The 125,127-nt window shown below is 42.9% G+C and overlaps 6 protein-coding genes across 8 annotated transcripts; 5 read left to right on the forward strand and 1 right to left on the reverse strand.

The window, feature by feature from the left end:
• Nucleotides 1-1,984: 1,984 nt before the first annotated feature.
• Nucleotides 1,985-5,687, forward strand: LOC139660278 (epithelial membrane protein 3-like). Its single transcript, XM_071538372.1, has 5 exons — nucleotides 1,985-2,140; nucleotides 3,282-3,369; nucleotides 3,485-3,587; nucleotides 4,413-4,553; nucleotides 4,954-5,687. The coding sequence occupies exons 2-5, from the start codon at nucleotides 3,292-3,294 to the stop codon at nucleotides 5,127-5,129; spliced, it is 498 nt and encodes a 165-aa protein (XP_071394473.1). The 5' UTR covers nucleotides 1,985-2,140; nucleotides 3,282-3,291; the 3' UTR covers nucleotides 5,130-5,687.
• A 437-nt stretch (nucleotides 5,688-6,124) lies between these two features.
• Nucleotides 6,125-14,742, forward strand: zmynd12 (zinc finger, MYND-type containing 12). The gene is made up of 8 exons (XM_071538363.1): nucleotides 6,125-6,264; nucleotides 8,073-8,214; nucleotides 9,186-9,357; nucleotides 9,469-9,638; nucleotides 10,011-10,133; nucleotides 10,262-10,355; nucleotides 12,125-12,270; nucleotides 14,614-14,742. Exons 1-8 carry the CDS (start codon nucleotides 6,125-6,127, stop codon nucleotides 14,740-14,742), a joined length of 1,116 nt encoding a protein of 371 aa, XP_071394464.1.
• Nucleotides 14,743-19,518: 4,776 nt separating this feature from the next.
• Nucleotides 19,519-33,670, reverse strand: rimkla (ribosomal modification protein rimK-like family member A). The gene is made up of 5 exons (XM_071538379.1): nucleotides 33,508-33,670; nucleotides 24,981-25,211; nucleotides 23,038-23,124; nucleotides 21,214-21,417; nucleotides 19,519-20,057 (listed from the first exon to the last, which is right to left on the reverse strand). The coding sequence occupies exons 1-5, from the start codon at nucleotides 33,668-33,670 to the stop codon at nucleotides 19,519-19,521; spliced, it is 1,224 nt and encodes a 407-aa protein (XP_071394480.1).
• A 14,317-nt stretch (nucleotides 33,671-47,987) lies between these two features.
• Nucleotides 47,988-84,757, forward strand: LOC139660283 (forkhead box protein J3-like). The gene is made up of 11 exons (XM_071538378.1): nucleotides 47,988-48,347; nucleotides 64,796-64,870; nucleotides 67,613-67,696; nucleotides 71,813-71,914; nucleotides 73,984-74,133; nucleotides 78,034-78,244; nucleotides 80,058-80,330; nucleotides 81,228-81,329; nucleotides 82,819-83,091; nucleotides 83,577-83,678; nucleotides 84,636-84,757. Exons 1-11 carry the CDS (start codon nucleotides 47,988-47,990, stop codon nucleotides 84,755-84,757), a joined length of 1,854 nt encoding a protein of 617 aa, XP_071394479.1.
• A 3,682-nt stretch (nucleotides 84,758-88,439) lies between these two features.
• On the forward strand, nucleotides 88,440-100,602 carry pdpn (podoplanin). The gene is made up of 4 exons (XM_071538373.1): nucleotides 88,440-88,827; nucleotides 96,366-96,791; nucleotides 97,330-97,438; nucleotides 98,842-100,602. Exons 1-4 carry the CDS (start codon nucleotides 88,764-88,766, stop codon nucleotides 98,846-98,848), a joined length of 606 nt encoding a protein of 201 aa, XP_071394474.1. The 5' UTR covers nucleotides 88,440-88,763; the 3' UTR covers nucleotides 98,849-100,602.
• Nucleotides 100,603-107,359: 6,757 nt separating this feature from the next.
• On the forward strand, nucleotides 107,360-116,533 carry prdm2a (PR domain containing 2, with ZNF domain a). Of its 3 annotated transcripts, XM_071538376.1 has the most exons (5): nucleotides 107,363-107,444; nucleotides 108,882-108,941; nucleotides 109,319-109,646; nucleotides 109,989-113,703; nucleotides 114,163-116,533. In XM_071538376.1, the coding sequence occupies exons 3-5, from the start codon at nucleotides 109,378-109,380 to the stop codon at nucleotides 114,175-114,177; spliced, it is 3,999 nt and encodes a 1,332-aa protein (XP_071394477.1). In that variant the 5' UTR covers nucleotides 107,363-107,444; nucleotides 108,882-108,941; nucleotides 109,319-109,377; the 3' UTR covers nucleotides 114,178-116,533. The 3 variants fall into 3 exon arrangements, with proteins under 3 accessions (XP_071394476.1, XP_071394477.1, XP_071394475.1); XM_071538374.1 differs by having other exon boundaries at nucleotides 109,319-113,703; XM_071538375.1 differs by lacking the exon at nucleotides 108,882-108,941 and having other exon boundaries at nucleotides 107,360-107,444; nucleotides 109,319-113,703.
• The last annotated feature ends 8,594 nt before the right edge of the window (nucleotides 116,534-125,127 follow it).

Here is a 125,127-nt window from a genome sequence, read left to right on the forward strand (position 1 = left end):
TTCACAAACTACCTTCTAAGCTTCAAGATTAGAACAGCTACCTTGGCTTACATAGGCAGCGGCACACTAGATAGCCTCAGGTGAGTTACATTACATCACCTGAGGCTATGCAAAGCTTCAAGCCGATTAGCTATGTTTGATCTGCTGCTATGTTATCATGAGACATTTAGCATAACCAAGAAGGACAACGTCTCTAGCAAGCATGCATCATCTTGTCCAATATTAGGGAGCACTGATATTAATATTCAAGTATATTTTAGTTAATTGCATTGTGGACAGTACCGTTAGTTTGCTTGCCAACAATTGACGAGATTCAGCTTGTAGGGAGTTAAAATTCCTAATTTTCTGCTAACTCCTCTTCCCAAAATGTCTGACGAGGAGGAGCAAGTGAGGTTTTTTTTCTAGCACAACATTCCTTTTTGCCACGCTAGCTCACTAGTCAGAAAAATGTGGCTAAATTATCCATAAATTGGCTTACCGTCTACTGTTAATCAGCTAGCAAATAACCAAGACGGACAGCTACAACTAACCGCTAGCTGGTTAGCAAAGTTAGCCCCAAAGTTAGTTTACTGGACGTTCAGCTAACGCTAGCTCGCTAACGTTAGCTAGCTTTCACCAGCGGCCACTTGACAGCAACTGGTGCACGGAGCTAGCAAGGAACTTTGAACGCCGTTGTATTCCTTGTGGCTGAGGCTAAAATTACTTCTTTGCAGTAATGAAATTGAGCATAATGCAAGTTTTACCCACCTTCCAAAAGCTAGTAGAGACACTAGGGCCAGGTGCAGAGGACAGGCGTGGCGGCGTGAATTGGCTTCTGCAGGCACCTAGGCAACGGACCGTACCATTCAGGTGATGAAGGGGATAACGGGAAAATCTATCTACGGGAAGGGAGGGAAAGTAACTAACAACTGCTGCTAGTTTCGTCAGTTACAGAGAAAATACTTATTAATTGTTTGTTTCGTTATTTGCTTGTTTCTTCAAATGACAAAGTCTAAAATATGTCACGAATAATTAACTTCATGGACTTTACCAAAACAGCCGTCGTTGAAGAGATAACTCTGCCATCCAGACGATAAAGTTTATGGAAGTAAAACATAAACACTAAAGTTTATGGAAGTAAAACATAAACACAACAACTTTCTTCTTCGGCAGCCAGCCAGCAAGTAATTAAAATCAATAAATGAGCATCGTTTTATATATGCAATCCCTTTCATGTTTATTCAATGTACTCAGTCTATTACATTCCTTATGTCGAAGTCCAGCTTTTGTCACTGAGCTATGAAAATAACCACCAGGGGGCGTCAAGGTGACATTTAGCTTTCCCTGTGATGGCCCTGGGAGGGGAAATCTTGACATCATAATTTTAGAATTTGAGTGGAATTTAGTTATGATTTTAGCATTGAAAACACAATTAAAAGTTTTATATGTTTACTATCTGTAATGCAGGCCTAGACCCTTAATAAAGCCCTACTTGAAGGATGGGCATCCTTTTTTCTCACCACTTTGCTTTCAGATATTAAAATAAAAAACTGCTGTTTTGTAACTTATTTTTCTTTAATTTGTTGTTTTGCTGGTAAGATGTAACCTTGCTAATTAACTCAGATATCTCTGCATCATGTGTCCTGCTCAGATGCTCTCTGTGTGACCAAGAATTGCTCTGAATACTCATTATCTTCAGCAGCAGAGTGTAAGCAGTGTTACAGCTGTGTGTGTTTATTTTTTTATTTTTCATATCGACCCTGTCTAGAATCACAACACGACTGTATGGGGAACGGCAGTGTGTTCATTATAGGCACCGAGTAGCACTCCAGATGGACTGTTTACAGAAAAGGTCTTTTCATGTGGTTTCATGTGGTTCCACTGGCCATGGGTGGGTCTCACTTGAGTCCTGTTTGGATGGTGATTTTGCACTGAGGGAGCATGAGGCAGAGCAAAAGGCAGCTCTGTTCTGCTAAAAGGAAATGGGCGTTTAGAGTTTCTTTTTGGGAACTCTGCATTCCTCCCCCTGGAAACTTTGGATGGAGCGACTGAAAAAATAAAGGGGGTGTGGCAAGAGTAGAAATGAGAGGACCACCAAGATACTGCAGAGTAGTGAGGCTGCTGGTGACCGTCTGATTCAGAGGAACGAGAAATACCCGAGGTGAGTGGAGATTTACTTTACCTAAAGAATTTATTTGAATATTATGTCAGTCTTGTTGAGTCCACTCTTTCCGGTGAGGGTTAATAATTTCAAAACAGAAATGCCATTGTAGTGACTCTGTTGCATCACACCTCATAACCATGCAAGCTTTAAAAATGATTGGCACCAAAATAGTGCCATCAAAAGATACATGTTTTTACTACCACACCTTTTTTTTTAAGATATCCTACTTTCAAAAACCTCAAAACAGAAAATGTCTAAGTGTGGATGCCATGTATATGTTGCTATTGAATTCTCAACGTCAACATTGTTATTTCCCAACCATTCATTTTGTTTTTAAGCCCATTTCACTGAATTATTACCTTTCATTCACTTTTCAGTGTGATGGCTGTAATCTAGTGTAATGACATAATTTGACAATCATCATGACTCCACCACCCACCCAGTTGGACCTCTCCTATAGATAAACATCTCTATAGACAATTTCATCCTGTCTGTTTTTTTGTTTTTTCTCTCTATTTCATTTCTGTCCCGATTCATGTCTCCTGTTGTGAACTGAAATGACTGTTTCTTCTGCTGCAAACAGCCTCTTCTGTGTTTGCTTGCTGCCACTGTGTACAATTTCAAACAACTTTGTAAAATCACATTTCTTTTCTCCAGACTCAAATTTCCTCCAAGTTTACAAGGGCAGCAGCTTTAATGAAAACCAAATGTATGTTGAGTCACAAACTGTTTACTCTGCGCAGTGGAAAAAAACTGCCATTCACAAGTTTAGAGAGGTTAATTGGGTAAATATTTTGACACCATTTTGATTTCAACGGCCTCGCCCACTTGTTCCACTACAGGTTCGCTGTACTATGGCAGCACACAGGCCAGTCAAAGAGCAGGTTTAGAAAGAACTCATTGCACTCATTGAAGTGTGGTCTTACGTAACACAGAGGACACTTTGTTCAGCTATTCAGATTTTCCATTTTATGTTTTTAAGGCAAAACAGGAAGCTTTCCTAACACAGAATTTCAGTGTGGCACCAACAAAAAGTGCTAAATTATGATGATCACCTTCTTGGATCATTTCCATGCTTATGCTGGACACATTTTACTCAGGAAGCCTACATTTTAACTATGTGTTTCTTTTTTGGCAGGGAGTTGAAAATGGCATACTTGCTTATGTTTGTGACCCTATTGCATCTCATCACACTGGCTATGCTGTTTATTGCAACCATGGAGAAGGTAGTCATTATATTTAGGATACTGACACATATTTTCATTCACTTTTAACATATTATTCCTTAAATACAACACATCCATCTGTGTCTTTTATGTTGTTTCTGATCTCTCTTTAAAGTCCTGGTGGGTGTGGGATGGGATGGAGAACTCAGACCTGTGGTACAACTGCAGGTTCGACAACTCCACAGGAACTTGGTTGTGTGCGTCCTCCAAAGAGACTGGTAAGCAACGATTTTGGACATCTCATACTCACTTTAAAGGGGGTTTACATGAGCAACTCTCTCCCAACCTGAGAACTAAGGGAATGATTTCTGGAATTGGGAAAGAGTTCCTTATGCCCACAAATATTGATTAGCCTGTTCTTGACAATAGGAATAACCACCAGTGATGGATAGAGTACTATAATTTCCTACTCAAGCATAAGTACTGTTACTTTGCTGATATTTAACTTAAGTACAAGTAAACATGTTGGTGTAAAAATCAACTCAGGTGAGAGTTAAAAAGTAGCTAATTTCAAATGTACTCTACAAGTTGACTAAAAGTAGACTAAAAGTTACTGAGTTACTTTTTAGAAATGAGAACATTGTTAGATGATCTTTACCATGCAGTTATAAAAGAACAAGAGGACAGACTTCAAACTCGATTCTTTTAATTAGAAAATTTGGAAATTACAAAATAAAGTGCACAAACAAAGTAAAGCCAGATCACTCTTCTCTTCTTTGCTGGCTCCACAATTTGTCAATTTACGATGGTCCAGTTTCTGTTGCTGATGGAGAATCTACAAAATTTGTACCCTGTAATGGATGTGATTTAAAATGTAGCTAAGAACAATACTTCAGTGAAAATATACTTAAGTAAAAGTAAAATTACTGACTTTAAAAAATGCTCAAAAAAGGACAAGTACACAAAAAAGCTACTCAATTACAGTGAGTAAATGCACTTAGTTACTTCCACCCTTGCAAATAACATACATCAACTCTTAAACTGAGGTCTCTTGCTCAGGCTGGGAATATCTGTGATCGGTTATGCCCTTGTTCCCTTCTCAGAGTGGCTTCAGGCGGTCCAGGTCCTGATGGTCCTGTCAGTGGTCTTCTCCTCTGTCTCCTTCCTGGTCTTCCTGGGTCAGCTGTTCACCATGTCTAAGGGCGGACTCTTCTACTTCACTGGGCTGTGCCAAGTCTTTGCAGGTAACAACATCACTAAAAGGTCACACCTACTCTTTCCAAGTGAAAACGATAGTACATGACCTAAGTCCATGGTGGACAAAGAAGATAATTTTACAGACTGAACCCTCTACATTTTAGATGATTGAATGATGAACTTATTTTTTTCAAAATGGATATATAAACCATCTTGAAACTGAACATTTCATACATGCATGCCGTTTCTGCTATCATTCTGTATGCCATTTATGAAAGGTATAATATGAGCTTTATTCAGACAATGGTTATAAACATTTGCATCTGTTAAATGTAACCCGCTCCCTGTTGTGGTGAATTACACTTCACTGCAGTTTCCAAATTGTTGAATATTATCCTGAAACAAACATCACAGTCTAAACTTTATTGTGATTTTTTTTTTTTTTAGGTCTAACAGCGTTGGCTGCAGCTCTCATCTACACATTACACCACAAGGAGATCCTTCAGGACTCCAGAGAGCTGAGTTCAGGACACTTTGGCTACTGCTTCATCCTGGCCTGGGTGTGCGTCCCTCTGCTGCTGTGTAGCGGCGTCATGTACATCCACCTGCGCAAGAAAGAGTGACTGGAAGAAGGAAGACGACTGCAGCAGTATTGAACAAACTAGCCTACAACTATGGCTGATGTCTTTTTCATAGGACTGGTTGTTTACTAATATTGGTGCCATAGTAGGAGCCACATCTGAGCTGACACGTGCCTGTGATTATTGTTCAGCCTTGACCGATGTGATTCTGTTTATGCATTGTAAATATATAGGAAAAATACCAGCAAATAATAGGCTATCCCATTTAGCAGCCTTGGAACATAAAATCCAATATTTGCTCATCCTATTTTTGATATTACGTATTTGCTGTCCAATGTTGTCCAGTGTTGACCAAAGCAGCCAAATGCCAAAGAAGTGTTATGTATTTTTTTTCTCGTGTTGTTTAATGTGGCACTTGAGTTGCTTTGAATTATCTCTAGAGCAAACTGGAAATATATTTTTATACCTAAAGCTCATGTGTAGTATCTATTTAGTATAGTTGTGCCTGATTTTCTTAATAAACATCACACAAAGAACCAGAATTTTTGAAATGTCCTTGATTTTAAGCGTCTGGTGAGGACACCCTAAATCTTTTTATTTTGGTCTCCTATATTTATCTGCTTTTCATAGTAATGAGAGTAAATTGCACATAGGCTACCAAATTAATTTTGATAAATTCCCCAGTGTTTACAAAAATGAATGACCTGGTAGAATTAAGCTGTTTCCCATCAGACTCAGACTAGTATTCCATAAAAAAAAAGGAAGCATATGTATGTATCCTTAAGTATCCACACAATATATAATTGTAATTATGTGTATATTTATGTGGTATATTATTTAAAACATAGCCTCTGCCACCAGAGAGGAAGACTAAACACAAAGTTCAAAGGTCGTCACCATAGCGACCACCAAACTTAGAGGAAACAAAAGGAGTTTCTCAAGAACAATCAGCTCATTTTGTTGTAAAGTAAAAAAAAAAATAAAAAAAAGAAAAAACGTCGTGTCTTCATTCGTCTCAGACTGAACAGCTTGAGATAATGGCCAGTAAACCTCAAGTTTCGGGGGTGACTGCCAAAATAATTCCTCTTGCAATACCCAAAGGTGCGAAAAAGTTGTGTGAACTTTGTCAAAAACCAGCGCACCTGCAATGCAGCAAGTGTCGGGTCACTTTCTACTGGTGAGTTGGAGTTGGCTGTTTATTGTTTATGACTGTTTATGCCTGATTGGCTTTTCACTTATCTAACCATAACCTCCCAATGAGTTAAGGTAATATTCGTGGGTTTATTTTGTGTGAATTATGGCAAACGTCTTCCTCCCAACGGACCGGAGTAACCGTTAGTTTGAACGCTAGGTGGCAGTGCTCGCAATATTTTACAGCAAAATCACAGAAGACGTTGGCATGTGAAAATGTCATCATGAGAGAGGAACAGCTGGAAATGAAGTTACCACAAAAGGATATTTTCGTACATGTGACTGTCCGGGAATTATAATATGAGTTGGTCAACAGTAACGTTTTTATGCAAGCTAGCATAATCATATCAAAGCCTGCCCTGCAAAGATTAACATCACTAGTAAACTTTAATACAGAGCATAAGATGGTACTTGGTAAAATTCCTTATTCGCACAATGTAGAGAAGCGGAGAAGAGGAGCATTGTGTTGCATTTGGTGACAGCCTTTCCCGTCAGGATTTAAAGGGATGAGCCACTAAAGCCAGTCTCTTTAAGAAAGCTTAGAGCCACTTCTATCCCCAGCTCTCCACCCCTTGTGCTTGTTTCTCCCTGAGCCTTTAAAATGCATTTCATGTGACGCACATTTCTTCAATCAGATGGACATTGCACATATCCCTCAAGTATACTGCAAAACAGGGTAAAAGAAGGGGGGAGAAAACATCTGGTAGCAGCTGTCTGGTTTGATTAGTAGACTTGTCGGTGAGCCAAGAGACTATCAGCTAACTACCATGCTAAGCTGTAACCAAAGAGAGACAGAGGAAATGCCTAAGTTGAGCTAGCTTTGGTTCTCAGCCAGGGCAACGTAATTTACTTATGTCTTTGTAATGGGTTAGTCAGGCCCATAATAAACAGCAGTATAGCTACCACATTGTTGGGCTATCATGGGGTGAAATGGTTTATAGCAGACCTAATGAGCCATAACATATTATGAGGCTGTAGACTGGCAAGTATCCAGGCTAATGTTCATGGTCAGTGTTTGCTATTAGGCGGACTCTGAGTCAGATTTCTGCAAGGCAAGTGCAGTGTGAACCAGAGTGCAGTGGCCGAGCTGTTGATATGTGTGTGTGCGTGTGCGTGTGCGTGTGTGTGTGTGTGTGTGTGTAGGCAATGCAGGCACACACCCACATGCTCTGTCAGTGCTACTGCTGATGTGAAGTGGCCAGTGTCTCTGTCTTCAGCCCAGCGAGAAAAAAAAAACAAAAAAAAAATGGAATGAACACACATACTCAGCAGAAAAAGAAAAAAAAGAAAAAAAAACACACCAGGCAACTCAAGACAATTTCCACAGCACTGAGCAGCAGAGATGCAGAGACAGAACCAGATGAGCAAAATTACAGGCCTGTTATGTAATGGCATACAATTTAGCATGCCCTCTGTGCACTCTGAGATACTTCTTAATGGAATAGAAGTTCTGCTATAGAAATGTTAGCAAAATTCAGACCAGCTGATATAGCCGTAATAGCATTTCACAGTTTTATTGATGGTACACATGATCCCATCTGATCTCAAGTCGGCCTCATCCAAACATGTAAAAATATTGACCAAGGCTAGGCTGCGGCTCGCAAACCAAAACTGGGCACTCCGTCCCAGCTGAATGATTTAATATATGAAAGCAATTTTCACACAAAGCCTTGAGGACACTGTGGATCCAAGGTGGGAAGGAGGAGGAGAGAGGGAATAGAGGGAGGGAGCGAATCAGTTTGGGAATCTAAACATGGCCGAAAGTGCATGCCTGTTTTTTTTTCTATTCCTCAGTGACACGGAGCACCAGCAGGCTGACTGGGTGGGGATCCATGAGAGGATCTGTCAGCTGCTTGTTCCCATTCGCAGCCCGGCATCATTTCACCCGCTGCAGGCTGATCGCGAGATCCACCACTCCCAAAAACAGCTCCAACAGGTGAAGATGTACAGTATGTGGAGCCCTGAAGCCATGTTTGGTTTTGTGTGCCAAGGAACATACCATGTAGCCAATGGTTTGAGTTTGATTCAAGTTCACAACCCACTGTGTTCCCACGGTCTTGACAAACCTGGAAGAGACATGGCCTTTGAAAATTGTGTTATTGGAAATTATACATACAAAAGGTTTAAGAAATTTGTTTGAATTTATTTTTAACTGGTCCAGTGTTTAAGTCAAGTGTTGCTGCTTAACCCAAATAAACCAAATACATTTCCTAGTCCTTTCGCTTTATTAGTTTAGTGATGTTGTAAAAAATGTTCAGAATAATTGGAAGTAGAAGGACTAATGATTTTGTTGCTGAGGAGGAAGAGATGGAGAAGATTTCATTCCAGCACACTACACTTTCACACCCATTGACTCTTCCTCACCTTTTCCATGAATGAGATCTGTTTAAATTTTTTGTGAATTAGTTTGTGATTTCTGTTTTTTGGGAAGGTCACTCGCACACATAAATGTAACAAGAAACATGCACAGAAACATTTATTTGGTAGCAAACAACAAGAAAGGTCAGTTTATTCCACCAAACAAAAAGGGGTGAAAGAGCCATTTACAGCAGAATGTTACCATGTTTACCTTTTAAATGGAGTCTTTACAGATCACTGCCCTTTTTACCAGTACTGAAATTACAATTGTTTTGTAGCAGTGGAGGGATGGGATGGAGAATTTTGATTCTTGGTCTGGTCAAACACCATTTCCAGAGCCAGTTCCAGCTCCAAAGTGGTTAATGTTTGGATATTAATACAATGATATACAGCTTCATTTCTGATATTAGCCCTGTGTGTAGTCAATAGGAGTGGGTGTATTTTTTTGTTTTGTTTGTTTAATCTTCCTAGCAGGAGAGGCCATTTCTGCTGACTTGATGTAGGGTACAGATCACCTGAAGTGTGTCTTGGTTGTGGTTCCCTGTCCAGGAGCAGCTGGTTGAGATCTCCAGGACGGTGGCACAGAGTAAGCTGGCTGAGGGAAAGCACCAGGAGGCGCTTCCTGCTGCCCAGTTCTCCCTGCGCTGTGCCATGGACGTCTACGGCTCCAGTGCTGTCCAGCTGGTCCCTGCCTACCTGCTGCTGGCCGAGGCCAATGTGGGTGAGGAACAAGTACAAACAGTCTCTCTTCTCAAATTGATCCCTTTCCCCCCGCTATATAGCATGTTTAATGCGCGGGTACGTGTGTGTGTTTTTGTACCCGTGTTTCTAGGTCTGGGTAGTCTAGCCCAGGCGGGGGAGTGCTTGTCCCACGCAGAGTGGGCGGTGTTGAAGAGCCCAGACTGTGGCCAGGCAGTCCGCCAGCAGCTGCACAGGAACCTGGGTCGCCTCTACACCACGACTGGCAACCTGGAGGCAGCCCTGCTCAACTTCGCTAATGATGTCTGTGTCATTATTAGCAGTGTCTAGATTCATCACAAAATGGCTTTATTATGAAAACCTCATTCACAACTTTATCAGCACTGTTTATGCTGGGTCAGGAGCAAAAGGGATGCCATGACACTTTTTCTGCCATGGAGTTTGCTCACCAACAGTAAATGGAGCATTCTCACTGATTATGAATATTTGTAATGATGTATATTATATTGTGTGTATTCCCTTATCTCTCACAATGTACATTACATATTGATTGTCTATTCATTTTGCTGTATTTATGTTATGTGCACCAACTCAACAAGGCAAATTCCCAGCATATGGAAATGTACCTGGTGTTTAAAAGCTGATTCTAATGGCAATCTCCACTCTTGCTTTCAGGTCTACTATGCCAGTGAGGAGTATGGTCTGGATAGCACAGTCACCTGTGGTGGCTACTTTCTCATGGCCAATGTGTTTGTCAAACAGGGGAAGATGCTCATTGCTCATTCCTTGTACTCTGAGGTAAAAAAAAATAAATAAAAAAAATCAAAACAAAACAAAATACAGCTATTATATTACTGTTACTGTGTGCAAATCTCCAATACTAGTTTGTATTACATCATTCATCTTTATTGCTCTTCACATTGTAGGTGGCACATACTTGGCACTCCTATCTGACCAAACTCTTCGAGATCCAGACCCAAAATGTCCAAAATTCCACCGTGTCATTGGAGTCCTCTTTTGGTGCGTCTGCTCACATCAAATATGTTGAATATGAATGTGTGTGTTTTGAATTAGACTGAATATTAGATTTTAACATTAGAATGTTGGTAATTCTTGTAAAGGTACTGGTATTATAAACAAAGTGGCTAGCGTAAGACAGGAAATACAGAGAACCTGTAAGACATCACTAAGAAAGTCAACATAATAATGCAAAATACTTAGGAGAAATTAGCCACACTCATGTAAAAACTTTTAAAACACCTTTTGTATCAGTAGATTGTAACTTTTCCTGCTTAAAAAATACATACATACACAGTCAAGTGAAAACAAGTGACAAAAACTAAAGTTACTGTCCAAAATGAGTGTATGGAGTGAGAAAAGGGGATAGGTCATCTGTCTCCCGGTCAATTTATGAGTTGGTAGCGTTGTTGTAGTGGCTGATTTGTTTCTAAGTGCAAGTAATTTGGTGATATATAGTTTGTGGCAGGCAGACTGTGCTCAAACAACTGGAGAAGAGAGCTACCTTAAATGAGCATAGGATCCATGGAAGATAAGGCGCCACACTCTCTCCATTAAAAAGTCATCTTTATTATTAAAATTGTGACATTTCATTTGTTAGGACCTTCATCAGACATGATACACAGCAAATGACTGACATATATACAGTATATACACAACCAATACAATACAGCAGAAGGCCTAGACACAAGGTAGGATAGGGGCGTGGCAAGGGAGCGGGCTGAGATGTAACTGGCCATGGTGATGCTAGTGAGGTCGGTGGGTAGGGAAAGTTATGTAAGGTCAGGGAACAAAAACACAAAAGATGTATCAAGATGTACCACTGAAACACAAAAGACACATCAAGATGTACTGCACAAAGGATTTATCTTTTGTGTTTTTGTTCCTTGACCTTGTATAACTTCCTATCATAGTCACCGATCTCACTAGTGTCACCTTGGCCAGTTACATGTCGCTCTGCTCCCCTTGCCACGCCTTGTGTCTAGGCCCTCTGCTGTATTGTATCATTGTGTGTATATATGTCTGAGAGTGTGGCGCCTCATCTTCCATGGGTGAAATATAGTTAATAAGGAACTAATGTCTCAACACATGGTTAATTACATCTTAGTTATTACATACTTAAGTAGAAAGGAACCATGCTGTTAATGTTTGTCAATATAGCCAATTTTACCACTATTGCCACACCTTTACTGTACCATTCAACTACTGACGCTCTGTGCAGCATCAGATGATGACATCACCACTCCATCATTTCTCCAGCCGCTAAACAGCATAGGGTTCCATTAGTGTATCACTGAAAATAAGGTCAGCAGCACTATATTTAGCCGTGCTAGCTTGCCGTGCAATCCGAAAGCTAAACCCCAGATTTACACCAGCACGCTTGGGGCTGACTAAAGACCACTACTGACACATCTCTGGCTGTGCTGCATCCGCAACACTACCTTCTCTCGCGGCTGCTGCCCTAGATATGATGCTAAGCCTGTTAGCTGCAATGCAATTTCCCAGGCTTTCTGGCCGGCTACCAACTCTGCTGTTGTTGGATAGTGAGTTAGCTTACACCTGGATCCTGATGGGATGTCCCTTTGCCCTGTGTTTACTGTTTCTATGTGTGGGGGGTACAGACGAAATTGTATTTTGACATCTCCAAACCTCACGCATCCAATCTCAGTAGTTTGTGTGTGTGCAGGTGTACATGCACATGTATTTATGTACACAGTATATGCTGAGGTACATAAGGCCTCTTTGTGTATATCCACTGGACTTTCTCTCAGATGAGGCCCAGCGAGCTGAGGTGGATCAAATGCTGAGAACCATGCTGGAGGTTGGGGAGAATGACTCCAGTCAAGACACAGCTCAGACTGCCCTAGTGACCCACTGCCTGGCCATGCTCTGCTTCCTGGGAGGAGACCCCCAAAAGGTGAGTCACCTGGCAGGGCTACAGCTTCAGTTTGACACCGTGACACATTTCCACATTTCCCCCATGTGCGCTTTCCTTGAAGTGCTGTCTCCAGACAGGATTAGCTCTAATTGGTAAAGCCTTAAAGATGAGGTGGGACTTAGTGGGAGTTGATGTGATTGCCCTGACACTCTGACTCGATCCACATCTTGGTTGCCAACCTCTCTGTGATGAGGATACTACTCACTGGAGGCAATTTGTGTGTATGTGTAAACTACACTTCAGCAATCAGGTCTGGGATCAATGAGTACATCTAGGACACTCATACTAACTGAGAAAATGAGGCAGCAATGATGAATGTGAGTGGATCTGCAGGTGACAGGTGATTGCCACAGATTTAAAACCTTGTCGGGGTCTTTAACTTTAGTAGGTCAGGGGGACAATAGGAACAGGATAAGATCTAATGGTTAAGGCTTTTAAGGTGACTAGAATAAAACTCTATAGTAACTGGTAAACACTACACACATAAATAGGCACAACACCAGACTGTTGCACAAATGCAAATATCAATTTATGGGGTTGAGTGTTTTACAATCAAGTTTCCATCTCATAATTTGTATACAACACCAGAGGGAGTGTTAAGTTACGACTAGTTCCCTGTTAACATGTGAGTTTTTAACAAGATTTATGTGGACTTGGCTGACTGCAGAGCTGCAGAGCTGTGTCTAAAGACATCATCACCATGGCCCTTGAATGTCTTCGCAGTGTCTTACTGTTTCAGTTGAAGCACAGGGACGATTGGGCTGCATTTTTGACCTGCCTGTCGGCCTTATAACCACGGCGGCCATTTTTAATATATGTCGCACTTATGGTGAGAAACTCTACCTGGAAGATTGGTATATATATAAAACTAGCGTTACTTCAACACATAAGTGAGGGCTTCAGATAGACCTAGCAGTTATCAAATTAGCTAGCAATCTTGGGAACAACTACAACAACAATGGCTTGAATTGAGCAGGGAAGCTATCTTACTGGCTAGTTACTAGCTAGCTACATAGGCTAGCCAGTAGCTAGCTATATTGTGGGCCAAATATATTATCTTAAAATGTGAACCTAGCACTGCAAGATCCATTTGTTTCTAATGTGGTTTTTAGGGGGAAATGATAAATGGTAGTTCTCGACGTTTGTACAATGTGCATCTTGGTACACAACAATAGGACATAGCTTGGGCTGTGCTTGCTCATACAGAGAGTTTCTCACCTTGAGTGTGTTGATGTGGGAATAAGGTCCATGGCTCACAATGAGGATGATGTTCAGGCTAGCTTTCCCACGGTGGCCATCCAAACCAATTCCATTGAATGTCTTCAGTGTGTTTAGAGGGTAGAGTCAGCTGTATGGAGCCGGATGGGATTCAGTGCCTTGCTCAAGGACACTTGAGCAGGGTGGATGCTTGCTAACATGGGTGCTTGAACCAGGGTATTCTAGTTGAAGGATGGACTCCTTACTCACTGTGCCTGCCACGTGTCAACTGTTTATAGTTCTGTCCTACTGTCTCCTGTTCCTTAGATGTACTGAGAAAGAAAGAAAAAAACAAGGCGTGGAATTATAATAACAGTTTTTCCTCTTTTTATGTAGCATTGCATGAGGGTAGTTTTGGTTTTGGTTGGACTTCTGTCCTTGTTCTGGTTCCAAGTTCTGGCACTAGTGTGAGTTGCAGTGCAAGAACTGTTCTTTGGATAGTATATCATGCATAGTAAACATCCCAATTCTAAACATTTGGATGCATTGTGCTTTAGACGGAAATCTCCTAAATTCTTTCACTTTTGTGATTGGAGGTGTTGTGGTGGCAGACCACTGCTGCATAAATCACTAAATGGAGAAGAAACAGGCAGGAATTGGCTTCTATTTTTCCTTTGCCAATGGCTAGGTGTAGCAGCCTTGTATTTACCACATGGAGTGCTGTGGGTAAATGTAACACTAAACGGATTCATTCAAGCCCACACTTAATAGAGTATATCATGCATATAATGCATATTGCCTACAAAATCCTAGAATAGTGTTTAACACTGTTAGAAAGAGCAAGTATTCCATGGATGAATGCCTCTAGAAACCTTATGCTTGGTGTCAAGCACGCATGGTTTGTCAACAGTATCAAACAATGCTTTCTCTCATTCATAAACTGTAAAGGACAGGACAACAGTCAAGCAGATCAAGTGGTCAGGAGGGAAAGTAGGATAAGCTAAGCCGACCGGGATGCAGTCCAATTCACAGTGATATTATATAAGTCAGCTTTACTCTCCCCGGAGAGTCTAACAGCTGCAGCCGGTGTGTTTGTTTCCGTTTGTGTTTGTGTTTGTGTGCCAGGCGCTGGAATTTGGCAGCAGGGCCCTGCAGGCCAGCCAGCTGATACCAAACCATGACCTGACAGAGCCCATCCAGGGCCTGCTGCAGCTGGTGCAGACAGGCCAACATCCTGGTACTGATGCAAGCTGACTCGCTGCCTCACCCGCCCTGCCCATCGCTTCGCCCCGAGCCCCGTCTCATCCACCAGCTACTCAGTCGCTGCCCCCATGCCACCTAGTCCTCAGCCCCACACTGATTCCCCAAGGTAAATATGGGGCATAGTTGAATTGACAAATAAAATGATGATGAGTGGAGAGCTTATGATGTTTTTTTATATTTTGTCCTAATGATGTGAATGGATTTAGGAAGTGAGGATATTGATTTTATACCATGTTTTAACCATGGCTCTTGTGTCCGGGACAAATGTTTTATGTTTGTTTTGTCTTTTAAGAATCAAAACCTAATTCAGAGGCAAATACTATCATGAAATTTGTACACAATTCTCTTTAACAAATACAGATACAGACATTGTAATGCTTCATAAATGCAGTGAAAGAAGAGACAAAGTCACTCTTCACTGGTTTTGAATAATGACTCATTTTTATTTTAATCTAAAAAAGAGGGGTATATATTTACATCATTTCGGACATTTGTGAATTACAAATGATTTTGGGATCCATTTTTTTAACACTGTCAAAATGATTCACAGAGTAATGATGAGGGCATTTGCTGAAACAAGTTCTTCACACAATGTTGTTGCCTGACTCGTACCTGTGTAGCAATCCAGAGCCTCTTATCATTTCAGATACTTCATCAATTCATCATATGCAGATAGAATTAAAGATGACATTTTTTCTGCTGTGATGAATAAGAGCAAAGTGAACTTGTCTATATTCTAACCAACAGAGAGCTGCATCAATTCATTGAAGCATAAACATTGCATTTTCATCCTTCAAATCAAGGTATACTGTAAACCTTAAAGCAAACCTCAGGTTCATTTCAGAACACATCGACGGATGAAAGGAACCCAGTGATTGCTGTGAAATCCTACATATTATATACAATTCTGAAACATGTTTTTTATTCTTTATATCAAAACAAAGAATCAATGTTAAAATCATCTCACTACTAGTATTATTAGTATTGAATTATACAACAAAATGCTTGTTTTTTGGCATTCAGATTCATTTTCTAGGTGTTGAGAGGCAGCAAAACATGGAAACACTTGGATTTCCTCATATTCCCTTTTAAATATTTGAGCCAAATATACATTAGCAGCAATTCAGAAATAAATAGTAACCATGTGCTGTGTTGTTGTACACAATGACCAGTCCGGAGGTTCCCAGACCTTTGCTCCAGGCCGGCCAGGCACAGCACAGGCCGACATTATACATCATCCAACGAGGACCATTTCAAGACTTACAGATGTTTTTTTCTTCCTTTGCTGTGTCACTAATAGGCGGTATCCCTGTTTCTATCGATAGCTTCCATGCCTTGTCACCCTTTTGTCATGACCACCCATCTGTAAAGGCCGGGCGGACAAAACCAGTGCTGAACTGGGACCTTGTCGGCTCAACTATGATCCTCATCTTTTCAAATCAGTGCTCCCAAAGGAAACCAGACGATGAAAAGGCATTGTGAAAGTCATTAGGGCACAGTTGTACTGAACCTTAATTAGCAAATCAACCTGGCTAGATGTGCTTTGTCTGCTTATGGATATTGTAGATAAACTATTTAAACAGTGGGAGATGTAAGAGAGAAATGGTTATCATTTCACTCTCTCCTATGGCTGGCTTTTCAAGGTCTAGAGAGGATATGTGATCTTTGATTTACATTTATGTACAAAACAATGAATGTGGAATGACGTGACAAGACTTGGGAATGACATGACAAGACTTGGGAATGACATGACAAGACTTGGAAAAAAAGGGACAAAAACAAATGGAGATGGGTCTCTTAATATTGGGGTTTGACTCTTTGATAATCAGCCCCTCAGCCCTAGCATGTCAAGTCAGAAATTGGGGGGGATTTCACAGTTTGTTTGTCAGAGATATTTTCGTTATATATATTGGACAACATCACAGTACTGTAAATGGTGTTAATCTCTCAGTCAGAGCCACTGCGATTACTTGACAGCAGACTTTTCAGAAAAAAAGTCTGCTTTCCTGTTGTCTGGCGTGTTTAGATTTGGCACCCTCGAGATTACTGCCCTCAAGCAGGCCCATGTTAGATTCCAGACGGTTAGTAAAATCGCCCCACAAAAAAGGAAAAAAAAATCAAGCTTCACAGCGGTCTCACTTTATTGAGACGAGATTAGTGCACACAAACCACTTTTTTCCTTTAAAAAATACCATAAATTAGGAGGAAAACAAGGAACAATATAAAACAAGCAAGGAAAAAAAGTGCATGTTAACCTTCATGGTATACACCGCATCTTTTTATAGTTTACAACCTTTTTTTCATTGTTGTTTGTGTGTCTGATATGTCATGCCTTTGGGGGTGGGGGGTGAGATCCAGGCTGCTTCCCTGAGTTGTGTTCAAGTCGACTCTTCAACAAAGATTTTATCGTCGACAGAATGGGTTACAAGCCTAAAAACACGGACGTCATCTATGCTAAGTGGCACAACTTAGGGTTTACGTTTGTGCTTTTGATCAGAGCTGTAAATGATTTTTGGTGAATGGCAGTTACCCCAGAGTTTGCACCTATATGTTGATAGGTATTTCAGAAGGCGTGCAGGAGGTGAATTAAGAGAAACCAAAAGCTCAAGAAAATAAGCTCTTGGCTACAGAAATCCCTGGAAGTTTTTTTTCCTATTAAGGAAAGAAAAAGTAACATTCTATTCAAACAGACTGCAAAAATATATTCTTTTCCATTTTTTTTATTTTGTACATCATGCCAACAGTTTGTGGGTTACTTCATTTTCGGTGAAAAAAGAAACAACAAAAAAAGAATAGTAAAATTGCCATCTGCAAATAGTATGACTGAGAAATCACATCTAACCAAATCCAGAAGCGTTAGCACCAAATTTCAGTTGAAACCTTTTTATTTTCAACATTGCAGTTCTGTACAAACCAATTTGTACACAGTAGCTTATCAAAATGTTAACGTTGGCAGTTATTTCAGCCCTTCCAGTTTCATCAGCTGGAAACTAGTAAGCGTTAAAGCTAGCCCACTACTTTAATATTTACAAAAAAAAAATAAAAAAAAAAAATACACAACTATCTAGCTCCTACTGTAGATATAAAGGGAGGGAAAGCCTGGTATATCAGGGGCCATTTTAAAACCACAAGGATCCTGGCTGATATGTATGTTTGAATGTCTACTTCATCCTATGGCAGTGAGAAGTCATCTGTTTTGAGGTATATTATGCTTGCAGGTGTAGACGCAGCTTTCACACTCTATCTCACGTTTCCCCAAGATGCCGTCTGAGCGAAAAAAAATGCATCTGTTCGTCATAAAGTGCTATATATTAAATGAATTTTTAAAAAAGCAGCAGACCAACTGAGCTGCTGTTGAAGTGCTGTTCTTATAAAAAAAACAAGCCGGTGAAGCTAACCAAAGCTATATAAAAACATGAAATTAAAAATCAAGCAGTGGTGCTCAATTCATTTTTTTATCTCCCAGGGTGTGACATTTCTAGAAGCTCAGAATCTATGCTTTGAGAGAAAATCCACCATAAAACAGAACTGCTATTTGTTATTCCAATTCTATTGGACAATTTAGTCTAGTTTAGTCTAGCAACTCTCTAGCCAGTGATGTAATCCAGCAACACTGTTTTGGAGCTGCTCCATTGACAATGAACAGGACAATCCTGTTCAGGCAGATTTTCTGCTGCTCTGGGTATATTATCTGGGTTGAAAATATTGGTATTTAGGAACTCAAATACTCTAATTCACTGTTAACGAAGCAGCTCCAGAAAGGCTCTCTTAATGATATCACCCATTAGAAACTATGGGAGAGAGCTGTTCATGTTAAACTGTCCAAGGAATAAAATATGTCGTGCATACATTCTGTTTTAGGCTGGATTAACAACATATCACGTGTGTGTACGTTAAACCATCGTTAGGGGACGTTCTATAGTGAGGAGTAAATTACACTCCAATTTCAATTCATGAATTATGAATAACAGTGAATTTGACATCGTATTCTTCCATATTGTGTCTAGAATTACCACAGGATGGCCCCCATCCTGTACTATATCCTTGAAAGGAGGACTACTTTGCTACATTGGAACTGACAGTACACTGTTCCTAGCTCTGGGTATGTATCACTCTCCCATGGAGCTAACCACTTGAAAAAACACTTCACTTAGCCTCCAATCCACCAAACCTGGCTACAGTCTCAGTAGGAAACCCTTTTTAACAACAACATACATTCTCCTTCATTCAACATTATAGTATATTGAGCATAAAACCTGGCTGGTGTATGCTTTTATGGGAGTCCCACACCCACCCCAAAAAAAACCTTGTTCAACTCACCCTCACTGTTTTGCAAAAACGAAAACTAGGATCGGCCGATTTGGCAAGTAGCTCGTGTTCTATATCCCACTCTCGCCACCACGCTGCAGTGTAAGCTAAGGTTGGATGGTGGGGTTGGTTTGCATTTTAGGAGTAGAGGTGGAAACAGAGGAGAGTCAGGGGAGCAGCCTCAGATCTTTGTATTTATGGAGGGAGTTAGTATGAGAAGGCTCACGTGTCTGTACGTCAGTTCTCTGTGGTTGTGATACTGTTGTGTGTGTGTGTCTTCTGTTTGTTCAGCTCTTGTTTTGCATTTAACATCCTGCCTTTTTTGTGTGTTTTTGGGTTGATGAGTGTTTGTGAAAGGAATGTCTGTTGCCATGCGTACAGGTGCGTGTATGTGTGCGTGTGTGTGTGTGTTTTGATATGCATCTATAGTGTTTGTGTGTGCATGAAGCTGCTTCCAGCTCACTCAGTCAATAACTTGATCTCGTTGGCGAGGAGGGTGTTGAAGTTGTAGGCGGGGTCGGGGAGGTCGGGGAGGCCCGGGAGCCCGGAGAGATCGGGCAAGGCGGGGGCCGAGGCCTGGCGGGGGGAGGACTGCGACGGCTCGGCCAGCTCCGGGTCGCTCTCGCTGGAGGTGGAGCCCACGCTCATGTTGCAGACGGCCTCCGGCAGCGAGCCGCCGCCGGTGGGCACGGGGCACACCTCGGGCTCGCTGCTGGTCTCGCTGGTGCTGGACACGACGGACAGAAGGGACATCTTGCGGGTGAGGCGGCTGGGCAGTAGCGACAGGGCGTAGTCGGCCACGATGCCCGCCACGTCCATCCCGCAGGCCTGGTCGAAGGCGATGAAGCCCACGTTGGCGTTGGCCTCGCATACCACAAACGAGCCGTCGTTGAGCTGCAGCAGGTCAATGCCGCACACATCCATGCCAAGGATGTTGGAGACCTCTGTGGCCAGCTGCTTGCCCTGCTCGCTCAGTGGGCACATCATACCTACACCACCTAGCAAACCAAGGGGACAGGAAGAGACATCAGGCCAGTTAATACTCACCGCAATCTGCGGTTCATTCGATGTCCACATTATCTGAGGTTACAGAATATAATAAAGAGTTAATTTTCGTCCAGACCCAACAATATTTAAATTTGTTAGGAACCACAAGCAATTGTATAGTATAAAAGTAATTATAAATGTCCATGACTCAAGGGAATGATGCTATTTTCAGCAATATTTCATGTCACAGAATCAACAACAATCAACAACCATCACCTTGTCAGATCCACGTAGAAACAGTGCAAGTGTCAACAACATGTGACATCTGTTACATAAATGCAGAGTAAGCTGATGACTGATGTCCCAAATACGCCACAGCGCATTATAGCCTGGACTAGGCCACAACTGCACACACCCTGACAAAGTTAAATCGGTTTGTCATCAGCTGGAATGCTGTGTCATGTAATGTCTCTGAGTAAATTCAGGACAAACCCGTTTTTTTTGGGTTTTTTTGCAACGCTGTCTAGGTATTTTTTGGCATTGTTTCCAAATACTGTTTCATGGCAAACAAGTAGTGACACGTGATAAGTGATTGATGAGCCAAAAAACTGGACACTTAAGCAGTAACTGATCAAAATGCAACATTGACTTTCCTAATGATCTTTTCATTACGTACACCATTTATTTTAGATCTACAAAATTGTGAAGGAAGTGTGATGGTTTTGTCCCTGATCACTGCCTCACCTCCAAATCCTAACTGCTTTTATTCACCAATAACAACGGGGGCACAAGCAATTTGATCAGATGATTGGTAATAAAATATTACAAGACAGTTACACAACACAAGACAACGCAATGCAGGGCAAAATGCAATGCAACCTTTCATATGGTGCAAACAAGACATATTGTTTAACAGCAGACTAAAGATAAACACACTACAAGTACACATTCAAAGCCAAAGAACTGTTCCTATGTACAGTAGCAGAGCTTGCATAGTTGGTAATAGCAGTGAGGGAGGAAGGGAGTGTTCAGTAGTGCAGTAGTCCAGTTTATCAATCATAACTAGGCTGAAAAGAATAGGACCAACTTGAGAATGTCGTGAGTGAAGAATCAATTCACCGAGGCAGCCTAGTGCGCGGCTTCTTCGACTCGCTGGCGTCTACCTACCCAGGGAGCAGTTGCTCTGCATGCGTCCATCGGTGGAGCAGCGTAGCATGGAGCCGATGACGCGGCCGCCCACCAGGACCACCCGCACGTCGCGGCCGTGCGACTCCTTGACGTACTCCTGGAACAGGTAGGGGGCGTCATGGCGGATCAGGTGGCACAGGTCTGACAGGTGGTGCTTGTCCCTGGCCAGGAACACAGCTTTACCTGGAATAGAGGGAGGGAGAGCGTGAGAATTATTTGTTCAGGCTATTGAGTCATGATCATAAAGTTTCCTGAATTGACATGAGATAAAAAAGACAACATTTTGCACTTCACATCTGCCAGCCCATTGACAATCAGTTATAATACCTTTATATCCTATAATTGTAGACCATCGTCTTAAACGTTTTACAGATGCCATATAAAAACAAGCCCCACGCTGGGTCTGACATTTGCGTAACCTTAACTGAGGTTAGATAACTTCTTCATAGTTTAGCTGACACCTAGCTGCTTCTGCTGACCAAGTCTCTCTCCAAGACAACCACCTTAATTCACATCAGTTCCCGTCCCTCACGTAATGGCTGGGACACTTCTCTGGGGCGGCTCAGAATTGCCTCTCACAGAGGCTAGAAGATGCCTGTTTTAATTAGCACTGTTTGGCTCTGTCTGCTGGTTGTCGCGCCCTCTGACCCTTGTTCCAGCACGAAGGAAAACATGTGAGCGCTGTGTGTGTGTGTGTGTGTGTGTGTGTGTGTGTGTGTGTGTGTGTGTGTGTGCGTGCGTGCACGTCTTTGTGTACACGAGTGAATGACTGTCCAAACAATGAGATGACAAGGCTATCCCAATTGGTCACATCATGAAGATGTGAAGATGGACAGTGGCAGGCATGACGCGACACCTCACGACTCAAAAACAAGACAAGCAACAAGTCATGTTCCTGCGGCTCATTGAGTTGAGCGTGGCACTAATACTGTCAGGGTTGGGGGTTTGGGGGTTTGGTCCCACTGGGGCCACCCATGCTAAAAATGTATGCTCTGATGGTACTAATGCTGTTAAGAATTAAAAAATGGCCCGAGACAGCTGTCCACTGAAGTAGGGGATCCCAAAGAGCCTCACCTGCCAACAACTAGCCATGAAAATAACATGAAAATTAAATTCAAGATCTAGTGTAGACCTAGTAAGACCACTGACTCTGAAGAGACCTTTATATTTGTTCAACAGAATGAAGACTAGCTGGACTTCAGCCAGTGTCAATGGTCAGCCACAGAGGAGACGAAAACAACCCCTGATGCTGATCTCCATAAAAAGGGGTCAAGTTATGTTTGACCAACGGCTGCTTTCCTTAACAATGCCTTGTGATGGTGGGCTGGGCTAACCAAAGTCCTTTGTAATTCCTTTACACAATGGCAGAGCCAGTCAAGTGTCGATAACTGTGAATAGGAAAGGGCTAATGGGTCAGCAGACCCCAGTCCATCTCAAGGAAACATGACATTAATGGCAAGGCTCAAACTTCCCAGGCAAACCCCCGTGCGGATTCAGGCAAAATGAGAAAACTAGGTCAATTAGTAAACTGGGAACCACTATGATTAACCTAGCAGCCATAACTCAAGGAAAAGACTACACAGCAATTAGGATTATTACCATGCTGATGCTCTGTGTTTGCTTGTTGCAACACCGCAGTCCTAATCATTTAACACTCCGTCGATGAATTTCTTATAAAGGTGGACTGGGCTGTCATTAGGGACGTGCAGTGTGCAGATCGGTAGTGGAGCATTGAGATATTTCTTTTAGGTGTGGTGTAGCGAACAGAGTGGCTGAATCAAGGAGATAGATTCACCGTCTTACCTCTGTGACCACGTGCATTCTTCACCACCACCGGGTAGCCCAGCGGCTCCGCCTCATCAATCATCTTACGGAAGTTGTCATGCCCTCCTGGGAAAATACCCGCGCACACAAACACACAAACAGGCACGCACACACAGACAACAACACGCACAAACACACACCCACGCAGAGGTGTAAGATATGCTGAAAATCGTCCTAATTTTATTACCACGGTTCACACATTGCAGATGACTGAGCAGGGTGGGGGGTGGCTGGTGGCCGGTGGGGGAGGGGGAGTGTTTCTATGGAAACGGTAGTAACTCAAAACAGCAAGGCTGTGGGAGTGATATCCTGTGCTTATACTTATTTTCCTGCTTGATTCATGTGTTTGGAAGGGAGCAGTCAATGACGGACACATTCATTTGAACCGGATGACCATAAATGGCATCAATTCATAACAGCAGATTATAACACAAGATCTGCTTTCTGTTTTGGCCTGAGAGAAGTGAGCAAACATATTGAAAAATGGAGGGGTGGGGTTAACAACTTGCTCCCCCTGTCTCTCTGTTTCTGTCTGTGCCTCTCTCTCTCTCTCTTTGTGTGCCTGTCTGGTCTTATCTGGCGTTCAGTCAGGAGACTAGATGTGAGCCGCCCTATCACATGGCTTTTCCCAAAAGCACACATCCACACCGATCCACATGTGCTTTCGGTGCGAGAGGGAAAGGGGAGAGAGAGCGTATACTACATGTTAGACTGCGCCCAACCACGTCACGAGCTGCCGAGGGAGAGAGGGAGGCAAGGGCATCTTTTATTCTCAAAATCATGAGGGGGCGAGGGGGAGAGGGAGGGGGAGGGGCCTGTTACATAAGCGCTCCAGCCGCTCTGCATGCACCGCCTGGCCTACTGTGCAGAGACGAACGGAATTTAGGGCAAATCCCCCCCTCCTCTCTCTCTTTCTCTCTGTCTGTATCCTTCTCTTTCTGCTCTCACAAACACCACGGCGCTGGATTTTTGGAAAACAAAAAATATGTGGTGTTGATTGTCTGCTGTTGTTGGTGAATTTTTGGTGAAAAAAAAAAACAATGTGTGGTTTGGGTTTGAAGGCTCACACATCCTGTCTTTATCAACTGTAGGCTGAAACCAGCGGTTTTAGAGAATATGTTGTACAAATGATACGGATCGGTGTTCTGGCGGACATCTGCGAGGCTTCGAATGGGGATGAAATGGAATTTGCCCTCTCTGTGTTTTGAGTAACTGCAGTGGATAAGTGATTATCTGACTGCTGGCTTATTAATCTGTGTTACAGAGCCACATGTGGGCTAGCTGCTGTGATGTAACTGATGTGAGTAACATGTCAAAATTAAAATAAATAAATAAATACAACATCTGTGACACAGCACTGGTGATGTGTATGTCAAGATTGAGACAATAACTTGTTCGTAGATGGTGCACCAATACACAGTGCACAAAAACAAACATTTATATTCCGTTACATTATTATTTAAACATACTTATTTATATAGGGCATATACATATATATATATATATATATATATATATATATTGTTTAAAATAATGTTTTATCCCACAATCTACAGAATGAAGTAGTTAGGCTCTTGTCAAGAGTTGTTGTTAACTTTAATTGTGACAGCTTATGACTGCTCAGCTTTCACTTTCATTTTGTAAAATGACACATCGATTTAAAACAGCAACTATGACAAATTTCAAGTGGGTTAAAACATTCATCGTGTCTCACGGCTCACCATTTTAAGTAAGCATTAAGCATGATGGAAACAATCCACCAGGTTATTGATATTAGAATGATTTTCAACTTTGAGGCTGAGAGGGTCTGTGGGACTGCTGATAAAACTGATTATAACTGTAATATAAAAGTGGCTCCTGACCAGCACTATTTCATGTACCTCTGTCTGGGAAAAAAAGGTAAAAGTGATGTATTGATTTACCGTAGGAGAAGGTGTCGGGGAGAGGCACCCCGTGGCCGGCCAGCTCCTGAAAGGTCCAGAACTTGTTGACGCAGTTGAGGATGGCCTGGGGCCGGTTGATCAGCCGACAGCCCATCTTCTCCAGGTGGCGTAGCACGGTGATGTCACTGTCCGACTGCACCCAGGGTGTGGGCACCCGCACCACCGCCACCTGCGGGTAAGATGTCACCACTTCCTGCTCTACCCGCAGACCTGAGGGGTGGGAGTAAGGGGGATGGATGGATGGGTGGATGATTGGAGAACCAAAGGAGAGAAGAGAACAGATTATCATTAGATTAAAATCCTTTAATTGTTGGTGTTAGGCCTGTATTTCTATAAATTATGCAGAATTAGCCTATGTTTGGACCCCCAAAAGCAAGAGTTCACCAGAGCACTCAATCCTATTCTGAGCCATTAGACAGATGACTTACTCATCCAATCTGTTTCTGGCACTCATAGGAGCCTAGCCATCAGCCAAATGCTGGCTTGCTTTCCCTATTAGCAACTAGCAATTGTTTCCAGGTCCTAAAAAAAAGTGCCTGGTGAATTTTGGAATCTATCAAGTGCTGTAGCTGGTGGAAAAGTTTGCTGCTTGTGGATACAGTGTTTGTGTACACTGCTGCAGTCACCAAGCAGCTCTTGACTGGGAGTTGGCCGTGTTACCATGCCAGGCAGAGGCCTGGCTCCAGCCAGCGCCGAGCCTAGGCAGCACTGGTGGTGTAAAGCCCTGAATTTGGAACCAGCCCTGCCTGCTGCTATGCTCATTTACACGCTGCCCGTATCCATATACTCCCCTGTGGCGCCGCCAGCTCCTCTGGTCGCTGCGCCAACACTGGCTGCCTCTGACTGAGAAAGAGATATCCCCGCTAATGTACTTACAGCACACCAAACAGTACTTTGTCTAAATGTAGGGCAGTGGAGTAGGGAGATGTCTGACACCCCAGGGAGCATGACTTGGTTTTAATCAAACATGGGCACACAACAGGGAGAAAAGTGTCACTAATAACTGACCATATATGTTACAAAAGTTTAGTTTAGTTTAAGTCTACTCCAGCCTACTTTGTGTTATCTCCAGTTCAGTCCACAATTCCTTACATTGAGTGCCCATTCTTTTGGTCATAAATTTTGATCTTGTTACATTTTTGTTGTGGAAAATCATGTTAGTCTAGCGATTGTTGGCTAAAATTAATGGTGTCTTCCATGCCTCAGCCTCTCACCCTTTCAACATTTATTGTGCAAATGTGGGCTAACTAAATACAATAGGCTATCTGAATAGGTCATTGATCACCCATTTTAATTAAGGGGACACCAAGGCTCCAAGCACAGCATGTCAGCCAAATAATGGCAAACAGGAGAGACTTGGAAAAGAGAATCATGTAGCATGCGATGAAGGAATGAGGTAGGCATGACACAGTAGAAAGTAACTTTTTGTTCTAAAGGCCACAGGGTCTGTTAAATCCCAAAAGTGATTAGCTACTTTCATCCTCTTTTACCAGCTAACTAGATTTGCACAATAGAATAAGACTTCCCAACGATGGCTATTTATATGCCAAAAGCAGCTGGTAGAGATGGCGAGATTACCAGCCACAGATTTGCCAGAATGTGGCTGCTGGCTGGTGTTAATTTCTCACACTGGATGAGAATAGGAAACAGAGACAGAGAGACGATTAGAGGGAGAAATGGACAGTGAGATTTCTGAGCAGGAGCTGCGGCCCAACAGCTCATCAGGAGAGACAGATTGGGTGATGATGGAACCTAAGGAGAAAAGAAGGGAGGGGGGGTGCGTAACAGGGAAGGAGGGGAGGAGACACGGTTGTCACTGACACAGCACTTCACTTCTACTGTGACCTGATTTTCAGCCATCTTATGATCTCCCCGGCTCACAAAAGCGACAGTGCCAATGGCGGAGATCAGCAGAGGTCACGGGAAGCTCGATGTTTGGTGCATACGTAATAAGAAGAGATAGATGGGCAAGCAGCTGCCGATGTGCAGGCCGACGCAGACTATGACTGCGGGTGGACACAGCTTGCTTTTAGGCTCGGCTGTTGCGCATACATGTAGAAGCGGGGAAGACGGACGGGCAGAAGACAGGAAAGGTCAGGGATGTCTTGTAGCCTTAGTGCAGGGGAAGTGAAGCAGGGGAGGGGGAGCATGAAAACAGGAGGGTGTGTGAAGGCATGAAGAGACGGCCCTGCCTGCCACCCTCCCTTTTCCTTCTCTCAATCTCAGTATAGAATCAGGAGGATTCACTGTCTGTCTCCACAGCCCCATTCAACACTTACACACACTGCTCTGATTGTGCGGCCATTGAGTGCACTGTGAGTGGTGTTACAGTGGGAAGTGTCGGGGGATGTGGTCTCATGGTTTTTGACAGACATTATTCACTGTTCACAGTGCTTGTCTCCGTCTCCAAGGGAACCAAACAGAGACCAATGAAGCAGCCGGATGAATTAGTCCCATTCATTTGTGCAGGTGTTCGTTTGCACTCTACTGTCCGTCATGTGACCGTTTCAATCTGCGGCGAACAAAGGCAACATAGGCATTCGTGTGGCAATGTCTAGATTCAGTGTATGTGTAGACCTGTTTATGGTTACTCCTAGTGGAGTTTTTTCTTATTTCTACACCAAAGGCCTTACGTTGTCATGGCTCAATGGACTGGGTGTGTGCCTGTGTGTGTGTGTGTGTGTGTGTTATTTTCATTCTGCCTGACAGAGCTAACAAGCTCCATAACTGCTGAGTAGAGGGGACTCCTGTTCCTCTTCAGCATTCTGCGCATACCGCCGCAACGTCACAAAGCGGGCGATGCCGACACATGCTGTGCCAACGCTCGGTTGGCGGGTCATGCCAGCCCTGGATGCAATCTCAGCTTTGGTCTTGGCTAGCCTGGCAGAGCAGCAGGTTACCCCCTGTTTCCTCTGGGCTGGGTTGGGCTAACAATGTCATCAATGGTCCCTTTGCATGTCTGTCATCAGTGACACGCATGGGACAAAAACACATACTGTAGGCCTACTGTCAGGCCAGGAAACAGACTGTTGTTCACTGGGTGCAGCGGCTGATACACAAAAATGACCCGCCATTTTTACTATTTTACCTGCCAACTAGATTTTTAGAACAGAATATCACATCAAATGCCAGGTACTTCCCTTAGGTAAAGAATACAGATTTAACAGCTACAACCAATATCTACCAACATTTGGCTGTTGGCTGGTGTTCATTTCCCACCCTGCCTGCTTTCCGTCTTGGCATTTACACACACTGGCTCAGACAGATGAAACATACCGCGACAAAATTAGTATAGATTTCCATTACCAAAGAGATATGAACACTGTTCGCCACACACATAAAACTGCCATTGAGGAATCCTCAGACAAATAGGACACACTCATACCACAATAACTGGGATTTTGAATGTAATCTGATAGGGTTTTATCTGATTGATGTAGGCCGACTGTTGATCTTGATTTGACTTCGGTAGTAACTCAAAATGCCATCACTTCACTGTGGGAACATGGTAATTTTGAATTCAGTCTAGATTTTACATAGTAATAAATGGTATACTATAGTATGTTAATAATAACATACTAGATAAATAATTTGTTTCACTTATTTGTTTAAATGAGTATTAAGACTTTTGAGTTATGCAGGTTTATGCTTGGGAGTGGAATAACTAGTTGGGCAGAGTGATTCTATACTCTCTCTCCTGCCAAGCCACCCAGTGCTTATTTTTATAGTTATAATATAGTACAAACCAAACATTCACCAGCTACTTCACTGGAGATCTCCAAATGATGATAGGCAAACTAACAAACGTTTGACTGGTGGCTGGTGTCCACTTTCTACCCTGATAAAGTGTCGCATAGAAATGGATTTGTGGTTGCTTACAGTCTCCTTCTGCCACAGTCGGTGCAACACCGCTCAGCATCAGCAAATATGAATCTTGAGCGAGGGCTTAGAATCCAGTAATCATACAGCAGACACTGTAGTCTTTGGATAATGCAACTATGAAAGTTACAAAGTAACTTATGTGCAACACATACAAAGCAGTCTGTTTTGTTACTTGAGCCATTTAATTAACCAAATGAGTAGGCTATATGTAAAAAGAAATGTTGAACATTACTGACAACAGACACAGTCAGGTAATGCAAAACCAGTACTGATGAACTTATTTTCGTTTGACAGTCATTGCAGCAAATTAATACCAGCCAAACAAGGGCCTCTTGGCCATGGTTGCTATCTCTACCACATATTATAGTTCCCACCATTTAATATATTCTTAGAATCATGTTTGCAGGTACAAGAGTGAAGGTATAAAATTCATTTTGGGGATGTGCCGGCCACTGTGGCTGGCAGACAAAAACATTAGTTTTCTGCCCTGTTGACACAACCAGTCACAATTTAATACTTACACCTCAGTGTGCAACATTGAGGTGTGTTTCCTTGTGTGACATATGTATATCCTCTTCTGTGTGGTATAGAATATAATGGGATGTGTCAATGTTATTACCATGTAGTAATAAATGTTTTTTGTGCATGCTTTTTTTCATATCCAGGGTTATGTACTGTAAACTGCTTTAGCTAAACCCCATAAAATGCAAATGCACCTGTTCCAGTCACCTGAGAGCAGACAAATGAGATACTGCATGTTAACAGGGGAACAGGCTGTAATGAAACTACTGACATGCTCTATCAAGTCACAGTCCCAAAAAGCACCCTTTTTATATTATATTTACATTTATATTATATTTTTCTTAGCATTTATGGCATTTAGCTGGTGTTCTGACCCAGAACAACTTACAGTGAGTGCAACAGTGGGATGAACATAAGTTGCTATAATAATCAGGACTGGTCAACCATGGTCAAACTGGTGACCATAAATTGATTTGGATACCCTGCAATAATTAGGAAGGAGAGACTCCATGCACACTGCCTTAAAATACACAGCACTTTATTGCTGAGCTTTCGGCCTTAGGCTATCATCAGAGCAAAATACTGTACTCTGCAATAATAAATTTATGTTTTTTTTTAAAATGGCCCATTTAAAATATTTTCTTTACATTGCCTGTTCTGTGTACTTTGTCCTCTACGTTTTTTAATGGGAATACAGTGGACTAAACAGAACATGTGCCAGTGCTGCTGACTGGAGACCTAAGTCAATAAAAACAGACAAGGGACTCTTTCTTTTGAAATTCACTTACAGCCTAAATAAAAAGCAGTCAACCTTTGCTTTTTTCTATCTCCAAGATATCATACATCAACTTTTAGATGGAAGAAAAACTTTACACCTATGCAGAAAGATATCAGTCTGCTGATCACATAGTCTCATGGCTCATCAAAAGGGGTTGTTCCTTAGTTAATAACCAGATGCTAAGATTAGGATTAAAGGAAGCTAGCTGACTCCACCCCATGTCTCTCGTTGCTAATACAATGACACGCTCACATGGCCGGTGGTAAATTAAGGTAGTGAGGCATGCCTTAATGTTCCTGCGTTCTGTTCAATGACATGGAGGTGTTGCATTTATCATCTTTGGCTTAAAAGCGTGCCCAGTGACATGCACAAGAAACACAGAGGAATGTGACATCAATTCATATCCGGTCTTCTGCTTGACCGTCTCTCAGCACACATCATGGGATGTGAAATGCCTTTGCCAGCTGAGTGCTGGGTTTGGCCCTTTCTTATGTGAGGGACCATCTTTGGTAATCCAAACACAATAGTGTGTGTGTGTGTGTGTGTGTGTGTGTGTGTGTGTGTGTGTGTGTGTTCACGCCTTCTCCTGGGGACATGGTGAACCCGTTAACTTCAATGTAGAATGTGGACCTCAACCTGAGCACACACATGACACCAGAGAATGAGAAAGTGTTGAAATATTGAGGTGTAAAACTGGTATCAATTTTGGGATTATGACTGCATTCTAATTTACCTTAAAACAATTATGTACTGTATGTGCATGAACTTTTTCGGTTTTGCTTCTTAGCAGCCATTCACTATTAGTTGAAAGCTTAACTTAAACTAGCACATGTATTAAAGCACCCTATTTACACATAGCTTTCATATGAATTTCAATCCAAAATGCCATCTATCCATTTTGGAGCAAAACTGTTTCCTGCTATTTACTGCATAGAGATGCATAGATAATTAGGCTACATCCGCTTAAATATTACGTATGAAGATAGCTTATTGCTTAATTCATATTCAAGTGATGTGTTCTATGTTAATGCCAGCATTCATCTTGTTAGAATATGTGTCTTGGGAATTTGGATACTTTCCAGAAACAGCTTGACCACGTTAATGTTCAGACATAAATGCACTCAAGACGCAGTGAAGATGGACAGTGATCCAATTACCCTAACCACTTAACAAGGCAGCCAGACTCAGAGACACGTAAGGGCACATTTAGCCACACTGATAAAAAGGTGAAAATGTAATAGTGATTCCAATTCACAAAGAAGAAATAAACACTCACTGAAGTAGTTTCCGTTGCTGCGTGTTTGTTCAATTTCCTGAACAGCATTAAAATATGGAGGACAATTTATTGCCTCCCGTAGGCCGATGCTTTGGCGAAGACACATTTGTGAATTTGAAGGAAAAATAAAGTGCATGAAGAATTACAACATTCCTAGAGCCTGTGCTGATGATGCTTATTGCATGAGATTAGGCCTAATCATTTTACATTTAGATCAAGACAATGTTGTCAGGCTGCCAATGTCTGTTTGGATTATGCATGCATGGAAAAGAGCATTCCAGCTCTGTAATTGAGATATAGTTTTAATGCCAGTTGTAAATTAAATGTGGTTAATTCACATCTGGATACCAGGCACATGTTAATGCAAGGTGTAAAAGGGGCCAATATGCATCTCACTATTAAATCTCAGGAACCCAACCCCAGAATATGCAGTCTGCTCCTGTCAGCTCCTGTGTGGTAAGCCTCCAGCGTGGTCACACTGTCCACTGGCCGTTAATCTGTGGTCAAGCCTAGGAAGTGGCGCCATACATGTAGATTCGGGGCCAGCATGGATTAGGGGTCAAGCTAACCGCCCTGCTCCAGTTGTGTCTCTTACTAACCTACAGGTCTAGACAGCTGTCTACCTACCTAGCTATGTAGGCCAGTGTCCTCTCCTCTTCCTGGCTTCTCCTAGATTAATTTAGCATTGTACACGACTTACATATTAGTCTGGTTCTTTAGGATGGATTGTCTAAGCCCTGTTAGCCAACGCCTCAATAGATTTAGCTGTTTTTTTTTTATGAGGCCATAGGTTTTTATGAGGGAGGTGGTCTGTCTTCAATGGAAATGCCACAAAAAGCCAGCTTTGAGACTTGTTTATGTTCACAAATACTACTAGGGCTGTCCTATGGCATAATTGCAAGGCCTTCCCCTTTACTACTCTGTTGTTGGCTTTTGAAACTCTGCTGAGACTGTAAAGTGTTGCCACTAGGCTGTAGTTCTGACACGTGGCCTGTGAGCAACAAATGTGACATGTTTTATTTCGGAAGTTCTGCCCAATCTCACTCCCATTCCGCCCAACTCTTCAGCCTCTGCCAACGCCAGTCTACACTACGTGTTAATTGAGACTTACACACCTCTCATCTGGTGACATGGCCCCACTTCTCACCTCCCTGACAAATTCCATGTGTGTCTGCTTGTCGAGAGTCCCTAGTGTTCCCATCAACCTATCAAGGCTTCCTAACTAAGACCATGAAATATTGCTCTTTCATAACAACCTAAACTTAAACAAAGAGCTCTGTATAAAGCAGTACCAGAATATTAAAATGAAATCCTGAAGCCGACTTCTGTGCCAGCATGAGTAACACCATTATCCTTACAATCACAGTTAAAAAACAAACAAAACAGGACAGAAATACTGGACAATGTAACACACACAGAAACACAGACATGTTATCTGTCCAGTATGTGAAACATGGGTCCATGCAGTCACATGTCTTCCCTTGGCAACTTTCATGAGGACTGTGTGTGGTTATGAAGACCACCTTAACCTGTGAAGTGTGAAACAATATAATAAAACCTACAACTTCAGTCTGAGAGGGATGCTCTGTGCAGTAAAATTACGTCAGCATAATTTGATAGGGCTAGTAATAGGTGCCTGTGTCCTCGTCGTTACCAGTCTTAAAGTAAAAACAGATTATTTGCAAGTGGTTTGGTGCAGATATAAATCATATCATACACGTTTCCCTGGGATTGCAGCGCATTCACTGGTATTTCATCTGGTATCGCTCATCTCAGTCTGACTGGAGGCAGTCTAGCTGGAAAGTGGGTTAGGCGGTCACAGCCGTGGCTACACGCTTCCTTGCTAGCAGGCTGACCGGGCTAGCCCACTCCTCGTTTACAACACAGTGTGCCCCAAACAATACCCGTTAGCTGTTAGCTGTAGCTATGGCACATTGTACAACGTGTAGACTACCGTTATTAACGCTCGAACAGTCTGAGTTACACCACAGCAGTACACCGTTTGCAACCAGATAACGGTTGGGTAAGATTAATCGAGTGATACTTGCCTAATTGTCCCTCGCTGATGGTAAGCACGATTTGATCCATGAGAAGAGAGCGGAATTCAACATCCTCCTCGGCGCAGCGCTGTTTCAGTGCCCGGAGGATCTGGACTTGGGGATACTCCTGGCTGATACGCCGGTCGGTGATGAACCAAACCCGAGAACACATTTTGGATGCGAAGTGTGTTGGGTTGGGTGAAAAAAAAATCTATATCTGGGTGAAAACACGGAGCTGTAGCTGAGGGGGCGGCAGGTGTATGGTGGCAGCGCGGGCTCCGGGGGTCGGGCAGCAATGGAACAGCAGAGATGCTCACACACAATGGAGCGCAGCTAGCGGTTACAACAGGCTGTAATGTGGCTGAAGCTAAACCACGAATCAACCGCTGTTCGGATCGGGCCGGCTACAATAATCAAGTTTCGTTACCACCTCTGCTTCCCTTCATTTGCAGGCGTTTAGTCCAAGATCCCACGCAGGTCTCAGTAAACCCAGATTATGGCGAACTGTGTTCTTTCAGTAATAGCGACCCTAACGGTATTTTACCCGCACAAACTTCTCTTACTCTGAGATGCAGCTCTTGGCACTATCTGCCCGCCAGGGCAAACAAAGCTCACGCGGTGCCGCGTTATATCCTCCTCTTGTCGTCTCGAAACTACCAATAAAGTTTTCCAGTGAACGCAGCGGTCGGCTAGCGTTGTAAACCACAAAACAGTGGTAGGTTTATCACAAATAAACTACCCCACGACTACCCCCTCTGCCTCGTTTGGCTGCTGTCCACGAGTTATCGGTGCTGAAAAGTGCACGCTGTTTTTTAGCCCTCCCGCACGCGCCTCGTTTACAACTCCACTTCTCCGCGTTCCCGTACAGTCAACAGGCCTTCCAATAATAACAGTGGATTTACAGTGACATCGACCAATCGCATCATGTGCAGCGACCAACACATGCATGCACCATCCTCGCTGTCCACTGTCCGCACAGAGAGCTGGAGGTGTGGGCGGCCGGTTTCCAGGCCAGCCAATGAGGAAGTGGGGACCGAGCCTAGCGAGGGCGCGCAGAGGCAGAGAATCAGTGCACGAAATAAAAGATGCTGCACGCGACGCGAGGTGTCTGCACACGAGTCCGCGCATTTTCCGAACCGGTTCAGACCGGGCACTACAAGGAGGTTTGGCGAATACCAACAGCGCTGTTTCCATGCCGAAGTGGCAGGAAATAGAACAAGGTCACCACAACCAGTCTGTCCGTTTTCCTTTACTTGCCTTTTCTTTTCCTCTTTTTTCTTTTCTTTTCACACTCTACGCCTAATTTGAAAGACCCCCCCCCCAAGGCTATCTGTAGTCGCCTAATTTGCATTACGATAGTGGCTAATGTTTAACATTGTCATCTATAGCTAGATGAATGTGTTGCGTGAATGAATGCGCAAAAACACACTTCCATGTGGTAATCGGACGACATTATGCCACTGACCCACTTCTCACTCTCTCCCTTTCTCTGTGCAAAAAAGAGAAAGAGATAAAAATGCAGACACACACAGAATAAAAGCGCTTTCCATTGGCCTATTCGTGATTGCTTGAACGTGTTTCACTCCAGTGTGGCTCAAGGCAAAATTCACTTTGGTTTGATACCTCGTAGCCTATATCAGGATAGGTCTCCCCCACAAGCCTCACACAGCCAGTCATTTTCTTTGCCTGGGTTAAGCCCCGCTCCCTTTTTCCAGCTGAACCCCAGCTACGGAAAGCCAAGTGGGCCAAGGTGGGCAAAACACCCGCGCCGGCTCTGCTGTCCAATCACAGAGCTGGAGGGGGAAGACGCCAGACCAGAAGCATCCTCCTTGATAAATGCTGCAAGATCCACAGCCACAAATTGGCTGCTGCATGACCAACCCTCCCATCTTATTTTTCATGTTCACAACAACCACCACATGTTCTGCAGTGTAATTGCTGTAAGCCTACGCGTTTACAGTTCTCACGAAAAACAACTGTAGTCATCTTATCCTACAATACATTTGAGGAAGATAGCATACAAATATAACAACAAAACATAAGTCTCAATATGAATATTATAGTGATAGCATAGCAGAAAAAAATGGCAACGACAACAGACACGCCTGGTTGCCTAGGCATACTGTAGCATTATTATATATATTTATATATTATAGTTATTCATAGTTAGCCATATATTCTAATGAAGTTGCATGTATACAAAATATACCATAATGATTAGGAATTATTTTACTAAACATATGTTTGGATGGAGGATTGGCATTGCTATTTAGTGTCCACATTTTCTCATCATGAGCTCAACATACTGATTGTATTGTTGTGAATATGAAGGGGGTGGGGTGGGGTGGGGGCGGGGGGGACAGTTTTTATTGTTGAGTTAAAATAAATCAACAAGAAAAACCTTTGCATATGGGTCCCTGCATGGGGCAAAGTCTTTTCAAAATATGGGTCTGGTGGCCTAGGGTGGATCCATCTGGGGGTGCTTGACTTGAAAAGAGCCACAGACGTTTAAACACGGCTGTTCATAGGTCTCCTTGTTTTTGTTTAACCTTTGTGTTTGTATTAAAGTTAATCCAAAACACTCATACAGATAAGTGTAGGCGTACTTTCAACAGAGTTTAAATAGTTAAATAACATGCAAAATCCTTGACATGCTGCCACACAGAAGTTTTAGTTGAGTCTAGACAGTCCTCTGGTGGAGGCTTCACAGACTACAACACTTATTCGAGATTTTATTACAAGATTACACATTTTCTTTGCAACTATTGCGGTTCTTCTGACAAATATTGGAAGGAAATTAATGGAAGTTCGGCTGCAAAAAAACTATTTAGCATTTTGTTCTTTATCATTCTCCTTGGGTAATTATTGACAGAAATGTTGTGTCACACTAGACTACGCTATTATTTCCTTAGTATCAGTTAAAGTGAAAAGAATTGAGTTTGCCCAAACCCCTCTCGAATTTTCCCTGAACCCCAACATAAGCTTTCAGCCCAAGCATGTCATTTATATACATCCCCACACGCGATGTTGTGCTGCTATAGTGAAACTTGAAAAAAATCCTCCACAAATCCCCCTAACAAATATTTAATTATCCAGTGCAAGAACCCCCACCGTCCAGATGAGTGCAGCATTGAGTTACATCTATCCAAGCTAACGCTGAGAAAGTGGAAATGGATCCATATGTTGACAAAGCTCACAGACAAAAACACTTCATTTGTTCCAAGTCTGACATAATGTGGAACTATTCAAGGATTGGGCAAGAAATGATATTGCACTGAACAGAAGTTTATGTAGGCTTTTCAAAATCAACATAAATGTGTTTTGTAGACGAGGAAAATAAACACCAGTGAACTGGTGTTTGCAAGAGACTTAAGGTAAACCCAGTTACAATTGTGGCACTGAAAACACCTTGAAGTTTTCAGAAACAAACAGCAGGCTTGTGGCCAAAATGTGAGTGCTGCTATTTGCAGTCAAGTGGAAATCCATTTTCATTTAGGTCCACTTACCAACATCAAAACAGTCTTCTGTAGTCCTCCAAACAATTATGTCTCTAATTTTTGATTTATTAACATTTCATTGTGAGAATAATCTCAGATGCCTGATATTTGCATATTTGCAAATCACATGGCTTCATACTGTAATTATTCATATTTAGTATTATTATTATGAGTTGGCTGTATGCCTCAGTGTTAGGTGGACAAGCAGACTCGCCAAGCAAAATGTCCATCGAAGCCTCCTGTGCCTGAATAGGTTTAAACTTGGCTTGTGCTGCTGGCATGTCTCTCTCCTCTCTTCAATGTATATATCTACTGTGCTATTTGATAAGTGGGATTATTCAGCTTCAAACAAACTGACAAAGTCAACAGTTTACAGCCCAGGATGGATGGTAAAGACCATAAGTAAGTGAGCTGACAAGAAGTACTGTAGCAGCTGAAACTATTGTTCACAGAGACACTGTGGAGGCTCCACTGTACAAAAGATGCTTTGTTGGCTGTTAAGGCCGACTTATAAAGCTCAGAAATCAACTTCATATGATGCCTTGTGGTTGAGATTCCAGTTGAGAGTTTTGAAGGGTTGGAACTGCTGAGGGGAAAAATCTCTGTGCAACTTTCAGATGCAAATCTTATTCAAAATACAGGTGTATTTTGATCCAGTATTTACAAAAAAACCCCACATAAACAATTCACAGCTGCAAAATTCAACCGCTCTCATGTTATGGTGTCTTATGCTCTTAGTCCTTGTAGCCATACTTTGGCAATCAGTTTGAAAGTGACTAAAAACAGTCTTCAATCCTTTTAATTAAACACCAACAAAGTAGTGCAGCAGCAGGGGCTCAACAGGTAGCAGCGCAGTCTAAATCCAGGTTGCACCTTTAAAGACTCTGCCTTGAGACGTGAGGTTGGCAGTTCAAAATCCCAAACATGTCTTGGAGTCAAGGTGTTGTGACTGATGTCTTGTCCAGGTGGGTGCGCTCTACTTTTACATCAGGCTTCTCCTCACACAACCAAGGTTTGATCAACAAATTACAGGCATGCAGCCTAAAGGAAGAATGCAGCTGTTACAGATAAGAGATGACCCCAAAACCCTCAATTTGTCGGTGTAACATAACGGCATAATGGGTTTCAAGACGTCACATGCCACAATGCACCAAAATAATGCCTTGAAATACAATGGTACAATTGGTACAATTTGTGCTGTCTGTAAACATTGGCAGTGAAAGCATTTTGACTTCCTTAATTCTGTGTCAGCATAGTCAGACTACATTTTGGGTGTCTGGATAACTCAGACAGTATTTGCTCCTTTAGTGGAACTGCTGAAACCTCTAATTCACTGCTGTATTATAATAATAATAATAATAATTTGGCTCCATCAGACATCCAGGTATTTGGTAAGTAAGAAATGGGTCACTGGCTTGTAACAGTTTTGTATGAGTCTTGTCATTGTGTAATAACAATCTAAAAAATGATCCTGATAACTTATCTATTATTATTATTATTATTAATAATATTATTGTTATTATTAATATTATTATTATTATTATTATTATTATCCTATGTTGGACATTTATGCCTTTCATAATGAAGGTGTATGATGTCCCAGTAGCAGCTCATTAAATATTGAAATTGGGAACTAGTTAAAGTGGATGTGATTTCATTTCTCCCTTTGTGGTGCATGAATTTATCTTCAACGTGCTCCGGCTGGCGTTGGAAGTAGTTCCGGTGGTTTAGCCGGAGAGCGGAGCAGGGAGACCCGGGATCTCCGTGTTGTTGAGCGCAAATGCGAATAGCGGGTCGAGTCCGATCGTCATGACACTCAAATGACCAGAGCAGCGGTCAGTTTGACGCCTGCAGAGCGCCGTGCATGCAGCCGGAGTGACAGCGCCGAGGCGTCAGAGGAGCTTTTGTCTTCGAGGGGAATTTTTCAAGTGCAGTATAACAGGCGACTGGAGCCTCTGAATCTGTGAGAGAGAAAAAAAATTGAGCCGGTTCATAAACACCTACGAGGGTGAGTAGTCTGTGCAGAAGAATTTCTTTTGCATGTCAGTAAGCAGGGTTTTTTGGGGAGATAAAATGTGTTCCACTGGGGAAAGAAACGTAGCAGAAGCTCGGGGGTTGACTTAATGGCAGGCTATGACAAGTTCCCTGCCTGTCACAAATATGCATGCAGACAGCCGCTGTAGCATTTAGTCCCAAATCTCCACGAGAGACAAGTCAACTTCCATAAGTTTGCATTAATAGTCGCGTGGGACCGTGCAGACAGTGGGGCTGTCGGGCAACAGGCTACGCAGAAAAGGGCTATTTAATAAAACAATTATGCATGTAGGAGATTGAATTGGACGCACAAGTATGCACGCGCTATCACCGCGGCTGGCACAGCTGAAAGCACTTTTGAAGTGATAACAGCGGAAGCTTATATTATAGCCCGGCTAAGCAATAAGCCGTCCTCAAAGAAGAATGAGTCAATCCACAGTGATGTGTCCCCGTTGGTAGCAATGTAATTAGTGTCTATGTGCAGAGGCAATATATTCTTTACAATGGTGATTCAGTTACAAAGTTTACAAAATCGTGACAATGGCAAGTGTAGTCTCCGTGCTCTCATTGGCGTTTAGGAGATAGCAGTAATACTGTAGTAAGGAATAGTAATAACATTAGGGAAAAGAAATCAGGTCACTCGAATTAGTGTCTTATTGGGGATTTAGAGGATTTACACTTTGCTTCACAACATCAAATACTGCATGTAGGTGTTATCAAAACCTATGTATATGCATGTATAGGGCTTTACCTGTATGCGTTAAGCTCCCCGTCAGGTCAAGTTTCATCAAGAGTCCTGTGGTGATTTGTGCAATCATTAGTCATCACACTCTTAAAAAAGGATGTGTCATTTTCAACACATTTCTATGTCTAGTTTGGGACATATAATACCAATACATCCTGACACAATATGTTGTTATTAATTATTAACATGTATATTTCAAAAACAACATATATGTGTCCCAAATTAGACACATGGATAGTATAGAAATGACACATCATTTTTAGGAAGTGCACCAAGTCAAACGTTTCAAACTGAAAATGTGTGTTTTATCTGCTTTTCGGAAGAGTTCACCTGATGCAAAGTATTGGGCGTACTGTGGCTTGACATATTTGCCCTTGAGTGCACCTTTTTCAAACAGCGCCTGCCAGTCAGTTTTGTTTGGTGGTACCTGGCAACAGTAAGCTGAGTTTGTTAATGGTGCAGTTATGCTCGGTCACTATGGATTTCACTGCCATAGGCTGTGGGGCTCAAATAGCCCAGATGTAGTCTCTTTCCATTAAGGGACCGCAGCCACACGCCATGAACACTGAAGAACAGTGACCATCTTACACTGTAAAGGAGTCATTATGTTTCATCATGCCACAGTGTCGAGAGCCAATACTGTATAATTGTATCTCTACAGAAACGCACAGACAAGGAGAAGAGGGAGGTACAGTTGTGTGTGTTTGTGTGTGTGTGTGTGTGTGTGTGTGTATGTGGGTGTATGTGTTTGTGTGTGAAAGACAGAGAAAACGTTTGAGAGAGTACCCTGCTCCTGATTTGGATGCGTCTCTAATTCCTATCAAGATGAGAGCTGTCTGAACAGATTTCTCTCATCATTATTTGCTCTGAGATTTACGTGCGCTCTTAAATGGTGTTGATTGAGGGTAATTTGGCTTTTTAATTGCAGAACAGCTGCCACACTCACTGCTGATTGCCATTGTAGACATTCTCAATAGATCACTCATATAGACCCCTAAATGCCTCATTAAAGCGTTATGCGGAATCGCATGAAACGTGGAACCCTCATAATGTTTTCCTGATTTGTGTTTTATCATCGGAAAGGTCGTTGTAATTATCGTCAATGTCAGCAAATGCAATGCTAAGAAACGAGTGTGGCATTGACTTTTTGAAAGTTGAATTAAGAGCTATTTGTGGATACACTGCATGCGTTTCCATGGCTTTGTCTGATAAAGATGAACTCCATATGTCACCAGATGAATCAATCATGGTTATCATAATTTGATGTTGTCTCCCCCCATATTCATTAGAATTTGTAATATATTCTTTTTTTTTTTTTTGGTGACTCCAGAAGCAGTGTGGAGGGGCAGCCAATCTTACTTCTCAGTGTTTGCCAAGAATGATCTGCCAACCAATTAAAACATAATGGGGTTCAGACTGTGCAGTTGTCACACATAATGGTAAAAATAAGTTGAATTTTTTTTTTCAAAACAGTAAGTTCCATCATAAACAAAAAAAAAAAATTTTAAAAATGTATTTTAAAATGTGCATTGAAATACATTTGGAAAGGTGACGCCATCCCTGCATCCTGGTGTCCATGCTGAGTTCATTTTATTGAAGACTCAGCATGATTAACCAGTCATATCATTAAGTCTTTATTAGAGCTCACCATTCCTGACATACCAAGCAATGGGATCACAGCTTCAGCCGGCATCTCCGCTGTGCAGAAAATATTTGGCTGTGCAAACCACAGTGTTCATTCCACATAGGCTCACCTTTACATACCACTGCCATTATATAGAATGTGTTTTTAACCTTTGCTTACCCAGGGAAGATTTTCTCAGCATGAAATAGCAACACGGCTGCTTCACCCTCATTCAGTTGCAGACATTCGTGCTTGGGAGCTGCCCAGTATTACCGCAGTCTCCTGCCATTGGCCACTGAACTCTTCCACTAGAGCAGTTCATATCAAGGACCCTAATTTAGTCCACATTAGGGCCACATGCCCCCCATTTTATGAGATTTGCTATCTCGGACCCAAATCTGAGAATATTTTTATTGCTCGATATGATTTTGTCCAGAATTCCATGACTATCTGTAGAGTAGGTAGAGAGATAACAGTGAGACTATGATCAAAATTGTCAAAAATTGTTGCATTAACTTCTCGTAAATGAAATAATGGTGATGTTTAACAATTCATCAATTTGCTAGGGACCCCCTGGAACCCCCATCAAGGACCCCCGGTGGTCCCCGGACCCCACGTCCCCGGACGAACCACTGCGCTAGAGCTATTGTGGGTGAAGTGCCTTGCTCAAGGACAACTTGGCAGTAGTTATTGAGGGATGGGAGAGCATTTCATTCCCCTCTCAGCTGGGGTTCAACTGGCAACCCCCTGGTCTCAAGCTCGCTTTAGGTAGTATTAAGTATTATTGTGATTATTGAAAAGACCTGACATTAGAAGTCGGCTAACCAGACCCCTGCAGGTGAATGGAGGTGAATTCCCTGGTCCCCGTTCTGTTGGGCCTATACACGATGTGAAATCAGGTGTTGTCCTAAGATGTTGATTCACCATGTAGGCCTACTGCTGTACACCTGAAGATCCTCCTTTGTCAACCAGGCTGCGAAGGAGATAAGTTTGAAAATGCAGTCAGCTGATATTAGAGCAAACTGCCTCTCTTTTTAAGTACCTTTAAGGTCTGAGTGCTCCCAGTCACTGTGATTGTCGTGTAGGCCCTGGGAAAGTACACATAATATGAATTCAAAGATAGTAAATCCTTTTATCTTGTCAAAAATCCTCTTTGATTCTGTTAGAAAAGCATTTCTCTGATTTGAAAGAGAAAGATGTAAAAGATAAGATAGGGGATGATCACTTTTAAAGGGCCGTCATTTGGATTGTGCTCTGCGGCGGAGCTGCCAGCTACTTTACGAGTTGAGCGCAAAGCTTGCATTGTGAACCTTATGTGAAGCCCGTGTCTTACACAAGCTGGGTGTTGTTGCACTCTGCTGGTTATGTTTTAATGAGTAACAATTGTTAGCCGATTTGCATGTAAAACAATGTAATTATAAACAACCATCAAAAAGCTGTAATACTTCTAAAAAATGTAAATAACTCCCCATTATAAAGCGCAACAAAACCTAAGCCGTGCCTCCGAGAAAGGGCCTCTAGGTTTTGGAGGCTCGCTTCCATTATTAATGCTATTCACAAGCCAAACTTTTTAGGTTGGCGCAGTTGGGCGCTTTAATCTATTTTTGCTGTAAATTAATGAATTTTTAAAGAGGAGTAGTCCTCGCTGAATAGGGCTGGATGTGGGAATGTAGTTTGAGTCGTGGTGACGCAGTGCTATAGCCCCCTTTACTGTGCTAAGCATGAGTTCACAAACAGAATCCCATCTCTCTCTTGGGACCTTTCGTTGGGGGAGTTTGCCGAAATGCTGCACTCCTATGTTTTATTTATGACAAAATATGCCTTTTTAACTTTGCCGTTGTCAGAATCTCGAATTGTGATAGCTTTTTCCTAGTCGGCAGTGGTAAGTCTACTGGGTCGCTAACTCCCTCTTCCTTGGCAGATGTTTTCAGGTGTTATGTTCTGTGTGGGCTTGGCGAGTTAAATATTTTATTCTAGACCTTCAGGGACTCAGTGGAACCTACTGATTTTCTAGCCTTCGTTCAATCAGGTTTGCTTTTAGACCTGAGAAAAATGGTGGGAATCAATAGATTCTATTTCAATTGAGATGCCAGGGAACATTGTACAGTGAACGCCTATGTACAGGTTTCTTTAACAAAGAATAAATTCAGGAATGGACATATACTCTTCATATTATTTGACTTGGTTGACATGAAACAACCAGCAGTTCTCAGAAACTGCTGATGAAAGTTCTGGTCAATGGATAAGTCGTCATCTCTTTTTAATACTTTTAATACTCTTTTTCCCTTATTTTTCTCTTTCAAACATTGGTTTACCTGACCAGTTGCATCTTTAAGGACTAAGGTCACAAAATCGTTCTTGAAATCTGTCTCAGTTGAAGCTGTATATAGCTAACATCGATGCAGCTTCAGGTCTCCTCTGAGAGCAGGCAGACAGTATCAAACGATAATTGCTTAACCCAACTCCATTGAGAGATGAGCAAACACCCACCATAAGGGCAGCTGATTTGCCTCGATATCTTATAATTGAACCTTTTCAGGGGTATGTTTTCTGGCAGTGAAGCAGAAAGTAATTAAGACGTTGGATTTGGCTTTTTGGACCTTTTTCTCCTTCCTTTGAATGGCCCACACTTCTAGACATGACAGCGCTCAGTACGCCTACAGACTTTCTTTTGACACATTAGCCTTACCCTCGCCAAGACAGTCCTTCCCAGAAACCCCCTCTGCTCGGCACGCTCCGGGTGGGTATTTTGTCATTACTTCATTTTCCTCTGAAAATATTTTGATGCCTCCTTCCTTTGGCTCCCTCTCTCCTTCTCTCCCCCAACCCCCTTCCCTCCATTCAAAGTTCTCTATTAAAATGCAGAACTGTAAAGCCTCTCTCAGTCTAAAAGCCTGCTAGCAGCGGGGGGCTGTTAGCTGTTAGTGATGCATTCAGCTGAGTGAGTGCATCACAGCTACAAAGTCTAATGGGTGAATACATTCAATCACACACAAACCCTCAACTCCTTTAAAGGGACAATGTGCCCAGTTATGAAAGCTCCATCCTCAGTGCAGAGAGTGATGTATTTAAATTCTTTGGAGGAGAATGATTTCCAGTTCATAAATGTCCAAATCCTAGCTCTTCTTTTTTGACTAATGCTTGTAATCTTTTCTGGAAGTGCCAGCTAATAGTTGCTAATAACGTCAAACTTTTGAGCCACAAAAGTTTTAACCTTTTTCATATGCCTTTTTCATATGCAAAAACAGATTCAGAATCTGGTAAAAGGAGAAAATGCTACATTTTTTCTTTTACTAGATTTGAATCTTATTTGATATCCAGTAATATTAGCCAAATGCCCATCATTGCGACATCTATGCACCCTGCACATCTACACTTTAAGTGCTCAAGCTATTTAATCAAACACTGCTCCTCTGTATGATCAACTGCCAAGAGCTCCCTCTTGTCTACCTTTATTTGCTATTTAACTGCAGCCTTTTGAAATGTTTGCCTGGTTGGTGATAGTTTTTTATGCTTCCTACTCAGTGATATCGAGTTAAATCTTGGGTTTTACACTAGTGTGTGTTCTGGGATTGTGTTGGTTGGGTTACTGCATGAGCCCACGTTTTAATTGCTGTGGTGTGGTGATTTAACATACCTAATACATTCCATGCAGCACTGGTACAAACCCCTTCTTATCAAATTGAAAGTAGTCATGTTTCCCTTATTTCAATTGTAATTAAAGATACATGAGATAATGACACATTGGTGGACAAAAATGCTAGCACGTTTACAGACTTTATCCTCAGTGTTTTAGTGGCATTAAATTCACTTTTTTTTTTTCCAGAATGGATATATAATGTTGTGAAAATGGACTCTTCAGTTGCTGCGTTAAGAATCACCTTTTGGGCGGGGTATGAAACGTTGTTTTTGGTTTGATAGAGTGAGTGAAAGTTGAGGTTTTGGAGCTTGCCTTGTCATGTAGCCTGTCTTGGTGGCTACCAAATAGCGTGCCATAGTTGGATCTACACATAACCATAGATTACAGATAAGCAGTTCTTTATAAGGTAAGTTGATAAACTAAGATAAGCAGAGATATAAGCTAAATCCACATATCTCCTCTACAGGCGTCATTGTTTTCCCCTGATAGCATGAGGCTGATGTGAAACAAAGAGCTGTAGATGACAGTAACAGTAGGCGCAGTGCCGAGGTTAGCCCAGTCACTGTGGGACCAGTTGACTGAGTTGACTAGGTAATTGGTTGCGTCTACCCGCCCAGCAGGGCCCCTCTCCCCAGAAGCCAAGTCATGCCCCTCCTCCTCTTTCTCCACTCTCCTCTATTACTCATCATCCCAACGCCTCGCCAGGCTAGCGGTGCGATGCTACACCGCACCGCCATGCAGCCAGCCCACGCTTCCAAACTCCCCGACAACAACAGCCGCGGCAGCACAGCAGGTCGGGGCTTGTGGCAGGCTGATTTGCAGCTTGAACCTCCTTTTAATGAGGGGAAAATAAGTACTTGTTGTTGTGCGTCCCCGCCACCCCCCCCTACCCCCCTGCTCCAACCACCACCACCACCACCACTACCACTAGCCTACCTTCCCCTCAGCGAAAAAAAGGTGCACTAATTAAGATGGCTTCCTGGGATTTGGGAGGGGGGCTGGCTCTGGCTTCTCCCACAGTGGCAGGGCCTTGAGGAGGAGACGGGGGTGGCGTTGTGCAAGATGCCTCACCGGGCATCTCCCTCCTCTCCGTTCCTCTGTCCTTCCTCTACTCCCAGTGCCTGGCTTGTTTGGCTTGATGAGTGCGTGCTAAACATTTGTTTTTTTTTCTACTTGTAATTAAGCAAGGTTTTTGCAGGAGCTGACTATTTCCCTTCTTCTTCCTCCTGGTGTATTGGGCTCTCCAGGGGGATTGGTGGAGAGAGAGACAGAGGGGTTTGTGTTCCTCCTGGTAGGCAGGCTCATTGAAGTTTCTCCCGAGCTAGATTATATACAGTGAGCATGAATGGAAAATGCGTGGGCCAGTAGGTTTCTTTGTTGTCGAAGGACACATGAAGGTTATTGTATGAGATGCAAGATGCAGGTTTAGATGTAGATTGCGGTATCCTTAGGAAGCTGAATCCATGCAGCCGTGGTTAACTCTTCGTTGGCAGGGTTTAAGAGCGATATTGGCCCACTCTTTCGCCTTCTCTTTGATAGGCAAGACTTGTGGGTTTATTTCCCAGAATGCAGGATTTTTTCGCTTCCAAAAGCATCAAGCATCGAACAAGGCAACGATGAGTAACAGTTTCATGACATTCTGACTCCGGGGTAATAAATCTGCCGTTGTGCTGCTGCACTGATGGAAGTGCAGAACAACTGGCGAGCAAATATTCTTACATATATCAAAGGATTGTCTTCGTTTTTTCCTGATTCATACTAAAAGTATTTAAAAATGTCTCCCTGAAAGTTCCTAACCTACTTCCACAGGACACATTATAAGTTCAGCCCCACTCTAAAAATAGCTAACAAATTAAAATGTTGAGGCTTCTTGAGTGCTTTCATTGTTTGTGTCTGTCTGGGTCTGAGCAGGATTTGAGACATGGGGGGGGGGGGGGGGGGGGGGATGGTGGAGGGGGGTAGGCATGGACTTGACAGGAGAGTGAGGCACGTCGAGAGTCAGAGAATGGGAAAACGAGGTGGGGGGTGGGGGGGTTACAGGGAGAGGGAAGGGGGACGAGCCTTTCAGCTCCTCTGGAGGGTTGGAATTCCTCCCGAGCTGTTCCCCCCATTTGGCAGGCACTTGTGAAAACAATTCCCCAGCTTTTAGTCACTCTGCAGATCCAATTGCCATTTCCACTTTGGAGGGAAAGAGAGTGAGAGGGAGAGGCAATCCAGATAGACAGAACACAGGGAGAGAAAGAGAGAAGAGTTTTAACCGGGTTGGACGGATGCCGAGGCCAGTTGAGCGGTTGTGCGATATTAATATCTTATGAAGGCTGTCTGGCAGTGCAAGCTTACCGTCTTGTGTGGTTTTGTGTTTGTGCGTTGCAGCAGTGGCCATTGCAGCGGCTAAATGAAGAACTTGTGAACATGCACGAGGGAAGGACTCTACCTTTCACTTCCGTGAATTCCCCAGATGCTTGGGCCCAAAGAAAGATGGAAAGGAATGGGAAGAGTAAGACACTTAATTTATACCTTGTCCTTCATATTGTTTTGCTTCTCATCTGTGTAATTAATGGAATACAACTGTGTAATTAGTAGGTCTGTCTTTCGCGCAAACTATATTGCAGGTCATTCTCATATTTCTTTGCAAAGTAAAAAAAAAAATGACTTGCATGCCAAAATTTTCCATTATATAAAGCTACATAATGTACACAGCCATACACTGTATGTGGAATATAATATGCAAGTTAACTTCTGCGTGTTTCTGCCAAGTGTTCTCTCCTCTGCATGTGTTTGCTCTAGCTAAATGGGATGAATAGGTGTAGTAAACAAACCTCCTGCTCTTCCAGACTTGAGCCAGGGCCGCTGCGCAGCACCCATTCAGTGAGCCACCGGAGATCCCCCATACGCCACGTCACTGAGCCTCCACCCTTCCCCTTCGACCCCTCGACCCCTCCCGCCACCATGACCTCCGAACTGGAGAGCAGCCTGACCTCCATGGACTGGCTCCCCCAGCTCAGCATGAGGGCGGCCATCCAGAAGGCAGATGCGGGACACCACCACCACGCGCACCACCACGCGCACCACCACGTGCACCAGCACGGGCACGGGCCTGGCAAGAAGGCCGCCCATCTGGACCCGGGTACAACGCTGGACCAGGAGGAGGCGGCTCAGCACAGGGACGGCAAGCCGCCCTACAGCTACGCCAGCCTCATCACCTTCGCCATTAACGGCTCGCCGCGCAAAAGGATGACCCTCAGTGAGATCTACCAGTGGATCTGTGACAACTTCCCCTACTACCGAGAGGCGGGCAGCGGCTGGAAGGTAGGAGGAGGCGAGAGAGAGACAGAGAGAGAGAGAGCATGTAACAGAGACAGAGAGAGAGAGAGAGAGATGGATATGGGATAAGGAATCTTGCTAATGCTCTGTCATGTAGACTTGATAATTATGAAGTCTGATCCTGTTGTTACTTAGAGGAGCACAGAAACCTTTCAATGAACTGGCGTTGATTGACAGGTGCCTCTCTTCTCATTCAGACGACATTATTAAATCCTTATGTAAATGTTGCCATGCAAATCCTGGGTAATATGAGCAGAAAAGGTGGCTATGTTACTGGAGACAGATGAATAGATCCCTCCGGTTGTGTCTTGGGGATTCTCTAGCTTATTAGTGAAGAAGGGGATAGATATAGTCCTTCCACTGACACATTGAAAAGGCTGTCTGCAAACTATCAACCAATTCATCTCTCTGAGATTTTCTCATAGTGGGAACATTTTTCTTTTTCTCTCATTATTTCTCTCTCTATCCCCGTTTCCCTCTCCATCTTTGTCTCCCAAGAACTCGCTCTCTCTCTCTCTCTCCATCTCTCTCTCTCCCTCTATCTCTCCCTATATCTCTCTCTGACGCTCTCTCCTCTCCTCTCTTCTCATTTTCCTTTCATGAACCTGTGTTTGTTCCCTGTCTATAATCTTCAACACACCGTTCCCTGAGCGGAGTTGCATGCCAGCAGCGGAGACAAAAAGGTTGTGATACAAGCCAGTTTGTGTTGGCAGAGCCTCTTACCTGCATGTAGGATTCAATCAATTAGGTTTGTGTTCAGAGAGAGGATCGGGGTTATTGAGACCCTTCAGTCCTTCTCTCGCTGCAGTTTATGACTGGCTTCTCCTGCCGGTATGGTTGCATTTCGGTGCCAGGCTGTTTTAGTATCCCATAATTACACCTCCAGATTCATTGATTTGTGTGTGCGGCTGCATTCTAGTAGCATCATTAAAGCACTATACTGATGTTGTTGTGGTTTTATTTGCACATATTGTAACATTTCTTTATGGTGTCGATGCAGAGAGTGTGTTGTGAGATATATAATATAAAGTTACGCTGCTATCCACTTAGGCCAGAGCCGTATGGACAAAATGTACAGTATTACAATATTTTTCTTATTTTTCACAAAAGTAGTCGATGGCACTTGTTTTTCACAATTCAAATGACACTTTACAAAATGTACATGACTCTAGGATACTCAACACACAGTTTTCGTTTCTGTTGAGCACGGTTACCGATTCTGTGAGTAATAGTCGTACAGAAAAACCAGAGATCTGCTGAGAAAGAAACATTTTCACAACCGTTGACCTCTGCGCGAAATGACATTTTGCAAGCATGCAATTTAGCAAATTAAGGACTCTGCCGCACTTAAAAGAACTTGAAGCAGAGCAGAGGTCTCGTTTCTATGTTGGGCTTTCAGGATATAGCTTGCGCTGTAAACCTGGCTCGGCACAGAGGGGCTTGCTTAGCACCAGCCATGGCCATCGCAGGGAAAGTTACATAAGTCCGGTTCATTCCAGTTCAGGTGATTGCTGTCAGCTGTACACAGTGGGATGCAGACACACAGATCGTCTGGCTGCCATGTTCAGCAGACACCGTCGGCTCACACACACATTGCATGTACACACTCTCGAATGCGCGTTTTCTGTACGTACACACACAAAAAAAGCCGAACACTCTTTCGGCTTTCGAAAACACCTCATACGTGGTCCGTCGTACACGCAATCTCCTTCACCCTCTGCCACACACGCATGCACACCCACACACACACACACACACACACACACACACATATATAGACCAAGAGACTCCCTCTCAGGTAGGCTGAGTACGTGTGCAGTCTACAGATTACACACGGGGAGCTCAGCGGGAGAGGAGATGGGGAGAGAGGGGGAAAGAACGAGAGAGAGGGAGAGGGCGAGAGAGAGTGGGCGAGAGAGGGAGCTAGAGAGAGAGAGAGAGAGAGGGAAGGAGATAGAGGGAGAGCAGAGGAGACTGTCAGAGAGCAGAGGAGAGTTTTACTACCCAGCACACGCACTCCGTCTGCTCTGTATGATAATGTGAGAGTGCAGGAACGGCAGGGTTGAAACCAGGACAACACACACACTCACACACACTCGCCACACATACACACACATGCACACACACACACGCACACACACACACACACACACACACACACACACGCACGCACACACACGCACATACACAAACCAGCATCCATCCACAAAAACCACACAAAAATGTATACTGATTGGAGAGCATAGGCATACCGTCACACATGCACCCACACACAAACACAGACACACACGCAGGCACATTAACTGGCCAATCTACCCAGCCATTCTAATCAGATAGCTTGCCAAGGTCATGAGATTTGTGTGCCTTAGCCGGAAATGAATATGTAGAGCTCTTGTCATCTGAGAAGTCATGATGAGTTGCATCCTCTGGAGCCGCGGAGGAGGAGGCTATGAATCTGTAACACAGAGCCATGAAATGAAGGAGCACATGCGTGCGCATGCCATTTTGTTTATGGAGCTCTTCTACACTCCTAGATTCATCTTTTGTAACAAACTTTTCAGTTTTTAAAACAAGCGATACACACTGGAGTGGAATGGAAACAGTATTGCATCAGGCTGCATTATTCTAGCATTCTTTGCGCTGCTTTCATGTATCTCGGGAATGACATTATCTCTCCTATATTTTCTTTACCAGCCTCTGTTTGTCCTCCGCTGTGCACGGCTCTACTTTCCCATGCCCTCTGCAGCCCCCTCGCAGCCCTTTCACACCCACGTGTCCCTCCTCTCTAGCGGCCCTAGGTTCCACATTTACCACAGCCCATAATCAGCATGTAGTGGGAGAAGAAACCTGCATAGGGGTTTTCTCTCTCTGTCTCTCTGTTTTTCTCTCTCTTTCTCTCTCGTTTTATTGGACAATAGGTAACAGCGAGTCCTCTGTTATGAGATCAGTTGTTGGTGTGCCTGAGCTAGATCGGATCTCAAAAGCTGAGATTTCACCAGGCTGAATTGAAATGATAGGAAGTGTTGGCCTTTTTTTTTTTCTTTTACATTTTAAAAGAAAAAAATAGCTTATTGTACTGATCATCAAGCCTCCACTCAGATAAGCTTCTAATCCTGAAGTTTCCTTTTAAAGGACTGGTTATTCAAGTCTTACTTCACCATGCTGTTATTACTGAAATGTGAAAGCTTCCCCATTATCTCCCACCTCAGAAATGCAGCCCAGACCTTTACCTTCACTGAATGGCCTGTGCAGTCTGTGATGACTAACCCTGCTCTCCTGTGACCCCCGTCGCCTCAGGCTAGCTCCCATGCAGCCGGGCTAATTGCCTGCGAATTAGCAAGGCCTAATGTGACGTTGCAAAGGGCAGCGCTACTGCGGTGGCCTTTGGCCTTTGGCTGAATACTACATGTCACAGACAATCACCTGATATGAAGCAGCGCTGGGCCATTATTCTGACTTCCATCCGCTCCCGTCCGCTCTGTGGGAGATCTGTGACTGAGGTCGGCGCACAATGTCAAGTGTACTCATGTAGCGGGAAGCTGTTGTCATTGGCTGCTGGAAGTCATTATGTGGCTATAACAGCGTGGAGGCTGCTGAGCTTGAGTCTCATGAGCACAACTGAGATTTTACAACTGGTACTGTGTTTATTGAGATTCAGCTTTGGGACAGATCTGTAGAAAACTCTGTGTGCTTGCAAGTGTGTCTGACTGTAGGTGTGTGTATCTGTACATCTATGTGTGAGTGTTTTTGTGTGTGTATTTGTGTGTGTGTGTGTGCCACATAGGTGTAGCTCTGTGTACAAAAGCATGCATTTGTGTGTGTACAGATATGTATGTGTGTGTGTGCCTGCTTGTGCATGTGTGTGTTTGCCTGTGTGAGTATGCATTTATCTGTGTTAGTGTGTGTTTTCCAGAGCGTCAGTGTAAGAGCGGCTGATTCCTGGTGACTGAGAAAATGCCACAGCCAGCCGGATGTTTTATTGAGCCGGTCTCACCTCTGACTGTGTGTTTATCCCCCCGTCACTTAGTAACACACACAGAGCTGTAACATGCACCCCAGCATTCCCAGTTCACGTCACGCCTGTCCAGTCTGCCAGCCAGATGTATGTATGCGTGTTTGTGTGTGTGTGTGTGTGTGTGTGTGTGTGTGCTTGCCCCATAGGTCTCAAGGTCAAAACCTCCCTCTTGGCACAGTGTTACTTTGTGAAAAACCTTTTTTTTTATGTAATAGAGAAGTTTTTTTTAATTTTTGTAACAATGGCCAGAATGTATTATAAGAATCCAGCTTTTCTAAGCTTTTCAGTACATTTCAATACCTTTTTAATGCCTTAAACTTATTGAGAAAACAAAAAAAGTGATTTTAAACAAAATTCTGCTGAGATTAGTTACTGATCAAAAAAAGCTGAAAAATATACAGAAATGTAATAAAATTAAAACAAAAACAAAACATATACTTCCACGTTGTCACGTTGGAAATCTAAATGATACAGCATGAAGGAAGCACATAACTAACTACTGAAGATAGAAACCATACTGTTGTCTACAATTTACCATGTCATGATTAAGCACACTCTTGATCATAATAAATTGCTAATTTTGTCAGTTCAAAGTACAGCGAGGTTAATGCAAAGCAAGTTGCCATAATGCACTCTTTGTGCCATGCCAAAGAGTCAATAAGTGGTGAAATATAATCATCTCGCTCACCACAAAAACATCTCCCTAGAATATCCCCAACTTTTCCAGAAAATCAAGAGGCAATCGGCACAGCTCATTGGAAAAAAGACCCAAGAATGAGCCATCTTGTCCACCTTCATCATCTTTGGGCTGAGAGACTTAAGTATATCTTTGCACGTAACAAGACTTGAGTTAATGCCAATACTTTCCCATCTTTAATTATCAGTCTCTACATCTGGAATACAATAAAATCTTGGAATACATGACCCAAAACATATAAATGTTCTTAAATGTATGCCTACAAATCAATCATGCCGTCTAATCATAGAAAATAAGCCAAGCCAGTGTTTTGTTGCCAAAACAGTAAACCTACTGTGTTGTTGCCATAATTCATCACCATGGGCGTCCATATGTAATAAAAAATTGTGTATTTTCAAAGTCTGGTAGAGGTTATGGGTGAGTCTCCAAAATCATAGGCACCGTTTTTTCTGAAACTAATTGCATGGCACAACATTTTTATGATGATGCAGTATATACCAGAGGCACCCTTCCGCCACCAAAATTGTATTTTTGGCATCAACTGTTGCTATCATTTGAAGATCAGCAAGTTTCGGCAGGGTATCATTTTTGGATACCCCCCCCTCCCCTGCCGCCTCCTCACTCACACACTCACACACACACGCACACACCCACAGAATGCACACACACACACTCACACGCGCGCGCACACATGCATGCAGCTATTAATTATACTTTTATGTGTAACACTGCTAGAGCTTTTAATTACATACTAATCACTAATAGCAGTCTCAGTATTACATTCTTAATTAAAAGCGAGGCATTTCCCTTGCTATCTCCTTGAGGATTTGGCACCCATCCAGCACCACATTTCCCTCTCTAACCAGCCAGGCCTGTAGCACTCTCCATATGGCTAATAATAGGCTTAGAGCTGGTTTTCCTAGCACACTGGAATGCAACAATTATACCAGAGAAGCAGCATACACTCTAGTCCCTGGTTTCCTAAACTGTGGACCCGGGATCCAAAATAAGTCATTGGCTTGTCTTTGCTCGGTCCCCAAATGACAACAGAGGAATTGTAAGAGACTTTCATAAAACAGGAGAGGAAACTATTGATTTCCTATATGACTTCTGGGCTGAAAAAAGTTGAAGAACCCCTGCTTGTGTGTACATGGTGATTTGTGCCAGTGGATACTGTCTGCTGCTTTTCAAAGTAGGCCCAGTCAGATAAAAGGGACACTGATAATGTCAGTTGATGTTGACTTAGATTGTTGTATTATCCTAAACACCAGCATGGGCCAGACTGGCCACAAATGCTATCAGTGACTGTCAGTTATAACAAATTCATGAAGAGTATTACTTGTTAAAGGTGCATTAAGTGAGATTTTATTGTCCCATAGCACAAAATGACCATAATATACTATATCTGTGGGGGTCGTTGATCAATACCAATGACTCAACAATTACTTCGCCAGATGCTGATATTTCTGCCTTTTTTCCTGCCTTTTTCTGGCTCTCTGCAGATAAATCAGTATTTGGTAATATTTGCTTCTCTGTCTTTTATTTTCCATGCCCTAACACATCAGTACCAGCAATCATCTATTAATGTCTATGCCATTTTATTCAGAACTGCCAACACATTCCAGGCTTTTCTCTGTTCCCATTGGTTCAATTTCAGCAGTCACAGCTCAGCACGGCTCTCCTCGGTGCAGCTCATCAGTCGGAAACTCGCTCCGCTCTTGCGAAATTTGGCCTTCATTTCATCAAGGATATCAAAGGAGGCTGTTGAAAATTACTGGAATGCAGACATTAAACAGAGCCCTGCTTCCTGCCTTTCCTCCCTCCCTCCCTTCGCTCCTTCCTCCCTTCCTCCCTCGCCTCCTGTCTCAGCATGCCCCTGACAGAAGCTGTCACTTCACTACCGCGCCGCGCCCGACACGACCAGCGACAGCGAGTATGCCACCGCGACCTCTCGCCGCCCTCCGACCTAGTTCGGTCTCGCTTCTCCGCGGGCCGCCGTCTCTGAAACTCTATCTTAAAATCAGAGCTCAAAGGATTTGTCAGTCTAAATCACTCGCTGATGTGGGATCCCGTTGATATGACACAGCTAGCCAATGAACTGTATTTCTAACTTTGGGCAGTTCAGGGCGATTTGGGACACATTTTGCCGTAGCAGGGCTCGCCTGTTTGAAAGATATACCGCACTTTAGTGTTACTTCTAGTGTTACTTACTGTATTGGAGCTCCTTGCTAAATCCCCAGAGACAGCAGCAACCCTAGTTCCACCTCCTCCTGAGATGTCTTTGTGCCTATCCGTCACGCACGCTCACACACACACACACACACACACACACACACACTCTCTCTCTCTCTCTCTCTCTCTCCCTCTCTCTCTGTCTCACACACATTTGTAAGCAGGCACACTCATGCTCTAACACGTGCACACACACACACACACACACACATTTGTAAGCAGGCACAGACACACTCGTGCTGTAACACATGCACACACACACACACATACACATACACATACACATACACATACACACATGGATGAACAGGTGCACACACACCTGCGTAAATGCACACTCAAACACAAACGCGCGTACACGTGCACGCACAGACAAAACCAGTGTAAGTGAATGTTGAAATACACCGTGCACGCACAGACAAAACCAGTGTAAGTGAATGTTGAAATACACACAGCCTAGCCTCACGCATATACACACACACACACACACACACACACACACACACACACCTCTCGTCTTATAGATGACTTGTGTGAAGCACTTCAGTGAGGGAGTGAAGAGGGCGGGGGAAGGGTCCATCAAATGAAATGAATATGTATTAGACCGGGTTTGAAGTAGTGACTTGTATTCAACCCCGCATTCTCACGGAGCGTCTGTCACTCCTTCACCGTCAGGATATAATAAGGTGTCTCAATGATGCTTAGAACCCAGGAGACTTTCACATCTAAGACACCTGTCCGTATATACACGTACCCCCACATTCCCTCTTCCAGCCGACTCCAGCTCTTTACTCCTTTGTATCTAGTGTGCCTCTTGCACCCTCCCTCTCTTCCTGCTCCTCCTGTCTTCGCTTTTAAACTTTCCCACATTTTGCCCTCTCTTTATGCACTGTATGGGTTCAGCCGAAAGTTAATAAAAATCCCCTCGTTCTCTTTTTTCCCCCCGAATATCCCCTCTCTCCTACTATATCTTCCTCTTTTTCTCTAGGACTACTGCTCTGACACCTCAGTGCATTTATGCTGAAGGGCATGGGAGAGACTCTCCTGAATACTGCTGTGTGTGTGCATTCGTGTGTGTGTGTGTGTGTGTGTGTGTGTGTGTGTGTGTGTTTGTGCGTGTGTCAGACTCCACAGGCCCTCCACAGGTTAATCCCCTGGCCAGCAAACCTTTTGCCCTTTGACTCACTCTCCCTATAGATACACAGTTGAGCAGGGTTTTTGGTGGGATTTACACAGCCATGCCCTCCTGAACGGTTCATTTCTTACCCTGCAAGTAAACTTCCAGCCCGCTCTATTACTGCTTGCCAAGCCACATTATGGAATCTGAAAGTGTCTCTATTTTCAAGCAAACACAGAAGACCTACAGTTTATCTTGACCCCCAAACATCCCCACCACTTTAAAAGGTCCAGTGCATTGATTTTTACAAAATGGTACGCTTGCAACTGGTATGTTTTTGTCTGTCCTGTGCTACATCCCTTGTCATTTCCTCATATGTTCAAGGCAGACTAAACTTTATCCTGTAACCTTTAAAACCGTTTATTTTTACATTGTCAGTAGACCTGAACTAAACATCTCTGTTGTGCTAGTGTTAAGCGCATTTTATACTTAAAATAAATTTAGGGTCTCTGTAAACTGACGCTATATGATGCGTATTTGGGGTTGAAAAGGGTCTCTGTGTAGGAGATGCGTACCTATCCAAGAATCTCAACTTTCCGTCGAGTCGCGCACTCTGATTGGTTGATCATAGGCGATTTTTTTTTTTTTTTAACATCCGTTTATTGATTTTGAAAAGCGGTATAGAAATACAACAGAACAAACACACAAACTAACAACAAATGCCCAGGAAAAAAAAGAAAGGAAAGAAGGAAAAACATTGGCGGTAACACAAAAGAGGAAAAGTTACACATAATGTATCACATAAGTTACAAGGTGTTGACATATGACACAGTTAGCCTGTTAGACCATTAACCATTCACTCCAATTTTTCAATCAGACTAACGACAGGTTGCCAGATTTTCTGAATGAGTCCTTCTCTGTTTGACATAGTGAATCTGATTTTCTCTAGATATACATTTCATATGTATATTCATATTTCACATTTAATACATTTCCTAATTCCTTCAGCCACATATCAAACGTTGGGAACTTCTCAGATTTCCAGAATTGTAGCAGCAGTTTTCTGGCTAGCAGTGTGGATAGAGAGATGGCCTGCACTTCATACCTATCCTTCACTCTACCTGGCTCAACCACCCCAAATAGCGCGGTTAGAGGGGCAGGGGGAAACTCCTTATTAAAAGCTTTGGCAAAAAAAATCAAATAAATGACCCCAACCATGTTTGTTTTTACCGGTGATTGTCGTCACGTCTGCTTCCTGTTCTTCTCTTCTTCGATGTTTCATTTTGGTGCGACATGCTACACACACACATCAACGTAGAAGTATAAAAACTTAAATGGAAGCGCATGTGTCACGGTGTTGACTGTAACATATCTGACTGTCACCAGTGTCAACAGACTGTAAAATGGTAAGAATTGATAACTTTGTGACTCTAACAGTCATAAAGAAAGACTAGTTGAAACCGTAGCCAGCTGGCTATACTAGTTGGGCTGTGTGTATCTAATGCACCCAACTTTGCCCACTCCAATTCACTCTAATCAGCGTTGTTAGTAGAGATGTTCCAATAACATTTTTTCCTTCCCGATACCGATTCTGATACCTGAACTTGCGTATCGGCCGATACCGAGTACCGATCCGATACCAGTGCGTTAAAAAAAAAAATATATTATTATTATTTTTTAACAGCTGTACTACGAATCCTGTATGGATGTGATATGATTGCTATCATTGTTGTATGGCCTGGCTCAGGTTAAACCCTTTGTAAAACAAAGTCATAACTGAAAAAGAACATAAATAAATACATCTAGGAATAAATAATAATTCCTTTAAAAAACTGTTAAAGTGCAGTCACAATTTAGTAAAATAAAAGACATTTAAAATTTTAAATAGTACAGTAACAGTATAAAACAGTAGTGCAACAGCAACTTAAAAACGAAATAAATCTAGGAATAAATAACAGTTCCTTTAATAAATTGTTAAAGTGCAGGAAAACGGACGTTTTATCCGGGTGTAACTACTTTAAAGTTGATTTTTTTTCGGGGCTAATAAATTACGTGATATCAGATTGGTGCTTAGACTCGCGTACTCGCCGATACCCGATCCAGCATTTTAGGCTGTATCGGAGGCATTTCTGATACTGGTATCTGTATCGGAACAACTCTAGTTGTTAGAACGGGAGTAGTGTGGCTGAAACAGTTGTGAAATCTCACTGTTTCATTCAGTTTGGAAGAAAAGCCGTTTCAGGTTGCCCCTTCGTATTTAACTCAGCTGCCATGACCCAAATCTTCCCAACCTACCCACTTATGTAACTTCAATCTTCTCCATGTGACCTGTTTCCTTAGTGTATACACACACACACACACACACACACACACACAGACCCACACACTGAGCAAGCTTCCTGCCTATGGCCTCAACTCTGTCAAGAATATCTCCTTCTGGCTCCTTTGACCTGCACCCTCCTTCATCTGCACACACACACACACACACACACACACACACACACACACACACACACAACACACACACACACACACACACACACACACACATAGACACAACCATACATACACAGCAAGCCTACCTTTAACCTCTCTAAATGTCTCTGTTCTCTTTCCTTCCATTTCTCTCACACTTAAACCTCATCACTCTTTCTTTGATTACTGACCTACACAGTCTCTCTCTCTCTCTTATTCCCACACGCCTTTCTTTCCTATCATCCACCACACTCCTTAACACCCCACTTCTCTTTCCTTTCTTCTCTCTTTCCTTCCTCTCCACCCCACAGCATGTTTCCAAAATCTGCCTTTTTGTCACACATCACATTACATCACATTGCATTTAGTCAAAAAGTCACCCATGCTTATCAAGCCCGTCTTATGTAACTAACTGCTTCAAGTCCAGGATGCCGCACCCTAGGTTAAGCTGAAGCAACCTCCTCCCACCTCATAACACACACACACACACTCACACACACACACACACACATATACACACACACACCACACTCATATACCTAATAATAACCATGATGCTGTGCAAAAATGGTTGTTTAACCTTATTTTTTTGTGACACATCTCTTAATCTGCAGTCTCTAAAAATTGCCCCAAAAATTAGGAGGAACCATGCTATCTGCACATAATACATTGTGAAGGTGAATGCAGGTGCACTCCAGTCTGCCCTCAAAGTGATATATAGAGAGTGTATACATGCAGGGGTGCACACTCATACCCATGCACACATACACACTCTTAGATAGACAAAGACGCTCCATTTATAACTAAACACCCTGAACCCAGGCATTTTTTTTTTTAATAATTTCAACAAAACAATTATATAGACAAATACACACAAATGTATTAATCTCATAACAAATTATTTCAATATCGATATATAACAATGTCTGCTAACATAAGCTAAATCACATGTTAAATAATCAAATTGATATTCATCACATTGGACTAGGGCTGGGCGATTTGGTTGAAATCAATATCATGATAATCATAAGGATTTTTCTCTATATCAATATATATCACGATACGGTTCATGTATGCAAAATCACGTTAAATAATCAAATTAATGGTTCATCTCATTGAACCGAATGGTGATGTTAGGTGTGGTGTCAAACAAAAATGAAATTTTCAAATAATACTCCTACCATACCTCATTTTATCAGAGTTTTTAAGTAAAATTTGCTTGTCATCATCAATTTAGACAGCAGAAATGTGTGTCACGATATCAAAATATCTTCATATCATCACGATATGATTCCACTGAAAGACGATAAACGATAATATTGAATTATCGCCCAGCTCTACATTGAACTGCATAAGGGAATGATAAAACTGTAATGTATTTCTGTATTTCTGGTCTCATTTGGTGAGAGATTTTAATTAGCATTTGCTTTTTATCATTCATTTAGACAACAGAATTGCGTGTCACGATAACTCACTAATAATTATTTAATCACAATATGATTCTATTGAAAGATAAAGATCGCCCAACCCTATCTTCTATGTGATACACCATTTTAAAACTTTGAATGCACAGATCAATAATCTAGGAAAAACCTAAAAACCCCCACAATGTGCCTGTTTTCCATCAGCGTGTTTGAGCAGACACTGGGAGAGGAGGTAAAGTGGTTCCAGAGACGCCGGACTGAAAAGACTCTCTATTTGTATATAGACTGTTGCGTACAGGGAAGGGAAACATTGATTTATTTGGAGACCGTTGGACGTTTCCCCCGAAGGGAAGCAGTGAGCATTTATGTTGTGTATATAATTTTCTTTCTGCCGAAGTAAAGGGACTGAACCAGAACTTCTTCTCCAGCGTCCTTCCTATACAGAGTCTCATCTATTGTTTCGGTCGTACACACACACTCGCCCAAGATGCCTTTGACTGTGTGATCCATTAGTTACTGGGCAGGCATGGCACGGCCCCAGCCCGGCCCAATAAGCTCATTAATCAGGCAGGGTGAGGAGCGGGGAGGAGGAGGACACAGCAGCGAATCTCATTATCTTACTTCACAGCACCGCTAATCAGTACATTTATTGATGATGACTATTCACATTCAGTGAGAGGAGCTTACTGTCTGGGTAGCATACAGGAACGAAGGCACACATATACATATACATATATACATATACTGTACATATACATATACATATACATATACATATACATATATACATACGTACACACACACACACACACACACAGGTATAATCAAGTGTTCTGGCCAAATGAACTCTGTTCTTTACTGAGCAGTGTATAATTAACAAAATAAAGTAATAGTTTCATTATTGTCAAACTTTAACTTTATATAGTTAAAGTAATTTTTTTAAATAATTTAAATAATTTTAAATTGTATATACATTAATTTACATATAGTAATTATTTGTAATTGTATAATTAGTTCATTAGTTAATAAGTTAATAATTTGTTTTGGTTACATTACATGACAGCTGCGATTTAGCGATGTATATAGATTTTTTTTATGATTGTAAGACAGCACACACTCTAGTGTTTTATAATACAGCACGTTAGTACGTACAGCACTGTGTTTCTGTACATGTATGTAATATGCTATTAATATGCTAGTAATATGTTAATGTTAGCTAGCAAGTCTAGCAGCATAATGTTAACTGTATTCCCCATAGAAGAGATGAAGGCAGCTAATCAATCAGGGAGCCAGAGAGCTGAGATCACATTCAGCTGATCATTAATCAAGTTTATATGTCATCACCACAAACAAATGACTGTCCAGAATTTGGACTTGCTTTATGATACTTATTGATCCCTGAAGGAGGAATTTGGCTTTTTGCTTGACGTGGGGATTCAGTGCCTTGCTCAGTGACTCTTCAGCAGGGCGGGGGCTTGGTGACACGGGGGCTTGAACTCCGGCTTTCCGGTTGAACGACAGTCTCCCTATTTGCTATGCACACACACACACACACACACACAAATACACACACATATATACACTTCCATGCTTGAACATGTATGCCCATGCAGACAGCTGTGTGGTGAAGACATGGTTTTGTCTTTCTTTATATACAGCTTCCTCAAGGATCATGATGTCATTGACAAGGGAAAGAAGCTGTCTCTTATGTGGAAGGCCTTGTGGGCTGTGTGTGGGTGGGTGTGTCAGAGTGTGTGTTCAAGTGTGTGTTGTGTTGTTGCTCAAAAGGCTAGCTACACAGGTAAATCGGAAACCATATCCATATATTTGATGTTTAATGTTTGATTTGAATCAGAAAAAAATGAGAGAGTTATGTCAGAATCAGAATAATGGGTACAACTTTAATTGCCAATATAGGAATTTCTCTCTCAATATAACCCACATACTGTACATACTGTATATATATACATACTTGCTATATGGATTCAGCATGCAGTGTGGCAGTATGGTTGCAGACAAATAACAGACAGTAGTCAGTCGAGTGCTTATCACTCTATTTGGGTAGCATGGCATTCAGTATGGTTGCAGCTGTAGAGGAATAGTGAGTGACCAGTTATCGTCTCTGGTCCAGTGTCCATGAAGAAGTTCTATTAAAAAGAATGAGATGAAATAAACAAGTTAATTAAAGAGTAACTAAACCCCAAACCCAAATCTGTGCAAAGCCTGACATCTAATGGTAAAAAGCATGCTACTGAAATTGCCATCTGCTATTGGCTGATCTTTGGTGCCAGGTGATGTCACCAAAGATTTCAGTTGCAATTTCAGTAGCATGCTTTTTACCATTAGATGACATTAGATGATGGCTTTACACAGATTTGTCTTTGGGGTTTAGTTACTCTTAAACATGTCGTCCCTCATGAATGACCTTTAATTGAGATGTCACATTTGAGTTAAAAATACTGACCTTTAATCATAGCGCCCCCATTAGGCAAATCAGTGCAGTATTTAAGGATAGCTAGATTAGTGTAGCAAGTTTCATGTCAGTCAGACTTTTGGTGCATGGATCCTTTGAAAGTTAGAAATGTTGACCGTTAATTATAGTGTCCCCATTAGTGTAATGCTTTAAATGCCAGAACACAGCGCCAAAATGTACCGTTCCAAATTTTGTCAAATTGGACCAGTGGTGTCTGAGATATCATGTTTGAATTAAAGATTTTGACCTTTAATTATAACACCCTCTTTAGGCCAACCAGTCTGATTTTTTTAAACCCTGAAACACTCTCCAAGCTTAGTCAAAATCAGACCAATGAAGTCTGAGACCCGGGGATATCATGTTCGACAGACAGATGGGACAGATGATGACCGGACGGATCTCGAGCCACAACCCCCCACCCCACACACACACACACACACACACACACATACACACACACCTACCGATTTTCATTTTATGGGGGACAATTAGGAGCTTTGGAGAACATACCCTCCTGAAGCTGAAAGTGCGGTGTATGCAAAGTCTGAAATACACAGCGCTGTGCAGACATTATAAGTAGAGCGCAATTGTGCAAAAAAACCAAAACGCTTGGGTAATAATAAACAGTATGGAAGTAAACAATGACAGTAGTGAGGAGGTTAGGTAGAGGTGAGTAAAGTTAGGAGGGCAGGTTGACTGGTAGCTGGTGGTCTCAGTCGTAATCTGTTTTGGGTCCATTACTGGGAAAAGTACTCGTTACTTTTCTTAAATTAATTCGTTTCTCTAGTTGTTACATTACTTGTGCGTTACACCTTAAAACAATTGTGCTAGACTTTACTTGTGCTCATTGGGCCAATAAATATTAGTAGACCTAAGCCACATTACCAGCAGAAGTATCTAAATAAATCTGTCTTTTGAGGTTTTAAATAAAGTTAGAGTTTACAGCATTAATTCAGACTTTCCGAGTCGTATTTTTTTTTTTGGCTTGTTCGTGTGAGCTGTACTCGTAATTCTGATATTTCCGACATGACTTTGGATAGATATTACGTCAATAAAGAGGTAACAAGGTAAAGTAATGATCAGTAACTGTTGCTATGTTATTACTAAAGTTGGAACAGTAATACCTTACTTTACTCAGTTACAGGAGAAAGTAATGTGATTACAGTACGACCACTTCCACCAGTGGTCGTATTTGACCAGCACTGTCTCCCATAGGAAAGTTTTCGGAACAGGTGGTTGCCTTCGAGGGCGGGGGTTGGTGACCGATCCTCCTCCGCCTTTTTCCGTCGCCTTTAGTGTCACGCAGGTTCACTTGACGGACGGCCGCCGACAGCCAGCGACCCGCTAAGTAGAGCAGACGCCGCGCCACAGCTTTTTTCCCCGTAGGAACGGGTCGCACCAGACTGTTCCGCTACTCTGGAGAGAGAAGGGAGGAATCGCTGGAGAAACAAAGCTCGTCTTCAGCAGCGAGAGAGAGAGAGAGAGAGAGAGAGAGCTAGGGAGAAGGAGTAGAGCGATTCCTCCCATCCCTCTGTCTTCTCCCCTCCTCCTCCCCAGTGGTATTAATTAGCAGCAGCAGATGAGTGGAGAGTGGGAGCCTGGAGGGAGAACAGGTTCATGCCAGGTTAGCCTACACTGTTCTGGGCCCTTTCTGTCTCTCTGTCTCCATCGCTCTCTCTCTCTCTCTCTCTCTCTCTCTCTCTCTCTGTTTCTCTCATGCACACACACGCACACACACACACACACACACACAAGTGGAGGTGTTAATATTGTGGAGGTGAAGCAGTCAGTTTTCCTCATTATGACCAAAACTATGGATTTGTTGCATGCTTCAATAAAATGGTGGGGGTTTTTCTTAACTCTCTTTTTTCTGTTTCTTCTCTCCTCCTGCTTGCTTGCTTGCTTTCTTTCTTTCTTTCATTCTTTCGTTCTTTCTTTCTTTCTTTCTCCCCCTCCTCTCTTTCTCTCTCTTTCTCTCTCTCTCTCTTCTCTCCCCGCAGAATTCCATACGACACAACCTGTCCTTGAACAAGTGTTTTCTCAAAGTGCCTCGCTCCAAAGACGACCCTGGAAAAGTAAGTATTTCCCGAACAATGTAATGCGACTGAAAAGCTCACCTTGAATTACGGTGCGACGCACAATGAAAATGCAAGCCTATTCCAGCGAGTGTACAAATAAGGCTGAGGCGACGGCGATTACTTTTCACGTGTTCAGACGCCCTCGTACTGCATGTGCGTACGCTTATGCATAAACACACACATTCTCTCGTTCTCTTTCTCTGTCACACACACACACACACACACACACACACAAACAGTGTCTGCACTTAAAAGCAATTTCTAACTCCATAGGCGGCTGTGCTGAATGCCTAATGCAGCTTTCTCTGTTTTCTGCTGCTCTTCCGATATTGATTCTGCCAAGTAATAATGTGGTACAGGGAGTAATGAATAATAAGTATATGTAGGTACACTGCCTCAGATGCGAGGCCGTTCACGCATCTGTTATGCTTTATTAGGCCCTGTTTCTCTCCCTCGCTCTCTCTCTCTCTCTCTCTCTTCCTCTCGCTCTCTCTCCTCTCTCTCCTCCAACAAACACACACACACACATACCAGAGGAAGCTTTAGATACGTTGCATCACTGCTGCTGCGTGGTTTGGAAGCATAGCTGCCACGGCCACTTCAGCGGCGTCAATTTGATAACAGCGATTTGTCAAGTCCTTGTTTGTGCTGAATCAAAGGAATTGCTCAAACGGGGGGAAAGTGTATAATTACAGTTGATCACTGAAGCTTGTCCTTACAAGATTTTTAATAAAAGCTAAAATGTCTGCATTTTGACTCGTAGCGTAAAAAAAAGCTATGCACCATTTTGAGAAACCGACAAACCCCAAACTTTTCATTGAGTGCTCAAAACTCTGCCCATTTTTTGGGGAGGGAGGGAGTTTCTCCTGGCTGCGGGGATTTTGGAGCCATTAAAAAATGAATTAAGAGGGAAGCAAGTCTAAATAATTCAAACGAAATCCTTGGGCTTGAGTGGAGGCCTATACCCAGCAAAGACACAAAGAGAGCGGCTCCCCCTCCTGATTAGCCTGACTTGGACCTGACCAGCACCTTAATTCACACCGCAGATCGAAGTAATCGATACCTCGGCATGGGGGGAGGTCATCTGTGTAAGCAGAAGCTGAATACATGTTCTGTTTCAAGCCATAGAGAGAGGGGAGAAGCTAAATCATGCATGTGCTAACGTTAATTGGCTGTGTACTGTTCAGTGATGTGGGACTGAGAGACAGGGGGAGGAGAAGAGGGAAGGATGGAGGAGAGAGAGAGGAGGGGGGGTAGATGGAGAGAGATGAGCTGTGTGTGTGTGTGTGTGTGGCCTAGATGAACCTCCTGAATTCTGTCTGCTGCTTTGGACCTCCTTGGGAGGGAAGAGGAAGAGTGAAAGAGAAAAAAAAAAGAGCAGGAGGAAATCAAGGACCTAAAAGCAATTGATTTCCTCTGCTCTCGTTGTGTGTGTTTGTTTTGGAGGCTGCTGTGTTTTAACATTGTGTATCAAAAGGATTTCAGTGGATTTCATGGCTGGGGAAAGGAAGGGGGTGCTGGCACCACCGGGAAACTAAGCCAAAAGAAAATTGATTGGTTACAGAATTGGTTTAAGGAATAAAAAACGGATACCTTGGTTTTACCTGATGTGAGGGAGATCCTTCTGTTGCACTGGAGATTTCTGTTTAGTGACACCTATTTCCCCCATTAGAGGGAGCGAAGCAGCCACATAGGGAGCTAGCACAAAGAAGGAAACTTAATTGTACCATACAATGGAAGGAGATATTCAGACATCAGAAACAGATGGAAATGATTTAAAGGATGTGTCTATGGCATGACAGATATAAAATGCAGTTAGTGATATATGTTTTTTTTTTAAATCTAAATTCTACCACAAGTAGTGCAATAGCATGTAAAATAGTGCAATGATGTGACTATGCGAATGAATGAGGTAGTAAGCATAGGTAACAGTACATCTATGTCATTAAGAACAGTAATGTGTAAGCAGCACACAGACTGTAATCATCCGAGCACTGAACACAATATATAAGATAACATGCAAGTATACCTAAAACTATAGGGCAGTTAATAGCAATGGGGAATGCACAGAAACAGAGCAGTGTCTATAAAACAGAGAATTGATGTAGTTAAAGGTTAAATGTGTAATATTTCTGCTTTACTGAAGCATTATATGACTATAGACTACCACTACCTGAATGGTAGTGAGTGAAACAAAGTAGTGCAGAGATTTCTGCATTCAAGGAGGCCACTCATTCACAGGAGTGGGCCGAGGCCGCGTGTTTTTGTTGTTGTTTGAAGGCCCTCCTACCACACCAAGGTCCGTTCAAAAATCCGGCAATTTGTTTTTGCCTAACACACATCGGAAAATATAATTTGAGACTTTATTACTAATCGATAGGGTGTTCTGGTAAATTCGGCATGTATATAATCCTCCAAACAGATCTAATTGTAATGGACCGGCCCATTTATGCGCTGGGGAAGTGGTGTTACTTCACAGACAAAATAGCGACTCCTTACCTTCCATATGTTCCAAAAATTCACAGACAACAGGAATTGTGGTAATGTCAGGACCCTAATCACATCAAGCGTCCATCAAACAAAAAAAAATGCACTAACTGTATAAATCATGATACTGAAACAGTCCAACCGGCGCCACCATGTTGATGATGGTCTCGCTCTGCGGAGGGCAGAGTGTTGGCCAGCATTGGACCAGAAATTACACATAGACCCTTTAAACTGTTTGTTGTCACTCTCCAGGGTTCCTACTGGGCGATAGACACCAACCCTAAAGAGGACACGGTACCCAGCAGGCCAAAGAAGAGGCCGCGCTCTGGAGAAAGGGTAAGTAGCCACTGCACTGTACATACAGAGGGTGGACAAAATATACCTGACAATATATGATTACATAGCTAATAAGCAGCAGGGCATTACATAGCTAATAAGCAGCAGGGCCATGCTTTGTTTCCAGGAAAGTTTCAGCCCTCATTGGATTGCTGTCATACAAGTCTTGAACTGTGTGTGGTGGGATATTGGACTAGTTTTCAAGAAGGAAAGATAGAAAAGAGAGAGACCTCCAGAACCTTGCATAAATGTTCAATGTTTAGATCTGGTCACTGGAGAGGCCATGGCACGCGTTTGAGTTCATCCTGGTGTTTTGTGAAACCGCTATTGTATTTCTTAAGCAGCGTGGTTGGAGGCATTATCATTCTTGGAAGATGGACACATCATTAGGGAGCACTGGTTGCACCATAGGGGGCACCTAGTCCTGTTAAATGGCCTATTCCTTGGCTGCTATATGACCATGCAGAGCAATCATCAGGCCTAATGACTCCCATGAGATGGCTGCTTATATTATTACAGATCTACCGCCATGTTTAACAGTTGGCAACAGACATTGTGGGTTGAAGGGTTTCTCCAGCTCGACCAGCTGAAGGAAAAAAGAGTGAAAAACAAGCCATCAGACCATATTAGCCTACTTTTATCCATTCCCCAGAGGTCCAGGTTTTGTGCTGCTTACACCAGGTTGTGTTTTCTTGTATATTGGCCTTGGATATAAGAGTGAATATAGTGAATATAGTGAGAATATAAGTAAAAGCCATAATTTTACTGATAATATCAACCTAGTTTGAAGAAAATATGCATATGCAGCAGTGTGAGATGGCAGCATTTGAGCAGAAAAACGAGACGAACGAAAAGAAATTGAGAAAAGCTGGTCACTCTAAACCTGAGATGCTGCACAAATGTTAGCCTGTGAATAGGCTTCCAGTCTGTTGCCCTTTGCTATGTTGTGATGATGCCAGGATAGACCAGGGGGCCAGGAAGGGCGCCTTTGAAGCCAAGAGTAAAAAAAAAAAAAAAACTGCTCCAGTAGACCAGACCCAACACACAATAATGCAAATCTAAAGCCGGTTAACAAATACACATTTGATTCTATTTGGAGTTTTATGTGTCCCAGTCTCAATTAAACAATCTTATGCTTTTAAGTTCGGATAGTAGACCAAGCCAGGTGAAGTGGGATTGAGTCTTGTGTTAATACATTACTTAACAACCGGTTCTTTGGCATTCGCATACCCAAAATGCCACCAAGATGGCAAGTACAGCTGTGAGAACACAGAAGTAGGAATGAAAATTGGTTTTAGAAAATTGATTGACAGAGGCTGTATCTATCCATCTATCTCGCTCTATAAATATATATATATATATACTGTATATATATATAGCCTCAGCTCCAGCAGAATGCGGCTGTTGTTCAGGGATGAACCAGAGCATCTGACTGAATACAGAGGCAGGGCAGCTGGCTGAGCGAACATCGTGATGAATCCTAGGCCTGCTGCCGCCTCTGTCTACCTCTGTCTCTGTCACTCCGTCCCTATCTCTACCTGTTGTCATCGTAATATAATTAGTGTTGTACATGTCTTTTTGTCTATGTCTGTGCATCCTCAATGGAAATGAGTCTGTTGTTTTCAACCGTGGGGCCATCGTGACTCAAGAGTCTGCAGGTTTTCATTCCAACTAGTCACCTTCGCCCAGAGAGGAGGAGCTGATTAGTGAAATCAGCCGGTGCGGTTGGGTGGAATGAAAACCTGCAGCCTCTTGCGTCATTATGGCACATGATTGGTTGTCTACCTTTGCCTCTGTCAGTCTGTCTGTCTCTCTCTCTCTCTCTCATCCTGCATTTCTGTCAGCGCTACTGTATCTCAGTCATTGTCTTTCTGTCTCTCTCCTCATCTGTCTGTCTCTCTCTCCACTTTCTGTTTTTCTCCCTCTGCCTATATCGCCGCCTTAGCCTTCCCCCCCAATCTCCAGGGAAACCAAGCAGGCGTGGAGCGGCAAAGTGCACAATCACAGGTGCTCATTGGAGGGAAAACGGAGGGAAAAAGAGAGATAGCAGGGAAAAGAAACAAAGGGAAAAAAAAACAGAACGGGAAAGGGAAGCGTGGAAGAAAGGACGCAGAAAGGAAGAGAGAGAGACAAAGACATCAAGGTGGAGAGAGCAGAGAGGGAAAAGTCACGAGCTGCAAGGGGGAAGCAAGGGGAAAAAGAAGTAAGAGAAGTAAGAGGGAGAGAGAGAGAAGAGAAGAAGGGAGGAGGGAGAGTATTCTAGGCTTGCGTTCCAGTTAATTACCACATAAGGCCCCGGGGCTGCCGTTAGACATATTTTCTTCACCAACGATTTTTTTTTTTTATTACAAACATTAATTAATTCAGAGCCTTGTCATCTCGTCTTACATGGATGGGCCCTTCGACCCCTTTTCTTACGCCTCACTTACACCGCTGGCAGACACACTGTGGGCTGTCACATGGGCTAAGGAGAAACAGCGAGGTTTTAAGCGCTCAGAATTATAGCAGTGTTGCCATCAGAAAAAGGTGGGCTAAATATGTCAGACTGTTTCATTGGGGTTTTGTTGCACTTAGGCTACACAGTCAAAGTCTTTTAAGTCTTCTGACGATAGCGGCTGCGCGCATGAAAAGATTTGAAGTCGGCAGCGAGGCTAAACGTCAGCCGCATAAATGCATTGTATAAATGTGTAGACAGACACTGTACACATAGTTTGGTACCTGCGTCTCTGGTGCCCTTAGCATAATCACTCTCTTTCATTTTTCTGTGTGCCTGTCTATCTGTCCGTCACTTCTCAATTATCTCTCTACCTATTTTTTCCCTCTCCCCCCCCCTATTTCCACAATCCTCCCTCACTCCTCTCTTCACCTCTCCGTTGTCTTCTTTTTAAGTGCCTCCACCAGGAAACCGACAACCCCTTTTCCCTGGGAGTTTATCATAAATTAAAGATTGCATTGTTACCGACCAATCCTCTTACTGTAAGCAGTTTGGGAAGGCAGGCGAGCTGTCTTGAACCCTGAAAGGAGTCAGAGGGGGGAAAAAAACGCCGTCCTCATTTTTTTTCTCCCTTTTTTAGCACACATCAATTTAGCCCTCCATCGATCTTTGAATAGTTTCTCATATCCTCACACTCAGTTAACCCTACTGTGGCTCTTTGTGGGGACAACAAAAATGAACTGCGGCTGAATATATTTTATATACTTGAATAATGCATGAGGATGGCTTAATTTATCTTATCAAGTGCAAGTGTCCACTTTCCCAGTGCAAGTTAAATCAAGTGCACCTCAACTAGTTCGCATAGTCGGAGCCTGGGGCATCCCGCCGATTCAGGAGGAGAATATTATGAACTTGCGGTGAACAAAAATGTCTCATGAACTTTGTCACATCATTTCCTTTCTCATTTTTATTGTCACTCTTCTCTGCATATTTCCAATAAGCAGAAAGCATATTTCTAATGAACAGACATGACTTGAAAATATTCTTGAAAAAAGTTTTTGGGAGGTTGGCCCATTGTTTAGCTTACCTGTAAAATGGAGACAGCAGAGACCCCTAAAGAAGACTGACTTTTTAGTAATAACAAGTTAGTTGTTTTTATTATATTGCCTGTAGATTCATAAATATTAAAAAATGTAGCTGATGTTGCCAGGTTTATTTCAGGTGAGCAGCCATGTATTAATCTGCTGCACAGTGATTTTTAGCTGTACACAATCTCCCATTGTCCACCACGTTCACTTCCTATGAAAACACGTAAAGTAGTCCCTTGTAGTTCAAAAGAGTGCGTTATTTTTTATATCGAAACTGCTAGATTCTAAGATTACTCACCATTTAGCCTCAGAGCCGCTACATGTTCTCATTTCCTCAAATTTAAGCTATTGCTCAACATAATGTACGCTAAAGAGTCAGCATGATCTACAGGGGACACATGGATGATTTTGGTGTCTTTGTTCTCACGGGTAAGCTGACTGACAGGCCAGTCTCCTAAAAACTCAATGTATTCTTTTAACCCAGCGTATAGGGTCAGTGTCACCCTGCCTGTCTGGACAGAGCTTTGGATCCCTCTGTCCTCCCTCTCACTCCTCTGTCCTCTCCTCCTCCTCCTCCTCCTCTTCCTCCTCCAGGCATCCACTCCTTACAGCCTGGAGTCGGAGTCTCTGAGAATGGACTGCATCATGTCAGGAGGAGCCTCGCCCACCCTGGCAATCAACGCTGTTACCAAGAAGGTAGGACACTAGCAAGGATACTAGGAAAGTTGTGGGTATAACAGCTTACTAGGGACCGTAGGATAAGACTTCTGTTCCCTTAAGTCCCAGAGTGCAATGCGTGTCCGGTGTTTTCAAACTGTCAAGAGAGATGTTGATATTCTAGTGCTTTGCACCATGGGACAAGAATGACATTAAATGAGGCTTTACGCACCTGGTCCAGTGTTTATTATCGCAGTAAACATAGCAGAGCGCAGTGGAGAAACAGTGCCATTGGTTCAGCATGTTATGGACAGATTCTCATTAGAGGTTGCCTTTAAATGTTAAAAAAAAAAAAGTTTAGAAAGCCATTATTTTATTGGCTAATGATGATTTATTTCTTCATGATGTCTAATGATGATTTTTACAAATTAATTAGTCAACAACATAAAGGCTTTAACGTTTTTTCTATGAGAAGAATGCATTTGATTTGTTTTTCTTTTTACTACCAAAGAGGAGAGGGTATTGTCCAAACCAGGAAGAACCTGGAAATACTCATACACATCTTTTTATTACTTTGAGATTAGAGAAGACAGACCAAAATGATATCAGGCCGTGCGCTCCGGGCTATAATTAATACTGCCTGGATTTGAGCCATACTTACTTCGACTGAAAACCGCTGCTAAAGCAATCTCTGTTTTTCACTTCGTTCTCATTTCTACACACACACACACACACACACACACACACACACAGCTCTCACTTCAGCCATCAGCGGCCTAACTTGCTTTAACAGCCGCTGGACTTCACATTCACGCACATGCTCTTATGCAATGACACACACACACTCACAAAAAAAAACTGGGTGTGACTGTCTGTATGAGGGTCAGAGATCAAGTGGCCAGCAGGACCTATGACACCTGTCTGATCTGGCACACACACACACACACACACACATACAGAATGCTGACGTATGGTCCGTGATCCCTCAGTTTGACCCTGACCAAACAGAAGATTTGTCCTACAGCAGCAGCTCACATAACCCCCGTGTTAAGACTGGGCCTGGATCTGACAGCTTATTTCACTGCTCGCTTTTCCATGCTGCTCTCTTAATCGATCTTGGCTCACGCTTCCCAGACTTTGTCAATATGAAACACTTTGATCGCAATTATTCAACTTCTTGGGTATTCATTGCCTTTATTTAAGAGAAACCTCACCTACTGAAAACAAGTCTTTGCTCTCTAGAGTGTAGTATAGTGTTGTATATCCGAAGGCTACACTTTCACATTTGTCTATACAATTAAATGTAGCCTGGAGGTAATGCTGGCACAGGTGCTGACAGTCAAACAAAACCACAGACAAATGATTCAACTTAATCCTGGGGCATCACCTTTCATAGCTTTCTGTTCTGTCACCACAAGATGGTACGCTGCTCGGGACGAGAATCTTGTATCTCCGTAATGCCAACCTCACAGGAATTTAAAAAAAAAACATCATCAAAAAGTAAATCAAAAGTAATTTTTGCAATTACACAGTGGTTTTGGACTGGGTCATAAGTCCTGGGGTCAAGACACTTCCTCAACACATACACAACCATGTAAACTTTCATCTCAAAGAAAATAAACAACATCAAAAGCGTAGAGCCAAGGTTTTTATGCAACAGCAGGGCTAATTTTCATAGACTAGCGCTTTCATTTCCATATTTGCTCATGAGCTGTCTCTTAAGTTAATAGTGCATGAGCGACTTTTTGAGGTGGGCAATGTTTACGTCAACCTGGATGTTAATTGGCAAATGGACAAAATCAAGGAGAGTATGTTTTTTTTCCAGTTTTTTCTTACATTTTGTGTTTTTTGTTTTGTTGTTTTTGCTTTGTTTTTGTTTTGTTTTATGCTGCTTTTGCATTGTGTTGTAAAGCACACTGTGATGCTTTCTGTATGTGCTATATAAATAGAATTTGACTTGACTTAACAAATGGGCTGTAAGGAACACTAAAATCATGAATAAATAAGAATGGCTTACAGTACATCGCCTCAAAATGTTGGTCCTATATAATAGCCACGTCACATTAATGGTTAATGATTTGTGTGTGTGTGTGTGTGTGTGTGTGCAGGTAGCGCTGTACAACCCGGAGGCAGAAGGCAGTGAGAGCCCTGGGAGTCTGGGCGGCAGCCTGAGCAACAGCCTGTCAGACCAGAGCCTGGCCTCCGTCAGCCTCAACACCGCCGTCAGCAGCGGCAGCAACGTGCACAGCTACACGCCCGTAAGAGCTTTCAGTTACTTTTTTGTTAACTGTCTATTGATCCCCGAAGGAGAATTTCCCTTCGGCAAACACCGTCTGACCTGGAGCTGCTCGGGATTCGTTGTCTTGCTCAAGGACACTTCAGCAGGGCCAGCGCTTTCCATTACGGGGCTTTTCAGTTCAAGGATGGTCTCCCTACTGACTGCCACCCTGCTGCCCTCTTTAATATGAGACCAATTTAAAAGCATTGGAACGATGAATCAAAAAATTTACATTTTGTGTGCATGTTCACACAACTGTATCACCAGTCCAGACAGCTACACCCGTCAAATTTAGGAGGTGCTAATCAGTGAATCTAGATTACATGTACGCCAGATCGACACTATTGTAATTAGTTTTCTATTAGATGTTTGTTTGTTAGATTAGATTTAGGAAGTATATATATTTTCAGTGCTCTGTTTCAGAGTTGTTGCTACTATAAAATGATGGGCTTTTAGGCAAAAAGTCCTAACAATCAGAATTAAGTAAACAGACAATGCAAACACACACTTTCTTTTAAATTTCTGTTTAGCCTACAGAAAATGGCTGTTCCAGTTGTGCTTACTTAATAAATGATACTTGACAAATACACCATTTCCACCTTTACTTAACAGTTTTCAAGGAGCTTAATTTCATACAATTAAAAGTGGATGCATTCTATCAGCCATAAATATTCAGTTAAGATTAAAGTTGAAGAATCCATTATCCATTGCATTTCTGTGAGCAAATAAAGAGGAGCTCACCTCAGCTTCATCATAAACCAGATAGCACAAACACCTCTAGAGATGCACATCTGACAAACTATCGCTTGATTAGCATGAACGGAGACTCAAGTCTTTTCGGTCCAGAAATTTATTGATCAACTGTCAGCCATCTGTGCGGATACCATATTGTGATAGAAAGCATGAATACAATTGAAATATATATATATATATATATTTCTGGGGTTTTTAGGAGAGACGGGCACTCCCACAGAAGTGCACCATTTCAAAAACTACAAAAGGTCAAATGAAGCAGAGGAAGGTTGTGATTTTCTGTACAAGTGTAAAATCACATAGGCACAGTAATTACAGGATTTTGAACAAGGCAAGATTGATTTCTTTTACCAAATAACATTCACATTTTCAGTCTTTTTTTAGCCTGTTAGTGTGTGTGTGTGTGTGTGTGTGGGGTTAACTCTGCTGCAGTGGAAATCTACAGGGGTGGCTGTAGGTTCGAAGCTTTGTTGATGTTGCTCCGCTCTACTCATGACTCAGCCTTGGAGGATCAGATTATGTTCCAGCAAACAGGCGCTGGCCATGTGCTTTTTTTGTGGCAGAACAGTGTGTGTTTGTGTGTGTGTGTGTGTGTGTGTGTGTGTGTGTGTGTGTGTGTGTGTGTGTGTGGCTGTGTTATTGTTTGTGTCTGAGGCCTGAGCCAAGGGAGGTAGCCAGTAGCCACCCTACTCACACTAACCATGACCTTTTACTAGGTCAAACAGACACACACACACACACACACACACGATGGGGTTTATTTAAATCAAGGCTGTCCCGTGTCGTCGACTGTTTTGGTGCCTACGGTCTTGGCCAGTGCAAAGTACACCCGAGACTTGGCAGGCCACAGTATACACTGAGACTTATTTGGCCAGATATTATACTGGCTGTTCATATGATTCCTCATCCTTAACAAAACAAGGTCCTTCGGCTATTTGAATCGATTAGTCTCAAGTGGCGTGTGTGTGTGATGATAAGTTGCTGTTTTGAAGAGTAAGGATTAGACTGGCAAACCTGTCTGGCAGGACACAAACTGCCCCATGCTGAACAATTTAGATTTGGACCAAAATATTCAGTGGAAACAGTCTTTGATCTAAAAAAGGCCTTTGACACAAACAGTGATAGTGATCTGATCTCTAAATTTGCACAATGCAGTTTCTCTGATAAAGACATTAACTGGTTTGACCCATATTGGCAACTGTAAGATCTCACTGTACAGAATATCAATGGGTCAGTATTTTGCTTTCAAATCTTCCCCTTCCCCTGGGCTTCTTTGCCCAAGATGCTCAAACTGATGAAGCATGTGAAAATGAAAACATCAAAATAGTTTTTACAAAACTAATCATGTAAACTAATAGCTGTAAATCATTTAGTACTGCGACCTCCATGTTTGATTCATACTGCTCTTAATGCTTTTTTTGCACATGCACTAACACCACTTTTATTTTTACTTTTAGTGCTTAAATAAACTTATCTTTTTTATGCATATTTGCAATTTTATTCATTATGCTTTTTTTTTTTGTAAATTTTGATGTTTGTTGAAGATGAAGTGTACTGTAATGTAGGCTACTCATTGTCATATTCCTCCTACTATTATAGTGCATATAGATATTTTTGTATTTTTTATATATTTTTTTATAATTCTTTACCTCTGTTATAATGCTGCTACCAATACTGCTGCTGCTATTTTGTACGCTTTTTTGCACATTTTCACTCAAACATTTCTACTTAATATGGCATTTTCATTTGCATATGTTTATAGAAGCCCGATTTGCTGTATTCATATTTATATTCTATTTTTCCTTACTACATGCTACTGCAATGACCCACTTTTCCCCATGGTGATCATTAAAGTTTAATTTAATCAAATGTAATGTACTAATAACCCATTTTGGGACTGATGATTGAAATTGGTATAAGCTAACATGATATGGCATAAGAAACAAAACTGACATGTTTGTCGCTGTCTTTGTGTCTCCCACTTTACTAATAAAAGCAAATATAATATTCAAGGCCAATCTCGGTCCGAAAACATTTTCTCCAAAATTAGAAGAGCGCTGAAAAACCCCAGCTCTTCATTATTTTTTCCTTGTAACAGCTGCTCACCTTTTTACCATCAATCACTTTTTCCCCGCTCACCTCCCACCTGCATTAGCAAAGGTCAGTGCAATCTCATCTCGTTAACCTCTCATTTCTGGAGGCCATCCTTTGTTTTCCTCCTTCCTGCATCACCTCCTCCATCCCTCCGTCTCTCTCTCCCTCCCGCTCCGTCGTTCCAGACCTCATCTGTGGTCCAGTCGAGTGGGATCAGGGTTAGTTCTGCTTCATTAGCTGGCGCAGGTGATACCCTCCTGACTGAGGGTGATTACTGGTGGCATCACCGGCGGAGATCTCACAGACGCCGAGCTAGTTAGACGGAGGGGCCGCCATTATTGGGTGGGGGATGTGTCATGCTAAGTTGGCTCAAATTTGCGGAGGCGCACTGATCACAGCAAATCACTTCTGTTTACTTGGTAGATGGTGTGGAAGATGACAGCTGCGATGGGATGATGGAGAGAAGACACTGGAATGTTGCATTCACAAGCCATGTGGCACTGTGGCTTGTTCATGTCCTTTCACGTCATTTCCCTCTCTTTCCATTGCCGTGTCTCATTGTCCTCCATGCTAACGCTGACTCAGCCAAGCTGCTGTTGGCGCCGCAATTATGACAATTATCTCAGGTGAATGACGTAAGATTTATTTTTTGTCATGGCAACACTGACAAGTCATGATTTGAGTGTTCAACTACAAGTTGTATGTAGGTCGCATACCTCGGGATCCGATTTTGTGCCACATATCCACGTTTTCCAGATCAGAATTGAAAAAAATGTGACTCTGTGCAGCTTTTTGCTGTTCACACTGATTAGAAAACAGCAGATCTGCCACATGTGAGGGACAAAAATCTGACTTGTGACACTTTCAGTTGCAGTGTGAATGTAGCCTTTGATCTATTTTTCTGAAAGCAATCCCCTCACCGATTCTCCCTCTGTGTGTTCTCTTCTTTCTTTCTCTTTTTGTAACTCTCTCTGTCTCTGTCTCTGTCTGTCTGTCTTTCTTTCCCCCTCTCTCCTCTCTGTCTGTCCTGAAGGTGAGCAGCCACTCGGAGCCTTCGTCCCAGTCCCTGAGCCTCCAGCAGCCCGCCCCGCCGCCTCCCCCCCCTCCTCCCCCCCAGCCCCAGTACGGGTTGCCGGTCCCGGAGTCGCGGGACAAGCAGCTCTGTTTCTCGGACTTCGAGGACCTCAGCGCCTCCTTCCGCAGCCTTTACAAGTGCGTCTTTGAGCAGTCCTTCTCGCAGCAAGGTGGGTCTCGACCCTCATTTGTGTATGTGAATTAGTGTGTGTGTGTGTGTGTGTGTGTGCCCATGTACACCTGTCCAACCTCTATATTGACATATGTGTGTATGCAGAAAAAAAAATACATGTAAACCACGCAGAGTGCCTCGTCATGCTTCTTGCACATAATTAACTGTCAATCTTAAAGCGTAGCTCCTATCGCAATCACTGTACGCAAAATGAAACATTGTTTTGATAGCAGCAAAAGCATTTCAGTATTAACCTCCACCCCACGCTACTCCTACCCTATTGTATTATAATAAACAAACAATCTGTTGTTCCACATATCTGCAGTTTACGGCTTGCTCAGTCAAATGAGTAAAGGCAATTAGGAAGAAGACGAATTCAGTAGAAGGAGAAAAAACCCACAAACACATTTCCAGTCGAGCAGAGCAAAGTGTACCAGGGTTCTGCAGCTTTGATAGCAGCTAATTAGATTGGTTCTAACGTTTGCGAAGCGTCTCGCTAATTGCTTCCTGAAGCTTTCAGGTCACCGGGCCTCCTCCCACTTGGACCCCCACCCACCACCACCCGCCCACCGCCTCCCCTCTCCCTCTCTCTCTCCTCCCCACACACATCCATGTTCTCTAACCCAGGAGATTGATGTGCTCTGTTGATCTCCGCAAAACCGCCGCCTGGACTCATCCTCTGACAGGGTCCCCTTCAATTTGCGGTCAGGGGTTCGGAGCTGACCGACCTCTCACATCGAGAAAGATAATACAATGAAACTGAAAAAAAAAAAAAAAAAAAAAAAAGAGATATAATAACAGAGAGCCTAGAAATAAAATGAAGACGAAAATGGATTTAGAGAATGCTTGAAAGGCCCCATGTCCATGGTTGAAAGGTACAACTTTAGTGTGCGGCTTACCAGGGAACAGTGTCAGCAGTCATTGTGTTTGAGAGGTTGAGTCACAGTGAGTCACTCAGACAGTGGAGCTCATCGTCTCCCTAGAAAACCACAGCGCGTCCAAGACCACACACTAGACTGCGACTGACTCAGGTGGTGTTGCAATCATTTTCAGGAGCCCGCCAGATGCTCTTGCTCATGAATCACAAGCAACAAAAGACAAAAATGAATCTTAAATGATTAAATTAAGGCTTGAAGGCTTCAGTCGAAACCATTTAATTTGAGCAAAAAGCATAAACCAGTGGACTTGTTGGTAAAAAAAGGAACAACTCCCTTTGCAATCCAGATTTAAATGACAGTATTTTCCCTGGTGTCCAGCTCAACAGACCACATTTTGAATCACATTTCGCCAAATTTCTGCAATATTGACAAAATCATATATTGCAATATTTTAGACTGAATACCTCGATATCAAAAATGTGACAGTGTGAATATTATGTGAAAAAAATTGATATTTTGGGGATGAGTATTTGTGCTTTTATAAGATATTTACACACAAGAAAACTTTGAAACTTAGTAATGATCATTTGTGATCAGTAATGTGCAATCAGTAATAAGTAATGTGGATATGATGAGCAGGTGAAGCCAATCATTGTTCATTTTACTCAGCCAGCACTGGCTAATAAGTTCAGAAAATTGTATAAGTTTACTGTAATGCAGCCTTAAAGACCAGGAAGAAAGTAATATTTAAGTTATATTACAATAACCAAAATCCCAGACAATATCTAGTCTCATATCACAATATCGATATTATACGATGTATCGCCCAGCCCTACACCCGACTGTAAGGTCCATGTTTGTTTTCCGTTTTTGTCGTTTTTTCTTACTATGTTGCCATTATCGGTGATACTTGGTGGTGTTTTGTCCCGGCAGGTTTGATGGGTATGCCCGGTGACACGAGCCAACAGGCCCGGACCGTCTGTTCCTACCAGCACTCCCCCGGTGCGGGAAGCGGTGGCGGCGGCGGCAGCCACCACCACCAACACCACCCCCACCACCCACAGCAGCACCTCTCCCCTCACTCCACCCACAGCCAGCACCAAGCGCACGGCCAGCACCCACAGCACCCACAGCACTCCACCCACTCCCAGCAGCACCCGTCCCTCTCCCACCAGAGTCACACTGGACAACCCTGCTCCGCCACCGGTGAGGCCGGCGCATTCAGCAGCTCTAATACCTGGTCATCGATTCTTGTGAAAGGGGCGTCCAAAGTGTATATTTTTGTGTTCCGGTTGAACGGTTCAGGTATATCGATGCAATACAGCGCTAAACAATGCAGGAATCATACCTCTCCTCATTCCCAAGGCCACGTCTGACATCGTTGTAAATGCCATTCCCCTAATGCATCAAAAAATGCTTGTCTCTGCATAGATTCGTTGCATTTATATTATACTCTTTCCCCCCATAAGGTCCCAGAGCATTTGATATTATGAGGCTGGGTATGGCTGATACAGACGGGCATCTCTGAAGCTTCACCGAGGCTTTTTCTGCTCATATTCCCAGTCTTTGTTTTTTTTTTTTTTTTTTTTTTTGTGTGTGTGTTTTTTTCTCTGCATCTGCACTCAGGCCAGAGAAAAGGACTATTCAGACATTATTTATCTGGGTTAGTACTTCCCTCAACCAAGCTGAGGATGAATGAAAGCAATCCCTCTGTCTTTGATCCACAGCCTCAGAATGTATTGTTGTTTAGTTTGTGGTGGTGGAGGCAGTGAAAAGCTATCTTTTTTTCAAAAGCAGAGCTGTGACTGGAATTTTTCTGTGTGAAGTCACACCACCTTGTGGTTGACTGCAGAACCCTGTCTGGCACAAACACCACCGCCAGTTACATGCTGACTGTTTAACATTTGGTTTCCTTTTAATCTCAGTCCGTTCAACCCTTCAGACCTTTACTCTGGACTGGAAGGCCCAACTCACATCGTCACACTTCTGAGTCTCCTTGCCTTATATTTGTTTATAAGGCTTTATATTTTTACCCAACCCTTTGACAGAAAATTCAGAAAGGGGTGTGTGTGTGTGTGTGTGTGTGTGTGTGCACTCTCCCAGGCATGTCAGCAGACTGGTACCCCAACCTGGACTGGCTGAAAGAGAGCTGTCGCATTGCTACCAGCTACAACTGGGCTGACGTAGACCTCTCCCCATTCCAAGGTAACACACACACACATACACATACATGCGTGCACACACACACACACATGCGCGCACACACACACACCACTAAGAGTCCTGGTGCCATCACTGCAAATACTAGCCATCCGATATGAACGCTGGCGAAGCAGTCGACTGCACCCTTTTTTAACACAGTGAAAATTGATAAAATGCCCATGATGTCGATCAGTTACTTTGATTAAATCATTATAAATTCATCTCTACGCTTTGATATACACTTGCCCTTGAGGCACAATATTATAATATCTAGTGTCATAATAGGTCTGGCCTGATAAAAGTCATTATCCCTCATCTGAGAGGTTGCCACTCTCCCTTTCTCTCTCTCTCTCTCTCTCTCTCTCTCTCTCTCTCCCTCGCACACACACACACACACACACTCTCTCTGTCTGTCTCCCTCCCTCCCGATTGTATGATGTGAATAATCCAATTAGGCTCCGGCTCAGTAACAGCCTCTTATCACGGTCGGCGCACAAAGCCGGCAACATCCACACATGATGGATGACGACGGCTGGTCCTATAACACACGGGCCCCGCTCCCTCTCTCTCCTCCTGCAGCGCTTGACCTCCCTCACACAGGAGTAATGCCATCCTCCGCCATCTCTGGCTTGCCTCCAAAGAGCAGGGAGGGCTCCTCTCTTCTCTGTCGCTGCCGTAAACAAGCGATCCGAATTCGATTGGAGGCGCTTTTGATGGAGAAATACCAGAATTTAGTGTGCTGAATGGAAGCGTGAGTGTGCCAGTGTTTGAAGAATTAAATAAGAATAGGGGGTGTTGTTGGGTTCAGGGATTTGTCCCGCTGTGTGTCAAATGTCAATAGGCATGTTGTCAGGAGAGTGACGCACTATGGCTTGTGATTAAGGTGGAATGACGCTGACAGCAAAATCATAGTGCGATTCTTCTGCTGGATGTTCTGAGTGAGAGATGAAATGAAATGCGATGCATGAGGACAAAGCTTTTTCTGTGCAATTTCTTTTTCAGTTGTTCAGCAATAATGCTTATGATTTGTTTGAGTTTGACCAGAAAACAAGATTTTCCCTGAGGTGCAATATGATTTGATGGCCATGGGTTCTGCATTTAGGAGACTGTCTTAAAACACCTTTCCCTGTCTGGATGGAATATGTAATTTCAAGAGAAGACCATAGTGTTGGTTAGTGTAATGCAATTGTCACCAATATAAACACAAGACATCCTTGAAGGCAGAATAACAGCGGGTCTCATTTATAAAGCAGGATACACAAAACATCAGCTGCACATGAGAGATTTGTGGTGTTAAAAACATTCACACATTAGTGTGCATATTGTATGTTTTCTACATACAATAATTACATCCATCATTTTAGCCCAGTATTTCATCTCATTTTAACTTCACCCATCACTTATTCAATACTGCAAACATTGATCTATAATGATAAATGCTCTACAGTGAGTAACCATCTCCCTCCTTCCACCTCCATCCTCCATCCTCCAGGTCTAAAGGAGAGCATGCGGCAGGCTGAACTCAACAACTGGTCGCTGGACGCCGCCCAGATGGCCGACCTGTGTTCCTCCATCAACCAGTTCTTCACGGCCACGGGGGTCATCCCCCCTCAGGGTGCGGCCCAGCCGCAGCCTCAGGCCCAGCACCCGACGCCACCGCCGGCACCCCAGCACCCGGCCCAGCCCCACGGGGCCATGCACCCTAAGGCCAGCCAGCACAATCAGCACGGCCAACACAACCAACATAATCAGCACATCGGCACGGGTCAGTTCATACATCATTATTATTCACTTATGATTCACTTGTCCACCCCACAGGGAGGAGGGAGGAGTGCAGGGTCAGCTTCAGATTAGTGTGTGTCGAGTTGGAGGGGATTCAGTGTCTTGCTCAAGGACGATCTTGATAACTTCCTTACTGTCACAGAGGCTTGAACTCAGGCCTTGAGGTTTAAGGACGATCTCCCTACTCACTATGCCTCCGTTGCCCCATTATAGATTTACAAGGGAATTATGGGTGTTGTCAGCATGATGACAACTGGAGTAAAGATTTAAACACGAGGAGGAATGTCAGCAGTGGGAAATCCAATGAGCGACAGCGTAGCGCTGTAGGATTGCACTAGCTTAGCGAAGATGGCAGTAGCACTGTGCACACGACAACAGCTCGTGTTCTGTGAAGACACATACGCATGTGTGAAAGTCGGGATACTAATCTGACAGTTAGTCATTGCCCTTTTGTCTGTTCTCCCACAGGGAATATGTACATGGACTCGAGACAGAACATGTCCTCCCTGATGGGCCCACCAGGATACCCACACCTGCCTCCCATGAGCAGCACAGCTCCCTCTATGACAGGTGACTCTCTGCCGCTCGCTTAGCAGCTCGTACATAAACCTACAGCTGGTAGAAAAGTTTGTCTCTGTGTTTGTGTGTGTTGGTGTGTGTTGGTGTGAGTTAGTGTTGTCACAATATCAGAATTTTGACTTCAGTGCCAATACTAAGTTTAATATTTGATACTTTAGTGACGCCACGGCAAACAAGAACAAAACAAAGCAATGTCACAGAACAAACACTGTGCAACCAAGGAAAGCACCATGAATTCAACATGAATATCAATAACTTCAACAAATTAATAAATATTCATCTCTGCAATGAGAACAAATTACAGATTAAATATATCAAGAACTTGAATAAAAGTGCAACAGTATCTTATAAAAATCACGGAGATGCTTTGCTAAGTTTTACTTGACTTGGACGGCTTTGTAGCAAATTTCACACAGGCATTTTGATGACAGTTGGCTATCCATCTTTGTTGGCTCTATAAGTGAAATTAGTTCAGTTTTGTCAACCAGTTTAGGTGGACTGGGATTCAGCTCATGATGGTGAACTGTTTGACGCTGTTGCCATGTTTTCAGCTGTTTGACTTGGTGAATTTTGCACTGACTGCATAGTTCACTGTCAAGAGCCAGACTGCAGCTTCTTCTATTCAAATCCTTCTTCTTCTTCTTCTTCTTCTTCTTCTTCTTCTTCTTTTTCTTCTTCTTCTTCTTCTTCTTCTTCTTCTTCTCCTTCTTCGTCTAACAAATCACATGCCATCTGCATGTCTACACATTTTGGAAAAAATCATAACAAAACATTTATAAAAGAAAATCTCTCTTGCAGTGGTATCAAAGTAGTATTAAAATGTATTGTTATCGTTACAATACTAGTGTGTGTGTGTGTGTGTGTGTGTGTAAGAGAGAGTGTGGTTACTGATCTCTCTGTCAGTATCCATCAGTATTAACCCTCACGCCCGTCTCCCTCCCTCTGCAGGCCATCACAGCCAGTTGAGCCAGCAGCAGCAGCACATGTTGCCTCCGGGCCACTTCCAGATGAGACGCATGCAAGCTGCCGACGACATCCAGGACGACTTCGACTGGGACTCCATCGTCTAAACTGAGCCAACGGCGGAACAGAGGGAGGAGGAGAAAGACTGGAAGCAGGAGAGAGAGAGGGAGAGAGGGAGAGAGAGAGAGAGACATAGAGACGAGGGACGACAGGTGAGGTATGGAACTGGCCAACTTGCCACTTTCACCTATGTGAAAAACAGAAGACAATCCAAGAGAAAACAAATGGAACATAATTTTTTCGGTCTTTCAGTGTTTTTTTTTCTTTTTTTCTCTTTTTGACACAAGAGGATGATGAGTCAAAAGACAATCACTTAAAAAAAAAAAATTGATTTACCAGGCTAACAGGATTGGACAAGCCAAGCTGTACACACTGTCCAAAGCAAAAAGGACATTTGAAGCTCTCTGAATTGTCTCGTCTCATGTCCCCCAGTGCCAACAGGTTTACAAGTCGCCAAAGTGTTGTCGAAATGTCGGTGAAGTGTTTGTTTTTTTTTCGTTTTTTTTTATTTGTTGTAACTCACAGTTTGTGTTTCCAGCTAGAATGTGTGTGTCCCATACGTGCAACAGTCTCAGCACCCTTGACTGAGTGGAGGTGAATGGTTATGGGTCAGAAAATCTACTTGTCTTGTCAGGACTCCCTTCAGAAACAGTATTTTATCTGTCCTACGCACGCACAGGTCCAAAGTGGAAAATTGCCAGATACAAGTATTGTACCCCTTCCCCCACTGTGGTTTTCTAATACTGGGCCTCGGTGTGGCTGTGGATCCTTTCCACCTCAGTAAGAGAGTGGATTTGTGAAGAAGAAAGGAATGAAGGTACTTCTTGCTCAACTTGAGTTAGTGATAGGCGACTGGAGCACCACCTACTGTTTGGAAAAAAAACATACAGACGCCACATTTTCTAAAGTATTTCTTCCTTCCCAAAAAATTGTTCTATGCACCAGTATTTCCTTTCTCTTTACTCTTTTTTAAGGTCACATTGCTTTGTTGATGCAAACTGATTTTTGCCAGTGTTAGTGTTTTAAATGCCATTACATATTACAAGCAGCTCTATAGTCACAGGCAAATAATAACAAGCAAAATTCAACTCATGTATCTTCTCCCCAACTCACTTCACTAATTACATTAAGACATCCAGAGCTGATAAATTATTGTCACTATTTGTCTGTGTGTTTGCTCACACGTTTGCACATGTATTATCTGTGTGTGTGAGTGTGTGGGTTTGTGTGTGCTAGTGTGTGTTTATTTGATGGGGAACAGCCCTGCCAGTAAGTCCATGGTGCCATGTTCTCAGGGTGTTACATTCATCTGCCATGTCCGAAACGACAAAAAGCCATTTATCTCTGTATTTAGGTTATTGTGTGTTGTGTGGTGCTGTCCACTACCTGTTGGCGAATGGCGAGTGTCCCAGTATCTGTGGTTTAAAAAGGACGTGCCCCAAGCATAAGTCTCCATTTGTCAGCCTATAAGCTAACTGATATGAAATACTGTGGAATAAGCTTTTCGGTAGCTCACGCAACAGGCACTAAGCCGTGTCGAGATAAGAATTAGACGCGTGGATTACACAAGGCTAGACTTAGACTTTGTCAAGAATTATAGTTTTCCGAGGTATAATTCAGTTTTTCAAGGTTTTATAGTGATGGGAAGTACAGCGCATATCTTGCAGTTGGAATGACAATTAGTTCCATGTGAAATGGGCCAAGAAGGGAAGGTTGGCCGAGACTTCAAGATGCCTCATGTAGGATAGGAGAAGACAAGCAGTTTTTGCACAGCGCCAAGCTTGAAAGCGTCTAGTGAATGAGAGAAATGAGAAAATGGTGATTTTTTTTAAAAGACATTTAAAAAATAATAGATCAGTGAGGGAGCAAAGACTAAACAAAATTTTCAAATGCTCAACATTTTTTACTGTGATCTTTTATTTTGTCTTTGTGTGTACAAGTGTGTATAGTCTTCTCGGATTTCCTTTAGCATACAGCTCCGTCATTCAAAAAAAAAAAAAAAAAAATATCCATATGAAACAAATAAAAATGTTTGTATTTAATGGGTATACAGTGAAATATGGGACCTTAAAGTGCTCTTTGGCTTGGAGGAACTCAATGGTTGTTAGAATGGTCAAGACGAGATTTCATTCAAGAAAAAAAAAAGCCCATTATTATCGCCATTAAATGCTGTATTAGGGTGACCAGCATATATATCTTGTATGTTTGTGTGTTGTTGTCCTTGTAAATAACAGTATGTATTCCTCCATTTGCCCTTGAAAAACAAAGACTGGTTAAAAAAAAAGTAAAGAAAAAAGAGCAAATGGAGAGAAAGTATTTTGTTATTTGTCCCTCAAGAGACACAATATGTACATACCTTCAGTATATTGTAAATAAGTGATAAAAAAAAAATGCATTGGCGTTTTGTGTGTCATAAATAATCTGTGTACCGCGGTTCAACAGTTAAAATATGTTTCAGTGTTTATTAAAATGTCATTGACCATTTTTACTGCGCTAACCTCGCATCTGCTGTCCTTATTTCATCCGTTGGTGGCATGCTTGTATTAAAAAAAAACATTTAATGACAGCAGAAAGGATGCTTCTAATACATTTTAACCAAATCTTAGCACTCTGCTCCAACCTCTAGTGTCTCATTTATAAAAATTTGAGTCACCCTCACATTTCCTAGGTAAAACAAAACACAGAGAAGGTTCCAACCGGGAAAGAGTTGATTTTATGTTGTTGAGACGACTATAATCCTCTTCTGGCCCACACTGTTTTGACCCTCATAGCTTGTTGTCCAACAGGTGTCAGCCTAGTGCCGAGCAACAGTTTGTTTGCCCTCCCTCACATGTAAACTCGGCAGACCACCATGCGTGCCCGTGTGAAAGTCACACAATGTTCTAACTGTATTTACAGCTCCTTTTCATTGGGAAAGCCTGTTTAAAAAGCGCTCTCTAGCTACTGTCTGTCAGCCACACGTGTGTGCCAACATTTTTCTTCACGGAAACAGCAAGATCAATGTGTTAAAAGATCATTATAGAGGCACAGGGGGGTGATGTAATGGATGCTCCTTTCATTCATACAGCTATTGTTAGAAGTCTGGTGGTTTGCTTTCATCATTAGCTCAAGAGTGATTAAATAGTGTTAACTGTTGAAGCATGCGATGAGAAACATCTGGTGGAGCTGTATCGCAATACGGTTCTATTACAGTCACTTATTTGGCTCTTACTGTCTGTGATTTAGTGTTATTTCAGACGGCTCACAGCACTGTTTACATCTCCTTTCCCCATTCATTCAGTCGAGTATTTTAAAAGCTTATTGTTTTAAGTAGCTAATTGTTTAAGCTGGCCATGTTTCGAGGTGCTTGTCTTGTCTGGAGAGATATATCAATGGTGTATTTATCTATATTGCCAAGTGTATGTTTCTGTGTGTGTGTGTGTGCTGCTGATATTGCAGGGTTTGCAAACAGGAGGGCTGGCTGTGCACCAAGAGAGCATGTCTTCCACGGGACTGGCCCATTCGAGGCACAGGAGGCAGGACCAAGAGGGCTGCAACCACCTTACCACTGCTATACCCCCCCCTCCCCTCCAACCTGCCCCTTGCTCCCCCAGCCGCCCAGCCCACCACCAGTACCAGCACCCCTCCTCCTCTCGCAGCTCTCTCTCTCTCTCTCTCTCTCCCTCTCTCTCTCTCCTGCTGTGTGCCAGTCCCTCTCTCTCCACTTCCTCAAAGTGGCCAGAGCTCCTCTCTTCTCTCCTCTCAACATCCTTCCACTGCTCTTTTTCCTCCCTCTCCAGCACCAGGAACGACCAAACCCCGGGTTTGGCTAGTCGACCCTTTGTCTTCAACTCAAAACAGCCACAAGTCACAGAAGGACCTCAAACCTCAGCTCTTCCAACTCCTCTGAAGACTTTTGTTTTTATTCTTGACCTTTCTGGTCTTTCACCCTTCCCCTCCGGAGAGGCCGGTGCGTGTGTGTGGCGCGTGTGCGAGGGCTCTGGTGTCTTGCTCTTTGCCCTGAGGGGTCTCTAAACGTTGTGACTGGAGGAGAAGACTTAAGTTATCACCGCAATGAAGGTTCAGCTGCTGCTCCTGTTGGCCCTGGTTGGCCCGTTCTGCTCCTTCACACATGCAAGTAAGTCACCTCTCTCCTGCTGCCTGCTGTCCCCGTCCTGCTGTTAGCACACCGTGTCCCCCTCTCTGCCTCCGTCTCCATCCGCCCACTCCGCTCTAACACACTCTTTGTCTGGCTTACACCATGTTCACTTTAAAACAACACACTCTGGAGGTTGGTTTCAGATGGGAAAATAGGTTTCTTATGAATTTGTCAACACATTAACTTGTTAATTTGGTTTCTTTTTTTTTTTTTCTTATGTTTGTTTTTCTTCCACCTTCCACCTTATAAAGAAATGTATTGCTTTTTAATTAATCAGTGATAACTTCTTCTAACAACTGCTGGCTGTATCCCATTTGTTCCACCTTAGCTGAGAATCACTTCTGGCAGCGTCCCGATGGAAAAACAAAACTTTGGGTGAAGGTGTTAATTTAACAAAGGGGAGGGGGGGCGACTCGAGTGGATAGTCTGTGTCGATTTTAACAGTTTACCCTCCCTCTCCCTCTCCCTCTCTGCCTTTCTCTCTCTCTCTTTCTTTTTCACACTGTCGCTATACTCCCCGAGCCCCCGGGACTGGAGGAAAAGTTTGATTTGGAGACACGAGGGAGAATGTGATGTAATAGCGAGAGAGCTCTGCCGCCTCGTGCACGTAAATTCTTTGCACTGGCAAGAGGAGAAAGAGGGAATATCCTTTGGAAGGCTCCCAAAACAGTGCTCACACACAGGGAGGGAGGGAAGGGGGAGTGGGGGGAGGGTGTAAACTGTAATACACACCGTACACATTTATCCTAAAGCTTATCCCCTGCTCCCTCTCAGTTTACCCCTGATTCTCTCTCCTCTCTCTCCTCTCTCTCCAGTTTCTCTCTGCCTCTTCCTCTTGCTTTCTCTTTATATCTCTCTAGTCTTTTTCTCTCTTTGTGCCTCTTCTTTCTTTCTTTCTTTCTCTCTTTCTGCTTCCTTCCTTTGCCTCGGTCAGTCGTCTCTGCCCAGGGGAAGCAGAAGGCACGGGGGGGCGGGGGTGTGGCGGGGCTGAAGCCCGAGGGAGCTGCAGGGCAGGGCAGGGCTGGTTTGCATGTGAGTATTAATAGAGAGAAGCTCTATATTTAAGAGGGTCATATGGATGAGAGCGGAGGGAGAGAGAGGGAAAGGGAGAGAGACAGAGAGAGAGAGAGAGAGAGAACACCCGGTACGTGAGGAGTTTAAAGAGGTGCCCCACCCTCATTTACCCGCATGTTGTTAGACCGCGTGGCGCGCCACCCTTCCCCGTTTACCCATCTTTGGCGGGGTATCAAGCTTTACCACTTAACAACCCCCGCCCCCTCCTCCCGTTCCCTCTTCTCCCCCCCCTATCCCTTACCACTCCACCGCCCCTCTCCAACCCACTGCCCCCCCCTCCTCTCTTCCCCTCTTCCCCTTTTCCAACTTGATGAGTCCAGACCCAGTGGGGATAGTGTTGGTGGAGAGAGAGAAGAGGGGGGGTGGTGGGGGAGTTGGGGGCGGCTGATAGGGGCTGGGTCTATTTTTAAATGGCAACCTTTACCGGTCTGAGGCGACGTGCCCCGCTCATTTCCATGGAGGTTTGCTCAGAAAAACAAAAAAGACAACTCTTCAAACTCTCAAAAAGATTCTTAACTCGGCGCTCCCTGTGCTATTTCCACAGAGAAGGGGAAACAAAGGAAATAAAACAGACCCTTCCTCAGCTGTTTGACTCCCTCACCCCTGCCCACTTAACTAGCAAACCCCATGCATCCTGTAAAAACCTCCACCTCCACCCCAGCCCCCCCTCTCCCCCTAGCCTGCTCTGCTTCTTAATGAGTTTTGTCTGCCTCTCTGGGTCTTTAACATCCCCGGCACATCTGGCCGCCGAGGAGAGAGGTCAATGCCCTCTGTCCGTGCCCACTTGTAAAAATGACTCAAATGTTGCGCTCATACTCCAAATATGAGACACATGCCGCCAAAAGCCTCTGCCGGTAAAAAGGGACTGTGAGGAACGAGCACTTCTCACGTCAAGCCCCGAGTCTCACTTTGAGAAAAAAACGAAAAAGAAAGAAAAAAAAAAAAAAAAACGCTCAGTCATACTTCCAAAAATTTCCGTGAGGAGAAAGAAACATCTGTTTATGGGGAGGAGGCGGAGGCCATTTTAGCTGGGAGTCGTGTGTGCGTGTGTGTGTGTGTCTGTGTGTCTCTGTGTGTGTGTGTGTGTATAGACCAAGCCCAGAAGAGACTGAGCTGTAGTAGGTTTTTTTGCACTTGACAAGAGGCTAATTCAGTCAACTCTCTATTACATGAGAGCGGCACTCCAGCAACATGGCTGAAGTAGCGGCGCGGCAAGGCCCGAGTCTCCCTGAGGAGTTTTGTGTCTCTCCTCTGTCAGCACCGACACGAATGTCTCACGTCTCTAGCACCTACGTATGCCGCAGGGTGAGACATGGCGCGAGAGAAAGTAGGAAAAAAGAAAAAAAAAAAAAAAAAAAAAAAGAGACGCTGACTAAGGAACACTTACACAACTGGGAGGGTGTTTTATGATGTGGGAGTTGGATTTGAAGGTTCGCAAGATTAGAAATACATTAAGAGGCTCGCTTGATAGATTGCTGGAGATCAGGGGTATTGCTTTTATCTGGGGGGGGGGGTTTTATTTGTTTAGCACCGTTCTTAGCGGAGGAGGGAAGCTTAGTATTGAAGCTGAAGCGTGAGGAAAAGATGTATTTATTTTGTCATTTCTGGATCAGTGGATACATTTCGTGTCATTCCCGCTCTGATTCATTACGTTTTAGGAATGAATCGGAGCCGCTGGTGCTGTATCCTTTGTCGGAGATTAAAGGTCCACTTGATCTGTTGTTTGATTTAGGCCCGGTGCCAACGTCTGCCTTCCAGTGATAGAGTCCAGATGGGGAATGCTGCATGTCCCTGTATCTCTGTTAGACCAGGAGGAGGAGGAGGAGGAGGAGGAGGAGGGGGGGGGGGAATCAGTTCCTGAATGTATGTGGACGCTCATTGTGTTGTGTCTGTGATAAGAGTCGGCTGAGAATACCCCGCTCCGGTCTATCTGGACCTCTCCTACTCAAACTCCCACGAGTCACGCCCCAATATCTCCACAGCAGACTGCTGCGGGTGAGGGTGAGCGGGGGAGGAGGAGGGGCCACGCTGCGTCCTGCCATAGTGCGGCGAGACGGGCAGGGCGCCTATCTCTCTTTTTCACGCTCCCCCCCCCACCACCACCACCACCCCCCTCCCCAGCGCCGAGAAAACATTCTTGGGCTCGGACGGGCGGACGGACACGCTCACACTCCCTCACACTGTCTGGATGGGCCCTCTCCCTTCTACATGGGACAGCAAATTCGTAACACTCACACATGCCGTGTGTGTATATATGCACACACATACACACACACACACACACACACACACACACACACACACACACACACACACACACACCATATATACACACACACACACACACACAAATGGGGAGCCTCAGTGACAGCTGATTGTGATAGTGATGTATGTATCCTGCTACTCCCTCCCTTTCTTTCTCACACTATATCTTTCTGTCCCTCCCGCCCTCTCTCTCTCTCTCTCTCTCTCTCTCTCTCTTTCTCTCTCTCTCTCTCTCTCTCTCTCTTACTCTGTCCCTTCCTTACTTTCTGCCAGGCAGGATTCAAACCCCATACGGGCGCCTCCACCTCTCCCAGCCATATTCCTTTACCACTTCTCTCACTTTTCACTCAGCCCTTTGCCTGTATGCATGCCTTCAACAGTCCACCTCTCCCCTCCCTCCCTCCCTCCCTCCCTCCCTCCCTCCCTTCATCCCTACATCCCTCCCCAAGGAGCTTATTTGAGGGAAAGTTTGGAGCCAGTGTCAATCAGGGTCACAATCACTGTAATCCTTTAAATCACTTCTCAAAACACATTTTTTTACAAACAGGGTTTCATATTGTTTATATATCATCACCAGTTTTGCTCTAGTTGTATTTACCTGATTTGTTCTGTAACCCTGTTTTTAAGCCAGATGTGGATTAAAAACAGGGTTACAGAACAAACAGGGTTTCATATCGTTTATATATCATCACCAGTTTTGCTCTAGTTGTATTTACCTGATTTGTTCTGTAACCCTGTTTTTAATCCACATCTGGCTTTTCTTTGCTTTGTCTTAATGCCCTTTATCTCTTTTGTTATAATTGTTTGATTGTTGGTAAAGCACTGCAAATTTGTTTGTGCTACACCGTTTATGACTATTAAACTTATGACTCTTCTTAGTATTATAATGAGACAGATTTTTAATGCCCAGTCAGTAGCTGAGATAAACACATGAAGCATGTACTTGCAGGCGCACATGCACTTGCTAACCCACAATGATTGGCAGGATGGTTTAGGTCTGGTTTGTGCTTCACATGGAGTTGGACGCGACGGAGTGTGTGTGTGGTCAACATGACATAACCGCGGTCAAAATGACCTGAGCGCACCACCTAAAATTTGAAACAACGCGGACAGCGCCGCAGTTACGTAAACGTGCCTCAGAGGAACTGGAACCGCTTCCTGATTCTGGTGGGGTTTTGTTTTTGTTTTTTTCTTGTTGGCGGGGTTAGTGGAGACCTGAGGTTTCCTACAGAACCCCTGAAGTAGTGCGGTCAGCATCATTAGAAACGCGAGGAGCTCACATGCGTCCAGCCACCCAGAAAGCAGGAACCAGGCGTTTAGCAGCGAGAGAGACTGTCCTTCAACTGGCTGACCCAGACTCAAGCCCCGTGTTGGCAGGAATCCCTCCCAGCTCCTGGGGTGCTGTTCTGCAGCTGACCCTCCCTGGGGATTAACAGTGTCACATTATTATTACACACACATACATACTAACTCTCCTCCATATGTAACATGGGATAGTAAATGGGAGACAGGCTGGAGGACAGGCCCGTGCTCACGAGGAAAGAGAGTGAGTCAAGCAGCAGAAGAGAAGGGACGGGGGGCTGCTGCCCGGCTTTAGAAACATACCGTTCCCTCGGAGCTCCCCTCCACTCTCTCTCTCTCTCTCTCTCTCTCTCTCTCTCTCTCCCCTCCTCTCTCTCTCTCTTTCCCCCCTCCTCTCTCTCTCTCTCTCTCTCCAGGGATACAGCATTCTCTAAGGTTTCAGCAGCAACAAGCCGAACCTCAGGGAGTGGCAGGGTCAGGGAAGAGAGGAAGACTGGGGAAGAGGTAGATGAAAAAGAGCGAGAAAGAGAGAGAGAGAGAGAGAGGAGGAGAGGGGATGTAGGGAGGGGAGGTTAAGACGGAGAAGTGGAAGAGAAAGAGGTGTGGTGGATGCAAAGACGTTGAGAGAGAGAGAGAGGTAGAGACAGAGCGCAGCAGTCTCACTCTCTTACTCACTAATGCAGCTGTATTAGCCCAGGATAGTCAGCGCCGTGGGAAGGAAATACTACTTAGAGCTAATTGTAGGAGCTGTACACATAATGAACCAATTGTTAGTGGGGGTGGGGTGGGGTGGGGGGATGAATACACATAGTGCAAGGCCATTCTCTCTGAAGCATAGACCGCTTTATCATCGCTCGCAGGCATTCCAAACAAATAGTCTGAGTCGCAGTTCAAAACCCCCTTCAATACTCTGCCGCAGTGGGAACAAATGTTTTGTTATATTTACCCCGCCTGTTGCTAATGAACAGGCTAGCCAGCGCACGACTAGGAATAACCGCACTGGTTGTCAGACAAGTCGAGCCATTCAGAGTTATTTTTACCCCTGTAAAGTATTCTCTATTATTTCAAGTATTTAGTACAATTGGAGAAAACGGAGATGGAGAGAGCATGATGTCAGCTGCTATGTTTAGAAGAGCGCTCGTTCCTCGTGCCTGCAGTGAGAGGGGAGGCTTAGAGGGAGCAGCGCATTTGAAAGCTAGAGAAGGCTTTTTTTTTTTTTGCTTTTTTTCTGGGGAGATGAAGCGATTTCAGGCCAACATCTTGTCAGTGGAAAGTTAACCGTAGACCATAATTTCAGTGCCACACTGAAATCTACCTCCTTAATTTTGAAGCAGCGCTGTCCAGGCTAAGCTTTTAGTTGTGGCCAGGAGGATGTTGAGCATGGGGAGATGACGCTTTGGTTATTGGAGGGGAAATGATTAGGTTCAACCCAGGCCGCTTCATAGTCCAAGCCTTGATGAAAGACACAAGGATAAATACATGTCTTCATGCAGTTGCTGAATACAAAATGGAAGCCTCCGTTGCGCTGCAAGCACAGACGGTCTCCTATAAGCTCAAAGCAAAACCTTTATATGTAGACATCATCCAAAAAAGATAACACTCAGGGATGATAAATAAAGGCAAAAACATTTCCACAAGTGATGGTTGCAGCCGCCTGAGATGCTTCCAGAAGCTGACATTCCTCAAGGTGTTTTTCTAGTAGGCCTGGCCACCTTATCAACAAACTCCCACCTCCTGAGAGAAGATTTAGGAAGTCTTCCTTAGATTGTGTTGTAAAACTGCTGATCACCCAGTTGTAGTGTTTCTCACACAAACAGGCATTGTTGTCCCACCACCTCACACCCCCTCCCCCCACACACACACACCCTTCACTGTCTGTACGTGCTTAACGGCCGAGGGGTTAACAAGCCTTCCTGCGCTCTCCTCATCCACTGACTGCTGTATGGCGGTGGCTCGCTCCACAGGAAATGAGGCAGAGGATGTGGCATGCGAGTGCGCAAACACGAAGCCCTAAAGACAGGATGGAGGGGTGCAGTGGGTGGAGGGATGGAGGAATGGAGGGAAGATGTACGTTTATTCAGTCACAGGGTGTGGTGGCCTTGTTGTCACGGTAGCTATGGGCGGATGATGGGAGGAGTGTAGTAAGTAAGAGAAGAAGAAGGAGGAGAAGGAGGAGGGGTGGCAGCCATCATGATCAAACAGGATAATGAGAGAGTGTGACAGAGAAGAGAGACAAGCTCAGGGAAGACATGATGTCAGGGAGGAATTTGCCTTGTTCATTTTGACTTTTCTCACCCATCCCGGCAGATTGAGGGACTTTCCGCCTCGATTTCCATTCTCTCCTGTTACTAAGTCTCATCCATGTCCAAGTGGCAGGAATTTGCATAAGCACATTTTTCACTGCCATAATTATTCATTACTCAAAAGTATATGTAGGCCTACAAGTTTGGACATACTGATTGAATGTGGCCTACTATGTTTTTCATTCTCTTCAAGCCATTTTGATCTAAAGGCTTATGCTTAAATGCTTGAAATTTGTTTCTTAGACAAATATAAATAGTGAAGTTGATGCTGATGTATGAATTTCTTTCCAAAGCCTTTGCCTTTCCATCAAGGCAAAGGGCGGCTACTTTAAAGAATCTAAAATATAAGATAGTTTAGATTTGTTTAGCACTTTTTTGGTCACTGCATAATTCCATTTGTGTCATTTCATAGTTTTGATGTCTTTACTATTATTCTAAAATGTGGAAAATAGTAAAAAATAGACTTTTGGCTGGTAGCGTATCTATCTATCTATCAATCTATCTATCGATCTATCTATCCATCCATCCATCCATCCATCCATCCCTAACCTCTCTACTCTTTGCCCCCTCTAGGCCCAACAGAACTCCCTACAGAACTGGATTTTGCGACCGACGCCCCCGGGACAGAAGCCGCCCCCGAGGCCACCGAGGCCCTGAAAGCGGAAGACACCGTGGTCACCGGGGCTCCTCCCGCCGAACCCGAGGCTCTCCCTGAAGAAGTCGTGACAGAGGCCCCCGTGGTGGAGGAGGAGGAGGAGCCCGCCGTCACCGAAGCCGCTCAGGCCGCCCCCGAGGAGACCGCCGCCGCGACCGAAGCCCCGGCCGCGGTGACCGACGCGGCGGCGGTCGAGGAAGAACCCGCCGCCGCCGCCACGGAGGCTCCCGCTGTGGTGACCGAGGCCCCCGCTGCCCCCGAGGAGGCTGAGGCCAAACCGGAGGAGACGGGAGCCGCGGTGGCAGAGACGGGTGAAGAGGTGGTCGTGGAAGACGGCGCAGAGGGTGAGGAATATGTGGGATGGAGGCGGAGGGTAGTGTAGGCTAATAGAGGTCAGTTTGAATTCAGTTATTGGTATTGATTGAAATGATGTGATAGAGTAGCTGAAGCTCTGTGAATCTAAATTGGAAGTGAATTGTGTTTGGCTGTGCAGGAAAAGGTTTCATAGGCTTCTCTCTCTCTCTCAGCCCATCCATCTTCTCACAGATAGATAGATAGATAGATAGATAGATAGCTGGCTTGATTAATCTCTAAACAGAAACTAAAGTGTCTCCACTGGCATAGAAAGTGTTTGTTTGTTTTTTAACCTTTTTCTTCAGGTATAGAAAAGTGTACACATGTATAGCAAAACAGATCAGGCATAACCAAACTTTTTTACCCCCATATTCTTTAACCTCCCACCTCGTAGCTCCTACTAGAGCTTTCATCATAAGATAAAAAAAGATGATATTATAAAAAAATACAATGAAGCAATTTTGAGGCATGCAGCTCAATAAAATTGATTGATTATCATCTATCAACTGTTGTCTTTTCGTTACGCAGAGGGCCTGAGTTCTGGCCAGGTAGTGGGCATCGTGATTGGCGCGTTGGTGGCAGTGATCATCGTTATCGCCGTGGTGATTGCTGTGGTGAGGAGGATGGGCAAATACTCGTAAGTATCTCACCTCCCCTCTGGATACACACGGACACACACACACACACACACACACACACACACACACTCATGTAATGTCGTGCATCCAGCAAGTGGGATAATAGCATGATCTATTGTGGTGTAATATTGTGCCGTGAGTCATCATCACCACTGACTTCCTCTATATATGGAGTCAAAATGCATGAACATTTAGTCACTGACATGTTCTATGATGAAATACCTGAAATAACACAAGCGGTGATGTAATGGGTGTTGAGGAGAATGCTGTTTGCCGTGATAAGATGAACTCTCCTGCCCAGCACAAACCGCGTAGCATTTAGACCATAATTGGTCTCCAGTGCTGAACATGCTGGAATAATAGAGGTCCCGGTCCGATTGACAGTATTCCCACGCACCACACCCTCCCCTCTGACGATACTGTCATGTTGTTGGATGAGCTGCATGTCTCACTAATGGGGAACGTTTTCTGTGTCACAGGTCTGCCAAGAACAAAAAGCCTGCGAAAAAAGAGAGCGTCTTGGTTTCTGTAATTTTCTCTATTTGACTGTTTTACCCAGCTAATCGTTTTAACCCTTCGCCCACCGTGGGCTAAATTCAGACGCATTACAGCCGTCTGTTGCAAAAAAAAAAAAAAAAACCCCCGACAGGCTTGGTGCTTGTTGCTCCTTTGACTGACACGCAGTCTCATGGCCCTATGAGGAAAAGCCATTGTCCATTCAGTCTGACAAGTGGCTCTATTTGGCCTTCAAATTAGCTTCAAATCAGTCAAAAGCCTTCTGTATTGACTCTGTCTGTCCGTGTGACGAATGGTCACGGAGCAGATTGGCCTTACATCATCAGCTCGATTTGATCCAAACCTTTCTCAACAGCCACAGGGAGCAACAACACAAAGTCGTCGACGTCTGTGTGATTTTCATCCCCGGAAACTAATGCTAAGAGTCTTTCTTTTTTGTTGTCGGTCCATTTTGAAAAGGTTAATTCCACCTCATGCCATTTTCAGTTTTAAGCTACACTCAAACAAGGTAAAATGTATTCAGAAAACTAATCTTGTCAACTCCCAAGCAACCTGGCTTTAAAGAAATGTCTCCCTTATTAAAATGATGAAAAGCACATAGCCCTTATCCAAACCTGATGATAACGTCTGTTGTTTTGATCTAAATGTTTAACCTTTTAATCAAAGCTGCAAACCATCTTTTTTGATTTGTCGATGACTCAACTTTGTCGATGACTCAACTTTGAATCATTTGAACCTTCAATAACTAGATAACTAGATTTTTAATTTTAATTTCCCTTCTTCAACCATCAACTGACAGCTGATTACACCTCGACGCTCATGTTCACCTGCCTCTGTCTCTGCCAAGTCTCTGATAGTCTCTCTTCTTCTCTCTCTTCTCCCGCAGCCCTTGAGGAAAAAGCCCGTGAAGCAGGGAGACCGCCCAAAGTTCTGGAAATTCTGAACTACTGAACTGTGATGTCATTTCCTGTCATTAAACAAGCATGCTACCAGCATTAGTCTAATCTAACCGGGACTCTGGACTGTTGCCAAAACGAGGGGGAGGGAGGTGTGTGTGTGTGTGTGTGTGTGTGTGTATGTGTGTGTGAGAGAGGTGGATGAGAGGGGTGGGTGTGCAACCATCTTCACCCCCCCCACCCCCTACCTCCCCACCCCCCTTACCTCCAACCGACACCCCCGACCCCCTGGAGCTGCTGATATAAAAGGCTCTGTCTTCCCCCCGACAATACACCAACAACCCACGGACAGAACAAAACAAGGTGGCCACAGGATGTCTCAAAGAATTTCAGGGCTTTTCTTATGCGTTCGTAAACAAAAAAAGAAAAAAAAAAAAGAAGAAGAGAGGGAAGTAAGGGATTATCTGACTTGTGGTAGGGGAAAAAAAAACTCTCTTTCTCTCTCTCTTGTGGTGACTGAGATTTGCATTTGAGTTGGTGAAAAGGACCTAAAAATTGAAAAAAAAAAGTGTACGAAATAAAAGGAAATTAAAAAAGAACGGAAGCGGGACAGGAAGCAGGAGAGAATGTTATGAATTCCATACGATGTATATAACATGCAAAGGGACTACATAGTATACAGCTAAAGACTTTCTCATATGTTGCAGTTGCATCCGCTTGCATTCATTATTATGGAATACACAGTAAAATACAGGCAGTCTTTTGGCTATTGTCGTGGCTAACAGACCTTTAAATCACCCCTGAGCACCAACCAAAACGTTTTCTCACTTTAACACGTAGCCAATGAGTCCCTCACCACAGAAAAACAAAACAAAACGATATGTTGGCCAACTGTATGAAGCACCGTGTGCAGAAGTTGCTCTGACATAACACTCATGTGCTCTGAAGGCAAGTGAGGGGCTAATAGGAAAAAAAAAAAAAAAAAAGGCACCCTCATTTGCAAGAGTAACGTGACATTCTGCCCGCTTTAACACTGACATATAAAAAGCTAATACATATCTGTGAAATTTAGCAGAAGGGTTTGTGCCACTGTCTCTGGTATTCCCTAGGTAGTTAGGAGGATTTTAACTTTTGAAGTGCATTAATGTGAATTGACTGTACTTTTTAACCGCCACCCATTCCAAAAGAACAGCGTTTGATGACTTTCTGGCTTTCTCTCCAAAACATGTTCCATATACAGGCTTGTACACAGGCAGTGGTTGTTAGCTCACACAGTGCTAGCATTGTCTTTACAATGTCTTCATAGTACTTGGGTTATTATTAGGGTAAAGTACCAAAACAACCACACAGTCGTTAAATTGAGCTAACCCCAGAATGCATGCACAGGATGACATTTCATGGTTGCACTTAGTTTTAGTGCACAGTGTTAGGCAGCAATGCCCATATGTTTTATTTGTTATTTTCGCTATTGTACGTGGTCATTAATGGGTGTACAAATAATTAAGTCTCAGCTTAGCTCCGCTTGCTTTACGAACTCAGTTTAATATGTGCACTGAATGAGTGATGTAATGTTTTAATGAATAGGCTTTAGACACTGCAAACGTTTGCAACGACATTTGTTTGTTCCCCCCTTCCGCTTTGCCACATATTATCGGCTCTAGGTCTTTAATTTTTGCCATCTGTTTTGTTTGAATCCTTTTATTTAATTGCAGTGTTTTTGTTCATACTGTTTCAATAAAAAAGTGAAAACACTCCACAAAATATTTCACTGACTTGTACGTTTTCTTTGTGCTTGAAAATGTGTCTGTAAAGATTTGTTACATATGGGTTTATTGTTCTCACCATTGCCTATCAATTAGATTAGTTTCCATGGCGCTGCCGAAAAGTCAACACATTCTTGAGCAGCACCGTCTTCAGCCTCGACTCACTAAATCCTCATGACACTTATTTTCTATTTCCAAGTGAAACTCTCATGCATCATTACTAAGCTTCCACAGGGGCAGCATCCAGTTGCCCACTCTGATTGGCCCATTCAAGTAATGCCTAAAAAATTTGAAAAAAAAAACACCCCTCTTTGGGACAGAGAGACAAACACCACCAAATATGGAGGACCATATGGCCTCGAACCGTTGAGTCGGTTGAGCCCTCTGACAGTTAGGTGTGTTTTTTATGTCATGTTGTGGAGTTTTTTCATAAGGCGCTGTTAAGCTGAGGCAAGGCTCCAACAGTAGGCTGTGAGTCGCACAGAGATGCTCTGTGTCTGGCTCCCTCTCCTCCGTGTGGTTTTAGGCAGCGGCCCAACGCCCACCACCCCAGCCTCAGCCCCACCGGCAAGCTTCATAACCCTCTTTAGCTCACTCTCTCACTTCAGACTGCTGGGAACAATGGAGTCTTTTGAGAGGGGCAGATGGAGAGGCTATGGGCCGTGGCTGTGAAGCTGCTATAGCCAGCACTTCACTCTCTCTCTCCCTCTCTCTCTCTCTCTCTCTCTCCTTCAGCATGGGGGAATTCTGCACATCGCTACGGGGTGGAGTCACTTCCTGGGTGGGCCCAGCAGTGTGGACCTCATCCTAGATCACGCACATGTACACACACACACACACACACACACACACACACAAATGTATACTCACACGCACACACAAATCACTAACCCTAAGCCTAGCATGCAGCTGAACACATGCTAAAACTATCATAACCGTCATGCTCCAACAAAATGTCCGAGAAGACAAGTTTTTTTCTGTGGTGATGTGTTTTGGACAGAAGCAGCTATTAAGACACACCATGGCAGTCTGTCACATGATACACAGAGAGAGCAACAGTCAGTTTCATGCCACACGGTTCCACCCATACACACACAGGCACAGCAACCCACACTTGAAAGCATGCACATACACATAGAGGCACATATGTACTGTACAATTCCTGTATCACGCAATTATCACACTCACATAACTGCCTACTTATAGTGTGCAGGCATAAATATGAGCTCAGTGTGTCAGCATGTTTGCATATGATTGTGTAGTCCATTGTGTGTATGTGTTTTCATTTGATTGTGTAACCCAGTGTGTGTGTGTACATGTGTGCACACCAATCTGTGAGTATACAGTGTGTGTGTGCCTGTGTATGTGCATGTGAAATAAATCTGTGTGACTGGGTTTATTTGGCATTCAGCCACTTTTTCAAAAGTTGCCTTCCTCTTTTCTCTGCTCGTCTAGAGGTGACTGAAGAAAGACTGAAGGCACAGCAGCACTAGAAACTGTTCAGCTCTAGCAGACAGATGGAGAAGGCGATATATTTCCCCTCAAAATAATGCCAGACCAGTATATTTTGGTTAATCATAAGAATATGTGTTTATTTTTTGCGTGTTCAGCAGCAACCAGAAATGCTGGGTCACTTATAGCTGAAACTGAACTGTCTGTTTGTGAGATATTCCACACTGATGAAATCTGTGGTCTGAGTTGGTCATCATTTTTATTTGTAGCAAAGCTGTTAATGCTTACTTAGCATAATAATAATCCCTTATATAGTAATCCCTGCAATGGTAAGAAAACACAGATTGTATAACAATAGAGGAATAGGCATTATGCCAAATCCTATAATTGACATAACTGGATTTCTAAAAGCACAGCTTGAAATGAATACCATCCACCAGCCTAATTCTGGTAAATTTTGGTTTTGGCAGGTAAGTCTGTCTGGCCTATGAGCCATTTTGGCTCGTTGCCAAACTGTGTTCAGTCAGTCTTTTCCATTCAAAAACCACTTTGGCAGCGAAAAAATTGAAATGGGTAATGAAATTCTGAATGTGTTCGTCATTGTGGAAGGTTGACAAAAACATTAAAGATGTCAACCCTCATTTTATTTGGCTATATAGATTTAAGGTATTATGAAACAAATTCTTCTTAGTTTAGTTTTTACAAACATTACCAATTCAAGCAAACATTTAATACATGTAAAACAGATGCACAACTGTCATATACAGTCAATCCCTCTACTGAAAGCCCAGTTAACCAATCTGAGAGCAACAAAAAGCCTTCAATTCAATTAATCAAAACATAAATAAAGCCAGTATCTGGGCCACAGCATTTCTTTTAACTTTATTCCTTGTCTGAATCTACAGGAAAACTTGACATGTTGATATTTTGATCGTTAACACAGATGCACATCCGAAGGAATCGGACGGCAATTGTGAATCAGGTTCATTAGAGTTGTAAGTGGAACACATATTTGCACGTATGTCAGCCTCCCAGGGCGGCAATGTAAAGAATGCAGCCTTCTTCCTACATGTGTGTTGCCTGTGGTTATTCTTCTCATGGAGTTGGCATGTGTGCCAGCCTGTAGCGATGGGTGTGTTGGTGTGTGTGCGTGCGAGGAGTGCCACATGTCTGGCCTGTAAAGTGCATGGGATCGTGATGTCATGAGGAAAATGTCAGCCCATGGGCTTTGAGTGCTGCAGACAGCTGGGCCCGAGGGTGGCTGAAGTGGGTGGGGTGGGGGTGGGTGGGAGCAGAGGGGTGAGGGAAAGGGGGCGCAAGGTTGGGTGACAGGGAGCGAGCACGGTAATGTGTGTGTGTGTGTGTGTGTGTGTGTGTAAGTGTGTGGTTGGACAGAGTGAGCATGATGCAGGGAATAGCTGAGTTTGCTTGTGTGTGTGTGTGTGTGTGTGTGTGTTCACTTATGCAAGAGAGAGGGGGAGACAGTGAAAGAAGAGAGGGCCTGTTAGTCTGTGTATATGTGTGTGTGTGTGTGTGTGTGTGTGTGTGGTATGCGGGAGTGTGTGTACAGTATCTGTGCATATGGTGTGTTACTTTAAGGGGTCAGGGTGCATCTCTAAATGTGTGTGTGTGTGTGTGTGTGTGTGTGTGTGTGTGTGTGTGTGTGTGTGCAGACATGAGAAGGGGTAGTGATCCAAGTGGCCACATGTGTGTTTATTGGTCTTTGGGGGATTATGGCTCTGGGTGTGGTGGTGTACATGTGTGTGTGTGTGTGTGTGTGTGTATGTGTGTGTATGCTTGTGTGTCCATGAACATAAAGTGGGCTACAGTGTGTCAATTGTGTTTCGATGTGTTTGCATTTGCATGTTCTTTCCTGCACATCTGGTGTCCCACGACATATAGCAATAAAATTTTATTCCGTCCCAGTGACATGACATGTTCGCTCATGAGAGACGGGGCTTTGTGTCCCGTATCTGGGAACATGCGGCAGCGCTGTGTGACACTCGTCTTCTGTAAGAGACCCCTATTGTTCCACACCAAAGCTCTGTTCATTGATGGGCCTGATACACAGACACGTTGTGGACCACCTCTCCCTCTTTCCCTCCTTCTCCCTCTTGTCCTATACTGTCCATGTTGAATAGAGAATCATTGTGACAAACCGGTGCCTGCTGCCACAGGATACTCTGTGATGCATCGAGGCGAGGTGAGTCCGGGGCTCACCTCGCCTCGGTTTGATGATTTCCCTCACAATAGCTCAGTTTCCTGTTTGTTTTGCACGCTGATATTTACCTTTGAGGCCTATAGGCGTCTTGCCCCTACTGTAGAGAACAATAGCTTTGAAGGATGGGACGATCTATATCGAAATTGAATATATCGCAATACAAAAATGTGACAATACGTATCGTGGGGCAGAAAAATGAATCCCAATATCAGCTACATTTTATTTAGTAATCACAAATGAGACGGCTTGACCATCGCAATTTCACAAGCTCTCCTAACATTTACATTCTAGCAAGCCAATGCCATTCCTAGAAAGATTTGTGGCTCAGAAATAAACATAATTCTGCACAGATTTTGTCGTGATTGAACTTTGATTTATTACATCGTATCGCGGTTGTACCGAATCTAAGTCGATATCGCGTATCCAATCGTATTTTGAGATAAGCATATTGCCCCATCCCTAATAGCTAGGCCTTATATGTTTAGCTATTTATGATGTCCTCAACAGTCACATTGAGCTGGACCTCTATGAGCCTCCTCTCAACGCTTGTGAACCTTGTTTCCAGGTTCATTCCCATATACCGGGTCATTTACGGCTAATCTAGTTGAGGCATTTCATGTTGACCTTAAATTTGGCTGAGAATCAAGTCTCCAATTTGACCCGGGGCCAAAGACGTTTCTCATTTTACTAACTTATTTCTCAGAAGTCACAAAGGAGGGCAAGCGTATACTTGACATGTGATAGCAACATTTGACACACATGATCACTCAACTCTGCAAGTTGAGTAAGGGAGTTTAAGATCCTATCCACTCTGCACTGTGCAAGGTTTTCATATGGTGCCATTACAATGATTTCCTAACCATGCTCCAAATTTAATTAGGCTATCTATATAACTATATTTATCAAAGCATGATGATGATTATCAAAGCAGAGTATAATTGGTTATGATAAAGGCACATATTTGCTGAATTGCTTACAACTCTGACAGAGCTTTTTCCTATGACAGACTGGCTGCTTAGCCATCTGTGTAAAATAGCTTTCAGGCGGTTAGCACCTGCTTATACGATGATTTGACGGATGTGTGCGACGAGTGGACCCAAACGTGAACAGCTCATCGTAATTCCACAGCTGCAGTTTACATCAACTTTGAAAGACGTGCCGGAGCCTTGGGCATGTCCAGAGTGACTCTGTTTTTAATGCTGTGATAGGCTATAAATAAAGATGATCATGGTCAACTAGTCACCAAATTAAGTCTGCATGAGAATCTAATACTGTCAAATACAGTTAAATACAGTCTCAGGCTCTCGGCCACTCCTGTTCTGCTTTGTTTTTATTGTGAAGGTCAAAAGGCTGAATCTACACTATTGAATGTAAAATACAGAGAGTGCAGAAAGCCTGAGCGGAGGCCTGCTTGTGATGATTCTTCATAACGGCTTGCAGAAATACGTTATGTAGTTTGATAGCGAAACACCATTCAGCCCACATGCAACATAAAAAGAACAAAGCATGCATCACATGAGAACACCACCCATGTGCTATGCGATGCCAGTAGTGTACATATAGTTCCTGATGCACTCCTACAGAGCTGCTCAAAGACAGGCTTTTATGTTGCCATGGTTCTGGAGGTGGAGATAATGCCATGAGAAAATAGAGGGTTGCGTCCTATCAGTGTAGGTGTGGGGTTAATATGAGCCAGACCCTTGTGACTCAATTGACAATTGTTGGGGGGAAACAGAGAACTGGTCAGGAGATGAGATCAGTAACGGTATACATCATAAATCTTAAATCTGTCAACAAAAAAAAGGAATTCAGGAGATTTAATAACATTAGTATTGAAATGAATGGGGAACTATTGCATATCTTTGCAAGATCAAAATAAATTGCCACCAGTAGCTGGTATGAATGCACTAAAATAATTTCTTTACATATAGCAGAAGCAGTTTAATCTTTTAAATCACCTTTTTACAGACAGGTTTTCATGTGTTTATTGTTGTCTTGTAACTATGTTTTGAAAAGTTTTTGAATAAACTCAATACTACTACTACTGCTGCTACTACTACTAAAGAGGCTCAGATATATTAGGCATTCCATAAGATATATTTCTGCTATACAAGAAAATATAGAAGAAATTCACCGTTGGTGGAAGTAACCGAAGTTACTGTTCACTGAAGTTCATTGAAGCCAAATTACCAACTTCTATATATTGAGACACAGCGCCCTCTACAGGACAAAGACACACACTGCAAGGATATAGTTTGACTGTTGGAGTGATGAATAATGAAATATGTCTCAGTTCTTAACAGAAATACACACGTTTTTAAAAATAAATTGTATTTTGATTTATCAAAATCATCACTCGAATATCATTTTTTATTCACATGCACTTTATCACTATATTTTTAAATTGTCTAACATCGACTGCATCACAGAAGTAAATTAATTGTGCCAGCTGCTGTAAAAGATCCTCACAATGTTCTCTCCTGGAGAGATCAAGCTATTGCCCCAGCAGATTTATGATTAAATGTAGCCTAATTTCGCAAAATATTTGCATTAAATTGCATTAAAGTGTAACTCCGAGTCTCTAATTCGGTAAGTTTTCTGTTCAATAAAAAGAAAAAAACCCCGACATATATTGGTATCTTGACCTAAAACCAATTAATAATTTCCAAGATTTCTTTTCTTTCTCTTTCGTATTCATGTAGGTTATATAAGGTCATTGCTCTTGAAGATTACAACATCCATGTATCCTGTCCAAATAGTAACCTACATTAGGTGAAGTGAACAAATTGTATATCTTTTATTACATTGTGGATCTTTATATATTTAAAAACTATTAGAAACCTATTACCATCCGTTTATAAACCTATTGGGCCGCTTATTCCTACAGGCTGGAATTGATGCGTCTAAATTTTTCAATATCTCTGATGAAGTCTCGGGTGACAGCTGCCTGCTGCGTTGATGTTTTTCCCCTCTAGTGCCTCAACAAACCTGTTGCCGATTGGTCCAAAATTGATCATCCACACGCTTTGGCCAATCAAAACGCTGGAAGAACTAACTGTGGTACAATAGGGAAGAAGAGAAGCCAAAGCACACAGCTGCAACCTACACAAGTGGAATAATCCAAACCTTCTGAACGGCATTTTGGCTGCAAACAAAAGTATGTACAGTAACCATAAATACTGCAACCAAAGCAGACTTTTGTAAACAAAATGCTCGCAACGATGATGTCGAACCTCCCTTCACAAACGACAATTTAGCTAGGGCTAGCTAGCTAGCATTTAGCTAGCAGTGTATTGTTAATGCGTTAATGGCCGATAACAGCTGATCTCTTTCACTTGGTGAGTGAAACCGTGTGTATGGATATTCATGTGTTTATGGACAGTTTACTTGCTTGTGGCTGTCTTGTATCGGGAAGACTGTTTTAGAGAAGCCAAGTGACCTTTCAGTGGACGAGCTAGTCGACTATCTGGCAAAGCAGTGTGACGACGTGTTGTGAGACAAGCTAGCAATGGTGCAAGGACGGGGGCAGCGTCATCAAACGCAGGTGAAGCAGATGCGAATGAACGCACCCGACGCTAATCCAAGTAATACGAATAATATTACCTCCAGTATTGCTGTTATGAATGTGAAATTTATGTAACTTTTGTCAAAGTAGCCTGTTGCAACGCAGATGGCAGGAAACAGAAATATAATATTAAAAAAGTAACTGGGCATATAGGCCTCTGAACTGTGTGCCCCATTATTATGGAACAATATTTGAGGCACTGATAAACCATTTGACTGATTCAGTCGCATTTGTGCAACCTCGATTTATCACAGACGTCTCTCAAAGACTTGAACCGAGTATAACTATAAGTGACGAAGTGTTTGTTTACATGTCTTCCTGTGGCTGCAGCTGCCTGAAAACTGCGCCAGTAATGCACTAATAATGCAGGGCACAGCTGATGAAATATAATTATTGCACAGCGAGCTCCTGCTGAAGTAAGACTTAAACAAATTTGATTTTGATGCTCATTTATTCAAAGGTGATGAATCTCATGCAGTCGCAAAGAGCAGATGAAAGTCACAGTATAGTAAATGTAGCACACATGGGCCTGCCATTTTGTCATGTCGAGTAGTGGCACAGATGGACAAAATTCACCAAAATGTATGTTGTTACAAGTGTAAAATAGTAGTTCCTAGGCTTGTTTAACTCTATGGATGTGAACAAGTGTACTCAGCCAACCAGCTCAGGGTAAAAAAGATAATATTGGCATCCTATAATAATAAAAAATGCTGTATAACAGTTTTCTTAATACTAGTCATCTACTCTTTGAGTGTTATTGGTCCATAATATAACCTTGATATTCAGGAGGCATATGGTCACAGTATGTTCACAAGATGGGACTCGAGGCTTATGCAGCAGCTAAATGACCAGAGAGATAAATGGCATTGCAGTGATGATTGCTCATCGTCTCCCACCACCACAGCTGTTCTGTCTGAACAGTTTCTGCTTCTTCTCATTCAGTAATTTGAGCTTATGTTTCACATCAGTGAGGTGTTTGCATAGTTTTTCAACAAGTGTTTTTTTTGTGTGTGCTTTTATTTTTCCCAGAAGCCTGTGTTCATCTGACAAATAAAACATGCCTTCTACTCTGCACTGATCATGAAAATGGTAAGATAGTGTGATTCTCATAATAATAATTATTTAAATTTCACTGTATGTTTACTGTGTTATTTTGTGTGTATTTCTTTTAATGTTTGGAATATGTAGTATCATAGTTCATTGTTTACGTGCTTTAGTTTTTAACATTGAGGACTGGGGATGGCCTGCTCTAAAAGGATGTAGAGGAGCGATGCAACATTTTAATTCTCAGGAAATTTTGCTGATACCGAGAAAAAAATAGACTAAGATTATAAAAAGAATAAAAATTGTTCTATTGGTAACATAAGGGAAGTTTTGGTTGAATTGGTGCAGTCCTTAAATGGCATTTCAGCTCTCATTTGTGTTTGTTTGCTAAATGACAGCATCTTGTTTTATCCATTTAATAGGTGTGAAAACTGGTCTTGTGTGACAGACTTCCACAGAGAACTGGATACAACCTCCAGAGATGATGGAGGATTCTCCTCACTTATATATCTCTGAATTTGGAGACGATGAGGACATAGAGGAGGAAGAGGAAGATGAAGAGGAAGAGATGGAGGACAATGATCAAGAGGAATCTAACATGGAACCAGATACGACGAAGTCATTGTCTCCTGATCTCCACGAAGATCCTGATCAGGATACGGATTTAGAGTGGGACTCTTTTCCCTGCCAGCACTGTGAGAGACATTTTACCAGCAAACAAGGCTTGGAGCGTCACATGCACATCCATGCCTTGGCGAACAAGCAGACGCATACATACGAATACAATAACAGCAACATGTCCTTTGGTTCAAAGATAGGTCACTGGCAGCATGGAACGAGGCATGAAAATAGCACTGGTTCTTTGATAAAGCCAGTGAATTCTCCAGGCTCCGTCATGCAAACTGGTGGTCTAGACCCTACTTCTTCCCCCAGTAGCTCTGGTACTTCCATTTTGGCTGCTGGAGACCAGACTATTCAGCTAGAAGGGGGACATGCTTGCAAGTATTGTGAAAAGATATTCAGTACACATACTAACAAGAGACGACATGAGCGCAGGATCCATGAGCAGCACCTCCGAATCAAACGTGTAGAAAAAACCCAACTGCCTCAGGAGGAAAACATTCAGAGAATATTCAGTGCAACAGCTCAACAGGAAACACGGCTCAGTGACAATACAGCTCCTGCAGCTGTTCTGGAGAATGTAGGGGAACAAGTAGAACAATATATGCTAGACGTCTCTAGCAATATCTCCGAGAATCTCAGCTTTTACATTGATGGGAAGATAGTGTCGACAAGCACAGTCAGCAGCTGTGAAGTAGCTGAGGTTAACTCTGGATCTTCTACTTTGGTTGGACTAGATGCCCTAATTCTTGATCCTGCCCAAATCAGCCAGGTTCTAAATGCAGATGCAACTACAGGCAAAGAGATACCTGGTCAACCACTGGCCAAGAGAAGAACTGCAACGCCACCTCTTTTACCACAAATTAAAACTGAACTGGAGTCTGAGGTTGTTGTGTCGTCGTCATCCTCAACATTTGTGTCTTCTTTGATAGAAAATCTACTTCCTCAGAATACAGAATCTACAGTTGTGCAGAAAGAAAGAACTGTGTTTCTGTCTCCTAAGTTGAAGCAGCTCCTGGAGAAGCAGGATGGCCTTAAACCTACGCTTGCCCTCATAACAGATGGCCAGAAGCCTTGTTCACCTCTCTCCCTTTCTGTCCTGCCTGCAGGAACAGGGAGATTTAAAAGAAGGACTGGATCCCCACCCAGCTCTCCACAGCAAATCCCAACATCTAATGAGGAAACAACAATGCCAGATACAGAAGATTGTGATACTTCTAGTGCAGCACAGATGGAGGCCCAACATAGCTCACCTGTGCACAAAACAGCCAATGAGAAGGATAGCACAACACCATTGGTAGAAGAGCCAATAACAAATCCTCTCTTGGCAGAGAGCTGGCCCTCCTTAACTGGGGGTAATTCTTGTAACCAACAACCACTGGATCTCTCTAATGCTGTCAAAAGAAATGAAGATGTAGCTTTAGCGGATGCTGTGCTGGACTTGAGTTTGCAAAAAAAGAGCCCAGGTGACCCAGAGTTGACATCAAATTTAGTTACGCAAGCAATTTTGAAAAAAAGAAAACCAAACACCTGCATGTTGGAGAAGGTGTTGATGAATGAGTATGCAAATATTGACATTGGAGAGCAAAACATAAGCCTAGGGAATCCCGAGACCCCTTTAGTCACAGACTTTACCATAGTTGCAGGTTCAGACATGGTGACCCCAGCCCAGCCTATTGCAGAAGGACTTGTTTATGGACTTGCCCTACCCTCCAATTCTCTCACTCCATCATCCTCCTCTCTTACCCCAGTTGCCTTGCAGCCAGCGTCACCATGCACTATAGCATTTGCTTCACCAGCCTCACACTCAGTGCTCCCAGCTGCTCCTTCATTAATTACAGTTTTGGCACCATCAGCTTCGATTTCTAACCCCTCCAACCAACCAATTCAGGTGTTGGCTCCAAATATATCACCTGAACCTTTGGTAATCTGCACAGAAAATACATTAAATTCTTCAGAGTGTGATTTAACCACTGCATTTACCGCTACAAACTCTGCAAACCTTGTTACCCTCTCCCAGCCCCTTGACCCAGCTCTAAATCTACCTGGTCACGTGTTTCTCACTGATCAGATCGCTCTCAATGCACCTTTGGTTGAATCTACTGCTGGGTCAGAAGTGCCATTCACACCCACTGTAACTTTAAATGATTCCCTCATCAACTCTTACAATATTACCAGCAACACTGTTTTGATTGAGTGCACAATAGCTCTTGAAGCCCCAGGGAATATTGTTCCTACTGCAATTACCTTACAAGAAAATACTGCTGAGCCTCCAGCACCTGCGCAGATGGTTATAAATCACATAGAACAACAACAGATTGTATCAGTACCCAACCCTCAAACTGTTGATCCCACTATTCTAGTATCCTCCATCGCAGAATCAGTAACTCTATCAACCACCTCTGCAGTTATGTCTGATTGTCCTACAGTGGGGGAATCAAATCCTGACCCAGAACCTGTTAGTGAGGAGCCACCACCCCCAAAAGAGGAAGAAACTGCTGACAATTCCATTTCCACACCTGAAACCTCAGCTAAAACCCTGCCGCCCCCTGAACAAGCTAAAGAGGAAGAATCCTCAAGTGACACCTCTAGTGATGCACCACAACAGACTTTCACCAAGAACTTCATCTGCAATGTGTGCGATAAGCTTTTCCATTCAATGAAAGAACTAGGCCACCATGTAAGTGACCATGCTGATGAATGGCCCTACAAATGTGAGTTCTGCCTGCTGCTCTTTGGTAAGCCCTCCGCTTTGCTTGATCATCGATCTAGCCTCCATGGTGTTGGCAAGACTTATGTCTGCAGTGCATGCACAAAAGAATTTGTCTACCTTTGCAACCTGAAACAGCATCAGGAAGAACTGCACCCTGGCCAGCAGTGTACATACACAGAGGAAGAAAAGGGCAAACTAAGACCTCAGAACTACAACAACTCCACAAAAGTCAACACAGAGGCTTCAGTGCCTTCTGCCTCAGAGGAGTCCAAGAAATCAGTTAAAAAAGAAGAAGGTGAAGTAGATGCTGCTGCTGAAGAACTGTTTACAACAATTAAAATCATGGCCTCGGATGGAAGCAAACTCAAAGGCCCTGATGTTCGTCTCGGCATCAACCAACACTATCCCAGTTTCAAACCACCTCCATTTCCCTACCATAATAGATCCCCTGCTGGCTCGGTGGCTTCAGCCACAAACTTCACCACCCACAACATCCCGCAAACCTTCAGTACAGCTATTCGTTGCACCAAGTGTGGAAAAAGCTTTGATAACATGCCAGAGCTGCACAAACACATCCTTGCTTGTGCGAATGCCAGTGATAAAAGGCGGTACACACCCAAAAAGAATCCCATCCCACTTCGCCACTTTGCTAAAGCTCAAAATGGAGTGCTGTCTACTACCAATTCTACTAATGGACTAAATGCTTCCCACAGAGCCAGCCAGGCAAACAGGTCCAAACCTATCCAAGAATCTTCAGTAAAGATGAAGCTCAGTGCCCTCAACAAAAGGAAAAAGAAGTTGGTCCAAAGGGCCATGTCACAGAGGAACAAGTCAGCCTCTTCGTCAAATAAAGTCACCCCTGCACAAGTGAATGAGGAGCAGGAGATATTTGTCTGCCCGCACTGTAGTCGGGAGTTCACATTACGCCGCAGCAGAACCAAACACATGGCAGTCTGCCCCAAGAAACCTAAAGAAGTGAAGAAAAGGAAAGATGTAGGAGTCTCTGTCACCAAGGAAAATAATGGCCACCTGCGTAGAGGGGTTTCTCACTTGGAAGAAAAACGACAAGCCTCAGCTCACCACAAAACCAGACTCCAGACTTCCAGCCCTGCTAAGAGGCCAGCCATCCTACCTGTGCAAACTGTCCTTTCAAACAAAAAAAGTAAAATCATTATAAAAGAGAGCGTGCAACCCAAACAGGAGACGTCCACACTGAGTGAACTTCCCATTGTTCGTACTTTCAACCCCTCCATGCGCCAGTATAGTCGAGTGCAGCATGGTGTCAAAGAAATCCCCATTAAAATCACCATAGTGAAACCACAACAACCACAGCCCAAGAAGGATGAGCTTCCCCCCACCCAGAGCCGAGAAACGGCAACTGGAGTCGTTACCAGCAGCAGCTTGCAGCAGAGCGCTACAGCTTCAGTGAAAGACAAACTGATGACCATTCAGCAGCCCACAAGGGATCGGCAGGTATTTAAAGCATGTTTTTTTTTATTTGCAGTGATAAAAACACAGAAGTGAAGTGAAAGTGAAAACACTGATAAATACAGCAATCTAAAAATACAGAAAGAAGATTTGCAATTCTTAATTTGTGCAGGTGAGATAAAAAAAAGTAGCCCAAGGGGTTTATAAAAACATCTCTCTTTAAAACATACAATACTGCACCCAATATAACAAGCACAGATACAAGTGGATAGAGTAAACATGTTGGAAAAATGGCAGAACATGACAAGGCAAAATAAAAATCGAAGTGTATAAAATAGCCCTAATACAGAAAATGAAATTATCGGCGAAGTGAGTGGTAAAGTGTGTGTGAATTTGTGAGTGAAGACGAAGAAGATGTGTGCTTTGCAGAAGAAGATCTTGTGATAGGACCCGACCTCAGATCTGCGTCTTCCTCATAATGTATATATTTTTTTGTCTTTTCAGGACCCTGTTGCATGAAGCTCCTCATACATCTTCAGTGATGGGGAAAACCCTCCGGTACTAAAGGGAGATAACTGCTAATCATGCAGTCAACCCCATGGACTCATGGAATGCATTATACTGTACAATGTGACTGAACTGGACGGATGAAATGAGTGACTAAGGAGACTGCAGTGAGTGGATGTGATTAACTGAGCTTAACCAATATTTGGATGCTTTTGTAGTAGCATACAGTTTTTTGTAGATTTCTCACCCATTTCATAAACTTTCTGGCAAAGGCTTGGATTTGCACTTTGAACTTAAACTGTGACTGCAGCATGTCACAGAATGTAAAGGAAGTGGGAGGAACTGAACTGTAAGGCATTCGTACTTGGTGGGTTATTTAGAGAGAACAGCAGGTGGCAATCATATTTTCAGCATGCAATTGCACTTTTCCTTATGTATTGTCTGTGGCCTTTTGGTTTCCAAATCTTGTTGCATGCTATCAGCTTGTACTTCAGCTACATTTCACATTTTACTCTGTAGATGCTGAAACACAAATTTAGGACCGTTTACCTTGATGCAGATTAGGCCTTAAACGTTAAGCTTGATGTTGCTCTGTTGCTGGTCCAGTTGGCAATAATCAAGTCATGGAATTACATGAAAGACAAGAATTAAGAAGTTAAACTAAATGTGGACGAGTGTCTCTGAGCAGAAGGCTACAGAATAATCAAAAAAATAACAGTAACATGCTGTATAGTACAGCGCAACATCACCCACAATGTACCTGTTAAATTTATTTTTAGGGATATCTGCAATATTGATTATTTTTAGGGAAGTCAGTGTTTTCATCATTGATATGAATGTACCATTTGGTAAAGTGAACGCCATAGCCTCTGCAATTCAAAATTGTACATATATAATCTGGTTGGCTTAGTCACTATGTATTGGGTATGAAAGATAATACTCTTGAGAATAATGCTCTTGATGTGCCATCATAAATGTGTTTGAAATGACTAAATGTGGCGAGAATGTGATGAAGTATAATCCATAGTTTGATATATTTGCACTGCAATCCCAGACAACAAATCAATATTGGATATTTAATACAGCTTGGATGTATTTCTGCCGATTTGACAATAGAAGACTAACTTGAGACATTGACAAAACCATTTCTTCTGCTAGGTTTCACACGATTTCAGATAAAATTGGAATTCTGACATATTTACAGTAGCCTAGTTTGCTTTCATGTCTTTATTTTGCGCAGCTTTCAAAAATGTTTGTCAAAAATAGGATTTTGTTCAAAAACTGAAAGGTTTCATGCATTAAGTATAGTCAGTTTAGGTAATTGTCGTCTGTATCATACACGCACTTCATCATTGCTTACATACTGTATAAAAGTAAATTGTGTTTTATGAATTCCAACATGTATAAATCACAAAATGGAGAAAATATGATTGATATAGGGCAATTTTTGCTAGAGCCCTGTAGTGAAATATATACGAAAACATCTGTGGCAAGTTGTCACTAATTTCAAAGAGTGAATGTGATACAGTGTATCTGTGTGTTTTAAATTTTCGTAAACTACTTGGGCTGAAGATCCAAGAGTATGCTATACAGGGTAGTTTTAATTATTTATAATTACAGAGTTAGGTTAATTTGGGCAAATTAAAGCTTGGGCTGCTGACTGTGTTCTGTATCTGAGAGAGAGTAATGCTACATCTAAATGCTTCGGATTAGTGCATTTCTCATTTTGCCTTTTCCCCTGGCTGGTAACAATTCATTCATTCAGAGAGACCACAATGTTGTTGGATGTACAGGATGGTTTGGGAGAAAGATATTTAACTGTGAAAAGTGCTTGTAGCATCTCAAAGTGTAAAATGAGTTATGTATATTTATTAATAATTTAAAATCACGTATCAATCTCTGAAACGGTTCCTCTGTATGATTTGCACTAATGTTTTTTCAAGCGAGTGTTCAAAATAAATGGAGAATGTTAAGTTTATATGTACAGTTTCTGTGAGGTTCTTTTGTGTGGATAAGCATATTTAGCAGATTACATTAAATAGTAAATGCAGTAAAAGCTTTTTATCTCAGGAAATGACATTATATTCCCTGTTATTGTATGCAGTCTGTTTTATGCAGCCGACTGCAGTTTCTGCCTCAGTACAAAGTAATGAATTGTCCAGATGGTGGCACACTTTCCTAACTTGAAGTCTGAAGCAGTAGAGTTGACAGAGAAGGGATTTTGTTTTACCACTGCGTCTCTTCTGTACTCCCACATTCTGTTTGAAAAATCCATTTACAGAGACACATGCTTTTATGTGATTCATAAAGCATTGTCTACCCCACCAATATTTTAACATTTGGCATGTTTATGCTAGAAAGTGTCCCTGAAACAGTTTCCAGAACCAGTGGGAGGGCTGCCACCTACCTGTGCGGGACCCGAACATTGTGTTTTCTGAGTAAATGCAATGTATAATTTATGGCAGTGCTATTAAAAAAATAAGGCTGCGACTTTTTCATTTGCTTTTTGTCCTTCATATTATCCTACAACAGAATGCTAAAAAGATAAAAGGATAGAAACAAAAAGAAATTTGGCTTCCAAAGTCTAAAAGATTTAAGGTCTTTTCACTCTGATTGTTGTAATTAATGACAACAGGTGTGAGTTACATGGCTCCATCCTGTATCTATTACAAGTATATATGAATTGGCATATTAATAATACAAATAAGTTAGTATAGCACTTTTTAAATCAGAATAACAATAGTAAACCAGGCAAATAGTTTAGCAGAGAGATACGTATCTGGATAATATGGCCAAAGGTTGACATATATAAAAGAAAAATATATATAAAGAAAAGACTATCAGCTCAGAAATTGATGGCACAGGACATGTAATTGATGAAGCAAAGGAAACATAATCACCTGGAGAGACTGAAAATATTCTGTTTGACTGTTAAGGCACAGGACATGTAATCGATGAAGCAAAGGAAACATAATCACCTGGAGAGACTGAAAATATTCTGTTTCACTGTTAAAATGAGAATCAGCTAGGACCTTTGGCCCCCATAAACACATTGAGGACTTTAGTGGGGAATAGTACTAAGATAACTTGAGGATGGCCTCTAATTCACAAGTGGATATTCAGAAGTCCAGACTGGGGCTAGACATAGCCTGTCAGCAAGAGAAATACAGAGAAGATTCAAGTCTTCTCTCAGTCCGTAGAGGGAGTAAGAACACATGTAGGATCAGTGTTAAAGGATAAGGCTGGTGTTTTTTAATGCATTGTTTACAGTCAACAAATCCTCTGAAAATAACAAAATCAGCAATGATTTTGTTTTGCCAACAAGTCTCGTCCATGTAGCCGGTGCCCAGTGAAGCCATGTCCCAGCAGCCATAGAACTCCATTGTATTAAAAGACAATTAAAAACCCGTCAAAGAGCCATGCCGGTGCTCTGGGCAGCATATTTCATCATTGCGATGCACCGGGCCAGACGACTTTTTCCTCAAACAACTTAATAAGCCGGCTGTAAACACTTTGCGATCTCAGAAAAGTGGTTCCGTAGCACCGAAAATAGTCCCCGGCGTAGTGAAAAATTTGTTCCCATTTGAATTTGATTTGGTAATAATTATAACAGCCTGACTTTTCGTGGTAACAGTTAGCGAATTTTAAAATTGAAACTATGTTTTTGTGAGCTGTATTTCAAGGTTTTTAGCTTACAATTGGAGCCAGTGACTTCCGGGTTGAAGGCTAAAAATGGTACGTGGGAAGTCAGAAAGTAACGGGAGTAGAGCAAACGCATTGTTGATTTTGTTATTTTCATAGGATTTGTTGACGGTAAGCAATGCATTAAAAAACACCAGCCTTATCCTTTAACAAGGCGATCACTGGAACCAAATAATAACATTGTGTTTTACTGAGTGCTAGTGGACTTGATGAAACTGAAGGCACACCATCTAAACTTCTTCAAGGCCTTTCTGTTAGATACTCAGATCCTGAAGTTTAAGATACACTCATATTTTCTTCTCTGATGTGTCTGCTGTATTTCTGCTATTATCTTCCCTGATGTTTCTGCTGTTATTTGGCCCTGACCAAAGACTGAAGATGTTTAGTCAACATTTATGCTTGTGTCTGGATTTGATTGCTATGTACGGTATGTGAGGATGTGAGTCCGTAAGTAGGCAAACAGGTTGTTTGGTGGAGTTTTCACATTATTAGTAACGCTCACCATGGCACTTTAAAAGGCTTGGGTGGTCTGCAATGGTCTTTATCAGACACAGAGGTATTCAGTCAGTCAATATTCCTTCGTATTCTAAGAAAGCAAAGCAGAAAGGCAAAAGTATGAATATTTGCACACAGATGAAGTTCAAAGTTCACATGGTTATTGGCTTTAATAGTGGAAAACTACACAAAATTCCTCCCTTACCCGCCGAAAGACAATGACTGTGGGCCCTAAATTTAATTGTTCCTCAACATGCAATGCGACGGGTGTGAATTTAATTCGAATGGTGGCAGTTGTGCAGCGCGTTTGATTTGCTACTGGCAATTAGCGGAAGGGTCCAAGGGAAAGAGCGGGTTGTTTATGCTTCTCCGGTGTCATGGGATATGCATCGAGAACACTAGCGGTGCCATGCATCAGCCTGTCACATTGACATATCACTGCAATTCCCTCCATCCCCTTGTGTCGGGGCTACAGCCGACACTGTAATAAAATGCAGATGCACACGACTCAGCGGCAGCAGGTGAAGAGAGCTGGGTGCTTTCGGATCAGGCTTTGCTAATTCCCTTCACACGCATGGTATGAGCATGAGCATCAGTCTAACGTGTGCTCTTATGTAATGACTTGTGGGTTATTTCTCCCCTCAGTGAAGCTTTTATTCCCACTCTTCAGAAGGCTTTGAGTGCTTTTGTGACAAATCAACACAATCTGGGACTTTTTCTTAAAACTACAATTGGTTTTTACTTCAAATGAACTTTTTATAACATCACATTTCAATTGAAGAGGAAAACCATTATTGAGCTGTCAGTTATCTCTTAGGATTCATTGCAATTGTGTAGCAAAAGACATTTAACCCATCTGATGTCCTTTTAGTCACTAAGACTTCAAAAAAAAAAAAGTGTTATTTACAGGCTCTGGGAATAAGGGATCTCCCTTCAGTCGCTTTAAGCAAAAGGACCAGAGATTGTGCTTGGCATATTATTTTACAGGAGTTGTGCCAATGTACCAAGCGACAAACCACAGCCCCGGGGTATCTCTCAGAGCTCACAAGCTCAGCAATAACTTCCAACTGTGATGCATTTGTCTGCTCAACACAGCTTAGGATCTTAGCCCGGAGGCACGCTGAACCCTCGCTGGAATTTATGAGGAGAAGTGAGGACACAGGATTATAGAGATTTTTTGGAAAACAAAGACATTCATCCCAGGGGTCCCATTTGAAACTTTTGATCTCAGCCCATCGACATGTTAGTCGTGCCATTCATCATCTATATTGAAAGTCCAATCACTGATATTTGTGTTGATCTAAAACCAGCAACACTTTGTGAGACAGACACACTGTGGCTTAATCCAACACTTATCCCCCCAGGTGGGCTGCAAACCCAACCTGTGCCTGTCTTGTGAAAAAAAGACGGGGGTTTGAGTGGTGCAAGTGTGGCATTTTAAGATGAGGATTGAGTTTACATACACTACCAGTCTAGACACACCTGGACTGAATGTACTATGTTTTTCATTATCTTAAAGCCATTTTGATTTAAAGGCTTATGCTTAAATGCTTGAAATTCATTTTTTAGACAAATATAAATAGTGAAGTTGATGCCTATGTGTGAATTTCTTTCCTTTCCATCAAGGCAAAGGGTGGCTACTTTAAATATAAGATAGTTTTGATTTGCTTAACACTTTTTTGGTCACTGCATGATTCCATTTGTGTTATTTCATAGTTTTGGTGTCTTTACTATTATTCTAAAATGTGAAAAATAGTAAAAAAAATAAAGAGTAATGTGTGTGTCCAAAGTTTTGACTGGTACAACAGCCGTACAGTATACGTGGAAGGACACCAGAGCAGCCAGGATCACAATCCAGCAGGTGTAGAGAGATGAGAGAGATGAGTCACACAGCCTCGGGTATTGCTTGTTCTGGCCACTTATCACTGATACGACAATTATACTCGAACATCGCAGGCTCGCAAACCTCTTAAACCAGCTAATTTGCTGCCTCCGAAAACTTATGTAAGACTGAGTTGAAAGGGAAAAGTAACCCCTCTGTGGCATTATAAAAGGTAGAACCCCCTCAGGGAAGCTTACTGGGCTGAAGCAATATTACCAATAGGATACAAAAATAAAGTGCTTTGGTACAATTCTCATCTCCCCTCTCTGTATGCTCTTCATGCGGGAGCAGAACAGACATGCTAATGAGGACATTAATAAAGGATGCAGATCCATTTTTAATGATTCACTGGCCCCTTTAGTTTGGAAGTGATTTTCGTCTCAGTGGTTGGGCTTTCTATTACGTAGATCCATGTTTTGCTTTGAGAGAAACTCGGCTTATGTGCTATTTTTTGCTCGTACAAGCAACGGGCTGTATAAACCTACTTACACCTGACAGAGGGAGTGTGTGTGTGTGTGTTTGTAAGAGTGTGTGTGTGTGTGTGTGTGTTTGTAAGAGTGTGTGTGTGTGTGTGTGTGTGTGATAGAGAGAAAGAAATATGCAGGATCAGTCATCTCTGTGTATATTTGGAAGACAATCTCCATGTAGTGAAGGAATGAGGAGAGAGAGAGAGAGAGAGAGAGAGAGAAAAGTAGGAGAGATAGATAGATGTTAACACCCTTATCAGCTGTAAATCTATAAATCTTATCCTGCTATTTCCCGGCATTTCTGCCAAGATCAACTCAGTATAGAGGAGTCAGATTAGCAGAGAGAGAGACAGAGAGAGAGAGAGAGAGAGAGAGAATGACAAAGTAGTCCAGAGAAAGAATGGGAGAAAATGAGAGAGAGAATGAACGAGAGAAAGAGAAAACCACAGCAGCCAGAAAAGTACCAGCAGCAGCAATGATGTTAGAGCTGGCTGGCTACACGCACACACACACACACACACACACACACACATACACACACACACACACACACACGCACACGCACATACAGGCACACGCACACGTCGTGTCTATTCTCACTTTCATCAGGGGAGAGAGTGTCTTCTCTCTGCAGCAGGCTTTTCCTCTCTTTCTGTCTCTCTCTCTCTCCCTCTCTCTCTCTCTCTCTCTCCCTCTCTATCCCTCTCTCTCTCTCTCTCTCTCTCTCTCTCTCCCACTTTGTTCATACTGTGTTAGCTGTGCTCTGTGTCTGAAGCAGCGCCACACTGGAGCACTAATGAGCAGGCTGAGAGCAAGCCAACACAGATCGCCTATCAGTTGAAGAGCAGCTGTAACTCCGACGGCATCCAAGACACTGTGACACCGGGCTGATCTGCAATCAGCAGGGAGGGAGGCTGTATTAAAAAAAAAAAAAAAAGGAAGAAGAAGAAGAAGAAGCAGATGACAACCCTCGGAAACCCATAGGACAGATCGTGAGGTAGCTTCAAAAGGCTGCCAGTGAGAGAGTGAGAGAGCGGGGGATTGCTCCAGCGCAGCCACGCAGCTTCTCCACACTCGGAGGCTGACCCTCGGTGCACTTTCCCCGGGTAAAGACGAAGGACCTTCCCCTGACACACACACCTACACACACCTACACACACACACACACACACACAAACACACACACACACACACACACAAACACACACACACCCCACCCGGAGGAGACTCAGCCATGGAGGAGATGCTCACCTGCAGACGGAGCCCTTTCTCCCAGGTGTTTGGGCGTCAGGGGCAGCTCATGCAAGCCAGTGAGTGTCATTACTTGTCGAGTCAAGTTCTGTTTTTTATCATTCCTCGTTTAATTCTGATTGAGATTAGTTTTACTTCGCTGCATGCAATTTTTCTGTAGTCCATCCTATTTTATGCCAAACACACTGATTTAGGCTATAACCAACACAGATGGTCTTTAATGTAGACTGCTTCTGAATAATGACAAGAAATTCATCAAATCCACATTGGTTTGCAGAATTAAACATGTCAATGAGAATAAACATGTCAATGAGAAATTATAATGCTCTGTTTTTTTTAATCATCACTTTCATTGTACACCAGCTTCCGTGCAATTTTACATCCATTTCTCATTCATTTCTGCTTTAGCCCTTTTTTCCCTCTCTAAAATGTATTAATTGCTTTCTTCTGTCTGAACTCTGTGCTAGTTTATTTTGTGAAGTCATTGTGAAAAAGACTAGTAATGTAGAACAAGTAATTTAGATTTATATTTCATAGCAGTGCATGGATTAATTCAATCTAAAATTAATCAGTTTTGTATTTTTCTTAAGAAATACTATATACAATGTACCATACAGTCAGTGAGCTGTTCTCTAATGAAAGCTATTTGTTCTTATGGCGTTTTTAAGATCCTCATAACATCAATATGGGATCATTTCTACTGTAATCTATTTTGACAGAATGATGTGTTAATGTTGATAGATAGTGATGCTCCTTGTAAGCACAGGAAAGATGTCAGGTGTGAATATGTGTGGGCTGTGTTTATGTGTTTATGTGTGTGTGTGTGTGTGTGTGTGTGAGCAGGTGGGTGCTTTATGCATTATTTGTATATGTAACCAGGTTTCAATGTGAATTATGTGCCTGAGTTTTGAGGCCCTGCGGCTTTTTTTATTTTGCTGGATCAGACCTTACAGACTGACAAAGTCTGCCTCGGGTGTTTTGGTACACGGTGTCACAGAATTTCTACCACAACAAACAGCACCCATGGGCCATGGCTGACCTGATGTCGAACACACTGAGTTGTGAATTTTCGCAGGTTTGTTGCAGATTTTAGATGATTGCGTATCTGTGGGGCAAGTTCATCCACTGGCATACAGAAATGTAATTTTTCTCTTTTGCACACGAGGCATGGCCTTGAGCCTTTCATTTTCACCGATTTCACTACAACTCTGGGTTCTGACCTGGTTTTGATAGTGTACCTTATGTGATTTTTTTGTCATTCATCAATAAATAATGGTTTGCTTTGAGGCTTGGCAAGGTAGCTCTTTTGGAATATGAAACTACTGGCCTTCCTTGGCTTTGGCAAATCTTGAATTTCTTTCAAATTGATTTGATCTGTATTAGCTAGGTGGTGAATTTGTACCTGGAAAAACTTTTTTTTTTTTTTTTTTAATGGTTTCCTTTTCAGAATCTCTCCCTTGTGACTTCTTCTGTTCACTGCCTAATGGAGACTGTTAAAGTTTGATTCTTCAGCAGTAATTAGAATGGCTGAGATTGGATGGGTTTCCTAATTGAAATGGTTACTCAGTTGAAAGCTGCCCGCTCCAGACAGATTGGAGAGTGCAGCAGGCAGAACAACACTGGAGAAAATGATGGGTCTTCTGACGTCAAGACAAAAGATAATGTTTGGAGGCACTTCAGCTTTTCTTTGTGCAATATGTATTTGAAATATCACACATCCAAAATATACTTACAGTGGATATTCATTCTTTGTTGTAGACTGAGTGCACAAATATTGCTGTTGACATATGGCTTAGACATATTATTTTGTTCCTTCTCTGTTGCCCCCCCCCCCCCCCCCCCCCCCCCTTATCCAAACTAACCTTCAAGACAACTTGAAGTCAAACTGCGGTGCTCATTTGCAGCGACTCTCTCCACTCCCTGCTTATCAGTCACAGAATAGGTGGGAGACGCTGGATGCAGTCAACCTAAATGCCACTTTCTGGTCGTGAGAATGACATTATCATTCCATGTGTTGTGGTGAATTACAGGCAGTCTTGCGCTCCCAAAGTTATCTATGCTCTTTGAAGCTTGTGCTGCATGTCTGCGAGTTCGGATGTGCGAGAGAGAGCGAGGGAAAGAGAGATGGAAGGAAAGAGGAGAGAGGAGGGGGGGGGGGGGGGGGGGCAAGGAAGTGAGCGAGCTGAAAATTGTGTGAATAAGAGATGGGTGTTTTTTTTCTATTTTTAGCAACAACCTTACATACTGTTACACAGTTGCTGGAAGACTAATCCACATAGCGCTGGCTCACAATATCTGAACAGTAATTATAGGGGGATTTTTTGTTATCTTGGGCTGTCACCCATCAATAGATCAGAAGTCCCCTAGCTATACTCTAAGGCCTGCCTGTGTTGCAGAGAAAAATCCATTAGGAGTGTTGCACATGCCCAAAGACTTGAATATTAACAACCTTCTGGTGGTACTCTGGCGGCATAAACATGATCACTTGACAGTCACATATTTTTTTTCCCCCTGAATCATATTCACGTGGCACTGCCAGGTGCATAATCCTTGAACAGTTCTCATTCCCCACTGGTGTTGTGATTTGTTCTGTGTTCAGTATTTTGATGTGTTGTCAGAAATCCCTTGGCGGTAAATGCTCCCCGCTTTTCAGGGGAGCGTGACAACTCAGGTGCCTGGCTTTGAAATAGTTAAAGTAATCATGGAAAACCCTGAGACGAACATGAAAGTCCTTCCTCGTGTCTCGCAGGCCTTTCAAGGTTTGCCCGTTCTGGGGAGAGCTTTTTTTCTACCAGTCACCCATTGCTTGTCGTTCTGCTTTCCCCTCTCAGTCAACATGATACGCTGCACATTTATGTTCCTGTAATTCAAATAACAATATCTTGAAGCTCATTTGGATCAAAGACAATTCTCAAAACATTACGGTCTGCTTAAAGGGGCAATAAGTACGATTTTACTGCCCCTTTAGCACAAAATGACCGTGGGGATTTGATTAGATTGTGGATCAATACCAATGACTCAACGATTATTTCACCAGGTGCTGAGAGATCTGGCTTTCAAAACTCACTTCGCAGCCTGTACTCCCCACCCATTGGCATTTCAAACATGACATAATTTTTCGTCCCAAATAAAGGATTCCCAACACGTTTCAGTCTAACATGAAAG

This window comes from Centroberyx affinis, unplaced genomic scaffold (assembly GCF_046629955.1).
Source record: "Centroberyx affinis isolate AG114_WGS23_722 - 3 ecotype Tasmania unplaced genomic scaffold, CSIRO-AGI_Caff_v1 ptg003264l_1, whole genome shotgun sequence".
NCBI lineage: Eukaryota > Metazoa > Chordata > Actinopteri > Beryciformes > Berycidae > Centroberyx > Centroberyx affinis.

Coding starts and splice junctions, on each gene's coding strand:
- LOC139660278 (XM_071538372.1), top strand. CDS start 3,292: ATGGCATACTTGCTTATGTTTGTGACCCTATTGCATCTCATCACACTG. Junction 3,588..4,412: donor TGCGTCCTCCAAAGAGACTG/GTAAGCAACGAT, acceptor TTCCCTTCTCAG/AGTGGCTTCAGGCGGTCCAG. Junction 4,554..4,953: donor GCTGTGCCAAGTCTTTGCAG/GTAACAACATCA, acceptor TTTTTTTTTTAG/GTCTAACAGCGTTGGCTGCA.
- zmynd12 (XM_071538363.1), top strand. CDS start 6,125: ATGGCCAGTAAACCTCAAGTTTCGGGGGTGACTGCCAAAATAATTCCT. Junction 10,134..10,261: donor CTCATTCCTTGTACTCTGAG/GTAAAAAAAAAT, acceptor TTCACATTGTAG/GTGGCACATACTTGGCACTC. Junction 12,271..14,613: donor TGGGAGGAGACCCCCAAAAG/GTGAGTCACCTG, acceptor TTTGTGTGCCAG/GCGCTGGAATTTGGCAGCAG.
- rimkla (XM_071538379.1), bottom strand. CDS start 33,670: ATGTGTTCTCGGGTTTGGTTCATCACCGACCGGCGTATCAGCCAGGAG. Junction 25,212..33,507: donor CATCAGCGAGGGACAATTAG/GCAAGTATCACT, acceptor CCCACCCCTCAG/GTCTGCGGGTAGAGCAGGAA. Junction 21,418..23,037: donor GAATGCACGTGGTCACAGAG/GTAAGACGGTGA, acceptor CCTCTATTCCAG/GTAAAGCTGTGTTCCTGGCC.
- LOC139660283 (XM_071538378.1), top strand. CDS start 47,988: ATGACCTCCGAACTGGAGAGCAGCCTGACCTCCATGGACTGGCTCCCC. Junction 48,348..64,795: donor AGGCGGGCAGCGGCTGGAAG/GTAGGAGGAGGC, acceptor CTCTCCCCGCAG/AATTCCATACGACACAACCT. Junction 83,092..83,576: donor TAATCAGCACATCGGCACGG/GTCAGTTCATAC, acceptor GTTCTCCCACAG/GGAATATGTACATGGACTCG.
- pdpn (XM_071538373.1), top strand. CDS start 88,764: ATGAAGGTTCAGCTGCTGCTCCTGTTGGCCCTGGTTGGCCCGTTCTGC. Junction 88,828..96,365: donor CTGCTCCTTCACACATGCAA/GTAAGTCACCTC, acceptor TGCCCCCTCTAG/GCCCAACAGAACTCCCTACA. Junction 96,792..97,329: donor CGTGGAAGACGGCGCAGAGG/GTGAGGAATATG, acceptor TTCGTTACGCAG/AGGGCCTGAGTTCTGGCCAG.
- prdm2a (XM_071538375.1), top strand. CDS start 109,378: ATGATGGAGGATTCTCCTCACTTATATATCTCTGAATTTGGAGACGAT.